At 42.0% G+C, this 140,777-nt stretch overlaps 38 non-coding genes and 11 pseudogenes across 38 annotated transcripts; all 49 read left to right on the top strand.

Annotated features, from left to right (window-relative positions):
* The first annotated feature begins 92,275 nt into the window (after nt 1-92,275).
* LOC143006239 (5S ribosomal RNA) lies at nt 92,276-92,394 on the top strand (annotated as a pseudogene).
* Nucleotides 92,395-92,639: 245 nt separating this feature from the next.
* Nucleotides 92,640-92,758, top strand: LOC143006121 (5S ribosomal RNA). Its single transcript, XR_012964207.1, has one exon. It is a non-coding gene; the product is annotated as a 5S ribosomal RNA (ribosomal RNA).
* Nucleotides 92,759-93,206: 448 nt separating this feature from the next.
* On the top strand, nt 93,207-93,325 carry LOC143006140 (5S ribosomal RNA). The gene has a single exon (XR_012964211.1). It is a non-coding gene; the product is annotated as a 5S ribosomal RNA (ribosomal RNA).
* Nucleotides 93,326-93,764: 439 nt separating this feature from the next.
* On the top strand, nt 93,765-93,883 carry LOC143006023 (5S ribosomal RNA). Its single transcript, XR_012964185.1, has one exon. It is a non-coding gene; the product is annotated as a 5S ribosomal RNA (ribosomal RNA).
* A 245-nt stretch (nt 93,884-94,128) lies between these two features.
* LOC143006156 (5S ribosomal RNA) lies at nt 94,129-94,247 on the top strand. Its single transcript, XR_012964221.1, has one exon. It is a non-coding gene; the product is annotated as a 5S ribosomal RNA (ribosomal RNA).
* Nucleotides 94,248-94,695: 448 nt separating this feature from the next.
* On the top strand, nt 94,696-94,814 carry LOC143006013 (5S ribosomal RNA). The gene has a single exon (XR_012964182.1). It is a non-coding gene; the product is annotated as a 5S ribosomal RNA (ribosomal RNA).
* Nucleotides 94,815-95,526: 712 nt separating this feature from the next.
* On the top strand, nt 95,527-95,645 carry LOC143006244 (5S ribosomal RNA). Its single transcript, XR_012964233.1, has one exon. It is a non-coding gene; the product is annotated as a 5S ribosomal RNA (ribosomal RNA).
* Nucleotides 95,646-96,084: 439 nt separating this feature from the next.
* LOC143006017 (5S ribosomal RNA) lies at nt 96,085-96,203 on the top strand. The gene has a single exon (XR_012964183.1). It is a non-coding gene; the product is annotated as a 5S ribosomal RNA (ribosomal RNA).
* Nucleotides 96,204-96,448: 245 nt separating this feature from the next.
* LOC143006149 (5S ribosomal RNA) lies at nt 96,449-96,567 on the top strand. Its single transcript, XR_012964218.1, has one exon. It is a non-coding gene; the product is annotated as a 5S ribosomal RNA (ribosomal RNA).
* Nucleotides 96,568-97,015: 448 nt separating this feature from the next.
* Nucleotides 97,016-97,134, top strand: LOC143006006 (5S ribosomal RNA). The gene has a single exon (XR_012964181.1). It is a non-coding gene; the product is annotated as a 5S ribosomal RNA (ribosomal RNA).
* Nucleotides 97,135-97,846: 712 nt separating this feature from the next.
* On the top strand, nt 97,847-97,965 carry LOC143006037 (5S ribosomal RNA). The gene has a single exon (XR_012964190.1). It is a non-coding gene; the product is annotated as a 5S ribosomal RNA (ribosomal RNA).
* Nucleotides 97,966-98,404: 439 nt separating this feature from the next.
* Nucleotides 98,405-98,523, top strand: LOC143005995 (5S ribosomal RNA). Its single transcript, XR_012964176.1, has one exon. It is a non-coding gene; the product is annotated as a 5S ribosomal RNA (ribosomal RNA).
* A 245-nt stretch (nt 98,524-98,768) lies between these two features.
* On the top strand, nt 98,769-98,887 carry LOC143006145 (5S ribosomal RNA). The gene has a single exon (XR_012964215.1). It is a non-coding gene; the product is annotated as a 5S ribosomal RNA (ribosomal RNA).
* Nucleotides 98,888-99,335: 448 nt separating this feature from the next.
* LOC143006072 (5S ribosomal RNA) lies at nt 99,336-99,454 on the top strand. The gene has a single exon (XR_012964199.1). It is a non-coding gene; the product is annotated as a 5S ribosomal RNA (ribosomal RNA).
* A 712-nt stretch (nt 99,455-100,166) lies between these two features.
* Nucleotides 100,167-100,285, top strand: LOC143006041 (5S ribosomal RNA). Its single transcript, XR_012964191.1, has one exon. It is a non-coding gene; the product is annotated as a 5S ribosomal RNA (ribosomal RNA).
* A 439-nt stretch (nt 100,286-100,724) lies between these two features.
* Nucleotides 100,725-100,843, top strand: LOC143006142 (5S ribosomal RNA). Its single transcript, XR_012964212.1, has one exon. It is a non-coding gene; the product is annotated as a 5S ribosomal RNA (ribosomal RNA).
* Nucleotides 100,844-101,306: 463 nt separating this feature from the next.
* Nucleotides 101,307-101,425, top strand: LOC143006083 (5S ribosomal RNA). Its single transcript, XR_012964202.1, has one exon. It is a non-coding gene; the product is annotated as a 5S ribosomal RNA (ribosomal RNA).
* A 463-nt stretch (nt 101,426-101,888) lies between these two features.
* On the top strand, nt 101,889-102,007 carry LOC143006186 (5S ribosomal RNA). Its single transcript, XR_012964226.1, has one exon. It is a non-coding gene; the product is annotated as a 5S ribosomal RNA (ribosomal RNA).
* Nucleotides 102,008-102,253: 246 nt separating this feature from the next.
* On the top strand, nt 102,254-102,372 carry LOC143006163 (5S ribosomal RNA). Its single transcript, XR_012964222.1, has one exon. It is a non-coding gene; the product is annotated as a 5S ribosomal RNA (ribosomal RNA).
* A 460-nt stretch (nt 102,373-102,832) lies between these two features.
* LOC143006136 (5S ribosomal RNA) lies at nt 102,833-102,951 on the top strand. The gene has a single exon (XR_012964210.1). It is a non-coding gene; the product is annotated as a 5S ribosomal RNA (ribosomal RNA).
* Nucleotides 102,952-103,408: 457 nt separating this feature from the next.
* Nucleotides 103,409-103,527, top strand: LOC143006030 (5S ribosomal RNA). The gene has a single exon (XR_012964188.1). It is a non-coding gene; the product is annotated as a 5S ribosomal RNA (ribosomal RNA).
* Nucleotides 103,528-103,966: 439 nt separating this feature from the next.
* LOC143006076 (5S ribosomal RNA) lies at nt 103,967-104,085 on the top strand. The gene has a single exon (XR_012964201.1). It is a non-coding gene; the product is annotated as a 5S ribosomal RNA (ribosomal RNA).
* Nucleotides 104,086-104,548: 463 nt separating this feature from the next.
* LOC143006175 (5S ribosomal RNA) lies at nt 104,549-104,667 on the top strand. The gene has a single exon (XR_012964224.1). It is a non-coding gene; the product is annotated as a 5S ribosomal RNA (ribosomal RNA).
* A 246-nt stretch (nt 104,668-104,913) lies between these two features.
* LOC143006098 (5S ribosomal RNA) lies at nt 104,914-105,032 on the top strand. Its single transcript, XR_012964204.1, has one exon. It is a non-coding gene; the product is annotated as a 5S ribosomal RNA (ribosomal RNA).
* Nucleotides 105,033-105,492: 460 nt separating this feature from the next.
* On the top strand, nt 105,493-105,611 carry LOC143006129 (5S ribosomal RNA). Its single transcript, XR_012964208.1, has one exon. It is a non-coding gene; the product is annotated as a 5S ribosomal RNA (ribosomal RNA).
* A 457-nt stretch (nt 105,612-106,068) lies between these two features.
* LOC143006169 (5S ribosomal RNA) lies at nt 106,069-106,187 on the top strand. The gene has a single exon (XR_012964223.1). It is a non-coding gene; the product is annotated as a 5S ribosomal RNA (ribosomal RNA).
* A 246-nt stretch (nt 106,188-106,433) lies between these two features.
* LOC143006092 (5S ribosomal RNA) lies at nt 106,434-106,552 on the top strand. Its single transcript, XR_012964203.1, has one exon. It is a non-coding gene; the product is annotated as a 5S ribosomal RNA (ribosomal RNA).
* Nucleotides 106,553-107,015: 463 nt separating this feature from the next.
* LOC143006195 (5S ribosomal RNA) lies at nt 107,016-107,134 on the top strand. The gene has a single exon (XR_012964228.1). It is a non-coding gene; the product is annotated as a 5S ribosomal RNA (ribosomal RNA).
* A 457-nt stretch (nt 107,135-107,591) lies between these two features.
* On the top strand, nt 107,592-107,700 carry LOC143006257 (5S ribosomal RNA; annotated as a pseudogene).
* A 446-nt stretch (nt 107,701-108,146) lies between these two features.
* Nucleotides 108,147-108,265, top strand: LOC143006191 (5S ribosomal RNA). The gene has a single exon (XR_012964227.1). It is a non-coding gene; the product is annotated as a 5S ribosomal RNA (ribosomal RNA).
* Nucleotides 108,266-108,510: 245 nt separating this feature from the next.
* LOC143006232 (5S ribosomal RNA) lies at nt 108,511-108,629 on the top strand (annotated as a pseudogene).
* A 460-nt stretch (nt 108,630-109,089) lies between these two features.
* Nucleotides 109,090-109,208, top strand: LOC143006047 (5S ribosomal RNA). The gene has a single exon (XR_012964192.1). It is a non-coding gene; the product is annotated as a 5S ribosomal RNA (ribosomal RNA).
* Nucleotides 109,209-109,453: 245 nt separating this feature from the next.
* Nucleotides 109,454-109,572, top strand: LOC143006247 (5S ribosomal RNA; annotated as a pseudogene).
* A 440-nt stretch (nt 109,573-110,012) lies between these two features.
* On the top strand, nt 110,013-110,131 carry LOC143006213 (5S ribosomal RNA; annotated as a pseudogene).
* Nucleotides 110,132-113,185: 3,054 nt separating this feature from the next.
* LOC143006000 (5S ribosomal RNA) lies at nt 113,186-113,304 on the top strand. Its single transcript, XR_012964177.1, has one exon. It is a non-coding gene; the product is annotated as a 5S ribosomal RNA (ribosomal RNA).
* A 245-nt stretch (nt 113,305-113,549) lies between these two features.
* LOC143006207 (5S ribosomal RNA) lies at nt 113,550-113,668 on the top strand (annotated as a pseudogene).
* Nucleotides 113,669-114,125: 457 nt separating this feature from the next.
* LOC143006027 (5S ribosomal RNA) lies at nt 114,126-114,244 on the top strand. Its single transcript, XR_012964187.1, has one exon. It is a non-coding gene; the product is annotated as a 5S ribosomal RNA (ribosomal RNA).
* A 245-nt stretch (nt 114,245-114,489) lies between these two features.
* On the top strand, nt 114,490-114,608 carry LOC143006067 (5S ribosomal RNA). Its single transcript, XR_012964198.1, has one exon. It is a non-coding gene; the product is annotated as a 5S ribosomal RNA (ribosomal RNA).
* A 245-nt stretch (nt 114,609-114,853) lies between these two features.
* LOC143006053 (5S ribosomal RNA) lies at nt 114,854-114,972 on the top strand. The gene has a single exon (XR_012964193.1). It is a non-coding gene; the product is annotated as a 5S ribosomal RNA (ribosomal RNA).
* Nucleotides 114,973-115,902: 930 nt separating this feature from the next.
* Nucleotides 115,903-116,021, top strand: LOC143006201 (5S ribosomal RNA; annotated as a pseudogene).
* Nucleotides 116,022-123,359: 7,338 nt separating this feature from the next.
* On the top strand, nt 123,360-123,478 carry LOC143006250 (5S ribosomal RNA; annotated as a pseudogene).
* Nucleotides 123,479-123,923: 445 nt separating this feature from the next.
* On the top strand, nt 123,924-124,042 carry LOC143006106 (5S ribosomal RNA). The gene has a single exon (XR_012964205.1). It is a non-coding gene; the product is annotated as a 5S ribosomal RNA (ribosomal RNA).
* Nucleotides 124,043-124,287: 245 nt separating this feature from the next.
* On the top strand, nt 124,288-124,406 carry LOC143006183 (5S ribosomal RNA). The gene has a single exon (XR_012964225.1). It is a non-coding gene; the product is annotated as a 5S ribosomal RNA (ribosomal RNA).
* Nucleotides 124,407-124,869: 463 nt separating this feature from the next.
* Nucleotides 124,870-124,988, top strand: LOC143006220 (5S ribosomal RNA; annotated as a pseudogene).
* A 245-nt stretch (nt 124,989-125,233) lies between these two features.
* Nucleotides 125,234-125,352, top strand: LOC143006114 (5S ribosomal RNA). The gene has a single exon (XR_012964206.1). It is a non-coding gene; the product is annotated as a 5S ribosomal RNA (ribosomal RNA).
* Nucleotides 125,353-125,815: 463 nt separating this feature from the next.
* LOC143006225 (5S ribosomal RNA) lies at nt 125,816-125,934 on the top strand (annotated as a pseudogene).
* A 245-nt stretch (nt 125,935-126,179) lies between these two features.
* Nucleotides 126,180-126,298, top strand: LOC143006249 (5S ribosomal RNA; annotated as a pseudogene).
* A 239-nt stretch (nt 126,299-126,537) lies between these two features.
* On the top strand, nt 126,538-126,656 carry LOC143006036 (5S ribosomal RNA). The gene has a single exon (XR_012964189.1). It is a non-coding gene; the product is annotated as a 5S ribosomal RNA (ribosomal RNA).
* A 245-nt stretch (nt 126,657-126,901) lies between these two features.
* Nucleotides 126,902-127,020, top strand: LOC143006059 (5S ribosomal RNA). Its single transcript, XR_012964194.1, has one exon. It is a non-coding gene; the product is annotated as a 5S ribosomal RNA (ribosomal RNA).
* Nucleotides 127,021-140,777: the final 13,757 nt, after the last annotated feature.

The raw sequence follows: 140,777 nt of genomic DNA, 5'->3' as shown, positions 1-140,777 counted from the left end.
TTTTGTGAAAATGTTGACCCCGCGGTCAATGTTTTTTTCAGCTGAGGAGAACTTGAAACGCCCATATCTTGGATAAGGAAGGAGTGAGAGAGCTCACATTTCAGACACAGCATCCAGGCTGCAATGGCTTCAATTTGTGTTATTTTTGGGCAAATTGGGGAATATTGAATTTTTGGTGAAAAAGTTGACCCCGCGGTCAATGTTTTTTTCAGCTGAGGAGATAACTTGAAACGCCCATATCTTGGGCAAGGAAGGAGTTAGAGAGCTCACATTTCAGACACAGCATCCAGGCTGCAATGGCTTCAATTTGTGTTATTTCGGGGCAAATTGGGGAATATTGAATTTTTGGTGAAAATGTTGACCCCGCGGTCAATGTTTTTTTCAGCTGAGGAGAACTTGAAATGCCCATATCTTGGATAAGGAAGGAGTGAGAGAGCTCACATTTCAGACACAGCATCCAGGCTGCAATGGCTTCAATTTGTGTTATTTTGGGGCAAATTGGGGAATATTGAATTTTTGGTGAAAATGTTGACCCCGCGGTCAATGTTTTTTTCAGCTGTGGAGATAACTTGAAACGCCCATATCTTGGGCAAGGAAGGAGTTAGAGTGTTAAAATTTTTAGATGCAGCATCCAGGCTGCAATGGCTTCAATTTGTGTTATTTTGGGGCAAATTGGGGAATATTAATTTTGGATAAAAAGTTGACCTCGCGGTCAATGTTTTTTTCAGCTGAGGAGAACTTGAAATGCCCATATCTTGGATAAGGAAGGAGTGAGAGAGCTCACATTTCAGACACAGCATCCAGGCTGCAATGGCTTCAATTTGTGTTATTTCGGGGCAAATTGGGGAATATTGAATTTTTGGTGAAAATGTTGACCACGCGGTCAACGTGTTTTTTCAACTGGAGAAAACTTGAAACGCCCATATCTTGGATAAGGAAGGAGTGAGAGAGCTCACATTTCAGACACAGCATCCAGGCTGCAATGGCTTCAATTTGTGTTATTTCGGGGCAAATTGGGGAATATTGAATTTTTGGTGAAAATGTTGACCCCGCAGTCAATGTTTTTTTCAGCTGAGGAGAACTTGAAATGCCCATATCTCGGATAAGGAAGGAGTGAGAGAGCTCACATTTCAGACACAGCATCCAGGCTGCAATGGCTTCAATTTGTGTTATTTCGGGGCAAATTGGGGAATATTGAATTTTTGGTGAAAATGTTGACCCCGCGGTCAATGTTTTTTTCAGCTGAGGAGAACTTGAAATGCCCATATCTTGGATAAGGAAGGAGTGAGAGAGCTCACATTTCAGACACAGCATCCAGGCTGCAATGGCTTCAATTTGTGTTATTTCGGGGCAAATTGGGGAATATTGAATTTTTGGTGAAAATGTTGACCCCCCGGTCAATGTTTTTTTCAGCTGTGGAGATAACTTGAAACGCCCATATCTTGGGCAAGGAAGGAGTTAGAGTGTTAAAATTTTTAGATGCAGCATCCAGGCTGCAATGGCTTCAATTTGTGTTATTTCGGGGCAAATTGGGGAATATTGATTTTTGGTGAAAATGTTGACCCCGCGGTCAACGTGTTTTTTCAACTGGAGAAAACTTGAAACGCCCATATCTTGGATAAGGAAGGAGTGAGAGAGCTCACATTTCAGACACAGCATCCAGGCTGCAATGGCTTCAATTTGTGTTTTTTTCGGGCAAATTGGGGAATATTGAATTTTTTGTGAAAAAGTTGACCCCGCGGTCAATGTTTTTTTCAGCTGAGGAGAACTTGAAACGCCCATATCTTGGATAAGGAAGGAGTGAGAGAGCTCACATTTCAGACACAGCAGCCAGGCTGCATTGGCTTCAATTTGTGTTATTTCGGGGCAAATTGGGGAATATTGATTTTTTGGTGAAAAAGTTGACCCCGCGGTCAATGTTTTTTTCAGCTGAGGAGATAACTTGAAACGCCCATATCTTGGATAAGGAAGGAGTGAGAGAGCTCACATTTCAGACACAGCATCCAGGCTGCAATGGGATGAATTTGTGTTATTTCGGGGCAAATTGGGGAATATTGAATTTTTGGTGAAAATGTTGACCCCGCGGTCAATGTTTTTTTCAGCTGAGGAAAACTTGAAACGCCCATATCTTGGATAAGGAAGGAGTGAGAGAGCTCACATTTCAGACACAGCATCCAGGCTGCAATGGCTTCAATTTGTGTTATTTTGGGGCAAATTGGGGAAAATTTAATTTTTGGTGAAAATGTTGACCCCGCGGTCAACGTGTTTTTTCAACTGGAGAAAACTTGAAACGCCCATATCTTGGATAAGGAAGGAGTGAGAGAGCTCACATTTCAGACACAGCATCCAGGCTGCAATGGCTTCAATTTGTGTTTTTTTCAGGCAAATTGGGGAATATTGAATTTTTTGTGAAAATGTTGACCCCGCGGTCAACGTGTTTTTTCAACTGGAGAAAACTTGAAACGCCCATATCTTGGATAAGGAAGGAGTGAGAGAGCTCACATTTCAGACACAGCATCCAGGCTGCAATGGCTTCAATTTGTGTTTTTTTCGGGCAAATTTGGGGAATATTGAATTTTTTGTGAAAAAGTTGACCCCGCGGTCAATGTTTTTTTCAGCTGAGGAGATAACTTGAAACGCCCATATCTTGGGCAAGGAAGGAGTTAGAGAGCTCACATTTCAGACACAGCATCCAGGCTGCAATGGCTTCAATTTGTGTTATTTTGGGGCAAATTGGGGAAAATTGAATTTTTGGTGAAAATGTTGACCCCGCGGTCAATGTTTTTTTCAGCTGAGGAGAACTTGAAACGCCCATATCTTGGATAAGGAAGGAGTGAGAGAGCTCACATTTCAGACACAGCATCCAGGCTGCAATGGCTTCAATTTGTGTTATTTCGGGGCAAATTGGGGAATATTGAATTTTTGGTGAAAATGTTGACCCCGCGGTCAATGTTTTTTTCAGCTGAGGAGAACTTGAAATGCCCATATCTTGGATAAGGAAGGAGTGAGAGAGCTCACATTTCAGACACAGCATCCAGGCTGCAATGGCTTCAATTTGTGTTATTTTGGGGCAAATTGGGGAATATTGAATTTTTGGTGAAAATGTTGACCCCGCGGTCAATGTTTTTTTCAGCTGTGGAGATAACTTGAAACGCCCATATCTTGGGCAAGGAAGGAGTTAGAGTGTTAAAATTTTTAGATGCAGCATCCAGGCTGCAATGGCTTCAATTTGTGTTATTTTGGGGCAAATTGGGGAATATTAATTTTGGATAAAAAGTTGACCTCGCGGTCAATGTTTTTTTCAGCTGAGGAGAACTTGAAATGCCCATATCTTGGATAAGGAAGGAGTGAGAGAGCTCACATTTCAGACACAGCATCCAGGCTGCAATGGCTTCAATTTGTGTTATTTCGGGGCAAATTGGGGAATATTGAATTTTTGGTGAAAATGTTGACCACGCGGTCAACGTGTTTTTTCAACTGGAGAAAACTTGAAACGCCCATATCTTGGATAAGGAAGGAGTGAGAGAGCTCACATTTCAGACACAGCATCCAGGCTGCAATGGCTTCAATTTGTGTTATTTCGGGGCAAATTGGGGAATATTGAATTTTTGGTGAAAATGTTGACCCCGCAGTCAATGTTTTTTTCAGCTGAGGAGAACTTGAAATGCCCATATCTCGGATAAGGAAGGAGTGAGAGAGCTCACATTTCAGACACAGCATCCAGGCTGCAATGGCTTCAATTTGTGTTATTTCGGGGCAAATTGGGGAATATTGAATTTTTGGTGAAAATGTTGACCCCGCGGTCAATGTTTTTTTCAGCTGAGGAGAACTTGAAATGCCCATATCTTGGATAAGGAAGGAGTGAGAGAGCTCACATTTCAGACACAGCATCCAGGCTGCAATGGCTTCAATTTGTGTTATTTCGGGGCAAATTGGGGAATATTGAATTTTTGGTGAAAATGTTGACCCCCCGGTCAATGTTTTTTTCAGCTGTGGAGATAACTTGAAACGCCCATATCTTGGGCAAGGAAGGAGTTAGAGTGTTAAAATTTTTAGATGCAGCATCCAGGCTGCAATGGCTTCAATTTGTGTTATTTCGGGGCAAATTGGGGAATATTGAATTTTTGGTGAAAATGTTGACCCCGCGGTCAACGTGTTTTTTCAACTGGAGAAAACTTGAAACGCCCATATCTTGGATAAGGAAGGAGTGAGAGAGCTCACATTTCAGACACAGCATCCAGGCTGCAATGGCTTCAATTTGTTTTTTTTTCGGGCAAATTGGGGAATATTGAATTTTTTGTGAAAAAGTTGACCCCGCGGTCAATGTTTTTTTCAGCTGAGGAGAACTTGAAACGCCCATATCTTGGATAAGGAAGGAGTGAGAGAGCTCACATTTCAGACACAGCAGCCAGGCTGCATTGGCTTCAATTTGTGTTATTTCGGGGCAAATTGGGGAATATTGATTTTTTGGTGAAAAAGTTGACCCCGCGGTCAATGTTTTTTTCAGCTGAGGAGATAACTTGAAACGCCCATATCTTGGATAAGGAAGGAGTGAGAGAGCTCACATTTCAGACACAGCATCCAGGCTGCAATGGCTTCAATTTGTGTTATTTTGGGGCAAATTGGGGAAAATTGAATTTTTGGTGAAAATGTTGACCCCGCGGTCAATGTTTTTTTCAGCTGAGGAGAACTTGAAACGCCCATATCTTGGATAAGGAAGGAGTGAGAGAGCTCACATTTCAGACACAGCATCCAGGCTGCAATGGCTTCAATTTGTGTTATTTCGGGGCAAATTGGGGAATATTGAATTTGTTGTGAAAATGTTGACCTCGCGGTCAATGTTTTTTTCAGCTGAGGAGATAACTTGAAACGCCCATATCTTGGGCAAGGAAGGAGTTAGAGAGCTCACATTTCAGACACAGCATCCAGGCTGCAATGGCTTCAATTTGTGTTATTTCGGGGCAAATTGGGGAATATTGAATTTTTGGTGAAAATGTTGACCCCGCGGTCAGTGTTTTTTTCAGCTGAGGAGAACTTGAAACGCCCATATGTTGGATAAGGAAGGAGTGAGAGAGCTCACATCAGACACAGCATCCAGGCTGCAATGGCTTCAATTTGTGTTATTTTGAGGCAAATTGGGGAATATTGAATTTTTTGTGAAAATGTTGACCCCGCGGTCAATGTTTTTTTCAGCTGAGGAGAACTTGAAACGCCCATATCGTGGATAAGGAAGGAGTGAGAGAGCTCACATTTCAGACACAGCATCCAGGCTGCAATGGCTTCAATTTGTGTTATTTCGGGGCAAATTGGGGAATATTGAATTTTTGGTGAAAATGTTGACCCCGCGGTCAACGTGTTTTTCAGCTGAGGAGAACTTGAAATGCCCATATCTTGGATAAGGAAGGAGTGAGAGAGCTCAAATTTCAGACACAGCATCCAGGCTGCAATGGCTTCAATTTGTGTTATTTTGGGGCAAATTGGGGAATATTGATTTTTTGGTGAAAAAGTTGACCCCTCAGTCAATGTTTTTTTCAGCTGAGGAGATAACTTGAAATGCCCATATCTTGGATAAGGAAGGAGTGAGAGAGCTCACATTTCAGACGCAGCATCCAGGCTGCAATGGCTTCAATTTGTGTTATTTTGTGGCAAATTGGGGAATATTAATTTTGGTGAAAAAGTTGACCTCGCGGTCAATGTTTTTTTCAGCTGAGGAGATAACTTGAAATGCCCATATCTTGGATAAGGAAGGAGTGAGAGAGCTTAAATTTCAGACGCAGCATCCAGGCAAAAATGGCATCAATTTGTGTTATTTTGGGGCAAATTGGGGAATATTGAATTTTTGGTGAAAAAGTTGACCTCGCGGTCAATGTTTTTTTCAGCTGAGGAGATAACTTGAAACGCCCATATCTCGGGCAAGGAAGGAGTTAGAGTGTTAAAATTTTTAGACGCAGCATCCAGGCTGCAATGGCTTCAATTTGTGTTATTTTGGGGCAAATTGGGGAATATTGAATTTTTGGTGAAAATGTTGACCCCGCGGTCAACGTGTTTTTTCAACTGGAGAAAACTTGAAACGCCCATATCTTGGATAAGGAAGGAGTGAGAGAGCTCACATTTCAGACACAGCATCCAGGCTGCAATGGCTTCAATTTGTGTTATTTTGGGGCAAATTGGGGAATATTGATTTTTTTGTGAAAATGTTGACCCCGCGGTCACTGTTTTTTTTTAGCTGAGGAGAACTTGAAATGCCCATATCTTGGATAAGGAAGGAGTGAGAGAGCTCACATTTCAGACACAGCATCCAGGCTGCAATGGCTTCAATTTGTGTTATTTTGGGGCAAATTGGGGAATATTGAATTTTTTGTGAAAATGTTGACCCCGCGGTCAATGTTTTTTTCAGCTGAGGAGAACTTGAAACGCCCATATCTTGGATAAGGAAGGAGTGAGAGAGCTCACATTTCAGACACAGTATCCAGGCTGCAATGGCTTCAATTTGTGTTATTTCGGGGCAAATTGGGGAATATTGAATTTTTGGTGAAAATGTTGACCCCGCGGTCAACGTGTTTTTTCAACTGGAGAAAACTTGAAACGCCCATATCTTGGATAAGGAAGGAGTGAGAGAGCTCACATTTCAGACACAGCATCCAGGCTGCAATGGCTTCAATTTGTGGTTTTTTCGGGCAAATTGGGGAATATTGATTTTTTTGTGAAAACGTTGACCCCGCGGTCAATGTTTTTTTCAGCTGAGGAGAACTTGAAACGCCCATATCTTGGATAAGGAAGGAGTGAGAGAGCTTACATTTCAGACACAGCATCCAGGCTGCAATGGCTTCAATTTGTGTTATTTCGGGGCAAATTGGGGAATATTGATTTTTTGGTGAAAAAGTTGACCCGCGGTCAATGTTTTTTTCAGCTGAGGAGATAACTTGAAACGCCCATATCTTGGGCAAGGAAGGAGTTAGAGAGCTCACATTTCAGACACAGCATCCAGGCTGCAATGGCTTCAATTTGTGTTATTTCGGGGCAAATTGGGGAATATTGAATTTTTGGTGAAAAAGTTGACCCCGCGGTCAATGTTTTTTTCAGCTGAGGAGAACTTGAAATGCCCATATCTTGGTTAAGGAAGGAGTGAGAGAGCTCACATTTCAGACACAGCATCAAGGCTGCAATGACATCAATTTGTGTTATTTTGGGGCAAATTGGGGAATATTGAATTTTTGGTGAAAATGTTGACCCCGCAGTCAATGTTTTTTTCAGCTGAGGAGAACTTGAAATGCCCATATCTTGGATAAGGAAGGAGTGAGAGAGCTCACATTTCAGACACAGCATCCAGGCTGCAATGGCTTCAATTTGTGTTATTTTGGGGCAAATTGGGGAATATTGAATTTTTGGTGAAAAAGTTGACCCCGCGGTCAATGTTTTTTTCAGCTGAGGAGAACTTGAAACGCCCATATCTTGGATAAGGAAGGAGTGAGAAAGCTCACATTTCAGACACAGCATCCAGGCTGCAATGGCTTCAATTTGTGTTATTTCGGGGCAAATTGGGGAATATTGAATTTTTGGTGAAAATGTTGACCCCGCAGTCAATGTTTTTTTCAGCTGAGGAGAACTTGAAATGCCCATATCTTGGATAAGGAAGGAGTGAGAGAGCTCACATTTCAGACACAGCATCCAGGCTGCAATGGCTTCAATTTGTGTTATTTTGGGGCAAATTGGGGAATATTGAATTTTTGGTGAAAAAGTTGACCCCGCGGTCAATGTTTTTTTCAGCTGAGGAGAACTTGAAACGCCCATATCTTGGATAAGGAAGGAGTGAGAAAGCTCACATTTCAGACACAGCATCCAGGCTGCAATGGCTTCAATTTGTGTTATTTCGGGGCAAATTGGGGAATATTGAATTTTTGGTGAAAAAGTTGACCCCGCGGTCAATGTTTTTTTCAGCTGAGGAGAACTTGAAATGCCCATATCTTGGTTAAGGAAGGAGTGAGAGAGCTCACATTTCAGACACAGCATCAAGGCTGCAATGACATCAATTTGTGTTATTTTGGGGCAAATTGGGGAATATTGAATTTTTGGTGAAAATGTTGACCCCGCAGTCAATGTTTTTTTCAGCTGAGGAGAACTTGAAATGCCCATATCTTGGATAAGGAAGGAGTGAGAGAGCTCACATTTCAGACACAGCATCCAGGCTGCAATGGCTTCAATTTGTGTTATTTCGGGGCAAATTGGGGAATATTGAATTTTTGGTGAAAATGTTGACCCCGCAGTCAATGTTTTTTTCAGCTGAGGAGAACTTGAAATGCCCATATCTTGGATAAGGAAGGAGTGAGAGAGCTCACATTTCAGACACAGCATCCAGGCTGCAATGGCTTCAATTTGTGTTATTTCGGGGCAAATTGGGGAATATTGAATTTTTGGTGAAAATGTTGACCTCCCGGTCAATGTTTTTTTCAGCTGTGGAGATAACTTGAAACGCCCATATCTTGGGCAAGGAAGGAGTTAGAGTGTTAAATTTTTTAGATGCAGCATCCAGGCTGCAATGGCTTCAATTTGTGTTATTTCGGGGCAAATTGGGGAATATTGAATTTTTGGTGAAAATGTTGACCCCGCAGTCAATGTTTTTTTCAGCTGAGGAGAACTTGAAATGCCCATATCTTGGATAAGGAAGGAGTGAGAGAGCTCACATTTCAGACACAGCATCCAGGCTGCAATGGCTTCAATTTGTGTTATTTTGGGGCAAATTGGGGAATATTGAATTTTTGGTGAAAATGTTGACCAATGGTCAATGTTTTTTTCAGCTGAGGAGAACTTGAAATGCCCATATCTTGGATAAGGAAGGAGTGAGAGAGCTCACATTTCAGACACAGCATCCAGGCTGCAATGGCTTCAATTTGTGTTATTTCGGGGCAAATTGGGGAATATTGAATTTTTGGTGAAAATGTTGACCCCGCGGTCAACGTGTTTTTTCAACTGGAGAAAACTTGAAACGCCCATATCTTGGATAAGGAAGGAGTGAGAGAGCTCACATTTCAGACACAGCATCCAGGCTGCAATGGCTTCAATTTGTGTTTTTTTCGGGCAGATTGGGGAATATTGAATTTTTTGTGAAAAAGTTCACCCCGCGGTTAATGTTTTTTTCAGCTGAGGAGAACTTGAAACGCCCATATCTTGGATAAGGAAGGAGTGAGAGAGCTCACATTTCAGACACAGCATCCAGGCTGCAATGGCTTCAATTTGTGTTATTTCGGGGCAAATTGGGGAATATTGAATTTTTGGTGAAAATGTTGACCCCGCGGTCAATGTTTTTTTCAGCTGAGGAGATAACTTGAAACGCCCATATCTTGGGCAAGGAAGGAGTAAGAGAGCTCACATTTCAGACACAGCATCCAGGCTGCAATGGCTTCAATTTGTGTTATTTTGGGGCAAATTGGGGAATATTGAATTTTTGGTGAAAATGTTGACCCCGCGGTTAATGTTTTTTTCAGCTGAGGAGAACTTGAAACGCCCATATCTTGGATAAGGAAGGAGTGAGAGAGCTCACATTTCAGACACAGCAGCCAGGCTGCATTGGCTTCAATTTGTGTTATTTCGGGGCAAATTGGGGAATATTGATTTTTTGGTGAAAAAGTTGACCCCGCGGTCAATGTTTTTTTCAGCTGAGGAGAACTTGAAACGCCCATATCTTGGATAAGGAAGGAGTGAGAGAGCTCACATTTCAGACACAGCATCCAGGCTGCAATGGCTTCAATTTGTGTTATTTCGGGGCAAATTGGGGAATATTGAATTTGTTGTGAAAATGTTGACCTCGCGGTCAATGTTTTTTTCAGCTGAGGAGATAACTTGAAACGCCCATATCTTGGGCAAGGAAGGAGTTAGAGTGTTAAATTTTTTAGATGCAGCATCCAGGCTGCAATGGCTTCAATTTGTGTTATTTCGGGGCAAATTGGGGAATATTGAATTTTTGGTGAAAATGTTGACCCCGCAGTCAATGTTTTTTTCAGCTGAGGAGAACTTGAAATGCCCATATCTTGGATAAGGAAGGAGTGAGAGAGCTCACATTTCAGACACAGCATCCAGGCTGCAATGGCTTCAATTTGTGTTATTTCGGGGCAAATTGGGGAATATTGAATTTTTGGTGAAAATGTTGACCAATGGTCAATGTTTTTTTCAGCTGAGGAGAACTTGAAACGCCCATATCTTGGATAAGGAAGGAGTGAGAGAGCTCACATTTCAGACACAGCATCCAGGCTGCAATGGCTTCAATTTGTGTTATTTCGGGGCAAATTGGGGAATATTGAATTTTTTGTGAAAAAGTTGACCCCGCGGTCAATGTTTTTTTCAGCTGAGGAGAACTTGAAACGCCCATATCTTGGATAAGGAAGGAGTGAAAGAGCTCACATTTCAGACACAGCATCAAGGCTGCAATGACATCAATTTGTGTTATTTCGGGGGAAAATTGGGGAATATTGAATTTTTGGTGAAAATGTTGACCCCGCGGTCAACGTGTTTTTTCAACTGGAGAAAACTTGAAACGCCCATATCTTGGTTAAGGAAGGAGTGAGAGAGCTCACATTTCAGACACAGCATCCAGGCTGCAATGGCTTCAATTTGTGTTATTTTGGGGCAAATTGGGGAATATTGAATTTTTGGTGAAAATGTTGACCCCGCGGTCAATGTTTTTTTCAGCTGAGGAGAACTTGAAATGCCCATATCTTGGATAAGGAAGGAGTGAGAGAGCTCACATTTCAGACACAGCATCCAGGCTGCAATGGCTTCAATTTGTGTTATTTCGGGGCAAATTGGGGAATATTGAATTTTTGGTGAAAATGTTGACCCCGCGGTCAATGTTTTTTTCAGCTGAGGAGAACTTGAAACGCCCATATCTTGGATAAGGAAGGAGTGAAAGAGCTCACATTTCAGACACAGCATCAAGGCTGCAATGACATCAATTTGTGTTATTTCGGGGGAAAATTGGGGAATATTGAATTTTTGGTGAAAATGTTGACCCCGCGGTCAACGTGTTTTTTCAACTGGAGAAAACTTGAAACGCCCATATCTTGGATAAGGAAGGAGTGAGAGAGCTCACATTTCAGACATAGCATCCAGGCTGCAATGGCTTCAATTTGTGTTATTTCGGGGCAAATTGGGGAATATTGAATTTTTGGTGAAAATGTTGACCCCGCGGTCAACGTGTTTTTTCAACTGGAGAAAACTTGAAACGCCCATATCTTGGTTAAGGAAGGAGTGAGAGAGCTCACATTTCAGACACAGCATCCAGGCTGCAATGGCTTCAATTTGTGTTATTTTGGGGCAAATTGGGGAATATTGAATTTTTGGTGAAAATGTTGACCCCCCGGTCAATGTTTTTTTCAGCTGAGGAGAACTTGAAATGCCCATATCTTGGATAAGGAAGGAGTGAGAGAGCTCACATTTCAGACACAGCATCCAGGCTGCAATGGCTTCAATTTGTGTTATTTCGGGGCAAATTGGGGAATATTGAATTTTTGGTGAAAATGTTGACCCCGCAGTCAATGTTTTTTTCAGCTGAGGAGAACTTGAAATGCCCATATCTTGGATAAGGAAGGAGTGAGAGAGCTCACATTTCAGACACAGCATCCAGGCTGCAATGGCTTCAATTTGTGTTATTTCGGGGCAAATTGGGGAATATTGAATTTTTGGTGAAAATGTTGACCCCCCGGTCAATGTTTTTTTCAGCTGTGGAGATAACTTGAAACGCCCATATCTTGGGCAAGGAAGGAGTTAGAGTGTTAAATTTTTTAGATGCAGCATCCAGGCTGCAATGGCTTCAATTTGTGTTATTTCGGGGCAAATTGGGGAATATTGAATTTTTGGTGAAAATGTTGACCCCGCGGTCAATGTTTTTTTCAGCTGAGGAGAACTTGAAATGCCCATATCTTGGAAAAGGAAGGAGTGAGAGAGCTCACATTTCAGACACAGCATCCAGGCTGCAATGGCTTCAATTTGTGTTATTTTGGGGCAAATTGGGGAATATTGAATTTTTGGTGAAAAAGTTGACCCCGCGGTCAATGTTTTTTTCAGCTGAGGAGAACTTGAAACGCCCATATCTTGGATAAGGAAGGAGTGAGAAAGCTCACATTTCAGACACAGCATCCAGGCTGCAATGGCTTCAATTTGTGTTATTTCGGGGCAAATTGGGGAATATTGAATTTTTGGTGAAAATGTTGACCCCGCAGTCAATGTTTTTTTCAGCTGAGGAGAACTTGAAATGCCCATATCTTGGATAAGGAAGGAGTGAGAGAGCTCACATTTCAGACACAGCATCCAGGCTGCAATGGCTTCAATTTGTGTTATTTCGGGGCAAATTGGGGAATATTGAATTTTTGGTGAAAATGTTGACCAATGGTCAATGTTTTTTTCAGCTGAGGAGAACTTGAAATGCCCATATCTTGGATAAGGAAGGAGTGAGAGAGCTCACATTTCAGACACAGCATCCAGGCTGCAATGGCTTCAATTTGTGTTATTTCGGGGCAAATTGGGGAATATTGAATTTTTGGTGAAAATGTTGACCACGCGGTCAACGTGTTTTTTCAACTGGAGAAAACTTGAAACGCCCATATCTTGGATAAGGAAGGAGTGAGAGAGCTCACATTTCAGACACAGCATCCAGGCTGCAATGGCTTCAATTTGTGTTATTTCGGGGCAAATTGGGGAATATTGAATTTTTGGTGAAAATGTTGACCCCCCGGTCAATGTTTTTTTCAGCTGTGGAGATAACTTGAAACGCCCATAACTTGGGCAAGGAAGGAGTTAGAGTGTTAAAATTTTTAGATGCAGCATCCAGGCTGCAATGGCTTCAATTTGTGTTATTTTGGGGCAAATTGGGGAATATTGAATTTTTGGTGAAAATGTTGACCCCGCGGTCAACGTGTTTTTTCAACTGGAGAAAACTTGAAACGCCCATATCTTGGATAAGGAAGGAGTGAGAGAGCTCACATTTCAGACACAGCAGCCAGGCTGCATTGGCTTCAATTTGTGTTATTTCGGGGCAAATTGGGGAATATTGATTTTTTGGTGAAAAAGTTGACCCCGCGGTCAATGTTTTTTTCAGCTGAGGAGATAACTTGAAACGCCCATATCTTGGATAAGGAAGGAGTGAGAGAGCTCACATTTCAGACACAGCATCCAGGCTGCAATGGGATGAATTTGTGTTATTTCGGGGCAAATTGGGGAATATTGAATTTTTGGTGAAAATGTTGACCCCGCGGTCAATGTTTTTTTCAGCTGAGGAAAACTTGAAACGCCCATATCTTGGATAAGGAAGGAGTGAGAGAGCTCACATTTCAGACACAGCATCCAGGCTGCAATGGCTTCAATTTGTGTTATTTCGGGGCAAATTGGGGAATATTGAATTTTTGGTGAAAATGTTGACCAATGGTCAATGTTTTTTTCAGCTGAGGAGAACTTGAAATGCCCATATCTTGGATAAGGAAGGAGTGAGAGAGCTCACATTTCAGACACAGCATCCAGGCTGCAATGGCTTCAATTTGTGTTATTTCGGGGCAAATTGGGGAATATTGAATTTTTGGTGAAAATGTTGACCCCCCGGTCAATGTTTTTTTCAGCTGTGGAGATAACTTGAAACGCCCATATCTTGGGCAAGGAAGGAGTTAGAGTGTTAAAATTTTTAGATGCAGCATCCAGGCTGCAATGGCTTCAATTTGTGTTATTTCGGGGCAAATTGGGGAATATTGAATTTTTGGTGAAAATGTTGACCCCGCGGTCAACGTGTTTTTTCAACTGGAGAAAACTTGAAACGCCCATATCTTGGATAAGGAAGGAGTGAGAGAGCTCACATTTCAGACACAGCATCCAGGCTGCAATGGCTTCAATTTGTGTTTTTTTCGGGCAAATTGGGGAATATTGAATTTTTTGTGAAAAAGTTGACCCCGCGGTCAATGTTTTTTTCAGCTGAGGAGAACTTGAAACGCCCATATCTTGGATAAGGAAGGAGTGAAAGAGCTCACATTTCAGACACAGCATCAAGGCTGCAATGACATCAATTTGTGTTATTTCGGGGGAAAATTGGGGAATATTGAATTTTTGGTGAAAATGTTGACCCCGCGGTCAACGTGTTTTTTCAACTGGAGAAAACTTGAAACGCCCATATCTTGGTTAAGGAAGGAGTGAGAGAGCTCACATTTAAGACACAGCATCCAGGCTGCAATGGCTTCAATTTGTGTTATTTCGGGGCAAATTGGGGAATATTGAATTTTTGGTGAAAATGTTGACCCCGCGGTCAACGTGTTTTTTCAACTGGAGAAAACTTGAAACGCCCATATCTTGGTTAAGGAAGGAGTGAGAGAGCTCACATTTCAGACACAGCATCCAGGCTGCAATGGCTTCAATTTGTGTTATTTTGGGGCAAATTGGGGAATATTGAATTTTTGGTGAAAATGTTGACCCCGCGGTCAATGTTTTTTTCAGCTGAGGAGAACTTGAAATGCCCATATCTTGGATAAGGAAGGAGTGAGAGAGCTCACATTTCAGACACAGCATCCAGGCTGCAATGGCTTCAATTTGTGTTATTTCGGGGCAAATTGGGGAATATTGAATTTTTGGTGAAAATGTTGACCCCGCGGTCAATGTTTTTTTCAGCTGAGGAGAACTTGAAACGCCCATATCTTGGATAAGGAAGGAGTGAAAGAGCTCACATTTCAGACACAGCATCAAGGCTGCAATGACATCAATTTGTGTTATTTCGGGGGAAAATTGGGGAATATTGAATTTTTGGTGAAAATGTTGACCCCGCGGTCAACGTGTTTTTTCAACTGGAGAAAACTTGAAACGCCCATATCTTGGATAAGGAAGGAGTGAGAGAGCTCACATTTCAGACACAGCATCCAGGCTGCAATGGCTTCAATTTGTGTTATTTCGGGGCAAATTGGGGAATATTGAATTTTTGGTGAAAATGTTGACCCCGCGGTCAACGTGTTTTTTCAACTGGAGAAAACTTGAAACGCCCATATCTTGGTTAAGGAAGGAGTGAGAGAGCTCACATTTCAGACACAGCATCCAGGCTGCAATGGCTTCAATTTGTGTTATTTTGGGGCAAATTGGGGAATATTGAATTTTTGGTGAAAATGTTGACCCCCCGGTCAATGTTTTTTTCAGCTGAGGAGAACTTGAAATGCCCATATCTTGGATAAGGAAGGAGTGAGAGAGCTCACATTTCAGACACAGCATCCAGGCTGCAATGGCTTCAATTTGTGTTATTTCGGGGCAAATTGGGGAATATTGAATTTTTGGTGAAAATGTTGACCCCGCAGTCAATGTTTTTTTCAGCTGAGGAGAACTTGAAATGCCCATATCTTGGATAAGGAAGGAGTGAGAGAGCTCACATTTCAGACACAGCATCCAGGCTGCAATGGCTTCAATTTGTGTTATTTCGGGGCAAATTGGGGAATATTGAATTTTTGGTGAAAATGTTGACCCCCCGGTCAATGTTTTTTTCAGCTGTGGAGATAACTTGAAACGCCCATATCTTGGGCAAGGAAGGAGTTAGAGTGTTAAATTTTTTAGATGCAGCATCCAGGCTGCAATGGCTTCAATTTGTGTTATTTCGGGGCAAATTGGGGAATATTGAATTTTTGGTGAAAATGTTGACCCCGCGGTCAATGTTTTTTTCAGCTGAGGAGAACTTGAAATGCCCATATCTTGGAAAAGGAAGGAGTGAGAGAGCTCACATTTCAGACACAGCATCCAGGCTGCAATGGCTTCAATTTGTGTTATTTTGGGGCAAATTGGGGAATATTGAATTTTTGGTGAAAAAGTTGACCCCGCGGTCAATGTTTTTTTCAGCTGAGGAGAACTTGAAACGCCCATATCTTGGATAAGGAAGGAGTGAGAAAGCTCACATTTCAGACACAGCATCCAGGCTGCAATGGCTTCAATTTGTGTTATTTCGGGGCAAATTGGGGAATATTGAATTTTTGGTGAAAATGTTGACCCCGCAGTCAATGTTTTTTTCAGCTGAGGAGAACTTGAAATGCCCATATCTTGGATAAGGAAGGAGTGAGAGAGCTCACATTTCAGACACAGCATCCAGGCTGCAATGGCTTCAATTTGTGTTATTTCGGGGCAAATTGGGGAATATTGAATTTTTGGTGAAAATGTTGACCCCGCGGTCAATGTTTTTTTCAGCTGAGGAGAACTTGAAATGCCCATATCTTGGAAAAGGAAGGAGTGAGAGAGCTCACATTTCAGACACAGCATCCAGGCTGCAATGGCTTCAATTTGTGTTATTTTGGGGCAAATTGGGGAATATTGAATTTTTGGTGAAAAAGTTGACCCCGCGGTCAATGTTTTTTTCAGCTGAGGAGAACTTGAAACGCCCATATCTTGGATAAGGAAGGAGTGAGAAAGCTCACATTTCAGACACAGCATCCAGGCTGCAATGGCTTCAATTTGTGTTATTTCGGGGCAAATTGGGGAATATTGAATTTTTGGTGAAAATGTTGACCCCGCGGTCAACGTGTTTTTTCAACTGGAGAAAACTTGAAACGCCCATATCTTGGATAAGGAAGGAGTGAGAGAGCTCACATTTCAGACACAGCATCCAGGCTGCAATGGCTTCAATTTGTGTTATTTTGGGGCAAATTGGGGAATATTGAATTTTCGGTGAAAATGTTGACCCCGCGGTCAATGTTTTTTTCAGCTGAGGAGAACTTGAAACGCCCATATCTTGGATAAGGAAGGAGTGAAAGAGCTCACATTTCAGACACAGCATCAAGGCTGCAATGACATCAATTTGTGTTATTTCGGGGGAAAATTGGGGAATATTGAATTTTTGGTGAAAATGTTGACCCCGCGGTCAACGTGTTTTTTCAACTGGAGAAAACTTGAAACGCCCATATCTTGGTTAAGGAAGGAGTGAGAGAGCTCACATTTAAGACACAGCATCCAGGCTGCAATGGCTTCAATTTGTGTTATTTCGGGGCAAATTGGGGAATATTGAATTTTTGGTGAAAATGTTGACCCCGCGGTCAACGTGTTTTTTCAACTGGAGAAAACTTGAAACGCCCATATCTTGGTTAAGGAAGGAGTGAGAGAGCTCACATTTCAGACACAGCATCCAGGCTGCAATGGCTTAAATTTGTGTTATTTTGGGGCAAATTGGGGAATATTGAATTTTTGGTGAAAATGTTGACCCCGCGGTCAATGTTTTTTTCAGCTGAGGAGAACTTGAAACGCCCATATCTTGGATAAGGAAGGAGTGAAAGAGCTCACATTTCAGACACAGCATCAAGGCTGCAATGACATCAATTTGTGTTATTTCGGGGGAAAATTGGGGAATATTGAATTTTTGGTGAAAATGTTGACCCCGCGGTCAACGTGTTTTTTCAACTGGAGAAAACTTGAAACGCCCATATCTTGGATAAGGAAGGAGTGAGAGAGCTCACATTTCAGACATAGCATCCAGGCTGCAATGGCTTCAATTTGTGTTATTTCGGGGCAAATTGGGGAATATTGAATTTTTGGTGAAAATGTTGACCCCGCGGTCAACGTGTTTTTTCAACTGGAGAAAACTTGAAACGCCCATATCTTGGTTAAGGAAGGAGTGAGAGAGCTCACATTTCAGACACAGCATCCAGGCTGCAATGGCTTCAATTTGTGTTATTTTGGGGCAAATTGGGGAATATTGAATTTTTGGTGAAAATGTTGACCCCCCGGTCAATGTTTTTTTCAGCTGAGGAGAACTTGAAATGCCCATATCTTGGATAAGGAAGGAGTGAGAGAGCTCACATTTCAGACACAGCATCCAGGCTGCAATGGCTTCAATTTGTGTTATTTCGGGGCAAATTGGGGAATATTGAATTTTTGGTGAAAATGTTGACCCCGCGGTCAACGTGTTTTTTCAACTGGAGAAAACTTGAAACGCCCATATCTTGGATAAGGAAGGAGTGAGAGAGCTCACATTTCAGACACAGCATCCAGGCTGCAATGGCTTCAATTTGTGTTATTTCGGGGCAAATTGGGGAATATTGAATTTTTGGTGAAAATGTTGACCCCGCGGTCAACGTGTTTTTTCAACTGGAGAAAACTTGAAACGCCCATATCTTGGTTAAGGAAGGAGTGAGAGAGCTCACATTTCAGACACAGCATCCAGGCTGCAATGGCTTCAATTTGTGTTATTTTGGGGCAAATTGGGGAATATTGAATTTTTGGTGAAAATGTTGACCCCCCGGTCAATGTTTTTTTCAGCTGAGGAGAACTTGAAATAACCATATCTTGGATAAGGAAGGAGTGAGAGAGCTCACATTTCAGACACAGCATCCAGGCTGCAATGGCTTCAATTTGTGTTATTTCGGGGCAAATTGGGGAATATTGAATTTTTGGTGAAAATGTTGACCCCGCAGTCAATGTTTTTTTCAGCTGAGGAGAACTTGAAATGCCCATATCTTGGATAAGGAAGGAGTGAGAGAGCTCACATTTCAGACACAGCATCCAGGCTGCAATGGCTTCAATTTGTGTTATTTCGGGGCAAATTGGGGAATATTGAATTTTTGGTGAAAATGTTGACCCCCCGGTCAATGTTTTTTTCAGCTGTGGAGATAACTTGAAACGCCCATATCTTGGGCAAGGAAGGAGTTAGAGTGTTAAATTTTTTAGATGCAGCATCCAGGCTGCAATGGCTTCAATTTGTGTTATTTCGGGGCAAATTGGGGAATATTGAATTTTTGGTGAAAATGTTGACCCCGCAGTCAATGTTTTTTTCAGCTGAGGAGAACTTGAAATGCCCATATCTTGGATAAGGAAGGAGTGAGAGAGCTCACATTTCAGACACAGCATCCAGGCTGCAATGGCTTCAATTTGTGTTATTTCGGGGCAAATTGGGGAATATTGAATTTTTGGTGAAAATGTTGACCTCCCGGTCAATGTTTTTTTCAGCTGTGGAGATAACTTGAAACGCCCATATCTTGGGCAAGGAAGGAGTTAGAGTGTTAAATTTTTTAGATGCAGCATCCAGGCTGCAATGGCTTCAATTTGTGTTATTTCGGGGCAAATTGGGGAATATTGAATTTTTGGTGAAAATGTTGACCCCGCAGTCAATGTTTTTTTCAGCTGAGGAGAACTTGAAATGCCCATATCTTGGATAAGGAAGGAGTGAGAGAGCTCACATTTCAGACACAGCATCCAGGCTGCAATGGCTTCAATTTGTGTTATTTTGGGGCAAATTGGGGAATATTGAATTTTTGGTGAAAATGTTGACCAATGGTCAATGTTTTTTTCAGCTGAGGAGAACTTGAAATGCCCATATCTTGGATAAGGAAGGAGTGAGAGAGCTCACATTTCAGACACAGCATCCAGGCTGCAATGGCTTCAATTTGTGTTTTTTTCGGGCAGATTGGGGAATATTGAATTTTTTGTGAAAAAGTTCACCCCGCGGTTAATGTTTTTTTCAGCTGAGGAGAACTTGAAACGCCCATATCTTGGATAAGGAAGGAGTGAGAGAGCTCACATTTCAGACACAGCATCCAGGCTGCAATGGCTTCAATTTGTGTTATTTCGGGGCAAATTGGGGAATATTGAATTTTTGGTGAAAATGTTGACCCCGCGGTCAATGTTTTTTTCAGCTGAGGAGATAACTTGAAACGCCCATATCTTGGGCAAGGAAGGAGTAAGAGAGCTCACATTTCAGACACAGCATCCAGGCTGCAATGGCTTCAATTTGTGTTATTTTGGGGCAAATTGGGGAATATTGAATTTTTGGTGAAAATGTTGACCCCGCGGTTAATGTTTTTTTCAGCTGAGGAGAACTTGAAACGCCCATATCTTGGATAAGGAAGGAGTGAGAGAGCTCACATTTCAGACACAGCAGCCAGGCTGCATTGGCTTCAATTTGTGTTATTTCGGGGCAAATTGGGGAATATTGATTTTTTGGTGAAAAAGTTGACCCCGCGGTCAATGTTTTTTTCAGCTGAGGAGAACTTGAAACGCCCATATCTTGGATAAGGAAGGAGTGAGAGAGCTCACATTTCAGACACAGCATCCAGGCTGCAATGGCTTCAATTTGTGTTATTTCGGGGCAAATTGGGGAATATTGAATTTGTTGTGAAAATGTTGACCTCGCGGTCAATGTTTTTTTCAGCTGAGGAGATAACTTGAAACGCCCATATCTTGGGCAAGGAAGGAGTTAGAGTGTTAAATTTTTTAGATGCAGCATCCAGGCTGCAATGGCTTCAATTTGTGTTATTTCGGGGCAAATTGGGGAATATTGAATTTTTGGTGAAAATGTTGACCCCGCAGTCAATGTTTTTTTCAGCTGAGGAGAACTTGAAATGCCCATATCTTGGATAAGGAAGGAGTGAGAGAGCTCACATTTCAGACACAGCATCCAGGCTGCAATGGCTTCAATTTGTGTTATTTCGGGGCAAATTGGGGAATATTGAATTTTTGGTGAAAATGTTGACCAATGGTCAATGTTTTTTTCAGCTGAGGAGAACTTGAAACGCCCATATCTTGGATAAGGAAGGAGTGAGAGAGCTCACATTTCAGACACAGCATCCAGGCTGCAATGGCTTCAATTTGTGTTATTTCGGGGCAAATTGGGGAATATTGAATTTTTTGTGAAAAAGTTGACCCCGCGGTCAATGTTTTTTTCAGCTGAGGAGAACTTGAAACGCCCATATCTTGGATAAGGAAGGAGTGAAAGAGCTCACATTTCAGACACAGCATCAAGGCTGCAATGACATCAATTTGTGTTATTTCGGGGGAAAATTGGGGAATATTGAATTTTTGGTGAAAATGTTGACCCCGCGGTCAACGTGTTTTTTCAACTGGAGAAAACTTGAAACGCCCATATCTTGGTTAAGGAAGGAGTGAGAGAGCTCACATTTAAGACACAGCATCCAGGCTGCAATGGCTTCAATTTGTGTTATTTCGGGGCAAATTGGGGAATATTGAATTTTTGGTGAAAATGTTGACCCCGCGGTCAACGTGTTTTTTCAACTGGAGAAAACTTGAAACGCCCATATCTTGGTTAAGGAAGGAGTGAGAGAGCTCACATTTCAGACACAGCATCCAGGCTGCAATGGCTTCAATTTGTGTTATTTTGGGGCAAATTGGGGAATATTGAATTTTTGGTGAAAATGTTGACCCCGCGGTCAATGTTTTTTTCAGCTGAGGAGAACTTGAAATGCCCATATCTTGGATAAGGAAGGAGTGAGAGAGCTCACATTTCAGACACAGCATCCAGGCTGCAATGGCTTCAATTTGTGTTATTTCGGGGCAAATTGGGGAATATTGAATTTTTGGTGAAAATGTTGACCCCGCGGTCAATGTTTTTTTCAGCTGAGGAGAACTTGAAACGCCCATATCTTGGATAAGGAAGGAGTGAAAGAGCTCACATTTCAGACACAGCATCAAGGCTGCAATGACATCAATTTGTGTTATTTCGGGGGAAAATTGGGGAATATTGAATTTTTGGTGAAAATGTTGACCCCGCGGTCAACGTGTTTTTTCAACTGGAGAAAACTTGAAACGCCCATATCTTGGATAAGGAAGGAGTGAGAGAGCTCACATTTCAGACATAGCATCCAGGCTGCAATGGCTTCAATTTGTGTTATTTCGGGGCAAATTGGGGAATATTGAATTTTTGGTGAAAATGTTGACCCCGCGGTCAACGTGTTTTTTCAACTGGAGAAAACTTGAAACGCCCATATCTTGGTTAAGGAAGGAGTGAGAGAGCTCACATTTCAGACACAGCATCCAGGCTGCAATGGCTTCAATTTGTGTTATTTTGGGGCAAATTGGGGAATATTGAATTTTTGGTGAAAATGTTGACCCCCCGGTCAATGTTTTTTTCAGCTGAGGAGAACTTGAAATGCCCATATCTTGGATAAGGAAGGAGTGAGAGAGCTCACATTTCAGACACAGCATCCAGGCTGCAATGGCTTCAATTTGTGTTATTTCGGGGCAAATTGGGGAATATTGAATTTTTGGTGAAAATGTTGACCCCGCAGTCAATGTTTTTTTCAGCTGAGGAGAACTTGAAATGCCCATATCTTGGATAAGGAAGGAGTGAGAGAGCTCACATTTCAGACACAGCATCCAGGCTGCAATGGCTTCAATTTGTGTTATTTCGGGGCAAATTGGGGAATATTGAATTTTTGGTGAAAATGTTGACCCCGCGGTCAACGTGTTTTTTCAACTGGAGAAAACTTGAAACGCCCATATCTTGGATAAGGAAGGAGTGAGAGAGCTCACATTTCAGACACAGCATCCAGGCTGCAATGGCTTCAATTTGTGTTATTTCGGGGCAAATTGGGGAATATTGAATTTTTGGTGAAAATGTTGACCCCGCGGTCAACGTGTTTTTTCAACTGGAGAAAACTTGAAACGCCCATATCTTGGTTAAGGAAGGAGTGAGAGAGCTCACATTTCAGACACAGCATCCAGGCTGCAATGGCTTCAATTTGTGTTATTTTGGGGCAAATTGGGGAATATTGAATTTTTGGTGAAAATGTTGACCCCGCGGTCAATGTTTTTTTCAGCTGAGGAGAACTTGAAATGCCCATATCTTGGATAAGGAAGGAGTGAGAGAGCTCACATTTCAGACACAGCATCCAGGCTGCAATGGCTTCAATTTGTGTTATTTCGGGGCAAATTGGGGAATATTGAATTTTTGGTGAAAATGTTGACCCCGCGGTCAATGTTTTTTTCAGCTGAGGAGAACTTGAAACGCCCATATCTTGGATAAGGAAGGAGTGAGAGAGCTCACATTTCAGACACAGCATCAAGGCTGCAATGACATCAATTTGTGTTATTTCGGGGGAAAATTGGGGAATATTGAATTTTTGGTGAAAATGTTGACCCCGCGGTCAACGTGTTTTTTCAACTGGAGAAAATTTGAAACGCCCATATCTTGGTTAAGGAAGGAGTGAGAGAGCTCACATTTCAGACACAGCATCCAGGCTGCAATGGCTTCAATTTGTGTTATTTTGGGGCAAATTGGGGAATATTGAATTTTTGGTGAAAATGTTGACCCCCCGGTCAATGTTTTTTTCAGCTGAGGAGAACTTGAAATAACCATATCTTGGATAAGGAAGGAGTGAGAGAGCTCACATTTCAGACACAGCATCCAGGCTGCAATGGCTTCAATTTGTGTTATTTCGGGGCAAATTGGGGAATATTGAATTTTTGGTGAAAATGTTGACCCCGCAGTCAATGTTTTTTTCAGCTGAGGAGAACTTGAAATGCCCATATCTTGGATAAGGAAGGAGTGAGAGAGCTCACATTTCAGACACAGCATCCAGGCTGCAATGGCTTCAATTTGTGTTATTTCGGGGCAAATTGGGGAATATTGAATTTTTGGTGAAAATGTTGACCCCCCGGTCAATGTTTTTTTCAGCTGTGGAGATAACTTGAAACGCCCATATCTTGGGCAAGGAAGGAGTTAGAGTGTTAAATTTTTTAGATGCAGCATCCAGGCTGCAATGGCTTCAATTTGTGTTATTTCGGGGCAAATTGGGGAATATTGAATTTTTGGTGAAAATGTTGACCCCGCAGTCAATGTTTTTTTCAGCTGAGGAGAACTTGAAATGCCCATATCTTGGATAAGGAAGGAGTGAGAGAGCTCACATTTCAGACACAGCATCCAGGCTGCAATGGCTTCAATTTGTGTTATTTCGGGGCAAATTGGGGAATATTGAATTTTTGGTGAAAATGTTGACCCCGCGGTCAATGTTTTTTTCAGCTGAGGAGAACTTGAAATGCCCATATCTTGGATAAGGAAGGAGTGAGAGAGCTCACATTTCAGACACAGCATCCAGGCTGCAATGGCTTCAATTTGTGTTATTTCGGGGCAAATTGGGGAATATTGAATTTTTGGTGAAAATGTTGACCCCGCGGTCAATGTTTTTTTCAGCTGAGGAGAACTTGAAATGCCCATATCTTGGAAAAGGAAGGAGTGAGAGAGCTCACATTTCAGACACAGCATCCAGGCTGCAATGGCTTCAATTTGTGTTATTTTGGGGCAAATTGGGGAATATTGAATTTTTGGTGAAAATGTTGACCCCGCGGTCAACGTGTTTTTTCAACTGGAGAAAACTTGAAACGCCCATATCTTGGATAAGGAAGGAGTGAGAGAGCTCACATTTCAGACACAGCATCCAGGCTGCAATGGCTTCAATTTGTGTTATTTTGGGGCAAATTGGGGAATATTGAATTTTTGGTGAAAATGTTGACCCCGCGGTAAATGTTTTTTACAGCCGAGGAGAACTTGAAACGCCCATATCTTGGATAAGGAAGAAGTGAGAGAGCTCACATTTCAGACACAGCATCCAGGCTGCAATGGCTTCAATTTGTGTTATTTCGGGGCAAATTGGGGAATATTGAATTTTTGGTGAAAATGTTGACCCCGCAGTCAATGTTTTTTTCAGCTGAGGAGAACTTGAAATGCCCATATCTTGGATAAGGAAGGAGTGAGAGAGCTCACATTTCAGACACAGCATCCAGGCTGCAATGGCTTCAATTTGTGTTATTTCGGGGCAAATTGGGGAATATTGAATTTTTGGTGAAAATGTTGACCTCCCGGTCAATGTTTTTTTCAGCTGTGGAGATAACTTGAAACGCCCATATCTTGGGCAAGGAAGGAGTTAGAGTGTTAAATTTTTTAGATGCAGCATCCAGGCTGCAATGGCTTCAATTTGTGTTATTTCGGGGCAAATTGGGGAATATTGAATTTTTGGTGAAAATGTTGACCCCGCAGTCAATGTTTTTTTCAGCTGAGGAGAACTTGAAATGCCCATATCTTGGATAAGGAAGGAGTGAGAGAGCTCACATTTCAGACACAGCATCCAGGCTGCAATGGCTTCAATTTGTGTTATTTTGGGGCAAATTGGGGAATATTGAATTTTTGGTGAAAATGTTGACCAATGGTCAATGTTTTTTTCAGCTGAGGAGAACTTGAAATGCCCATATCTTGGATAAGGAAGGAGTGAGAGAGCTCACATTTCAGACACAGCATCCAGGCTGCAATGGCTTCAATTTGTGTTATTTCGGGGCAAATTGGGGAATATTGAATTTTTGGTGAAAATGTTGACCCCGCGGTCAACGTGTTTTTTCAACTGGAGAAAACTTGAAACGCCCATATCTTGGATAAGGAAGGAGTGAGAGAGCTCACATTTCAGACACAGCATCCAGGCTGCAATGGCTTCAATTTGTGTTTTTTTCGGGCAAATTGGGGAATATTGAATTTTTTGTGAAAAAGTTCACCCCGCGGTTAATGTTTTTTTCAGCTGAGGAGAACTTGAAACGCCCATATCTTGGATAAGGAAGGAGTGAGAGAGCTCACATTTCAGACACAGCAGCCAGGCTGCATTGGCTTCAATTTGTGTTATTTCGGGGCAAATTGGGGAATATTGATTTTTTGGTGAAAAAGTTGACCCCGCGGTCAATGTTTTTTTCAGCTGAGGAGATAACTTGAAACGCCCATATCTTGGATAAGGAAGGAGTGAGAGAGCTCACATTTCAGACACAGCATCCAGGCTGCAATGGCTTCAATTTGTGTTATTTCGGGGCAAATTGGGGAATATTGAATTTTTGGTGAAAATGTTGACCCCGCGGTCAACGTGTTTTTTCAACTGGAGAAAACTTGAAACGCCCATATCTTGGATAAGGAAGGAGTGAGAGAGCTCACATTTCAGACACAGCATCCAGGCTGCAATGGCTTCAATTTGTGTTATTTTGGGGCAAATTGGGGAATATTGATTTTTTGGTGAAAATGTTGACCCCGCGGTAAATGTTTTTTACAGCCGAGGAGAACTTGAAACGCCCATATCTTGGATAAGGAAGAAGTGAGAGAGCTCACATTTCAGACACAGCATCCAGGCTGCAATGGCTTCAATTTGTGTTATTTCGGGGCAAATTGGGGAATATTGAATTTTTGGTGAAAATGTTGACCCCGCAGTCAATGTTTTTTTCAGCTGAGGAGAACTTGAAATGCCCATATCTTGGATAAGGAAGGAGTGAGAGAGCTCACATTTCAGACACAGCATCCAGGCTGCAATGGCTTCAATTTGTGTTATTTCGGGGCAAATTGGGGAATATTGAATTTTTGGTGAAAATGTTGACCCCGCGGTCAATGTTTTTTTCAGCTGAGGAGAACTTGAAATGCCCATATCTTGGATAAGGAAGGAGTGAGAGAGCTCACATTTCAGACACAGCATCCAGGCTGCAATGGCTTCAATTTGTGTTATTTCGGGGCAAATTGGGGAATATTGAATTTTTGGTGAAAATGTTGACCCCGCGGTCAATGTTTTTTTCAGCTGAGGAGATAACTTGAAACGCCCATATCTTGGGCAAGGAAGGAGTAAGAGAGCTCACATTTCAGACACAGCATCCAGGCTGCAATGGCTTCAATTTGTGTTATTTTGGGGCAAATTGGGGAATATTGAATTTTTGGTGAAAATGTTGACCCCGCGGTTAATGTTTTTTTCAGCTGAGGAGAACTTGAAACGCCCATATCTTGGATAAGGAAGGAGTGAGAGAGCTCACATTTCAGACACAGCATCCAGGCTGCAATGGCTTCAATTTGTGTTATTTCGGGGCAAATTGGGGAATATTGAATTTGTTGTGAAAATGTTGACCTCGCGGTCAATGTTTTTTTCAGCTGAGGAGATAACTTGAAACGCCCATATCTTGGGCAAGGAAGGAGTTAGAGTGTTAAATTTTTTAGATGCAGCATCCAGGCTGCAATGGCTTCAATTTGTGTTATTTCGGGGCAAATTGGGGAATATTGAATTTTTGGTGAAAATGTTGACCCCGCAGTCAATGTTTTTTTCAGCTGAGGAGAACTTGAAATGCCCATATCTTGGATAAGGAAGGAGTGAGAGAGCTCACATTTCAGACACAGCATCCAGGCTGCAATGGCTTCAATTTGTGTTATTTCGGGGCAAATTGGGGAATATTGAATTTTTGGTGAAAATGTTGACCCCGCGGTCAACGTGTTTTTTCAACTGGAGAAAACTTGAAACGCCCATATCTTGGGCAAGGAAGGAGTTAGAGTGTTCAAATTTTTAGACGCAGCATCCAGGCTGCAATGGCTTCAATTTGTGTTATTTTGGGGTAAATTGGGGAATATTGATTTTTTGGTGAAAAAGTTGACCCCTCAGTCAATGTTTTTTTCAGCTGAGGAGATAACTTGAAATGCCCATATCTTGGATAAGGAAGGAGTGAGAGAGCTCACATTTCAGACACAGCATCCAGGCTGCAATGGCTTCAATTTGTGTTATTTCGGGGCAAATTGGGGAATATTGAATTTTTGGTGAAAATGTTGACCCCGCGGTCAATGTGTTTTTTCAACTGGAGAAAACTTGAAATGCCCATATCTTGGATAAGGAAGGAGTGAGAGAGCTCACATTTCAGACGCAGCATCCAGGCTGCAATGGCTTCAATTTGTGTTATTTTGTGGCAAATTGGGGAATATTAATTTTGGTGAAAAAGTTGACCTCGCGGTCAATGTTTTTTTCAGCTGAGGAGATAACTTGAAATGCCCATATCTTGGATAAGGAAGGAGTGAGAGAGCTTAAATTTCAGACGCAGCATCCAGGCAAAAATGGCATCAATTTGTGTTATTTTGGGGCAAATTGGGGAATATTGAATTTGTTGTGAAAATGTTGACCTCGCGGTCAATGTTTTTTTCAGCTGAGGAGATAACTTGAAACGCCCATATCTTGGGCAAGGAAGGAGTTAGAGAGCTCACATTTCAGACACAGCATCCAGGCTGCAATGGCTTCAATTTGTGTTATTTCGGGGCAAATTGGGGAATATTGAATTTTTGGTGAAAATGTTGACCCCGCGGTCAGTGTTTTTTTCAGCTGAGGAGAACTTGAAACGCCCATATCTTGGATAAGGAAGGAGTGAGAGAGCTCACATCAGACACAGCATCCAGGCTGCAATGGCTTCAATTTGTGTTATTTTGAGGCAAATTGGGGAATATTGAATTTTTGGTGAAAATGTTGACCCCGCGGTCAACGTGTTTTTTCAACTGGAGAAAACTTGAAACGCCCATATCTTGGGCAAGGAAGGAGTTAGAGTGTTCAAATTTTTAGACGCAGCATCCAGGCTGCAATGGCTTCAATTTGTGTTATTTTGGGGCAAATTGGGGAATATTGATTTTTTGGTGAAAAAGTTGACCCCTCAGTCAATGTTTTTTTCAGCTGAGGAGATAACTTGAAATGCCCATATCTTGGATAAGGAAGGAGTGAGAGAGCTCACATTTCAGACACAGCATCCAGGCTGCAATGGCTTCAATTTGTGTCATTTCGGGGCAAATTGGGGAATATTGAATTTTTGGTGAAAATGTTGACCCCGCGGTCAATGTGTTTTTTCAACTGGAGAAAACTTGAAATGCCCATATCTTGGATAAGGAAGGAGTGAGAGAGCTCACATTTCAGACGCAGCATCCAGGCTGCAATGGCTTCAATTTGTGTTATTTTGTGGCAAATTGGGGAATATTAATTTTGGTGAAAAAGTTGACCTCGCGGTCAATGTTTTTTTCAGCTGAGGAGATAACTTGAAATGCCCATATCTTGGATAAGGAAGGAGTGAGAGAGCTTAAATTTCAGACGCAGCATCCAGGCAAAAATGGCATCAATTTGTGTTATTTTGGGGCAAATTGGGGAATATTGAATTTTTGGTGAAAAAGTTGACCTCGCGGTCAATGTTTTTTTCAGCTGAGGAGATAACTTGAAACGCCCATATCTTGGGCAAGGAAGGAGTTAGAGAGCTCACATTTCAGACACAGCATCCAGGCTGCAATGGCTTCAATTTGTGTTATTTTGGGGCAAATTGGGGAATATTGAATTTTTGGTGAAAAAGTTGACCTCGCGATCAATGTTTTTTTCAGCTGTGGAGATAACTTGAAACGCCCATATCTTGGGCAAGGAAGGAGTTAGAGTGTTAAAATTATTAGACGCAGCATCCAGGCTGCAATGGCTTCAATTTGTGTTATTTTGGGGCAAATTGGGGAATATTGAATTTTTGGTGAAAATGTTGACCCCGCGGTCAATGTTTTTTTCAGCTGAGGAGAACTTGAAATGCCCATATCTTGGATAAGGAAGGAGTGAGAGAGCTCACATTTCAGACACAGCATCCATGCTGCAATGGCTTCAATTTGTGTTATTTCGGGGCAAATTGGGGAATATTGATTTTTTTGTGAAAATGTTGACCCCGCGGTCAATGTTTTTTTCAACTGGAGAAAACTTGAAACGCCCACATCTTGGATAAGGAAGGAGTGAGAGAGCTCACATTTCAGACACAGCATCCAGGCTGCATTGGCTTCAATTTGTGTTATTTCGGGGCAAATTGGGGAATATTGAATTTTTGGTGAAAATTTTGACCCCGCGGTCACTGTTTTTTTTTAGCTGAGGAGAACTTGAAATGCCCATATCTTGGATAAGGAAGGAGTGAGAGAGCTCACATTTCAGACACAGCATCCAGGCTGCAATGGCTTCAATTTGTGTTATTTTGGGGCAAATTGGGGAATATTGAATTTTTTGTGAAAATGTTGACCCCGCGGTGAATGTTTTTTTCAGCTGAGGAGAACTTGAAACGCCCATATGTTGGATAAGGAAGGAGTGAGAGAGCTCACATTTCAGACACAGCATCCAGGCTGCAATGGCTTCAATTTGTGTTATTTTGAGGCAAATTGGGGAATATTGAATTTTTTGTGAAAATGTTGACCCCGCGGTCAATGTTTTTTTCAGCTGAGGAGAACTTGAAACGCCCATATCTTGGATAAGGAAGGAGTGAGAGAGCTCACATTTCAGACACAGCATCCAGGCTGCAATGGCTTCAATTTGTGTTATTTCGGGGCAAATTGGGGAATATTGAATTTGTTGTGAAAATGTTGACCTCGCGGTCAATGTTTTTTTCAGCTGAGGAGATAACTTGAAACGCCCATATCTTGGGCAAGGAAGGAGTTAGAGAGCTCACATTTCAGACACAGCATCCAGGCTGCAATGGCTTCAATTTGTGTTATTTCGGGGCAAATTGGGGAATATTGAATTTTTGGTGAAAATGTTGACCCCGCGGTCAGTGTTTTTTTCAGCTGAGGAGAACTTGAAACGCCCATATCTTGGATAAGGAAGGAGTGAGAGAGCTCACATCAGACACAGCATCCAGGCTGCAATGGCTTCAATTTGTGTTATTTTGAGGCAAATTGGGGAATATTGAATTTTTGGTGAAAATGTTGACCCCGCGGTCAACGTGTTTTTTCAACTGGAGAAAACTTGAAACGCCCATATCTTGGGCAAGGAAGGAGTTAGAGTGTTCAAATTTTTAGACGCAGCATCCAGGCTGCAATGGCTTCAATTTGTGTTATTTTGGGGCAAATTGGGGAATATTGATTTTTTGGTGAAAAAGTTGACCCCTCACTCAATGTTTTTTTCAGCTGAGGAGATAACTTGAAATGCCCATATCTTGGATAAGGAAGGAGTGAGAGAGCTCACATTTCAGACACAGCATCCAGGCTGCAATGGCTTCAATTTGTGTTATTTCGGGGCAAATTGGGGAATATTGAATTTTTGGTGAAAATGTTGACCCCGCGGTCAATGTGTTTTTTCAACTGGAGAAAACTTGAAATGCCCATATCTTGGATAAGGAAGGAGTGAGAGAGCTCACATTTCAGACACAGCATCCAGGCTGCATTGGCTTCAATTTGTGTTATTTCGGGGCAAATTGGGGAATATTGAATTTTTGGTGAAAATTTTGACCCCGCGGTCACTGTTTTTTTTTAGCTGAGGAGAACTTGAAATGCCCATATCTTGGATAAGGAAGGAGTGAGAGAGCTCACATTTCAGACACAGCATCCAGGCTGCAATGGCTTCAATTTGTGTTATTTTGGGGCAAATTGGGGAATATTGAATTTTTTGTGAAAATGTTGACCCCGCGGTGAATGTTTTTTTCAGCTGAGGAGAACTTGAAACGCCCATATGTTGGATAAGGAAGGAGTGAGAGAGCTCACATTTCAGACACAGCATCCAGGCTGCAATGGCTTCAATTTGTGTTATTTTGAGGCAAATTGGGGAATATTGAATTTTTTGTGAAAATGTTGACCCCGCGGTCAATGTTTTTTTCAGCTGAGGAGAACTTGAAACGCCCATATCTTGGATAAGGAAGGAGTGAGAGAGCTCACATTTCAGACACAGCATCCAGGCTGCAATGGCTTCAATTTGTGTTATTTCGGGGCAAATTGGGGAATATTGAATTTGTTGTGAAAATGTTGACCTCGCGGTCAATGTTTTTTTCAGCTGAGGAGATAACTTGAAACGCCCATATCTTGGGCAAGGAAGGAGTTAGAGAGCTCACATTTCAGACACAGCATCCAGGCTGCAATGGCTTCAATTTGTGTTATTTCGGGGCAAATTGGGGAATATTGAATTTTTGGTGAAAATGTTGACCCCGCGGTCAGTGTTTTTTTCAGCTGAGGAGAACTTGAAACGCCCATATCTTGGATAAGGAAGGAGTGAGAGAGCTCACATCAGACACAGCATCCAGGCTGCAATGGCTTCAATTTGTGTTATTTTGAGGCAAATTGGGGAATATTGAATTTTTGGTGAAAATGTTGACCCCGCGGTCAACGTGTTTTTTCAACTGGAGAAAACTTGAAACGCCCATATCTTGGGCAAGGAAGGAGTTAGAGTGTTCAAATTTTTAGACGCAGCATCCAGGCTGCAATGGCTTCAATTTGTGTTATTTTGGGGCAAATTGGGGAATATTGATTTTTTGGTGAAAAAGTTGACCCCTCACTCAATGTTTTTTTCAGCTGAGGAGATAACTTGAAATGCCCATATCTTGGATAAGGAAGGAGTGAGAGAGCTCACATTTCAGACACAGCATCCAGGCTGCAATGGCTTCAATTTGTGTTATTTCGGGGCAAATTGGGGAATATTGAATTTTTGGTGAAAATGTTGACCCCGCGGTCAATGTGTTTTTTCAACTGGAGAAAACTTGAAATGCCCATATCTTGGATAAGGAAGGAGTGAGAGAGCTCACATTTCAGACGCAGCATCCAGGCTGCAATGGCTTCAATTTGTGTTATTTTGTGGCAAATTGGGGAATATTAATTTTGGTGAAAAAGTTGACCTCGCGGTCAATGTTTTTTTCAGCTGAGGAGATAACTTGAAATGCCCATATCTTGGATAAGGAAGGAGTGAGAGAGCTTAAATTTCAGACGCAGCATCCAGGCAAAAATGGCATCAATTTGTGTTATTTTGGGGCAAATTGGGGAATATTGAATTTTTGGTGAAAAAGTTGACCTCGCGGTCAATGTTTTTTTCAGCTGAGGAGATAACTTGAAACGCCCATATCTTGGGCAAGGAAGGAGTTAGAGAGCTCACATTTCAGACACAGCATCCAGGCTGCAATGGCTTCAATTTGTGTTATTTTGGGGCAAATTGGGGAATATTGAATTTTTGGTGAAAAAGTTGACCTCGCGATCAATGTTTTTTTCAGCTGTGGAGATAACTTGAAACGCCCATATCTTGGGCAAGGAAGGAGTTAGAGTGTTAAAATTATTAGACGCAGCATCCAGGCTGCAATGGCTTCAATTTGTGTTATTTTGGGGCAAATTGGGGAATATTGAATTTTTGGTGAAAATGTTGACCCCGCGGTCAATGTTTTTTTCAGCTGAGGAGAACTTGAAATGCCCATATCTTGGATAAGGAAGGAGTGAGAGAGCTCACATTTCAGACACAGCATCCATGCTGCAATGGCTTCAATTTGTGTTATTTCGGGGCAAATTGGGGAATATTGATTTTTTTGTGAAAATGTTGACCCCGCGGTCAATGTTTTTTTCAACTGGAGAAAACTTGAAACGCCCACATCTTGGATAAGGAAGGAGTGAGAGAGCTCACATTTCAGACACAGCATCCAGGCTGCATTGGCTTCAATTTGTGTTATTTCGGGGCAAATTGGGGAATATTGAATTTTTGGTGAAAATTTTGACCCCGCGGTCACTGTTTTTTTTTAGCTGAGGAGAACTTGAAATGCCCATATCTTGGATAAGGAAGGAGTGAGAGAGCTCACATTTCAGACACAGCATCCAGGCTGCAATGGCTTCAATTTGTGTTATTTTGGGGCAAATTGGGGAATATTGAATTTTTTGTGAAAATGTTGACCCCGCGGTGAATGTTTTTTTCAGCTGAGGAGAACTTGAAACGCCCATATGTTGGATAAGGAAGGAGTGAGAGAGCTCACATTTCAGACACAGCATCCAGGCTGCAATGGCTTCAATTTGTGTTATTTTGAGGCAAATTGGGGAATATTGAATTTTTTGTGAAAATGTTGACCCCGCGGTCAATGTTTTTTTCAGCTGAGGAGAACTTGAAACGCCCATATCTTGGATAAGGAAGGAGTGAGAGAGCTCACATTTCAGACACAGCATCCAGGCTGCAATGGCTTCAATTTGTGTTATTTCGGGGCAAATTGGGGAATATTGAATTTGTTGTGAAAATGTTGACCTCGCGGTCAATGTTTTTTTCAGCTGAGGAGATAACTTGAAACGCCCATATCTTGGGCAAGGAAGGAGTTAGAGAGCTCACATTTCAGACACAGCATCCAGGCTGCAATGGCTTCAATTTGTGTTATTTCGGGGCAAATTGGGGAATATTGAATTTTTGGTGAAAATGTTGACCCCGCGGTCAGTGTTTTTTTCAGCTGAGGAGAACTTGAAACGCCCATATCTTGGATAAGGAAGGAGTGAGAGAGCTCACATCAGACACAGCATCCAGGCTGCAATGGCTTCAATTTGTGTTATTTTGAGGCAAATTGGGGAATATTGAATTTTTGGTGAAAATGTTGACCCCGCGGTCAACGTGTTTTTTCAACTGGAGAAAACTTGAAACGCCCATATCTTGGGCAAGGAAGGAGTTAGAGTGTTCAAATTTTTAGACGCAGCATCCAGGCTGCAATGGCTTCAATTTGTGTTATTTTGGGGCAAATTGGGGAATATTGATTTTTTGGTGAAAAAGTTGACCCCTCACTCAATGTTTTTTTCAGCTGAGGAGATAACTTGAAATGCCCATATCTTGGATAAGGAAGGAGTGAGAGAGCTCACATTTCAGACACAGCATCCAGGCTGCAATGGCTTCAATTTGTGTTATTTCGGGGCAAATTGGGGAATATTGAATTTTTGGTGAAAATGTTGACCCCGCGGTCAATGTGTTTTTTCAACTGGAGAAAACTTGAAATGCCCATATCTTGGATAAGGAAGGAGTGAGAGAGCTCACATTTCAGACACAGCATCCAGGCTGCATTGGCTTCAATTTGTGTTATTTCGGGGCAAATTGGGGAATATTGAATTTTTGGTGAAAATTTTGACCCCGCGGTCACTGTTTTTTTTTAGCTGAGGAGAACTTGAAATGCCCATATCTTGGATAAGGAAGGAGTGAGAGAGCTCACATTTCAGACACAGCATCCAGGCTGCAATGGCTTCAATTTGTGTTATTTTGGGGCAAATTGGGGAATATTGAATTTTTTGTGAAAATGTTGACCCCGCGGTGAATGTTTTTTTCAGCTGAGGAGAACTTGAAACGCCCATATGTTGGATAAGGAAGGAGTGAGAGAGCTCACATTTCAGACACAGCATCCAGGCTGCAATGGCTTCAATTTGTGTTATTTTGAGGCAAATTGGGGAATATTGAATTTTTTGTGAAAATGTTGACCCCGCGGTCAATGTTTTTTTCAGCTGAGGAGAACTTGAAACGCCCATATCTTGGATAAGGAAGGAGTGAGAGAGCTCACATTTCAGACACAGCATCCAGGCTGCAATGGCTTCAATTTGTGTTATTTCGGGGCAAATTGGGGAATATTGAATTTGTTGTGAAAATGTTGACCTCGCGGTCAATGTTTTTTTCAGCTGAGGAGATAACTTGAAACGCCCATATCTTGGGCAAGGAAGGAGTTAGAGAGCTCACATTTCAGACACAGCATCCAGGCTGCAATGGCTTCAATTTGTGTTATTTCGGGGCAAATTGGGGAATATTGAATTTTTGGTGAAAATGTTGACCCCGCGGTCAGTGTTTTTTTCAGCTGAGGAGAACTTGAAACGCCCATATCTTGGATAAGGAAGGAGTGAGAGAGCTCACATCAGACACAGCATCCAGGCTGCAATGGCTTCAATTTGTGTTATTTTGAGGCAAATTGGGGAATATTGAATTTTTGGTGAAAATGTTGACCCCGCGGTCAACGTGTTTTTTCAACTGGAGAAAACTTGAAACGCCCATATCTTGGGCAAGGAAGGAGTTAGAGTGTTCAAATTTTTAGACGCAGCATCCAGGCTGCAATGGCTTCAATTTGTGTTATTTTGGGGCAAATTGGGGAATATTGATTTTTTGGTGAAAAAGTTGACCCCTCACTCAATGTTTTTTTCAGCTGAGGAGATAACTTGAAATGCCCATATCTTGGATAAGGAAGGAGTGAGAGAGCTCACATTTCAGACACAGCATCCAGGCTGCAATGGCTTCAATTTGTGTTATTTCGGGGCAAATTGGGGAATATTGAATTTTTGGTGAAAATGTTGACCCCGCGGTCAATGTGTTTTTTCAACTGGAGAAAACTTGAAATGCCCATATCTTGGATAAGGAAGGAGTGAGAGAGCTCACATTTCAGACGCAGCATCCAGGCTGCAATGGCTTCAATTTGTGTTATTTTGTGGCAAATTGGGGAATATTAATTTTGGTGAAAAAGTTGACCTCGCGGTCAATGTTTTTTTCAGCTGAGGAGATAACTTGAAATGCCCATATCTTGGATAAGGAAGGAGTGAGAGAGCTTAAATTTCAGACGCAGCATCCAGGCAAAAATGGCATCAATTTGTGTTATTTTGGGGCAAATTGGGGAATATTGAATTTTTGGTGAAAAAGTTGACCTCGCGGTCAATGTTTTTTTCAGCTGAGGAGATAACTTGAAACGCCCATATCTTGGGCAAGGAAGGAGTTAGAGAGCTCACATTTCAGACACAGCATCCAGGCTGCAATGGCTTCAATTTGTGTTATTTTGGGGCAAATTGGGGAATATTGAATTTTTGGTGAAAAAGTTGACCTCGCGATCAATGTTTTTTTCAGCTGTGGAGATAACTTGAAACGCCCATATCTTGGGCAAGGAAGGAGTTAGAGTGTTAAAATTTTTAGACGCAGCATCCAGGCTGCAATGGCTTCAATTTGTGTTATTTTGGGGCAAATTGGGGAATATTGAATTTTTGGTGAAAATGTTGACCCCGCGGTCAATGTTTTTTTCAGCTGAGGAGAACTTGAAATGCCCATATCTTGGATAAGGAAGGAGTGAGAGAGCTCACATTTCAGACACAGCATCCAGGCTGCATTGGCTTCAATTTGTGTTATTTCGGGGCAAATTGGGGAATATTGAATTTTTGGTGAAAATTTTGACCCCGCGGTCACTGTTTTTTTTTAGCTGAGGAGAACTTGAAATGCCCATATCTTGGATAAGGAAGGAGTGAGAGAGCTCACATTTCAGACACAGCATCCAGGCTGCAATGGCTTCAATTTGTGTTATTTTGGGGCAAATTGGGGAATATTGAATTTTTTGTGAAAATGTTGACCCCGCGGTCAATGTTTTTTTCAGCTGAGGAGAACTTGAAACGCCCATATGTTGGATAAGGAAGGAGTGAGAGAGCTCACATTTCAGACACAGCATCCAGGCTGCAATGGCTTCAATTTGTGTTATTTTGAGGCAAATTGGGGAATATTGAATTTTTTGTGAAAATGTTGACCCCGCGGTCAATGTTTTTTTCAGCTGAGGAGAACTTGAAACGCCCATATCTTGGATAAGGAAGGAGTGAGAGAGCTCACATTTCAGACACAGCATCCAGGCTGCAATGGCTTCAATTTGTGTTATTTCGGGGCAAATTGGGGAATATTGAATTTTTGGTGAAAATGTTGACCTCGCGGTCAACGTGTTTTTCAGCTGAGGAGAACTTGAAATGCCCATATCTTGGATAAGGAAGGAGTGAGAGAGCTCACATTTCAGACACAGCATCCAGGCTGCAATGGCTTCAATTTGTGTTATTTCGGGGCAAATTGGGGAATATTGATTTTTTTGTGAAAACGTTGACCCCGCGGTCAATGTTTTTTCAGCTGAGGAGAACTTGAAACGCCCATATCTTGGATAAGGAAGGAGTGAGAGAGCTTACATTTCAGACACAGCATCCAGGCTGCAATGGCTTCAATTTGTGTTATTTTGGGGGAAATGGGGAATATTGATTTTTCGGTGAAAATGTTGACCCCGCGGTCAATGTTTTTTTCAGCTGAGGAGAACTTGAAACGCCCATATCTTGGGCATGGAAGGAGTTAGAGTGTTAAAATTTTTAGACGCAGCACACAGGCTGCAATGGCTTCAATTTGTGTTATTTCGGGGCAAATTGGGGAATATTGATTTTTTGGTGAAAAAGTTGACCCGCGGTCAATGTTTTTTTTAGCTGAGGAGAACTTGAAACGCCCATATCTTGGATAAGGAAGGAGTGAGAGAGCTCCCATTTCACATCCAGGCTGCAATGGCTTCAATTTGTGTTATTTTGGGGCAAATTGGGGAATATTGAATTTTTGGTGAAAAAGTTGACCCCGCGGTCAATGTTTTTTTCAGCTGAGGAGATAACTTGAAACGCCCATATCTTGGGCAAGGAAGGAGTTAGAGAGCTCACATTTCAGACACAGCATCCAGGCTGCAATGGCTTCAATTTGTGTTATTTCGGGGCAAATTGGGGAATATTGAATTTTTGGTGAAAATGTTGACCCCGCGGTCAATGTTTTTTTCAGCTGAGGAGAACTTGAAATGCCCATATCTTGGATAAGGAAGGAGTGAGAGAGCTCACATTTCAGACACAGCATCCAGGCTGCAATGGCTTCAATTTGTGTTATTTTGGGGCAAATTGGGGAATATTGAATTTTTGGTGAAAATGTTGACCCCGCGGTCAATGTTTTTTTCAGCTGTGGAGATAACTTGAAACGCCCATATCTTGGGCAAGGAAGGAGTTAGAGTGTTAAAATTTTTAGATGCAGCATCCAGGCTGCAATGGCTTCAATTTGTGTTATTTTGGGGCAAATTGGGGAATATTGAATTTTTGGTGAAAAAGTTGACCCCGGGGTCAATGTTTTTTTCAGCTGAGGAGAACTTGAAACGCCCATATCTTGGGCAAGGAAGGAGTTAGAGAGCTCACATTTCAGACACAGCATCCAGGCTGCAATGGCTTCAATTTGTGTTATTTTGGGGCAAATTGGGGAATATTGAATTTTTTGTGAAAATGTTGACCCCGCGGTCAATGTTTTTTTCAGCTGAGGAGAACTTGAAACGCCCATATCTTGGGCAAGGAAGGAGTTAGAGTTTTAAAATTTTTAGACGCAGCATCCAGGCTGCAATGGCTTCAATTTGTGTTATTTTTGGGCAAATTGGGGAATATTGAATTTTTGGTGATAAAGTTGACCCCGCGGTCAATGTTTTTTTCAGCTGAGGAGAACTTGAAATGCCCATATCTTGGATAAGGAAGGAGTGAGAGAGCTCACATTTCAAAATTTTTAGACACAGCATCCAGGCTGCAATGGCTTCAATTTGTGTTATTTCGGGGCAAATTGGGGAATATTGAATTTTTGGTGAAAATGTTGACCCCGCGGTCAATGTTTTTTTCAGCTGAGGAGAACTTGAAACGCCCATATCTTGGGCAAGGAAGGAGTTAGAGAGCTCACATTTCAGACACAGCATCCAGGCTGCAATGGCTTCAATTTGTGTTATTTTGGGGCAAATTGGGGAATATTGAATTTTTGGTGAAAAAGTTGACCCCACGGTCAATGTTTTTTTCAGCTGAGGAGAACTTGAAATGCCCATATCTTGGATAAGGAAGGAGTGAGAGAGCTCAAATTTCAGACACAGCATCCAGGCTGCAATGGCTTCAATTTGTGTTATTTCGGGGCAAATTGGGGAATATTGAATTTTTGGTGAAAATGTTGACCCCGCGGTCAACGTGTTTTTTCAACTGGAGAAAACTTGAAACGCCCATATCTTGGATAAGGAAGGAGTGAGAGAGCTCACATTTCAGACACAGCATCCAGGCTGCAATGGCTTCAATTTGTGTTATTTCGGGGCAAATTGGGGAATATTGAATTTTTGGTGAAAATGTTGACCCCGCGGTCAATGTTTTTTTCAGCTGAGGAGAACTTGAAACGCCCATATCTTGGGCAAGGAAGGAGTTAGAGAGCTCACATTTCAGACACAGCATCCAGGCTGCAATGGCTTCAATTTGTGTTATTTCGGGGCAAATTGGGGAATATTGAATTTTTGGTGAAAATGTTGACCCCCCGGTCAATGTTTTTTTCAGCTGTGGAGATAACTTGAAACGCCCATATCTTGGGCAAGGAAGGAGTTAGAGTGTTAAAATTTTTAGATGCAGCATCCAGGCTGCAATGGCTTCAATTTGTGTTATTTTGGGGCAAATTGGGGAATATTGAATTTTTGGTGAAAAAGTTGACCCCGGGGTCAATGTTTTTTTCAGCTGAGGAGAACTTGAAACGCCCATATCTTGGGCAAGGAAGGAGTTAGAGAGCTCACATTTCAGACACAGCATCCAGGCTGCAATGGCTTCAATTTGTGTTATTTTGGGGCAAATTGGGGAATATTGAATTTTTGGTGAAAAAGTTGACCCCGCGGTCAATGTTTTTTTCAGCTGAGGAGAACTTGAAACGCCCATATCTTGGGCAAGGAAGGAGTTAGAGTTTTAAAATTTTTAGACGCAGCATCCAGGCTGCAATGGCTTCAATTTGTGTTATTTTGGGGCAAATTGGGGAATATTGAATTTTTGGTGAAAAAGTTGACCCCGCGGTCAATGTTTTTTTCAGCTGAGGAGATAACTTGAAACGCCCATATCTTGGGCAAGGAAGGAGTTAGAGAGCTCACATTTCAGACACAGCATCCAGGCTGCAATGGCTTCAATTTGTGTTATTTCGGGGCAAATTGGGGAATATTGAATTTTTGGTGAAAATGTTGACCCCGCGGTCAATGTTTTTTTCAGCTGAGGAGATAACTTGAAACGCCCATATCTTGGGCAAGGAAGGAGTTAGAGAGCTCACATTTCAGACACAGCATCCAGGCTGCAATGGCTTCAATTTGTGTTATTTTGGGGCAAATTGGGGAATATTGAATTTTTGGTGAAAAAGTTGACCCCGCGGTCAATGTTTTTTTCAGCTGAGGAGAACTTGAAATGCCCATATCTTGGATAAGGAAGGAGTGAGAGAGCTCACATTTCAGACACAGCATCCAGGCTGCAATGGCTTCAATTTGTGTTATTTCGGGGCAAATTGGGGAATATTGAATTTTTGGTGAAAATGTTGACCCCGCGGCCAATGTTTTTTTCAGCTGAGGAGATAACTTGAAACGCCCATATCTTGGGCAAGGAAGGAGTGAGAGAGCTCACATTTCAGACACAGCATCCAGGCTGCAATGGCTTCAATTTGTGTTATTTCGGGGCAAATTGGGGAATATTGAATTTTTGGTGAAAATGTTGACCCCGCGGTCAACGTGTTTTTTCAACTGGAGAAAACTTGAAACGCCCATATCTTGGATAAGGAAGGAGTGAGAGAGCTCACATTTCAGACACAGCATCCAGGCTGCAATGGCTTCAATTTGTGTTATTTTGGGGCAAATTGGGGAATATTGAATTTTTGGTGAAAATGTTGACCCCGCGGTCAATGTTTTTTTCAGCTGAGGAGAACTTGAAATGCCCATATCTTGGATAAGGAAGGAGTGAGAGAGCTCACATTTCAGACACAGCATCCAGGCTGCAATGGCTTCAATTTGTGTTATTTCGGGGCAAATTGGGGAATATTGAATTTTTGGTGAAAATGTTGACCCCGCAGTCAATGTTTTTTTCAGCTGAGGAGAACTTGAAATGCCCATATCTTGGATAAGGAAGGAGTGAGAGAGCTCACATTTCAGACACAGCATCCAGGCTGCAATGGCTTCAATTTGTGTTATTTCGGGGCAAATTGGGGAATATTGAATTTTTTGTGAAAATGTTGACCCCGCGGTCAATGTTTTTTTCAGCTGAGGAGAACTTGAAACGCCCATATCTTGGGCAAGGAAGGAGTTAGAGAGCTCACATTTCAGACACAGCATCCAGGCTGCAATGGCTTCAATTTGTGTTATTTCGGGGCAAATTGGGGAATATTGAATTTTTGGTGAAAATGTTGACCCCCCGGTCAATGTTTTTTTCAGCTGTGGAGATAACTTGAAACGCCCATATCTTGGGCAAGGAAGGAGTTAGAGTGTTAAAATTTTTAGATGCAGCATCCAGGCTGCAATGGCTTCAATTTGTGTTATTTCGGGGCAAATTGGGGAATATTGAATTTTTGGTGAAAATGTTGACCCCGCAGTCAATGTTTTTTTCAGCTGAGGAGAACTTGAAATGCCCATATCTTGGATAAGGAAGGAGTGAGAGAGCTCACATTTCAGACACAGCATCCAGGCTGCAATGGCTTCAATTTGTGTTATTTCGGGGCAAATTGGGGAATATTGAATTTTTGGTGAAAATGTTGACCCCGCGGTCAATGTTTTTTTCAGCTGAGGAGATAACTTGAAACGCCCATATCTTGGGCAAGGAAGGAGTAAGAGAGCTCACATTTCAGACACAGCATCCAGGCTGCAATGGCTTCAATTTGTGTTATTTTGGGGCAAATTGGGGAATATTGAATTTTTGGTGAAAAAGTTGACCCCGCGGTCAATGTTTTTTTCAGCTGAGGAGAACTTGAAACGCCCATATCTTGGATAAGGAAGGAGTGAGAGAGCTCACATTTCAGACACAGCATCCAGGCTGCAATGGCTTCAATTTGTGTTATTTCGGGGCAAATTGGGGGATATTGAATTTTTGGTGAAAATGTTGACCCCCCGGTCAATGTTTTTTTCAGCTGTGGAGATAACTTGAAACGCCCATATCTTGGGCAAGGAAGGAGTTAGAGTGTTAAAATTTTTAGATGCAGCATCCAGGCTGCAATGGCTTCAATTTGTGTTATTTCGGGGCAAATTGGGGAATATTGAATTTTTGGTGAAAATGTTGACCCCGCAGTCAATGTTTTTTTCAGCTGAGGAGAACTTGAAATGCCCATATCTTGGATAAGGAAGGAGTGAGAGAGCTCACATTTCAGACACAGCATCCAGGCTGCAATGGCTTCAATTTGTGTTATTTCGGGGCAAATTGGGGAATATTGAATTTTTGGTGAAAATGTTGACCCCGCGGTCAATGTTTTTTTCAGCTGAGGAGAACTTGAAATGCCCATATCTTGGATAAGGAAGGAGTGAGAGAGCTCACATTTCAGACACAGCATCCAGGCTGCAATGGCTTCAATTTGTGTTATTTCGGGGCAAATTGGGGAATATTGAATTTTTGGTGAAAATGTTGACCCCGCGGTCAATGTTTTTTTCAGCTGAGGAGATAACTTGAAACGCCCATATCTTGGGCAAGGAAGGAGTTAGAGAGCTCACATTTCAGACACAGCATCCAGGCTGCAATGGCTTCAATTTGTGTTATTTTTCGGCAAATTGGGGAATATTGAATTTTTGGTGAAAAAGTTGACCCCGCGGTCAATGTTTTTTTCAGCTGAGGAGAACTTGAAACGCCCATATCTTGGATAAGGAAGGAGTGAGAGAGCTCACATTTCAGACACAGCATCCAGGCTGCAATGGCTTCAATTTGTGTTATTTCGGGGCAAATTGGGGAATATTGAATTTTTGGTGAAAATGTTGACCCCGCGGTCAACGTATTTTTTCAACTGGAGAAAACTTGAAACGCCCATATCTTGGATAAGGAAGGAGTGAGAGAGCTCACATTTCAGACACAGCATCCAGGCTGCAATGGCTTCAATTTGTGTTATTTTGGGGAATATTGGGGAATATTGAATTTTTGGTGAAAAAGTTGACCCCGCGGTCAATGTTTTTTTCAGCTGAGGAGATAACTTGAAACGCCCATATCTTGGGCAAGGAAGGAGTTAGAGAGCTCACATTTCAGACACAGCATCCAGGCTGCAATGGCTTCAATTTGTGTTATTTTGGGGCAAATTGGGGAATATTGAATTTTTGGTGAAAAAGTTGACCCCGCGGTCAATGTTTTTTTCAGCTGAGCAGATAACTTGAAACGCCCATATCTTGGGCAAGGAAGGAGTTAGAGAGCTCACATTTCAGACACAGCATCCAGGCTGCAATGGCTTCAATTTGTGTTATTTTGGGGCAAATTGGGGAATATTGAATTTTTGGTGAAAAAGTTGACCCCACGGTCAATGTTTTTTTCAGCTGAGGAGAACTTGAAATGCCCATATCTTGGATAAGGAAGGAGTGAGAGAGCTCAAATTTCAGACACAGCATCCAGGCTGCAATGGCTTCAATTTGTGTTATTTCGGGGCAAATTGGGGAATATTGAATTTTTGGTGAAAATGTTGACCCCGCGGTCAATGTTTTTTTCAGCTGAGGAGAACTTGAAACGCCCATATCTTGGGCAAGGAAGGAGTTAGAGAGCTCACATTTCAGACACAGCATCCAGGCTGCAATGGCTTCAATTTGTGTTATTTCGGGGCAAATTGGGGAATATTGAATTTTTGGTGAAAATGTTGACCCCCCGGTCAATGTTTTTTTCAGCTGTGGAGATAACTTGAAACGCCCATATCTTGGGCAAGGAAGGAGTTAGAGTGTTAAAATTTTTAGATGCAGCATCCAGGCTGCAATGGCTTCAATTTGTGTTATTTTGGGGCAAATTGGGGAATATTGAATTTTTGGTGAAAAAGTTGACCCCGGGGTCAATGTTTTTTTCAGCTGAGGAGAACTTGAAACGCCCATATCTTGGGCAAGGAAGGAGTTAGAGAGCTCACATTTCAGACACAGCATCCAGGCTGCAATGGCTTCAATTTGTGTTATTTTGGGGCAAATTGGGGAATATTGAATTTTTGGTGAAAAAGTTGACCCCGCGGTCAATGTTTTTTTCAGCTGAGGAGAACTTGAAACGCCCATATCTTGGGCAAGGAAGGAGTTAGAGTTTTAAAATTTTTAGACGCAGCATCCAGGCTGCAATGGCTTCAATTTGTGTTATTTTGGGGCAAATTGGGGAATATTGAATTTTTGGTGAAAAAGTTGACCCCGCGGTCAATGTTTTTTTCAGCTGAGGAGATAACTTGAAACGCCCATATCTTGGGCAAGGAAGGAGTTAGAGAGCTCACATTTCAGACACAGCATCCAGGCTGCAATGGCTTCAATTTGTGTTATTTCGGGGCAAATTGGGGAATATTGAATTTTTGGTGAAAATGTTGACCCCACGGTCAATGTTTTTTTCAGCTGAGGAGAACTTGAAATGCCCATATCTTGGATAAGGAAGGAGTGAGAGAGCTCACATTTCAGACACAGCATCCAGGCTGCAATGGCTTCAATTTGTGTTATTTCGGGGCAAATTGGGGAATATTGAATTTTTGGTGAAAATGTTGACCCCGCGGTCAATGTTTTTTTCAGCTGAGGAGATAACTTGAAACGCCCATATCTTGGGCAAGGAAGGAGTGAGAGAGCTCACATTTCAGACACAGCATCCAGGCTGCAATGGCTTCAATTTGTGTTATTTCGGGGCAAATTGGGGAATATTGAATTTTTGGTGAAAATGTTGACCCCGCAGTCAATGTTTTTTTCAGCTGAGGAGAACTTGAAATGCCCATATCTTGGATAAGGAAGGAGTGAGAGAGCTCACATTTCAGACACAGCATCCAGGCTGCAATGGCTTCAATTTGTGTTATTTCGGGGCAAATTGGGGAATATTGAATTTTTTGTGAAAATGTTGACCCCGCGGTCAATGTTTTTTTCAGCTGAGGAGAACTTGAAACGCCCATATCTTGGGCAAGGAAGGAGTTAGAGAGCTCACATTTCAGACACAGCATCCAGGCTGCAATGGCTTCAATTTGTGTTATTTCGGGGCAAATTGGGGAATATTGAATTTTTGGTGAAAATGTTGACCCCCCGGTCAATGTTTTTTTCAGCTGTGGAGATAACTTGAAACGCCCATATCTTGGGCAAGGAAGGAGTTAGAGTGTTAAAATTTTTAGATGCAGCATCCAGGCTGCAATGGCTTCAATTTGTGTTATTTCGGGGCAAATTGGGGAATATTGAATTTTTGGTGAAAATGTTGACCCCGCAGTCAATGTTTTTTTCAGCTGAGGAGAACTTGAAATGCCCATATCTTGGATAAGGAAGGAGTGAGAGAGCTCACATTTCAGACACAGCATCCAGGCTGCAATGGCTTCAATTTGTGTTATTTCGGGGCAAATTGGGGAATATTGAATTTTTGGTGAAAATGTTGACCCCGCGGTCAATGTTTTTTTCAGCTGAGGAGAACTTGAAATGCCCATATCTTGGATAAGGAAGGAGTGAGAGAGCTCACATTTCAGACACAGCATCCAGGCTGCAATGGCTTCAATTTGTGTTATTTCGGGGCAAATTGGGGAATATTGAATTTTTGGTGAAAATGTTGACCCCACGGTCAATGTTTTTTTCAGCTGAGGAGATAACTTGAAACGCCCATATCTTGGGCAAGGAAGGAGTAAGAGAGCTCACATTTCAGACACAGCATCCAGGCTGCAATGGCTTCAATTTGTGTTATTTTGGGGCAAATTGGGGAATATTGAATTTTTGGTGAAAAAGTTGACCCCGCGGTCAATGTTTTTTTCAGCTGAGGAGAACTTGAAACGCCCATATCTTGGATAAGGAAGGAGTGAGAGAGCTCACATTTCAGACACAGCATCCAGGCTGCAATGGCTTCAATTTGTGTTATTTCGGGGCAAATTGGGGGATATTGAATTTTTGGTGAAAATGTTGACCCCCCGGTCAATGTTTTTTTCAGCTGTGGAGATAACTTGAAACGCCCATATCTTGGGCAAGGAAGGAGTTAGAGTGTTAAAATTTTTAGATGCAGCATCCAGGCTGCAATGGCTTCAATTTGTGTTATTTCGGGGCAAATTGGGGAATATTGAATTTTTGGTGAAAATGTTGACCCCGCAGTCAATGTTTTTTTCAGCTGAGGAGAACTTGAAATGCCCATATCTTGGATAAGGAAGGAGTGAGAGAGCTCACATTTCAGACACAGCATCCAGGCTGCAATGGCTTCAATTTGTGTTATTTCGGGGCAAATTGGGGAATATTGAATTTTTGGTGAAAATGTTGACCCCGCGGTCAATGTTTTTTTCAGCTGAGGAGAACTTGAAATGCCCATATCTTGGATAAGGAAGGAGTGAGAGAGCTCACATTTCAGACACAGCATCCAGGCTGCAATGGCTTCAATTTGTGTTATTTCGGGGCAAATTGGGGAATATTGAATTTTTGGTGAAAATGTTGACCCCGCGGTCAATGTTTTTTTCAGCTGAGGAGATAACTTGAAACGCCCATATCTTGGGCAAGGAAGGAGTTAGAGAGCTCACATTTCAGACACAGCATCCAGGCTGCAATGGCTTCAATTTGTGTTATTTTTCGGCAAATTGGGGAATATTGAATTTTTGGTGAAAAAGTTGACCCCGCGGTCAATGTTTTTTTCAGCTGAGGAGAACTTGAAACGCCCATATCTTGGATAAGGAAGGAGTGAGAGAGCTCACATTTCAGACACAGCATCCAGGCTGCAATGGCTTCAATTTGTGTTATTTCGGGGCAAATTGGGGAATATTGAATTTTTGGTGAAAATGTTGACCCCGCGGTCAACGTATTTTTTCAACTGGAGAAAACTTGAAACGCCCATATCTTGGATAAGGAAGGAGTGAGAGAGCTCACATTTCAGACACAGCATCCAGGCTGCAATGGCTTCAATTTGTGTTATTTTGGGGCAAATTGGGGAATATTGAATTTTTGGTGAAAAAGTTGACCCCGCGGTCAATGTTTTTTTCAGCTGAGGAGATAACTTGAAACGCCCATATCTTGGGCAAGGAAGGAGTTAGAGAGCTCACATTTCAGACACAGCATCCAGGCTGCAATGGCTTCAATTTGTGTTATTTTGGGGCAAATTGGGGAATATTGAATTTTTGGTGAAAAAGTTGACCCCGCGGTCAATGTTTTTTTCAGCTGAGCAGATAACTTGAAACGCCCATATCTTGGGCAAGGAAGGAGTTAGAGAGCTCACATTTCAGACACAGCATCCAGGCTGCAATGGCTTCAATTTGTGTTATTTCGGGGCAAATTGGGGAATATTGAATTTTTGGTGAAAATGTTGACCCCGCGGTCAATGTTTTTTTCAGCTGAGGAGAACTTGAAATGCCCATATCTTGGATAAGGAAGGAGTGAGAGAGCTCACATTTCAGACACAGCATCCAGGCTGCAATGGCTTCAATTTGTGTTATTTCGGGGCAAATTGGGGAATATTGAATTTTTGGTGAAAATGTTGACCCCGCGGTCAATGTTTTTTTCAGCTGTGGAGATAACTTGAAACGCCCATATCTTGGGCAAGGAAGGAGTTAGAGTGTTAAAATTTTTAGATGCAGCATCCAGGCTGCAATGGCTTCAATTTGTGTTATTTTGGGGCAAATTGGGGAATATTGAATTTTTGGTGAAAAAGTTGACCCCGCGGTCAATGTTTTTTTCAGCTGAGGAGATAACTTGAAACGCCCATATCTTGGGCAAGGAAGGAGTGAGAGAGCTCACATTTCAGACACAGCATCCAGGCTGCAATGGCTTCAATTTGTGTTATTTTGGGGCAAATTGGGGAATATTGAATTTTTGGTGAAAAAGTTGACCCCGCGGTCAATGTTTTTTTCAGCTGAGGAGATAACTTGAAACGCCCATATCTTGGGCAAGGAAGGAGTGAGAGAGCTCACATTTCAGACACAGCATCCACACTGCAATGGCTTCAATTTGTGTTATTTTGGGGCAAATTGGGGAATATTGAATTTTTGGTGAAAAAGTTGACCCCGCGGTCAATGTTTTTTTCAGCTGAGGAGAACTTGAAATGCCCATATCTTGGATAAGGAAGGAGTGAGAGAGCTCAAATTTCAGACACAGCATCCAGGCTGCAATGGCTTCAATTTGTGTTATTTCGGGGCAAATTGGGGAATATTGAATTTTTGGTGAAAATGTTGACCCCGCGGTCAACGTGTTTTTTCAACTGGAGAAAACTTGAAACGCCCATATCTTGGATAAGGAAGGAGTGAGAGAGCTCACATTTCAGACACAGCATCCAGGCTGCAATGGCTTCAATTTGTGTTATTTTGGGGCAAATTGGGGAATATTGAATTTTTGGTGAAAATGTTGACCCCGCGGTCAATGTTTTTTTCAGCTGAGGAGAACTTGAAATGCCCATATCTTGGATAAGGAAGGAGTGAGAGAGCTCACATTTCAGACACAGCATCCAGGCTGCAATGGCTTCAATTTGTGTTATTTCGGGGCAAATTGGGGAATATTGAATTTTTGGTGAAAATGTTGACCCCGCAGTCAATGTTTTTTTCAGCTGAGGAGAACTTGAAATGCCCATATCTTGGATAAGGAAGGAGTGAGAGAGCTCACATTTCAGACACAGCATCCAGGCTGCAATGGCTTCAATTTGTGTTATTTCGGGGCAAATTGGGGAATATTGAATTTTTGGTGAAAATGTTGACCCCGCGGTCAATGTTTTTTTCAGCTGAGGAGATAACTTGAAATGCCCGTATCTTGGGCAAGGAAGAAGTGAGAGAGCTCACATTTCAGACACAGCATCCAGGCTGCAATGGCTTCAATTTGTGTTATTTCGGGGCAAATTGGGGAATATTGAATTTTTGGTGAAAATGTTGACCCCGCGGTCAATGTTTTTTTCAGCTGAGGAGATAACTTGAAACGCCCATATCTTGAGCAAGGAAGGAGTTAGAGTGTTAAAATTTTTAGATGCAGCATCCAGGCTGCAATGGCTTCAATTTGTGTTATTTCGGGGCAAATTGGGGAATATTGAATTTTTGGTGAAAATGTTGACCCCGCAGTCAATGTTTTTTTCAGCTGAGGAGAACTTGAAATGCCCATATCTTGGATAAGGAAGGAGTGAGAGAGCTCACATTTCAGACACAGCATCCAGGCTGCAATGGCTTCAATTTGTGTTATTTCGGGGCAAATTGGGGAATATTGAATTTTTGGTGAAAATGTTGACCACGCGGTCAACGTGTTTTTTCAACTGGAGAAAACTTGAAACGCCCATATCTTGGATAAGGAAGGAGTGAGAGAGCTCACATTTCAGACACAGCATCCAGGCTGCAATGGCTTCAATTTGTGTTATTTCGGGGCAAATTGGGGAATATTGAATTTTTGGTGAAAATGTTGACCCCGCAGTCAATGTTTTTTTCAGCTGAGGAGAACTTGAAATGCCCATATCTCGGATAAGGAAGGAGTGAGAGAGCTCACATTTCAGACGCAGCATCCAGGCAGAAATCCCATCAATTTGTGTAAATTTGGGACAAATTGGGGAATATTGAAAATTTTCTAAAAATGTTGACCCGGGTCATCAATTTTTGAAACTGGAGAAAACTTGAAAAGCACATATCTGTGACAAGGAAGGAGATAGAGAGCTAAAATTTCAGACGCAGCATCCAGACAGAAATGCCATCAATTTGTGTAAATTTGGGACAAAATGGGGAATATTGAAAATTTTGGAAAAAAGTTGACCCGCGGGTCATCGATTCTTGAAACTAGAGAAAACTTGAAAAGCACATATCTGTGACAAGGAAGGAGATAGAGAGCTAAAATTTCAGACGCAGCATCCAGACAGAAATGCCATCAATTTGTGTAAATTTGGGACAAATTGGGGAATATTGAAAATTTTGGAAAAAAGTTGACCCGCGGGTCATCGATTCTTGAAACTAGAGAAAACTTGAAAAGCCCATATCTGTGACAAGGAAGGAGATAGAGAGCTACAATTTCAGACGCAGCATCCAGGCAGAAATCCCATCAATTTGTGTAAATTTGGGACAAATTGGGGAATATTGAAAATTTTCTAAAAATGTTGACCCGGGTCATCAATTTTTGAAACTGGAGAAAACTTGAAAAGCCCATATCTGTGACAAGGAAGGAGATAGAGAGCTAAAATTTCAGACGCAGCATCCAGACAGAAATGCCATCAATGTGTGTTAATTTGGGGCAAATTGGGGAATATTGAAAATTTTCTAAAAATGTTGACCCGCGGGTCATCGATTTTTGAAACTGGAGAAAACTTGAAAAGCCCATATCTGTGACAAGGAAGGAGATAGAGAGCTAAATTTTCAGACGCAGCATCCAGACAGAAATCCCATCAATTTGTGTAAATTTGGGGCAAATTGGGGAATATTGAAAATTTTCTAAAAATGTTGACCCGCGGGTCATCGATTTTTGAAACTGGAGAAAACTTGAAAAGCCCATATCTGTGACAAGGAAGGAGATGGAGAGCTAAAATTTCAGACGCAGCATCCAGACAGAAATGCCATCAATGTGTGTAAATTTGGGACAAAATGGGGAATATTGAAAATTTTGGAAAAAAGTTGACCCCCGGGTCATCGATTCTTGAAACTAGAGAAAACTTGAAAAGCCCATATCTGTGACAAGGAAGGAGATAGAGAGCTACAATTTCAGACGCAGCATCCAGGCAAAAATGCCATCAATGTGTGTAAATTTGGGGCAAATTGGGGAATATTGAAAATTTTCTAAAAATGTTGACCCGGGTCATCGATTTTTGAACCTGGAGAAAACTTGAAAAGCCCATATCTGTGACAAGGAAGGAGATAGAGAGCTACAATTTCAGACGCAGCATCCAGGCAGAAATCCCATCAATTTGTGTAAATTTGGGACAAATTGGGGAATATTGAAAATTTTGGAAAAAAGTTGACCCACGGGTCATCGATTCTTGAAACTAGAGAAAACTTGAAAAGCACATATCTGTGACAAGGAAGGAGATAGAGAGCTAAAATTTCAGACGCAGCATCCAGACAGAAATGCCATCAATTTGTGTAAATTTGGGACAAAATGGGGAATATTGAAAATTTTGGAAAAAAGTTGACCCGCGGGTCATCGATTCTTGAAACTAGAGAAAACTTGAAAAGCCCATATCTGTGACAAGGAAGGAGATAGAGAGCTACAATTTCAGACGCAGCATCCAGACAGAAATGCCATCAATGTGTGATAATTTGGGGCAAATTGGGGAATATTGAAAATTTTCTAAAAATGTTGACCCGCGGGTCATCGATTTTTGAAACTGGAGAAAACTTGAAAAGCCCATATCTGTGACAAGGAAGGAGATAGAGAGCTAAATTTTCAGACGCAGCATCCAGACAGAAATCCCATCAATTTGTGTAAATTTGGGGCAAATTGGGGAATATTGAAAATTTTCTAAAAATGTTGACCCGGGTCATCGATTTTTGAACCTGGAGAAAACTTGAAAAGCCCATATCTGTGACAAGGAAGGAGATAGAGAGCTACAATTTCAGACGCAGCATCCAGGCAGAAATCCCATCAATTTGTGTAAATTTGGGGCAAATTGGGGAATATTGAAAATTTTCTAAAAATGTTGACCCGGGTCATCGATTTTTGAACCTGGAGAAAACTTGAAAAGCCCATATCTGTGACAAGGAAGGAGATAGAGAGCTACAATTTCAGACGCAGCATCCAGGCAGAAATCCCATCAATTTGTGTAAATTTGGGACAAATTGGGGAATATTGAAAATTTTCTAAAAATGTTGACCCGGGTCATCAATTTTTGAAACTGGAGAAAACTTGAAAAGCCCATATCTGTGACAAGGAAGGAGATAGAGAGCTAAAATTTCAGACGCAGCATCCAGACAGAAATGCCATCAATTTGTGTAAATTTGGGACAAAATGGGGAATATTGAAAATTTTGGAAAAAAGTTGACCCGCGGGTCATCGATTCTTGAAACTAGAGAAAACTTGAAAAGCCCATATCTGTGACAAGGAAGGAGATAGAGAGCTACAATTTCAGACGCAGCATCCAGACAGAAATGCCATCAATGTGTGATAATTTGGGGCAAATTGGGGAATATTGAAAATTTTCTAAAAATGTTGACCCGCGGGTCATCGATTTTTGAAACTGGAGAAAACTTGAAAAGCCCATATCTGTGACAAGGAAGGAGATAGAGAGCTAAATTTTCAGACGCAGCATCCAGACAGAAATCCCATCAATTTGTGTAAATTTGGGGCAAATTGGGGAATATTGAAAATTTTCTAAAAATGTTGACCCGGGTCATCGATTTTTGAACCTGGAGAAAACTTGAAAAGCCCATATCTGTGACAAGGAAGGAGATAGAGAGCTACAATTTCAGACGCAGCATCCAGGCAGAAATCCCATCAATTTGTGTAAATTTGGGACAAATTGGGGAATATTGAAAATTTTCTAAAAATGTTGACCCGGGTCATCAATTTTTGAAACTGGAGAAAACTTGAAAAGCCCATATCTGTGACAAGGAAGGAGATAGAGAGCTAAAATTTCAGACGCAGCATCCAGACAGAAATGCCATCAATGTGTGTAAATTTGGGGCAAAATGGGGAATATTGAAAATTTTGGAAAAAAGTTGACCCCCGGGTCATCGATTCTTGAAACTAGAGAAAACTTGAAAAGCCCATATCTGTGACAAGGAAGGAGATAGAGAGCTACAATTTCAGACGCAGCATCCAGGCAAAAATGCCATCAATGTGTGTAAATTTGGGGCAAATTGGGGAATATTGAAAATTTTCTAAAAATGTTGACCCGGGTCATCGATTTTTGAACCTGGAGAAAACTTGAAAAGCCCATATCTGTGACAAGGAAGGAGATAGAGAGCTACAATTTCAGACGCAGCATCCAGGCAGAAATCCCATCAATTTGTGTAAATTTGGGACAAATTGGGGAATATTGAAAATTTTCTAAAAATGTTGACCCGGGTCATCAATTTTTGAAACTGGAGAAAACTTGAAAAGCCCATATCTGTGACAAGGAAGGAGATAGAGAGCTAAAATTTCAGACGCAGCATCCAGACAGAAATGCCATCAATTTGTGTAAATTTGGGACAAATTGGGGAATATTGAAAATTTTGGAAAAAAGTTGACCCACGGGTCATCGATTCTTGAAACTAGAGAAAACTTGAAAAGCACATATCTGTGACAAGGAAGGAGATAGAGAGCTAAAATTTCAGACGCAGCATCCAGACAGAAATGCCATCAATTTGTGTAAATTTGGGACAAAATGGGGAATATTGAAAATTTTGGAAAAAAGTTGACCCGCGGGTCATCGATTCTTGAAACTAGAGAAAACTTGAAAAGCCCATATCTGTGACAAGGAAGGAGATAGAGAGCTACAATTTCAGACGCAGCATCCAGACAGAAATCCCATCAATTTGTGTAAATTTGGGGCAAATTGGGGAATATTGAAAATTTTCTAAAAATGTTGACCCGCGGGTCATCGATTTTTGAAACTGGAGAAAACTTGAAAAGCCCATATCTGTGACAAGGAAGGAGATGGAGAGCTAAAATTTCAGACGCAGCATCCAGACAGAAATGCCATCAATGTGTGTAAATTTGGGACAAAATGGGGAATATTGAAAATTTTGGAAAAAAGTTGACCCCCGGGTCATCGATTCTTGAAACTAGAGAAAACTTGAAAAGCCCATATCTGTGACAAGGAAGGAGATAGAGAGCTACAATTTCAGACGCAGCATCCAGGCAAAAATGCCATCAATGTGTGTAAATTTGGGGCAAATTGGGGAATATTGAAAATTTTCTAAAAATGTTGACCCGGGTCATCGATTTTTGAACCTGGAGAAAACTTGAAAAGCCCATATCTGTGACAAGGAAGGAGATAGAGAGCTAAATTTTCAGACGCAGCATCCAGACAGAAATCCCATCAATTTGTGTAAATTTGGCACAAATTGGGGAATATTGAAAATTTTCTAAAAATGTTGACCCGGGTCATCAATTTTTGAAACTGGAGAAAACTTGAAAAGCCCATATCTGTGACAAGGAAGGAGATAGAGAGCTAAAATTTCAGACGCAGCATCCAGACAGAAATGCCATCAATTTGTGTAAATTTGGGACAAATTGGGGAATATTGAAAATTTTGGAAAAAAGTTGACCCGCGGGTCATCGATTCTTGAAACTAGAGAAAACTTGAAAAGCCCATATCTGTGACAAGGAAGGAGATAGAGAGCTAAAATTTCAGACGCAGCATCCAGGCAGAAATGCCATCAATGTGTGTAAATTTGGGACAAATTGGGGAATATTGAAAATTTTCTAAAAATGTTGACCCGCGAGTCATCGATTCTTGAAACTAGAGAAAACTTGAAAAGCCCATATCTGTGACAAGGAAGGAGATAGAGAGCTAAAATTTCAGACGCAGCATCCAGACAGAAATGCCATCAATTTGTGTAAATTTGGGACAAATTGGGGAATATTGAAAATTTTGGAAAAAAGTTGACCCGCGGGTCATCGATTCTTGAAACTAGAGAAAACTTGAAAAGCACATATCTGTGACAAGGAAGGAGATAGAGAGCTAAAATTTCAGACGCAGCATCCAGGCAGAAATGCCATCAATGTGTGTAAATTTGGGACAAATTGGGGAATATTGAAAATTTTCTAAAAATGTTGACCCGCGAGTCATCGATTCTTGAAACTAGAGAAAACTTGAAAAGCCCATATCTGTGACAAGGAAGGAGATAGAGAGCTAAAATTTCAGACGCAGCATCCAGACAGAAATGCCATCAATGTGTGTTAATTTGGGGCAAATTGGGGAATATTGAAAATTTTCTAAAAATGTTGACCCGCGGGTCATCGATTTTTGAAACTGGAGAAAACTTGAAAAGCCCATATCTGTGACAAGGAAGGAGATAGAGAGCTAAATTTTCAGACGCAGCATCCAGACAGAAATCCCATCAATTTGTGTAAATTTGGGACAAATTGGGGAATATTGAAAATTTTCTAAAAATATTGACCCGGGTCATCAATTTTTGAAACTGGAGAAAACTTTAAAAGCCCATATCTCTGACAAGGAAGGAGATGGAGAGCTAAAATTTCAGACGCAGCATCCAGACAGAAATTCCATCAATTTGTGTAAATTTGGGACAAATTGGGGAATATTGAAAATTTTCTAAAAATGTTACCCCGGGTCATCAATTTTTGAAACTGGAGAAAACTTGAAAAGCACATATCTGTAACAAGGAAGGAGATAGAGAGCTAAAATTTCAGACGCAGCATCCAGACAGAAATGCCATCAATTTGTGTAAATTTGGGACAAATTGGGGAATATTGAAAATTTTGGAAAAAAGTTGACCCGCGGGTCATCGATTCTTGAAACTAGAGAAAACTTGAAAAGCCCATATCTGTGACAAGGAAGGAGATAGAGAGCTAAAATTTCAGACGCAGCATCCAGGCAGAAATGCCATCAATGTGTGTAAATTTGGGACAAATTGGGGAATATTGAAAATTTGGGAAAAAAGTTGACCCGCGGGTCATCGATTCTTGAAACTAGAGAAAACTTGAAAAGCCCATATCTGTGACAAGGAAGGAGATAGAGAGCTAAAATTTCAGACGCAGCATCCAGGCAGAAATGCCATCAATGTGTGTAAATTTGGGACAAATTGGGGAATATTGAAAATTTTCTAAAAATGTTGACCCGCGAGTCATCGATTCTTGAAACTAGAGAAAACTTGAAAAGCCCATATCTGTGACAAGGAAGGAGATAGAGAGCTAAAATTTCAGACGCAGCATCCAGACAGAAATGCCATCAATTTGTGTAAATTTGGGGCAAATTGGGGAATATTGAAAATTTTCTAAAAATGTTGACCCGCGGGTCATCGATTCTTGAAACTAGAGAAAACTTGAAAAGCCCATATCTGTGACAAGGAAGGAGATAGAGAGCTACAATTTCAGACGCAGCATCCAGGCAGAAATGCCATCAATGTGTGTAAATTTGGGGCAAATTGGGGAATATTGAAAATTTTCTAAAAATGTTGACCCGCGGGTCATCGATTTTTGAAACTGGAGAAAACTTGAAAAGCCCATATCTGTGACAAGGAAGGAGATAGAGAGCTAAATTTTCAGACGCAGCATCCAGACAGAAATCCCATCAATTTGTGTAAATTTGGGACAAATTGGGGAATATTGAAAATTTTCTAAAAATGTTGACCCGGGTCATCAATTTTTGAAACTGGAGAAAACTTGAAAAGCCCATATCTGTGACAAGGAAGGAGATAGAGAGCTAAAATTTCAGACGCAGCATCCAGGCAGAAATGCCATCAATGTGTGTAAATTTGGGGCAAATTGGGGAATATTGAAAATTTTCTAAAAATATTGACCCGGGTCATCAATTTTTGAAACTGGAGAAAACTTTAAAAGCCCATATCTCTGACAAGGAAGGAGATGGAGAGCTAAAATTTCAGACGCAGCATCCAGACAGAAATGCCATCAATGTGTGTAAATTTGGGACAAAATGGGGAATATTGAAAATTTTGGAAAAAAGTTGACCCCCGGGTCATCGATTCTTGAAACTAGAGAAAACTTGAAAAGCCCATATCTGTGACAAGGAAGGAGATAGAGAGCTAAAATTTCAGACGCAGCATCCAGGCAGAAATGCCATCAATGTGTGTAAATTTGGGACAAATTGGGGAATATTGAAAATTTTCTAAAAATGTTGACCCGCGAGTCATCGATTCTTGAAACTAGAGAAAACTTGAAAAGCCCATATCTGTGACAAGGAAGGAGATAGAGAGCTAAAATTTCAGACGCAGCATCCAGACAGAAATGCCATCAATTTGTGTAAATTTGGGACAAATTGGGGAATATTGAAAATTTTCTAAAAATGTTGACCCGCGAGTCATCGATTCTTGAAACTAGAGAAAACTTGAAAAGCCCATGTCTGTGACAAGGAAGGAGATAGAGAGCTAAAATTTCAGACGCAGCATCCAGACAGAAATTCCATCAATTTGAGTAAATTCGGGACAAATTGGGGAATATTGAAAATTTTCTAAAAATGTTACCCCGGGTCATCAATTTTTGAAACTGGAGAAAACTTGAAAAGCACATATCTGTAACAAGGAAGGAGATAGAGAGCTAAAATTTCAGACGCAGCATCCAGACAGAAATGCCATCAATTTGTGTAAATTTGGGACAAATTGGGGAATATTGAAAATTTTGGAAAAAAGTTGACCCGCGGGTCATCGATTCTTGAAACTAGAGAAAACTTGAAAAGCCCATATCTGTGACAAGGAAGGAGATAGAGAGCTAAAATTTCAGACGCAGCATCCAGGCAGAAATGCCATCAATGTGTGTAAATTTGGGGCAAATTGGGGAATATTGAAAATTTTCTAAAAATGTTGACCCGCGGGTCATCGATTTTTGAAACTGGAGAAAACTTGAAAAGCCCATATCTGTGACAAGGAAGGAGATAGAGAGCTAAATTTTCAGACGCAGCATCCAGACAGAAATCCCATCAATTTGTGTAAATTTGGGACAAATTGGGGAATATTGAAAATTTTCTAAAAATGTTGACCCGGGTCATCAATTTTTGAAACTGGAGAAAACTTGAAAAGCCCATATCTGTGACAAGGAAGGAGATAGAGAGCTAAAATTTCAGACGCAGCATCCAGGCAGAAATGCCATCAATGTGTGTAAATTTGGGGCAAATTGGGGAATATTGAAAATTTTCTAAAAATATTGACCCGGGTCATCAATTTTTGAAACTGGAGAAAACTTTAAAAGCCCATATCTCTGACAAGGAAGGAGATAGAGAGCTAAAATTTCAGACACAGCATCCAGGCAGAAATGCCATCAATGTGTGTAAATTTGGGGCAAATTGGGGAATATTGAAAATTTTCTAAAAATGTTGACCCGCGGGTCATCAATTTTTGAAACTGGAGAAAACTTTAAAAGCCCATATCTCTGACAAGGAAGGAGATGGAGAGCTAAAATTTCAGACGCAGCATCCAGACAGAAATGCCATCAATGTGTGTAAATTTGGGACAAAATGGGGAATATTGAAAATTTTGGAAAAAAGTTGACCCCCGGGTCATCGATTCTTGAAACTAGAGAAAACTTGAAAAGCCCATATCTGTGACAAGGAAGGAGATAGAGAGCTAAAATTTCAGACGCAGCATCCAGGCAGAAATGCCATCAATGTGTGTAAATTTGGGACAAATTGGGGAATATTGAAAATTTTCTAAAAATGTTGACCCGCGAGTCATCGATTCTTGAAACTAGAGAAAACTTGAAAAGCCCATATCTGTGACAAGGAAGGAGATAGAGAGCTAAAATTTCAGACGCAGCATCCAGACAGAAATGCCATCAATTTGTGTAAATTTGGGACAAATTGGGGAATATTGAAAATTTTCTAAAAATGTTGACCCGCGAGTCATCGATTCTTGAAACTAGAGAAAACTTGAAAAGCCCATGTCTGTGACAAGGAAGGAGATAGAGAGCTAAAATTTCAGACGCAGCATCCAGACAGAAATTCCATCAATTTGTGTAAATTTGGGACAAATTGGGGAATATTGAAAATTTTCTAAAAATGTTACCCCGGGTCATCAATTTTTGAAACTGGAGAAAACTTGAAAAGCACATATCTGTAACAAGGAAGGAGATAGAGAGCTAAAATTTCAGACGCAGCATCCAGACAGAAATGCCATCAATTTGTGTAAATTTGGGGCAAATTGGGGAATATTGAAAATTTTCTAAAAATGTTGACCCGCGGGTCATCGATTCTTGAAACTAGAGAAAACTTGAAAAGCCCATATCTGTGACAAGGAAGGAGATAGAGAGCTACAATTTCAGACGCAGCATCCAGGCAGAAATGCCATCAATGTGTGTAAATTTGGGGCAAATTGGGGAATATTGAAAATTTTCTAAAAATGTTGACCCGTGGGTCATCAATTTTTGAAACTGGAGAAAATTTTAAAAGCCAATATCTGTGACAAGGAAGGAGATAGAGAGCTAAAATTTCAGACGCAGCATCCAGGCAAAAATGCCATCAATGTGTGTAAATTTGGGGCAAATTGGGGAATATTGAAAATTTTCTAAAAATGTTGACCCGGGTCATCGATTTTTGAACCTGGAGAAAACTTGAAAAGCCCATATCTGTGACAAGGAAGGAGATAGAGAGCTAAATTTTCAGACGCAGCATCCAGACAGAAATCCCATCAATTTGTGTAAATTTGGGACAAATTGGGGAATATTGACAATTTTCTAAAAATGTTGACCCGGGTCATCAATTTTTGAAACTGGAGAAAACTTGAAAAGCCCATATCTGTGACAAGGAAGGAGATAGAGAGCTACAATTTCAGACGCAGCATCCAGGCAGAAATGCCATCAATTTGTGTAAATTTGGGGCAAATTGGGGAATATTGAACATTTTCTAAAAATGTTGACCCGCGGGTCATCGATTTTTGAAACTGGAGAAAACTTGAAAAGCCCATATCTGTGACAAGGAAGGAGATAGAGAGCTAAATTTTCAGACGCAGCATCCAGACAGAAATCCCATTAATTTGTGTAAATTTGGGACAAATTGGGGAATATTGAAAATTTTCTAAAAATGTTGACCCGGGTCATCAATTTTTGAAACTGGAGAAAACTTGAAAAGCCCATATCTGTGACAAGGAAGGAGATAGAGAGCTACAATTTCAGAAGCAGCATCCAGACAGAAATGCCATCAATTTGTGTAAATTTGGGACAAATTGGGGAATATTGAAAATTTTCTAAAAATGTTGACCCGGGTCATCAATTTTTGAAACTGGAGAAAACTTTAAAAGCCAATATCTGTGACAAGGAAGGAGATAGAGAGCTAAAATTTCAGACGCAGCATCCAGGCAGATATGCCATCAATGTGTGTAAATTTGGGGCAAATTGGGGAATATTGAAAATTTTCTAAAAATGTTGACCCGCGGGTCATCGATTTTTGAAACTGGAGAAAACTTGAAAAGCCCATATCTGTGACAAGGAAGTATGGAGAGCTAAAATTTCAGACGCAGCATCCAGACAGAAATGCCATCAATTTGTGTAAATTTGGGACAAATTGGGGAATATTGAAAATTTTGGAAAAAAGTTGACCCGGGTCATCAATTTTTGAAACTAGAGAAAACTTGAAAAGCCCATATCTGTGACAAGGAAGGAGATAGAGAGCTACAATTTCAAACGCAGCATCCAGGCAGAAATGTCATCAATGTGTGTAAATTTGGGGCAAATTGGGGAAATTGAAAATTTTCTAAAAATGTTGACCCGGGTCATCGATTTTTGAAACTGGAGAAAACTTGAAAAGCCAAAATCTGTGACAAGGAAGGAGATAGAGAGCTACAATTTCAGACGCAGCATCCAGACAGAAATGCCATCAATGTGTGTTAATTTGGGGCAAATTGGGGAATATTGAAAATTTTCTAAAAATGTTGACCCGCGGGTCATCGATTTTTGAAACTGGAGAAAACTTGAAAAGCCCATATCTGTGACAAGGAAGGAGATGGAGAGCTAAAATTTCAGACGCAGCATCCAGGCAGAAATGCCATCAATGTGTGTAAATTTGGGGCAAATTGGGGAATATTGTAAATTTTCTAAAAATGTTGACCCGCGGGTCATCGATTCTTGAAACTAGAGAAAACTTGAAAAGCCCATATCTGTGACAAGGAAGGAGATAGAGAGCTAAAATTTCAGACGCAGCATCCAGACAGAAAAGCCATCAATTTGTGTAAATTTGGGACAAATTGGGGAATATTGAAAATTTTGGAAAAAAGTTGACCCGCGGGTCATCGATTTTTGAAACTGGAGAAAACTTGAAAAGCCCATATCTCTGACAAGGAAGGAGATAGAGAGCTAAAATTTCAGACGCAGCATCCAGACAGAAATGCCATCAATTTGTGTAAATTTGGGTCAAATTGGGGAATATGGATAATTTTCTAAAAATGTTGACCCGGGTCATCGATTTTTGAACCTGGAGAAAACTTGTAAAGCCCATATGTGTGACAAGGAAGGAGATAGAGAGCTAAAATTTCAGACGCAGCATCCAGACAGAAATGCCATCAATTTGTGTAAATTTGGGGCAAATTGGGGAATATTGAAAATTTTCTAAAAATGTTGACCAGGGTCATCGTTTTTTGAACCTGGAGAAAACTTGAAAAGCCCATATCTGTGACAAGGAAGGAGATAGAGAGCTAAATTTTCAGACGCAGCATCCAGACAGAAATGCCATCAATTTGTGTAAATTTGGGACAAATTGGGGAATATTGAAAATTTTGGAAAAAAGTTGACCCGCGGGTCATCGATTCTTGAAACTAGAGAAAACTTGAAAAGCCCATATCTGTGACAAGGAAGGAGATAGAGAGCTAAAATTTCAGACGCAGCATCCAGACAGAAATGCCATCAATGTGTGTAAATTTGGGACAAATTGGGGAATATTGAAAATTTTCTAAAAATGTTGATCGGGTCATCAATTTTTGAAACTGGAGAAAACTTTAAAAGCCCATATCTGTGACAAGGAAGGAGATAGAGAGCTAAAATTTCAGACGCAGCATCCAGGCAGAAATGCCATCAATTTGTGTAAATTTGCGACAAATTGGGGAATATTGAAAATTTTGTAGAAAAGTTGACCCGGGTCATCGATTTTTGAAACTGGAGAAAACTTAAAAAGCCCATATCTGTGACAAGGAAGGAGATAGAGAGCTAAAATTTCAGACGCAGCATCTAGGCAGTAATGTCATCAATGTGTGTAAATTTGGGGCAAATTGGGGAATATTGAAAATTTTGGAAAAAAGTTGAACCCCGGGTCATCAATTTTTGAAACTGGAGAAAAATTGAAAAGCCCATATCTGTGACAAGGAAGGAGATAGAGAGCTAAAATTTCAGACGCAGCATCCAGACAGAAATGCCATCAATTTGTGGAAATTTGGGACAAATTGGGGAATATTGAAAATTTTCTAAAAATGTTGACCCGCGAGTCATCGATTCTTGAAACTAGAGAAAACTTGAAAAGTCCATGTCTGTGACAAGGAAGGAGATAGAGAGCTAAAATTTAAGACGCAGCATCCAGGCAGAAATGCCATCAATGTGTGTAAATTTGGGGCAAATTGGGGAATATTGAAAATTTTCTAAAAATGTTGACCCGCGGGTCATCGATTTTTGAAACTGTAGAAAACTTGAAAAGCCCATATCTGTGACAAGGAAGGAGATAGATAGCTAAAATTTCAGACACAGCATCCAGACAGAAATGCCATCAATTTGTGTAAATTTGAGACAAATTGGGGAATATTGAAAATTTTCTAAAAATGTTGACCCGCGAGTCATCGATTTTTGAAACTGGAGAAAACTTGAAAAGCCCATATCTGTGACAAGGAAGGAGATGGAGAGCTAAAATTTCAGACGCAGCATCCAGACAGAAATGCCATCAATGTGTGTAAATTTGGGACAAAATGGGGAATATTGAAAATTTTGGAAAAAAAGTTGACCCCCGGGTCATCGATTCTTGAAACTAGAGAAAACTTGAAAAGCCCATATCTGTGACAAGGAAGGAGATAGAGAGCTACAATTTCAGACGCAGCATCCAGGCAGAAATGCCATCAATGTGTGTAAATTTGGGGCAAATTGGGGAATATTGAAAATTTTCTAAAAATGTTGACCCGCGGGTCATCGATTTTTGAAACTGGAGAAAACTTGAAAAGCCCATATCTGTGACAAGGAAGGAGATGGAGAGCTACAATTTCAGACGCAGCATCCAGACAGAAATGCCATCAATTTGTGTAAATTTGGGACAAAATGGGGAATATTGAAAATTTTGGAAAAAAGTTGACCCCCGGGTCATCGATTCTTGAAACTAGAGTAAACTTGAAAAGCCCATATCTGTGACAAGGAAGGAGATAGAGAGCTACAATTTCAGACGCAGCATCCAGGCAAAAATGCCATCAATGTGTGTAAATTTGGGGCAGTGGGGAATATTGAAAATTTTCTAAAAATGTTGACCCGGGTCATCGATTTTTGAACCTGGAGAAAACTTGAAAAGCCCATATCTGTGACAAGGAAGGAGTAAGAGAGCTAAATTTTCAGACGCAGCATCCAGGCAGAAATGCCATCAATGTGTGTAAATTTGGGGCAAATTGGGGAATATTGAAAATTTTCTAAAAATGTTGACCCGCGGGTCATCGATTTTTGAAACTGGAGAAAACTTGAAAAGCCCATATCTGTGACAAGGAAGGAGATGGAGAGCTAAAATTTCAGACGCAGCATCCAGACAGAAATGCCATCAATTTGTGTAAATTTGGGACAAAATGGGGAATATTGAAAATTTTGGAAAAAAGTTGACCCCCGGGTCATCAATTCTTGAAACTAGAGAAAACTTGAAAAGCCCAAATCTGTGACAAGGAAGGAGATAGAGAGCTAAAATTTCAGACGCAGCATCCAGACAGAAATGCCATCAATTTGTGTAAATTTGGGACAAATTGGGGAATATTGAAAATTTTCTAAAAATGTTGACCTGCGAGTCATCGATTCTTGAAACTAGAGAAAACTTGAAAAGCCCATATCTCTGACAAGGAAGGAGATAGAGAGCTAAAATTTCAGACGCAGCATCCAGACAGAAATGCCATCAATTTGTGTAAATTTGGGTCAAATTGGGGAATATGGATAATTTTCTAAAAATGTTGACCCGGGTCATCGATTTTTGAACCTGGAGAAAACTTGTAAAGCCCATATGTGTGACAAGGAAGGAGATAGAGAGCTAAAATTTCAGACGCAGCATCCAGACAGAAATGCCATCAATTTGTGTAAATTTGGGGCAAATTGGGGAATATTGAAAATTTTCTAAAAATGTTGACCCGGGTCATCGATTTTTGAACCTGGAGAAAACTTGAAAAGCCCATATCTGTGACAAGGAAGGAGATAGAGAGCTAAATTTTCAGACGCAGCATCCAGACAGAAATGCCATCAATTTGTGTAAATTTGGGACAAATTGGGGAATATTGAAAATTTTGGAAAAAAGTTGACCCGCGGGTCATCGATTCTTGAAACTAGAGAAAACTTGAAAAGCCCATATCTGTGACAAGGAAGGAGATAGAGAGCTAAAATTTCAGACGCAGCATCCAGACAGAAATGCCATCAATGTGTGTAAATTTGGAACAAATTGGGGAATATTGAAAATTTTCTAAAAATGTTGATCGGGTCATCAATTTTTGAAACTGGAGAAAACTTTAAAAGCCCATATCTGTGACAAGGAAGGAGATAGAGAGCTACAATTTCAGACGCAGCATCCAGACAGAAATGCCATCAATGTGTGTAAATTTGAGGCAAATTGGGGAATATTGAAAATTTTCTAAAAATGTTGAACCCCGGGTCATCAATTTTTGAAACTGGAGAAAACTTTAAAAGCCCATATCTGTGACAAGGAAGGAGATAGAGAGCTACAATTTCAGACGCAGCATCCAGGCAAAAATGCCATCAATGTGTGTAAATTTGGGGCAAATTGGGGAATATTGAAAATTTTCTAAAATTTTTGACCCGGGTCATCAATTTTTGAAACTGGAGAAAACTTTAAAAGCCCATATCTGTGACAAGGAAGGAGAAAGAGAGCTAAAATTTCAGACGCAGCATCCAGGCAGAAATGCCATCAATTTGTATAAATTTGCGACAAATTGGGGAATGTTGAAAATTTTGTAGAAAAGTTGACCCGGGTCATCGATTTTTGAAACTGGAGAAAACTTAAAAAGCCCATATCTGTGACAAGGAAGGAGATAGAGAGCTAAAATTTCAGACGCAGCATCCAGACAGAAATGCCATCAATGTGTGTAAATTTGGGGCAAATTGGGGAATATTGAAAATTTTCTAAAAATGTTGACCCGGGTCATCAATTTTTGAAACTGGAGAAAACTTAAAAAGCCCATATCTGTGACAAGGAAGGAGATAGATAGCTAAAATTTCAGACACAGCATCCAGACAGAAATGCCATCAATTTGTGTAAATTTGAGACAAATTGGGGAATATTGAACATTTTCTAAAAATGTTGACCCGCGGGTCATCGATTCTTGAAACTAGAGAAAACTTGAAAAGCCCATATCTGTGACAAGGAAGGAGATAGAGAGCTACAATTTCAGACGCAGCATCCAGACAGAAATGCCATCAATGTGTGTAAATTTGGGGCAAATTGGGGAATATTGAAAATTTACTAAAAATGTTGACCCGGGTCATCAATTTTTGAAACTGGAGAAAACTTTAAAAGCCCATAACTGTGACAAGGAAGGAGATAGAGAGCTACAATTTCAGACGCAGCATCCAGACAGAAATGCCATCAATTTGTGTAAATTTGGGACAATTTGAGGCAAATTGGGGAATATTGAAAATTTTCTAAAAATGTTGATCCGGGTCATCAATTTTTGAAACTGGAGAAAACTTGAAAAGCCCATATCTGTGACAAGGAAGGAGATAGAGAGCTAAAATTTCAGACGCAGCATCCAGGCAGAAATGCCATCAATGTGTGTAAATTTGGGGCAAATTGGGGAATATTGAAAATTTTCTAAAAATGTTGACCCGCGGGTCATCGATTCTTGAAACTAGAGAAAACTTGAAAAGCCCATATCTGTGACAAGGAAGGAGATAGAGAGCTACAATTTCAGACGCAGCATCCAGGCAGAAATGCCATCAATGTGTGTAAATTTGGGGCAAATTGGGGAATATTGAAAATTTTCTAAAAATGTTGACCCGCGGGTCATCGATTTTTGAAACTGGAGAAAACTTGAAAAGCCCATATCTGTGACAAGGAAGGAGATAGAGAGCTAAATTTTCAGACGCAGCATCCAGACAGAAATCCCATCAATTTGTGTAAATTTGGGACAAATTGGGGAATATTGAAAATTTTCTAAAAATGTTGACCCGGGTCATCAATTTTTGAAACTGGAGAAAACTTGAAAAGCCCATATCTGTGACAAGGAAGGAGATAGAGAGCTAAAATTTCAGACGCAGCATCCAGGCAGAAATGCCATCAATGTGTGTAAATTTGGGGCAAATTGGGGAATATTGAAAATTTTCTAAAAATATTGACCCGGGTCATCAATTTTTGAAACTGGAGAAAACTTTAAAAGCCCATATCTCTGACAAGGAAGGAGATGGAGAGCTAAAATTTCAGACGCAGCATCCAGACAGAAATGCCATCAATGTGTGTAAATTTGGGACAAAATGGGGAATATTGAAAATTTTGGAAAAAAGTTGACCCCCGGGTCATCGATTCTTGAAACTAGAGAAAACTTGAAAAGCCCATATCTGTGACAAGGAAGGAGATAGAGAGCTAAAATTTCAGACGCAGCATCCAGGCAGAAATGCCATCAATGTGTGTAAATTTGGGACAAATTGGGGAATATTGAAAATTTTCTAAAAATGTTGACCCGCGAGTCATCGATTCTTGAAACTAGAGAAAACTTGAAAAGCCCATATCTGTGACAAGGAAGGAGATAGAGAGCTAAAATTTCAGACGCAGCATCCAGACAGAAATGCCATCAATTTGTGTAAATTTGGGACAAATTGGGGAATATTGAAAATTTTCTAAAAATGTTGACCCGCGAGTCATCGATTCTTGAAACTAGAGAAAACTTGAAAAGCCCATGTCTGTGACAAGGAAGGAGATAGAGAGCTAAAATTTCAGACGCAGCATCCAGACAGAAATTCCATCAATTTGTGTAAATTCGGGACAAATTGGGGAATATTGAAAATTTTCTAAAAATGTTACCCCGGGTCATCAATTTTTGAAACTGGAGAAAACTTGAAAAGCACATATCTGTAACAAGGAAGGAGATAGAGAGCTAAAATTTCAGACGCAGCATCCAGACAGAAATGCCATCAATTTGTGTAAATTTGGGACAAATTGGGGAATATTGAAAATTTTGGAAAAAAGTTGACCCGCGGGTCATCGATTCTTGAAACTAGAGAAAACTTGAAAAGCCCATATCTGTGACAAGGAAGGAGATAGAGAGCTAAAATTTCAGACGCAGCATCCAGGCAGAAATGCCATCAATGTGTGTAAATTTGGGACAAATTGGGGAATATTGAAAATTTGGGAAAAAAGTTGACCCGCGGGTCATCGATTCTTGAAACTAGAGAAAACTTGAAAAGCCCATATCTGTGACAAGGAAGGAGATAGAGAGCTAAAATTTCAGACGCAGCATCCAGGCAGAAATGCCATCAATGTGTGTAAATTTGGGGCAAATTGGGGAATATTGAAAATTTTCTAAAAATGTTGACCCGCGGGTCATCGATTTTTGAAACTGGAGAAAACTTGAAAAGCCCATATCTGTGACAAGGAAGGAGATAGAGAGCTAAATTTTCAGACGCAGCATCCAGACAGAAATCCCATCAATTTGTGTAAATTTGGGACAAATTGGGGAATATTGAAAATTTTCTAAAAATGTTGACCCGGGTCATCAATTTTTGAAACTGGAGAAAACTTGAAAAGCCCATATCTGTGACAAGGAAGGAGATAGAGAGCTAAAATTTCAGACGCAGCATCCAGGCAGAAATGCCATCAATGTGTGTAAATTTGGGGCAAATTGGGGAATATTGAAAATTTTCTAAAAATATTGACCCGGGTCATCAATTTTTGAAACTGGAGAAAACTTTAAAAGCCCATATCTCTGACAAGGAAGGAGATGGAGAGCTAAAATTTCAGACGCAGCATCCAGACAGAAATGCCATCAATGTGTGTAAATTTGGGACAAAATGGGGAATATTGAAAATTTTGGAAAAAAGTTGACCCCCGGGTCATCGATTCTTGAAACTAGAGAAAACTTGAAAAGCCCATATCTGTGACAAGGAAGGAGATAGAGAGCTAAAATTTCAGACGCAGCATCCAGGCAGAAATGCCATCAATGTGTGTAAATTTGGGACAAATTGGGGAATATTGAAAATTTTCTAAAAATGTTGACCCGCGAGTCATCGATTCTTGAAACTAGAGAAAACTTGAAAAGCCCATATCTGTGACAAGGAAGGAGATAGAGAGCTAAAATTTCAGACGCAGCATCCAGACAGAAATGCCATCAATTTGTGTAAATTTGGGACAAATTGGGGAATATTGAAAATTTTCTAAAAATGTTGACCCGCGAGTCATCGATTCTTGAAACTAGAGAAAACTTGAAAAGCCCATGTCTGTGACAAGGAAGGAGATAGAGAGCTAAAATTTCAGACGCAGCATCCAGACAGAAATTCCATCAATTTGTGTAAATTTGGGACAAATTGGGGAATATTGAAAATTTTCTAAAAATGTTACCCCGGGTCATCAATTTTTGAAACTGGAGAAAACTTGAAAAGCACATATCTGTAACAAGGAAGGAGATAGAGAGCTAAAATTTCAGACGCAGCATCCAGACAGAAATGCCATCAATTTGTGTAAATTTGGGACAAATTGGGGAATATTGAAAATTTTGGAAAAAAGTTGACCCGCGGGTCATCGATTCTTGAAACTAGAGAAAACTTGAAAAGCCCATATCTGTGACAAGGAAGGAGATAGAGAGCTAAAATTTCAGACGCAGCATCCAGGCAGAAATGCCATCAATGTGTGTAAATTTGGGACAAATTGGGGAATATTGAAAATTTTGGAAAAAAGTTGACCCGCGGGTCATCGATTCTTGAAACTAGAGAAAACTTGAAAAGCCCATATCTGTGACAAGGAAGGAGATAGAGAGCTAAAATTTCAGACGCAGCATCCAGGCAGAAATGCCATCAATGTGTGTAAATTTGGGACAAATTGGGGAATATTGAAAATTTTCTAAAAATGTTGACCCGCGAGTCATCGATTCTTGAAACTAGAGAAAACTTGAAAAGCCCATATCTGTGACAAGGAAGGAGATAGAGAGCTAAAATTTCAGACGCAGCATCCAGACAGAAATGCCATCAATTTGTGTAAATTTGGGGCAAATTGGGGAATATTGAAAATTTTCTAAAAATGTTGACCCGCGGGTCATCGATTCTTGAAACTAGAGAAAACTTGAAAAGCCCATATCTGTGACAAGGAAGGAGATAGAGAGCTACAATTTCAGACGCAGCATCCAGGCAGAAATGCCATCAATGTGTGTAAATTTGGGGCAAATTGGGGAATATTGAAAATTTTCTAAAAATGTTGACCCGTGGGTCATCAATTTTTGAAACTGGAGAAAATTTTAAAAGCCAATATCTGTGACAAGGAAGGAGATAGAGAGCTAAAATTTCAGACGCAGCATCCAGGCAAAAATGCCATCAATGTGTGTAAATTTGGGGCAAATTGGGGAATATTGAACATTTTCTAAAAATGTTGACCCGCGGGTCATCGATTTTTGAAACTGGAGAAAACTTGAAAAGCCCATATCTGTGACAAGGAAGGAGATAGAGAGCTAAATTTTCAGACGCAGCATCCAGACAGAAATCCCATCAATTTGTGTAAATTTGGGACAAATTGGGGAATATTGAAAATTTTCTAAAAATGTTGACCCGGGTCATCAATTTTTGAAACTGGAGAAAACTTGAAAAGCCCATATCTGTGACAAGGAAGGAGATAGAGAGCTAAAATTTCAGACGCAGCATCCAGGCAGAAATGCCATCAATGTGTGTAAATTTGGGGCAAATTGGGGAATATTGAAAATTTTCTAAAAATATTGACCCGGGTCATCAATTTTTGAAACTGGAGAAAACTTTAAAAGCCCATATCTCTGACAAGGAAGGAGATAGAGAGCTAAAATTTCAGACACAGCATCCAGGCAGAAATGCCATCAATGTGTGTAAATTTGGGGCAAATTGGGGAATATTGAAAATTTTCTAAAAATGTTGACCCGCGGGTCATCAATTTTTGAAACTGGAGAAAACTTTAAAAGCCCATATCTCTGACAAGGAAGGAGATGGAGAGCTAAAATTTCAGACGCAGCATCCAGACAGAAATGCCATCAATGTGTGTAAATTTGGGACAAAATGGGGAATATTGAAAATTTTGGAAAAAAGTTGACCCCCGGGTCATCGATTCTTGAAACTAGAGAAAACTTGAAAAGCCCATATCTGTGACAAGGAAGGAGATAGAGAGCTAAAATTTCAGACGCAGCATCCAGGCAGAAATGCCATCAATGTGTGTAAATTTGGGACAAATTGGGGAATATTGAAAATTTTCTAAAAATGTTGACCCGCGAGTCATCGATTCTTGAAACTAGAGAAAACTTGAAAAGCCCATATCTGTGACAAGGAAGGAGATAGAGAGCTAAAATTTCAGACGCAGCATCCAGACAGAAATGCCATCAATTTGTGTAAATTTGGGACAAATTGGGGAATATTGAAAATTTTCTAAAAATGTTGACCCGCGAGTCATCGATTCTTGAAACTAGAGAAAACTTGAAAAGCCCATGTCTGTGACAAGGAAGGAGATAGAGAGCTAAAATTTCAGACGCAGCATCCAGACAGAAATTCCATCAATTTGTGTAAATTTGGGACAAATTGGGGAATATTGAAAATTTTCTAAAAATGTTACCCCGGGTCATCAATTTTTGAAACTGGAGAAAACTTGAAAAGCACATATCTGTAACAAGGAAGGAGATAGAGAGCTAAAATTTCAGACGCAGCATCCAGACAGAAATGCCATCAATTTGTGTAAATTTGGGACAAATTGGGGAATATTGAAAATTTTGGAAAAAAGTTGACCCGCGGGTCATCGATTCTTGAAACTAGAGAAAACTTGAAAAGCCCATATCTGTGACAAGGAAGGAGATAGAGAGCTAAAATTTCAGACGCAGCATCCAGGCAGAAATGCCATCAATGTGTGTAAATTTGGGACAAATTGGGGAATATTGAAAATTTTGGAAAAAAGTTGACCCGCGGGTCATCGATTCTTGAAACTAGAGAAAACTTGAAAAGCCCATATCTGTGACAAGGAAGGAGATAGAGAGCTAAAATTTCAGACGCAGCATCCAGGCAGAAATGCCATCAATGTGTGTAAATTTGGGACAAATTGGGGAATATTGAAAATTTTCTAAAAATGTTGACCCGCGAGTCATCGATTCTTGAAACTAGAGAAAACTTGAAAAGCCCATATCTGTGACAAGGAAGGAGATAGAGAGCTAAAATTTCAGACGCAGCATCCAGACAGAAATGCCATCAATTTGTGTAAATTTGGGGCAAATTGGGGAATATTGAAAATTTTCTAAAAATGTTGACCCGCGGGTCATCGATTCTTGAAACTAGAGAAAACTTGAAAAGCCCATATCTGTGACAAGGAAGGAGATAGAGAGCTACAATTTCAGACGCAGCATCCAGGCAGAAATGCCATCAATGTGTGTAAATTTGGGGCAAATTGGGGAATATTGAAAATTTTCTAAAAATGTTGACCCGTGGGTCATCAATTTTTGAAACTGGAGAAAATTTTAAAAGCCAATATCTGTGACAAGGAAGGAGATAGAGAGCTAAAATTTCAGACGCAGCATCCAGGCAAAAATGCCATCAATGTGTGTAAATTTGGGGCAAATTGGGGAATATTGAAAATTTTCTAAAAATGTTGACCCGGGTCATCGATTTTTGAACCTGGAGAAAACTTGAAAAGCCCATATCTGTGACAAGGAAGGAGATAGAGAGCTAAATTTTCAGACGCAGCATCCAGACAGAAATCCCATCAATTTGTGTAAATTTGGGACAAATTGGGGAATATTGACAATTTTCTAAAAATGTTGACCCGGGTCATCAATTTTTGAAACTGGAGAAAACTTGAAAAGCCCATATCTGTGACAAGGAAGGAGATAGAGAGCTACAATTTCAGACGCAGCATCCAGGCAGAAATGCCATCAATTTGTGTAAATTTGGGGCAAATTGGGGAATATTGAACATTTTCTAAAAATGTTGACCCGCGGGTCATCGATTTTTGAAACTGGAGAAAACTTGAAAAGCCCATATCTGTGACAAGGAAGGAGATAGAGAGCTAAATTTTCAGACGCAGCATCCAGACAGAAATCCCATTAATTTGTGTAAATTTGGGACAAATTGGGGAATATTGAAAATTTTCTAAAAATGTTGACCCGGGTCATCAATTTTTGAAACTGGAGAAAACTTGAAAAGCCCATATCTGTGACAAGGAAGGAGATAGAGAGCTACAATTTCAGAAGCAGCATCCAGACAGAAATGCCATCAATTTGTGTAAATTTGGGACAAATTGGGGAATATTGAAAATTTTCTAAAAATGTTGACCCGGGTCATCAATTTTTGAAACTGGAGAAAACTTTAAAAGCCAATATCTGTGACAAGGAAGGAGATAGAGAGCTAAAATTTCAGACGCAGCATCCAGGCAGATATGCCATCAATGTGTGTAAATTTGGGGCAAATTGGGGAATATTGAAAATTTTCTAAAAATGTTGACCCGCGGGTCATCGATTTTTGAAACTGGAGAAAACTTGAAAAGCCCATATCTGTGACAAGGAAGTATGGAGAGCTAAAATTTCAGACGCAGCATCCAGACAGAAATGCCATCAATTTGTGTAAATTTGGGACAAATTGGGGAATATTGAAAATTTTCTAAAAATGTTGACCCGCGAGTCATCGATTCTTGAAACTAGAGAAAACTTGAAAAGCCCATGTCTGTGACAAGGAAGGAGATAGAGAGCTAAAATTTCAGACGCAGCATCCAGACAGAAATTCCATCAATTTGTGTAAATTCGGGACAAATTGGGGAATATTGAAAATTTTCTAAAAATGTTACCCCGGGTCATCAATTTTTGAAACTGGAGAAAACTTGAAAAGCACATATCTGTAACAAGGAAGGAGATAGAGAGCTAAAATTTCAGACGCAGCATCCAGACAGAAATGCCATCAATTTGTGTAAATTTGGGACAAATTGGGGAATATTGAAAATTTTGGAAAAAAGTTGACCCGCGGGTCATCGATTCTTGAAACTAGAGAAAACTTGAAAAGCCCATATCTGTGACAAGGAAGGAGATAGAGAGCTAAAATTTCAGACGCAGCATCCAGGCAGAAATGCCATCAATGTGTGTAAATTTGGGACAAATTGGGGAATATTGAAAATTTGGGAAAAAAGTTGACCCGCGGGTCATCGATTCTTGAAACTAGAGAAAACTTGAAAAGCCCATATCTGTGACAAGGAAGGAGATAGAGAGCTAAAATTTCAGACGCAGCATCCAGGCAGAAATGCCATCAATGTGTGTAAATTTGGGGCAAATTGGGGAATATTGAAAATTTTCTAAAAATGTTGACCCGCGGGTCATCGATTTTTGAAACTGGAGAAAACTTGAAAAGCCCATATCTGTGACAAGGAAGGAGATAGAGAGCTAAATTTTCAGACGCAGCATCCAGACAGAAATCCCATCAATTTGTGTAAATTTGGGACAAATTGGGGAATATTGAAAATTTTCTAAAAATGTTGACCCGGGTCATCAATTTTTGAAACTGGAGAAAACTTGAAAAGCCCATATCTGTGACAAGGAAGGAGATAGAGAGCTAAAATTTCAGACGCAGCATCCAGGCAGAAATGCCATCAATGTGTGTAAATTTGGGGCAAATTGGGGAATATTGAAAATTTTCTAAAAATATTGACCCGGGTCATCAATTTTTGAAACTGGAGAAAACTTTAAAAGCCCATATCTCTGACAAGGAAGGAGATGGAGAGCTAAAATTTCAGACGCAGCATCCAGACAGAAATGCCATCAATGTGTGTAAATTTGGGACAAAATGGGGAATATTGAAAATTTTGGAAAAAAGTTGACCCCCGGGTCATCGATTCTTGAAACTAGAGAAAACTTGAAAAGCCCATATCTGTGACAAGGAAGGAGATAGAGAGCTAAAATTTCAGACGCAGCATCCAGGCAGAAATGCCATCAATGTGTGTAAATTTGGGACAAATTGGGGAATATTGAAAATTTTCTAAAAATGTTGACCCGCGAGTCATCGATTCTTGAAACTAGAGAAAACTTGAAAAGCCCATATCTGTGACAAGGAAGGAGATAGAGAGCTAAAATTTCAGACGCAGCATCCAGACAGAAATGCCATCAATTTGTGTAAATTTGGGACAAATTGGGGAATATTGAAAATTTTCTAAAAATGTTGACCCGCGAGTCATCGATTCTTGAAACTAGAGAAAACTTGAAAAGCCCATGTCTGTGACAAGGAAGGAGATAGAGAGCTAAAATTTCAGACGCAGCATCCAGACAGAAATTCCATCAATTTGTGTAAATTTGGGACAAATTGGGGAATATTGAAAATTTTCTAAAAATGTTACCCCGGGTCATCAATTTTTGAAACTGGAGAAAACTTGAAAAGCACATATCTGTAACAAGGAAGGAGATAGAGAGCTAAAATTTCAGACGCAGCATCCAGACAGAAATGCCATCAATTTGTGTAAATTTGGGACAAATTGGGGAATATTGAAAATTTTGGAAAAAAGTTGACCCGCGGGTCATCGATTCTTGAAACTAGAGAAAACTTGAAAAGCCCATATCTGTGACAAGGAAGGAGATAGAGAGCTAAAATTTCAGACGCAGCATCCAGGCAGAAATGCCATCAATGTGTGTAAATTTGGGACAAATTGGGGAATATTGAAAATTTTGGAAAAAAGTTGACCCGCGGGTCATCGATTCTTGAAACTAGAGAAAACTTGAAAAGCCCATATCTGTGACAAGGAAGGAGATAGAGAGCTAAAATTTCAGACGCAGCATCCAGGCAGAAATGCCATCAATGTGTGTAAATTTGGGACAAATTGGGGAATATTGAAAATTTTCTAAAAATGTTGACCCGCGAGTCATCGATTCTTGAAACTAGAGAAAACTTGAAAAGCCCATATCTGTGACAAGGAAGGAGATAGAGAGCTAAAATTTCAGACGCAGCATCCAGACAGAAATGCCATCAATTTGTGTAAATTTGGGGCAAATTGGGGAATATTGAAAATTTTCTAAAAATGTTGACCCGCGGGTCATCGATTCTTGAAACTAGAGAAAACTTGAAAAGCCCATATCTGTGACAAGGAAGGAGATAGAGAGCTACAATTTCAGACGCAGCATCCAGGCAGAAATGCCATCAATGTGTGTAAATTTGGGGCAAATTGGGGAATATTGAAAATTTTCTAAAAATGTTGACCCGTGGGTCATCAATTTTTGAAACTGGAGAAAATTTTAAAAGCCAATATCTGTGACAAGGAAGGAGATAGAGAGCTAAAATTTCAGACGCAGCATCCAGGCAAAAATGCCATCAATGTGTGTAAATTTGGGGCAAATTGGGGAATATTGAACATTTTCTAAAAATGTTGACCCGCGGGTCATCGATTTTTGAAACTGGAGAAAACTTGAAAAGCCCATATCTGTGACAAGGAAGGAGATAGAGAGCTAAATTTTCAGACGCAGCATCCAGACAGAAATCCCATCAATTTGTGTAAATTTGGGACAAATTGGGGAATATTGAAAATTTTCTAAAAATGTTGACCCGGGTCATCAATTTTTGAAACTGGAGAAAACTTGAAAAGCCCATATCTGTGACAAGGAAGGAGATAGAGAGCTAAAATTTCAGACGCAGCATCCAGGCAGAAATGCCATCAATGTGTGTAAATTTGGGGCAAATTGGGGAATATTGAAAATTTTCTAAAAATATTGACCCGGGTCATCAATTTTTGAAACTGGAGAAAACTTTAAAAGCCCATATCTCTGACAAGGAAGGAGATAGAGAGCTAAAATTTCAGACACAGCATCCAGGCAGAAATGCCATCAATGTGTGTAAATTTGGGGCAAATTGGGGAATATTGAAAATTTTCTAAAAATGTTGACCCGCGGGTCATCAATTTTTGAAACTGGAGAAAACTTTAAAAGCCCATATCTCTGACAAGGAAGGAGATGGAGAGCTAAAATTTCAGACGCAGCATCCAGACAGAAATGCCATCAATGTGTGTAAATTTGGGACAAAATGGGGAATATTGAAAATTTTGGAAAAAAGTTGACCCCCGGGTCATCGATTCTTGAAACTAGAGAAAACTTGAAAAGCCCATATCTGTGACAAGGAAGGAGATAGAGAGCTAAAATTTCAGACGCAGCATCCAGGCAGAAATGCCATCAATGTGTGTAAATTTGGGACAAATTGGGGAATATTGAAAATTTTCTAAAAATGTTGACCCGCGAGTCATCGATTCTTGAAACTAGAGAAAACTTGAAAAGCCCATATCTGTGACAAGGAAGGAGATAGAGAGCTAAAATTTCAGACGCAGCATCCAGACAGAAATGCCATCAATTTGTGTAAATTTGGGACAAATTGGGGAATATTGAAAATTTTCTAAAAATGTTGACCCGCGAGTCATCGATTCTTGAAACTAGAGAAAACTTGAAAAGCCCATGTCTGTGACAAGGAAGGAGATAGAGAGCTAAAATTTCAGACGCAGCATCCAGACAGAAATTCCATCAATTTGTGTAAATTTGGGACAAATTGGGGAATATTGAAAATTTTCTAAAAATGTTACCCCGGGTCATCAATTTTTGAAACTGGAGAAAACTTGAAAAGCACATATCTGTAACAAGGAAGGAGATAGAGAGCTAAAATTTCAGACGCAGCATCCAGACAGAAATGCCATCAATTTGTGTAAATTTGGGACAAATTGGGGAATATTGAAAATTTTGGAAAAAAGTTGACCCGCGGGTCATCGATTCTTGAAACTAGAGAAAACTTGAAAAGCCCATATCTGTGACAAGGAAGGAGATAGAGAGCTAAAATTTCAGACGCAGCATCCAGGCAGAAATGCCATCAATGTGTGTAAATTTGGGACAAATTGGGGAATATTGAAAATTTTGGAAAAAAGTTGACCCGCGGGTCATCGATTCTTGAAACTAGAGAAAACTTGAAAAGCCCATATCTGTGACAAGGAAGGAGATAGAGAGCTAAAATTTCAGACGCAGCATCCAGGCAGAAATGCCATCAATGTGTGTAAATTTGGGACAAATTGGGGAATATTGAAAATTTTCTAAAAATGTTGACCCGCGAGTCATCGATTCTTGAAACTAGAGAAAACTTGAAAAGCCCATATCTGTGACAAGGAAGGAGATAGAGAGCTAAAATTTCAGACGCAGCATCCAGACAGAAATGCCATCAATTTGTGTAAATTTGGGGCAAATTGGGGAATATTGAAAATTTTCTAAAAATGTTGACCCGGGTCATCAATTTTTGAAACTGGAGAAAACTTGAAAAGCCCATATCTGTGACAAGGAAGGAGATAGAGAGCTACAATTTCAGAAGCAGCATCCAGACAGAAATGCCATCAATTTGTGTAAATTTGGGACAAATTGGGGAATATTGAAAATTTTCTAAAAATGTTGACCCGGGTCATCAATTTTTGAAACTGGAGAAAACTTTAAAAGCCAATATCTGTGACAAGGAAGGAGATAGAGAGCTAAAATTTCAGACGCAGCATCCAGGCAGATATGCCATCAATGTGTGTAAATTTGGGGCAAATTGGGGAATATTGAAAATTTTCTAAAAATGTTGACCCGCGGGTCATCGATTTTTGAAACTGGAGAAAACTTGAAAAGCCCATATCTGTGACAAGGAAGTATGGAGAGCTAAAATTTCAGACGCAGCATCCAGACAGAAATGCCATCAATTTGTGTAAATTTGGGACAAATTGGGGAATATTGAAAATTTTGGAAAAAAGTTGACCCGGGTCATCAATTTTTGAAACTAGAGAAAACTTGAAAAGCACATATCTGTGACAAGGAAGGAGATAGAGAGCTACAATTTCAAACGCAGCATCCAGGCAGAAATGTCATCAATGTGTGTAAATTTGGGGCAAATTGGGGAAATTGAAAATTTTCTAAAAATGTTGACCCGGGTCATCGATTTTTGAAACTGGAGAAAACTTGAAAAGCCAAAATCTGTGACAAGGAAGGAGATAGAGAGCTACAATTTCAGACGCAGCATCCAGACAGAAATGCCATCAATGTGTGTTAATTTGGGGCAAATTGGGGAATATTGAAAATTTTCTAAAAATGTTGACCCGCGGGTCATCGATTTTTGAAACTGGAGAAAACTTGAAAAGCCCATATCTGTGACAAGGAAGGAGATGGAGAGCTAAAATTTCAGACGCAGCATCCAGGCAGAAATGCCATCAATGTGTGTAAATTTGGGGCAAATTGGGGAATATTGTAAATTTTCTAAAAATGTTGACCCGCGGGTCATCGATTCTTGAAACTAGAGAAAACTTGAAAAGCCCATATCTGTGACAAGGAAGGAGATAGAGAGCTAAAATTTCAGACGCAGCATCCAGACAGAAAAGCCATCAATTTGTGTAAATTTGGGACAAATTGGGGAATATTGAAAATTTTGGAAAAAAGTTGACCCGCGGGTCATCGATTTTTGAAACTGGAGAAAACTTGAAAAGCCCATATCTCTGACAAGGAAGGAGATAGAGAGCTAAAATTTCAGACGCAGCATCCAGACAGAAATGCCATCAATTTGTGTAAATTTGGGTCAAATTGGGGAATATGGATAATTTTCTAAAAATGTTGACCCGGGTCATCGATTTTTGAACCTGGAGAAAACTTGTAAAGCCCATATGTGTGACAAGGAAGGAGATAGAGAGCTAAAATTTCAGACGCAGCATCCAGACAGAAATGCCATCAATTTGTGTAAATTTGGGGCAAATTGGGGAATATTGAAAATTTTCTAAAAATGTTGACCCGGGTCATCGTTTTTTGAACCTGGAGAAAACTTGAAAAGCCCATATCTGTGACAAGGAAGGAGATAGAGAGCTAAATTTTCAGACGCAGCATCCAGACAGAAATGCCATCAATTTGTGTAAATTTGGGACAAATTGGGGAATATTGAAAATTTTGGAAAAAAGTTGACCCGCGGGTCATCGATTCTTGAAACTAGAGAAAACTTGAAAAGCCCATATCTGTGACAAGGAAGGAGATAGAGAGCTAAAATTTCAGACGCAGCATCCAGACAGAAATGCCATCAATGTGTGTAAATTTGGGACAAATTGGGGAATATTGAAAATTTTCTAAAAATGTTGATCGGGTCATCAATTTTTGAAACTGGAGAAAACTTTAAAAGCCCATATCTGTGACAAGGAAGGAGATAGAGAGCTAAAATTTCAGACGCAGCATCCAGGCAGAAATGCCATCAATTTGTGTAAATTTGCGACAAATTGGGGAATATTGAAAATTTTGTAGAAAAGTTGACCCGGGTCATCGATTTTTGAAACTGGAGAAAACTTAAAAAGCCCATATCTGTGACAAGGAAGGAGATAGAGAGCTAAAATTTCAGACGCAGCATCTAGGCAGTAATGTCATCAATGTGTGTAAATTTGGGGCAAATTGGGGAATATTGAAAATTTTGGAAAAAAGTTGAACCCCGGGTCATCAATTTTTGAAACTGGAGAAAAATTGAAAAGCCCATATCTGTGACAAGGAAGGAGATAGAGAGCTAAAATTTCAGACGCAGCATCCAGACAGAAATGCCATCAATTTGTGGAAATTTGGGACAAATTGGGGAATATTGAAAATTTTCTAAAAATGTTGACCCGCGAGTCATCGATTCTTGAAACTAGAGAAAACTTGAAAAGTCCATGTCTGTGACAAGGAAGGAGATAGAGAGCTAAAATTTAAGACGCAGCATCCAGGCAGAAATGCCATCAATGTGTGTAAATTTGGGGCAAATTGGGGAATATTGAAAATTTTCTAAAAATGTTGACCCGCGGGTCATCGATTCTTGAAACTAGAGAAAACTTGAAAAGCCCATATCTGTGACAAGGAAGGAGATAGAGAGCTAAAATTTCAGATGCAGCATCCAGGCAGAAATGCCATCAATGTGTGTGAATTTGGGGCAAATTGGGGAATATTGAAAATTTTCTAAAAATGTTGACCCGCGGGTCATCGATTTTTGAAACTGTAGAAAACTTGAAAAGCCCATATCTGTGACAAGGAAGGAGATAGATAGCTAAAATTTCAGACACAGCATCCAGACAGAAATGCCATCAATTTGTGTAAATTTGAGACAAATTGGGGAATATTGAAAATTTTCTAAAAATGTTGACCCGCGAGTCATCGATTTTTGAAACTAGAGTAAACTTGAAAAGCCCATATCTGTGACAAGGAAGGAGATAGAGAGCTACAATTTCAGACGCAGCATCCAGGCAAAAATGCCATCAATGTGTGTAAATTTGGGGCAGTGGGGAATATTGAAAATTTTCTAAAAATGTTGACCCGGGTCATCGATTTTTGAACCTGGAGAAAACTTGAAAAGCCCATATCTGTGACAAGGAAGGAGTAAGAGAGCTAAATTTTCAGACGCAGCATCCAGGCAGAAATGCCATCAATGTGTGTAAATTTGGGGCAAATTGGGGAATATTGAAAATTTTCTAAAAATGTTGACCCGCGGGTCATCGATTTTTGAAACTGGAGAAAACTTGAAAAGCCCATATCTGTGACAAGGAAGGAGATGGAGAGCTAAAATTTCAGACGCAGCATCCAGACAGAAATGCCATCAATTTGTGTAAATTTGGGACAAAATGGGGAATATTGAAAATTTTGGAAAAAAGTTGACCCCCGGGTCATCAATTCTTGAAACTAGAGAAAACTTGAAAAGCCCAAATCTGTGACAAGGAAGGAGATAGAGAGCTAAAATTTCAGACGCAGCATCCAGACAGAAATGCCATCAATTTGTGTAAATTTGGGACAAATTGGGGAATATTGAAAATTTTCTAAAAATGTTGACCTGCGAGTCATCGATTCTTGAAACTAGAGAAAACTTGAAAAGCCCATGTCTGTGACAAGGAAGGAGATAGAGAGCTAAAATTTCAGACGCAGCATCCAGGCAGAAAAGCCATCAATTTGTGTAAATTTGGGACAAATTGGGGAATATTGAAAATTTTGGAAAAAAGTTGACCCGCGGGTCATCGATTTTTGAAACTGGAGAAAACTTGAAAAGCCCATATCTGTGACAAGGAAGGAGATAGAGAGCTAAAATTTCAGACGCAGCATCCAGGCAGAAATGCCATCAATGTGTGTTAATTTGGGACAAATTGGGGAATATTGAAAATTTTCTAAAAATGTTGACCCGCGGGTCATCGATTCTTGAAACTAGAGAAAACTTGAAAACCCATATCTGTGACAAGGAAGGAGATAGAGAGCTACAATTTCAGACGCAGCATCCAGGCAAAAATGCCATCAATGTGTGTAAATTTCGGGCAAATTGGGGAATATTGAAAATTTTCTAAAAATGTTGACCCGCGGGTCATCGATTCTTGAAACTAGAGAAAACTTGAAAAGCCCATATCTCTGACAAGGAAGGAGATAGAGAGCTAAAATTTCAGACGCAGCATCCAGACAGAAATGCCATCAATTTGTGTAAATTTGGGTCAAATTGGGGAATATGGATAATTTTCTAAAAATGTTGACCCGGGTCATCGATTTTTGAACCTGGAGAAAACTTGTAAAGCCCATATGTGTGACAAGGAAGGAGATAGAGAGCTAAAATTTCAGACGCAGCATCCAGACAGAAATGCCATCAATTTGTGTAAATTTGGGGCAAATTGGGGAATATTGAAAATTTTCTAAAAATGTTGACCCGGGTCATCGATTTTTGAACCTGGAGAAAACTTGAAAAGCCCATATCTGTGACAAGGAAGGAGATAGAGAGCTAAATTTTCAGACGCAGCATCCAGACAGAAATGCCATCAATTTGTGTAAATTTGGGACAAATTGGGGAATATTGAAAATTTTGGAAAAAAGTTGACCCGCGGGTCATCGATTCTTGAAACTAGAGAAAACTTGAAAAGCCCATATCTGTGACAAGGAAGGAGATAGAGAGCTAAAATTTCAGACGCAGCATCCAGACAGAAATGCCATCAATGTGTGTAAATTTGGAACAAATTGGGGAATATTGAAAATTTTCTAAAAATGTTGATCGGGTCATCAATTTTTGAAACTGGAGAAAACTTTAAAAGCCCATATCTGTGACAAGGAAGGAGATAGAGAGCTACAATTTCAGACGCAGCATCCAGACAGAAATGCCATCAATGTGTGTAAATTTGAGGCAAATTGGGGAATATTGAACATTTTCTAAAAATGTTGACCCGCGGGTCATCGATTCTTGAAACTAGAGAAAACTTGAAAAGCCCATATCTGTGACAAGGAAGGAGATAGAGAGCTACAATTTCAGACGCAGCATCCAGACAGAAATGCCATCAATGTGTGTAAATTTGGGGCAAATTGGGGAATATTGAAAATTTACTAAAAATGTTGACCCGGGTCATCAATTTTTGAAACTGGAGAAAACTTTAAAAGCCCATAACTGTGACAAGGAAGGAGATAGAGAGCTACAATTTCAGACGCAGCATCCAGACAGAAATGCCATCAATTTGTGGAAATTTGGGACAAATTGGGGAATATTGAAAATTTTCTAAAAATGTTGACCCGGGTCATCAATTTTTGAAACTGGAGAAAACTTAAAAAGCCCATATCTGTGACAAGGAAGGAGATAGAGAGCTAAAATTTCAGACGCAGCATCCAGACAGAAATGCCATCAATTTGTGGAAATTTGGGACAAATTGGGGAATATTGAAAATTTTGGAAAAAAGTTGACCGGCGGGTCAGCGATTCTTGAAACTCGAGAAAACTTGAAAAGCCAATATCTGTGACAAGGAAGGAGATAGAGAGCTACAATTTCAGACGCAGCATCCAGACAGAAATGCCATCAATGTGTGTAAATTTGGGGCAAATTGGGGAATATTGAACATTTTCTAAAAATGTTGACCCGGATCATCGATTTTTGAACCTGGAGAAAACTTGTAAAGCCCATATCTGTGACAAGGAAGGAGATAGAGAGCTAAAATTTCAGACGCAGCATCCAGGCAGAAATGCCATCAATTTGTGTAAATTTGAGACAAATTGGGGAATATTGAACATTTTCTAAAAATGTTGACCCGCGGGTCATCGATTCTTGAAACTAGAGAAAACTTGAAAAGCCCATATCTGTGACAAGGAAGGAGATAGAGAGCTAAAATTTCAGACGCAGCATCCAGACAGAAATGCCATCAATGTGTGTAAATTTGGGGCAAATTGGGGAATATTGAAAATTTTCTAAAAATGTTGACCCGGGTCATCAATTTTTGAAACTGGAGAAAACTTTAAAAGCCAATATCTGTGACAAGGAAGGAGATAGAGAGCTACAATTTCAGACGCAGCATCCAGGCAGAAATGCCATCAATGTGCGTAAATTTGGGGCAAATTGGGGAATATTGAAAATTTTCTAAAAAAGTTGACCCCCGGGTCATCGATTTTTGAACCTGGAGAAAACTTGTAAAGCCCATAACTGTGACAAGGAAGGAGATAGAGAGCTACAATTTCAGACGCAGCATCCAGACAGAAATGCCATCAATGTGTGTAAATTTGGGGCAAATTGGGGAATATTGAAAAATTTCTAAAAATGTTGACCCGCGGATCATCGATTCTTGCAACTAGAGAAAACTTGAAAAGCCCATATCTGTGACAAGGAAGGAGATAGAGAGCTAAAATTTCAGACGCAGCATCCAGACAGAAATGCCATCAATTTGTGTAAATTTGGGACAAATTGGGGAATATTGAAAATTTGGGCAAAATGTTGAACCGCGGGTCATCGATTTTTGAAACTGGAGAAAACTTGAAAAGCCCATATCTGTGACAAGGAAGGAGATAGAGAGCTCAAATTTCAGACGCAGCATCCAGGCAGAAATGCCATCAATGTGTGTAAATTTGGGGCAAATTGGGGAATATTGAAAATTTTCTAAAAATGTTGACCCGGGTCATCGATTTTTGAACCTGGAGAAAACTTTAAAAGCCAATATCTGTGACAAGGAAGGAGATAGAGAGCTACAATTTCAGACGCAGCATCCAGGCAGAAATGCCATCAATGTGTGTAAATTTGGGGCAAATTGGGGAATATTGAAAATTTTCTAAAAATGTTGACCCGGGTCATCGATTTTTGAACCTGGAGAAAACTTGTAAAGCCCATAACTGTGACAAGGAAGGAGATAGAGAGCTACAATTTCAGACGCAGCATCCAGACAGAAATGCCATCAATGTGTGTAAATTTGGGGCAAATTGGGGAATATTGAAAAATTTCTAAAAATGTTGACCCGCGGATCATCGATTCTTGCAACTAGAGAAAACTTGAAAAGCCCATATCTGTGACAAGGAAGGAGATAGAGAGCTAAAATTTCAGACGCAGCATCCAGACAGAAATGCCATCAATTTGTGTAAATTTGGGACAAATTGGGGAATATTGAAAATTTGGGCAAAATGTTGACCCCCGGGTCATCGATTTTTGAAACTGGAGAAAACTTGAAAAGCCCATATCTGTGACAAGGAAGGAGATAGAGAGCTCAAATTTCAGACGCAGCATCCAGGCAGAAATGCCATCAATGTGTGTAAATTTGGGGCAAATTGGGGAATATTGAAAATTTTCTAAAAATGTTGACCCGCGGGTCATCGATTTTTGAACCTGGAGAAAACTTGTAAAGCCCATAACTGTGACAAGGAAGGAGATAGAGAGCTACAATTTCAGACGCAGCATCCAGACAGAAATGCCATCAATGTGTGTAAATTTGGGGCAAATTGGGGAATATTGAAAAATTTCTAAAAATGTTGACCCGCGGATCATCGATTCTTGCAACTAGAGAAAACTTGAAAAGCCCATATCTGTGACAAGGAAGGAGATAGAGAGCTAAAATTTCAGACGCAGCATCCAGACAGAAATGCCATCAATTTGTGTAAATTTGGGACAAATTGGGGAATATTGAAAATTTTGGAAAAAAGTTGACCCCCGGGTCATCGATTTTTGAAACTGGAGAAAACTTAAAAAGCCCATATCTGTGACAAGGAAGGAGATAGAGAGCTAAAATTTCAGACGCAGCATCCAGACAGAAATGCCATCAATTTGTGTAAATTTGAGACAAATTGGGGAATATTGAACTTTTTCTAAAAATGTTGACCTGCGGGTCATCGATTCTTGAAACTAGAGAAAACTTGAAAAGCCCATATCTGTGACAAGGAAGGAGATAGAGAGCTAAAATTTCAGACGCAGCATCCAGACAGAAATGCCATCAATTTGTGTAAATTTGAGACAAATTGGGGAATATTGAACATTTTCTAAAAATGTTGACCCGCGGGTCATCGATTCTTGTAACTAGAGAAAACTTGAAAAGCCCATGTCTGTGACAAGGAAGGAGATAGAGAGCTAAAATTTCAGACGCAGCATCCAGGCAGAAATGCCATCAATGTGTGTAAATTTGGGGCAAATTGGGGAATATTGAAAATTTTGGGAAAAAGTTGACCCCCGGGTCATCGATTTTTGAAACTGGAGAAAACTTGAAAAGCCCATATCTGTGACAAGGAAGGAGATAGAGAGCTACAATTTCAGATGCAGCATCCAGACACAAATGCCATCAATTTGTGTAAATTTGGGACAAATTGGGGAATATTGAAAATTTTCTAAAAATGTTGACCCGCGGGTCATCGATTCTTGAAACTAGAGAAAACTTAAAAAGCCCATATCTGTGACAAGGAAGGAGATAGAGAGCTACAATTTCAGACGCAGCATCCAGGCAGAAATGCCATCAATTTGTGTAAATTTAGGACAAATTGGGGAATATTGAAAATTTTCTAAAAATGTTGACCCGCGGGTCATCGATTCTTGTAACTAGAGAAAACCTGAAAAGCCCATGTCTGTGACAAGGAAGGAGATAGAGAGCTACAATTTCAGACGCAGCATCCAGGCAGAAAAGCCATCAATGTGTGTAAATTTGGGGCAAATTGGGGAATATTGAAAATTTTGGAAAAAAGTTGACCCCCGGGTCATCGATTTTTGAAACTGGAGAAAACTTTAAAAGCCCATATCTGTGACAAGGAAGGAGATAGAGAGCTAAAATTTCAGACGCAGCATCCAGACAGAAATGCCATCAATTTGTGTAAATTTGGGGCAAATTGGGGAATATTGAAAATTTTCTAAAAATGTTGACCCGCGGGTCATCGATTCTTGAAACTAGAGAAAACTTGAAAAGCCCATATCTGTGAAAAGGAAGGAGATAGAGGCTTCTGTGTTCTTCTGATGAAGGCATCATGTAAATTGTGATATACATGAACTTGAGTGTAGTCATGTGTACACGGTGACTTGAACTGGGTCTGTCTCACCTATAAAGAGCCTCTGTGTGGCTGCGCTCCTCGTTTACGGCCATACCACTCTGAACACGGAAGTAAGAGGAGGTGTGTGTGAGCTCCAGGCGTGCGTGTATTTTGACTGATCCTGTGCGGCAATTTTGATTTTGAGTTTGAACTGTGGCGTTTCTTTAAGCCCAGTTTTTTCGTTTCTTTGATAGCTCGGTTTTTGGAGCCACCCCCAGCAGTTTTGACTGTCTGGGGGACACTTTAAGTTATTTGTTTGTTTGGTTTGTGTTTTCCTGATGGAAAATAGTTTATACTGTGCTCCAAGTATGGTGAGAACCAGAGGAAAGGGAGCCAGAGTCGCTGCACCGGGCCCGGACCGGACGGCCGAGGCAAACGAGCCGATGGTGAAAGACGATCGGGCGTACAGGACCGTGGACGGTCAGAATATGACGGGAGAAATGGAGGACACACGTGCGGTGACAGCTCCTGACGTAGCCGAAAATGCGGAAGGAGGAAGAGGGCAGGAGAGAGAAATCATCAGAGAGGAAGAGATACGGATTATTAAGGATAAAGCTGAAGAGTTTCAGCAAAATTTAACGCTCGCCCTGGAGCTGATTGGAGAAGATAAAGTGACCGCAATGGAGCTGATCCAGGCAATACAAGACACTTGTGGGAAAATCATCGCCTGCCGGTACACGGGCAGAAATAAATATGAGATCACAATGAATCACCCGAAGGGGAAAGAAAGACTATTGGACGGCATAAAAATTGGACAGACCGCGATCATGTCCAAGGAGTTATGTAATGATGAGCTGGTGGTCTCGTTTCTGGGGCTGCCGGCGTATATCACGGACAGCGTCATTCTGGGCAAGCTGAACAGCTGGGGAGTGAGTGCAGTATCCCCGATCATCAGGAGAATGTGGCCGGGAACTAGAATTGCTGACGGAACAAGATACGTGAAAGTTAAATTCACGGAGACGGTCCAATCACTTCCATATTCGACCAAGTTTGAGACGGCTTTTGGAGCAGAGTTCTTCAGAGTTTTGCACGACAAACAGGTGAAAGTGTGCAGACAGTGCATACAGACTGGTCATATCCTGAGGGACTGTCCAGATTTCCTTTGTAGAAAATGTGGAGAGCAGGGGCACTATGCAAGGGAGTGCATGGGCAGAGGGAACAAATGCCAGAGCTGCAAAAAGGAGAGCAGCAGATGTGTTTGTGAGGACGTTGATCATGCTCCAGGGACGGGAGGAAAGCAACGTGAGGAGCAGGAAGAATCGAGAGAGAATATCTCTGAGAGGGAGGAGACCGAGAAGGATCGTGCGGAGGGGGAAGCGGAGAAAGGAAGAGACATACTGGAGTCGGACGGAGAGCAAGGAATGGAGGTGAGAGGATCGACAGCTGAGGTGCCGGGACATGGAGACGCAGCAGAGGGGCAGAGTGTGGATACATCGGAGAGAAAGGAGAGGAAGGTGAAAATTTTTCAACTTCAGCGGCCCCCAGAATCAGACTCAGAGATATGCTTGACGGGGTCTCAAGAGTCGGGGAACTCGGAGTCTGATATGGACCTCGGAAACAGCCAGGAGCTGGGGAAGAGAAGACTGCAATGGATGCTGAAGACAAGGGGATCAAAAAGAGGAAAAAGTAAGACGTGAACTGTAGCATAAAGATGATGGGCCTGATTTATCTCTATGTATTTACAATGTTAAAAATACTATCGCAAAACACAAACGGCTTAAGATGTATTAACAAGATGCGAGATGTTTTAAGGGTGGATACTTTTGACATCCTCTGTGTACAAGAGACTAAGTGGACAAGGGAGTGGAGAAGCTATCTGAGGGATACATGGGCTGGGAAAGTGTGGGCAAACAACGGTGTAAATGGACGAGCCGGAGTCGCTATTTTTGCTAAAGGAGATAAGATCCAAAATGTTAAGGAAATAGTGAAGGATGATGAGGGAAGGGTGATCGGTATTGAATTTATTTACAGGAATGTGCTTTACAAACTTTTGAATATTTATGCACCGAATGAGGACAACAAGCGTGGAATTTTCTTTGATCAACTAAAACCGCATTTGGGAGGGAACATTTGTGTAGTGGGGGATTTTAACTGTGCACTTACGAGATTGGATATATCAAGCAACAATACATACAAAAGTGATATAAGTAGGAAATCGCTAAATGAGCTTTTTGACTATTTCAACCTGGTAGATCTGTGGAGGGTGCGCAATATGGGAGAAAGGGGCTTTTCCAGACGACAGACGGTTCTGGGGAAACTTAAACAGTCCAGGATTGACTTATGTCTATTAGCATCTGGGCTGGAAAAAAAGATTTCAAAATGCTGGTATGAGTTCACAGGGTTTAGCGATCATGCAAGGTTATGGGTGGAGCTGGGGGAGAAAGAGCACAAAGGTGGAGGGTTATGGTGTTTAAATAACAGTGTTTTGCTGGATGAAAAATATAGGGAGAAAGTTGAAAATCTACTGAAAGAAAGAAAAAGAGAACTGCAGGGTGAGGGTTGTATAAATATGGGGGAGTGGTGGGAGGAGGTGAAATTGCACATCAAAAAAGTGACAATAAACTATTGTAAAAATAAAATGGAGAAGGAAAGAAGGACTGAGTATAGTTTAAGAGACCAGATTAATAAAGAGCTGGAAAGGTCGATTGCAGAGGAAAACTTCAACAATCTAAAATATCTCATGCTGAGAAAACAATTAGATGAGCTTGAGAAGAAATGGAGCAGAGGGGCAGCTATCAGATCGAGGATGAAGGATATTTTAGAAGGGGAAAAGAATACAAGTTTCTTTTTAGGGCTTGAAAAAAGACAGCAAAAGAAAGCTCATCTGCAAAACCTGAAAAATGAAGAGGGTAAGACAATGGAGAAGACAGGGGAAATGCTGGAGGTGGCTCATAAACATTTTAAAAAACTTTTTTCAAAGATGGAGGTAAACTCTACAGACCACAGTGTTTTTGAAGGGATAGAAAAAAAATTAGGGGAAGAGGACAGAGCAGACTGTGATAAAAACATAACAGAGGAAGAATTGGAAAGAGCAATAAATGGTTTGAATAAGAACAAAAGTCCAGGGCTGGATGGGTTATCGGGGGAATTTTACATCACCTTTAAACAGGTGATAAAGCCAATTCTCCTGAGAATCTTTCAATGCATGGAGCGGGAGGGGAAAGCATCTGGGGACTTCTTCACGGGGCTAATCCGAGTGGTGTATAAGAATAAGGGTGACAAAGGTGATTTGGGGAATTATAGGCCAATTAGTCTGCTAAATACAGATTATAAAATACTGGCTAAAATCCTGGCAAACAGATTGAAGGAGGTGATAGGCACAGTGGTGAATCCCTGTCAGTGTTATGGTGTGGTAGGGAGAGACATTAGTGACATCATCTTATCGATCCAGGACATCTTTGACAAAATGAATCAGAAGGGAGGGCTGTACATAGGGGTTGATTTAGAGAAGGCGTTTGATAGGGTGGATCATGATTTTTTGTTTAAAACACTGGGAAAGATGGGTTTCGGGGAAGGTTTCACTAAATGGATTAAGTTAATATATAGGAATGCCATCAGTAGGGTGAAAATAAACGGGAGGTTAACTGAGAGCTTCGCTCTGGAGAGGTCAATCAGGCAAGGATGCCCGCTTTCAGCTTTGTTATACTCCATAGCGGCAGAACCCTTGTCTGCCCTCATTAGGAGGGACCCAGGGATTTTGGGGATTGAAATGGAAGATAAAACGGACACGAAAATCTACCAGTACGCAGATGACATAAGTATTACGGTTAGGGATGAGAGGAGTGTAGACAGGGTGCTGCAGCATGTAGAGTGCTATGAGAGGGCATCTGGGGCCAAAATCAATGGGGAAAAAACCGAGCTAATGGGCTTTGGTGATGGTTTCGATTGTGTAAATAAATGGAATTTTGTAAAGAGAAATGAAATGGTGAAGGTTTTGGGTGTATACGTAGGTAAGAATCGAGATGCAGCAACAAAACAAACGTGGGGTGAAATAGAGGGAAAAATCAAAATGCGATTGGATTTCTGGTCCGGGAGGAAATTGAATCTAAGGGGTAAAGTGATAGTAACTAACGCCCTCCTCCTGTCCAAGTGTCAGTATGCGCTAAGAGTCTGTGAAATGCCGGACAGGGTAATAGGAAAGCTGAATGACATGATGAGTGCTTTCATCTGGAATAAAAAACAGCATTTGATAGCCAGGAAGGTGCTCATCAATGGGCAGAAGGAGGGCGGTTTGAAATTGGTGGACCTGAAAAGTAAAAAGCTTAGTGCACGGATTCGACTGTTAGGGAAATTTATGGGAAACGCAAAGATTTACGCGTGGCAGAAGTGCCTCGACTCTTGCCTACAGGGGTGGGATAATAGAGGAGTGTTTAATCTATGTAGGGAAACGGAGCAAAGGGAAAGAGCACAGGTTAATGCATTTACAGGGGAAATACTCGAAGCGTGGAATATTTTACTGGGGGATTTAAAGTTTAGATGTGAGACTGCGGAGCAGGTGTTACACCAACCAGTTTTCAGAAATCCGGCAATAAGGTGTCAGGGGAAGGTATTTTCAGGGAGGTACTTGGAGGAACTAGGTTTAAATCAGGTGAAGCACTTTATCCAAAGAGGTGGTGGATTTCTGCAGGAGGAAGTAATCCAGGAGGTCAGGGGAAGATTAGGGAAAGTGAGACCAATAGAGATCAAAAGACTATGCCAGAGAATTTTAGAGGGGTTACCTCGTAGCTGGGTGGCGCTGGTGAAGGGGAGGAGGGCAGAGAAGGCTCTGGAGTTGGTCAGTTTCTCCCTCATCCAAGGAGGGAAAGAGCATGACTTACGATCAGTTAACTCCAAGATACTATATAGAGTGTTTTTGGGAAAGGAAAAGAAGAAAGCGGCAGCTGAGGAAGTATGGCTAAGGCAGTTCCATGGGCTTCAGAGGGAACACATTTGGTCAGATCTAAATGTGAAGTTCATTTCATCAGAGTGCTTTGATACAAATTTCAGGCTCAGACACAATAGAATATTTGTCAATTTGGTGCTAAACCAGATAAATAGACTCAACAGCAAGGTTTGTGATATATGTGAGGTGGAAGTGGAGACATTTAGGCACTTTATTTTTGAATGTAAGGAGTTAAAAGTGTTTTTTGAGAAACTGGACCAATGCTTTCAAAAATGTAGAGTCACAATCACGGAAAAGGAAAAATGGGAGAGGTTTTTTCTATTTGGGTATAAGGAAAGGAAAGCAGGGGTGAACAAATGGCTTATCAATTACATTCTGAGTTATGCCAAACATGTCATCAGACTTCGGAGAAACTATTCACATTTCGAGGACAAAAAAGTGAACATCTGGAGATTTTTCTGTAACTTTATGAAAAGGAATGTGAGTCTGCTGTGGGATGGTGGGGACAAGAATTTCAAAAAAAAGGTGCTGGAAGATAACTGTCTATTTGTGTGTGGAAATCAGGGTGGGGTGCAAATGTCAATAGGTCAAGGGTGAGGGGTGATGGGTGAAGGAAAAAAAAAGAAAAAAAAAAAGATGTGATTAATGGTGTTATGGATTGTTGGAAATAATTTGATTTGATTTGAAATGACTTGTATTAACTTGTGTAAAATGTATTTGTAAAAATATTTATTTTTTGATAATAAAAGAGAAAAAAAAAAACACGCCCGATCTCGTCTGATCTCGGAAGCTAAGCAGCGTCGGGCCAGGTTAGTACTTGAATGGGAGACCGCCTGGGAATACCCGGTGCAGTAAGCATTTTGGCCCTCTGAGCAGCAGGCCTCACCTGGTCCTCCTCCCTCATGTTTCACTCCCTCTGTAAACACACAATTTCCCTCGGGAGAATAAAGTTGTATCTTATCTTATCTTATATAAAAGCATACATTCAGAAAATGAGTATTGCACATGGGCATAATATGAGAAGATTGAATGCACATGAGAAGTGAAGTACACGAGCCACTGTGTGACGATGATGATGATGATGATGAAAGTGAGCGTCAGACATGTAAGTGGTCCCTCTGTATGTTCTATGTGATGATTATCAGTTTCATTAGGTAAGACTTCATTATCCAGAAATGTGTGTTTCTGATGAAGGCATCATGTAAATTGTGATATACATGAACTTGAGTGTAGTCATGTGTACACGGTGACTTGAACTGGGTCTGTCTCACCTATAAAGAGCCTCTCTCTGGCTGCTCTCCTAGTTGACGGCCATACCACTCTGAACACGCCTGATCTCGTCTGATCTAGGAAACTAAGCAGCGTCGGGCCAGGTTAGTACTTGGATGGGAGACCGCCTGGGAATACCCGGTGCCGTAAGCATTTTGGCCCTCTGAGCAGCAGGCCTCACCTGGTCCTCCTCCCTCATGTTTCACTCCCTCTGTGAACATGCAATTTCCCTCGGGAGAATAAAGTTGTATCTTAATTTATCTGAAATGTTAGTGTTCTTCTGATGAAGGCATCATGTAAATTGTGATCTACATGAACTTGAGTGTAGTCATGTGTACACGGTGACTTGAACTGGGTCTGTCTCACCTATAAAGAGCCTTTGTGTGGCTGCTCTCCTCGTTTACGGCCATACCACTCTGAACACGCCTGATCTCGTCTGATCTCGGAAGCTAAGCAGCGTCGGGCCAGGTTAGTACTTGGATGGGAGACCGCCTGGGAATACCCGGTGCCGTAAACATTTTGTCCCTCTGAGCAGCAGGCCTCACCTGGTCCTCCTCCCTCATGTTTCACTTCCTCTGTCAACACCCAATTTCCCTCAGGAGAATAAAGTTGTATCTTATCTTATCTTATATGAAAGCATACATTCAGAAAATGAGTATTGCACATGGGCATAATATGAGAAGATTGAATGCACATGAGAAGTGAAGTACACGAGCCACTGTGTGACAATGATGATGATGATGAGGATGAAAGTGAGCGTCAGAGATGTTAGTGGTCCCTCTGTATGTTCTATGTGATGATTATCAGTTTCATTAGGTAAGACTTCATTATCCAGAAATGTGTGTTTCTGATGAAGGCATCATGTAAATTGTGATATACATGAACTTGAGTGTAGTCATGTGTACACGGTGACTTGAACCTGGTCTGTCTCACCTATAAAGAGCCTCTGTGTGGCTGCTCTCCTCGTTTACGGCCATACCACTCTGAACACGCCCGATCTCGTCTGATCTCAGAAGCTAAGCAGCGTTGGGCCAGATTTGTACTTGGATGGGAGACCGCCTGGGAATACCCGGTACCGTAAGCATTTTGGCCCTCTGAGCAGCAGGCCTCACCTGGTCCTCCTCCCTCATGTTTCACTCCCTCTGTAAACACGCAATTTCCCTCGGGAGAATAAAGTTGTATCTTATCTTATCTTATATGAAAGCATACATTCAGAAAATGAGTATTGCACATGGTCATAATATGAGAAGATTGAATGCACATGAGAAGTGAAGTACACGAGCCACTGTGTGACGATGATGATGATGAAAGTGAGCGTCAGAGATGTAAGTTGTCCCTCTGTATGTTCTATGTGATGATTATCAGTTTCATTAGGTAAGACTTCATTATCCAGAAATGTGTGTTTCTGATGAAGGCATCATGTAAATTGTGATATACATGAACTTGAGTGTAGTCATGTGTACACGGTGACTTGAACCTGGTCCGTCTCACCTATAAAGAGCCTCTGTGTGGCTGCTCTCCTCGTTTACGGCCATACCACTCTGAACACGCCCGATCTCATCTGATCTCGGAAGCTAAGCAGCGTCGGGCCAGGTTAGTACTTGGATGGGAGACCGCCTGGGAATACCCGGTGCTGCAAGCATTTTGGCCCTCTGAGCAGCAGGCCTCACCTGGTCCTCCTCCCTCATGTTTCACTCCTTCTGTCAACACGCAATTTCCCTCTGGAGAATAAAGTTGTATCTTATCTTATCTGAAATGTTAGTGTTCTTCTGATGAAGGCATCATGTAAATTGTGATATACATGAACTTGAGTGTAGTCATGTGTACACGGTGACTTGAACTGGGTCTGTCTCACCTATAAAGAGCCTCTGTGTGGCTGCTCTCCTATTTTACGGCCATACCACTCTGAACACGCCCGATCTCGTCTGATCTCAGAAGCTAAGCAGCGTTGGGCCAGGTTTGTACTTGGATGGGAGACCGCCTGGGAATACCCGGTGCCGTTAGCATTTTGGCCCTCTGAGCAGCAGGCCTCACCTGGTCCTCCTCCCTCATGTTTCACTCCCTCTGTAAACACGCAATTTCCCTCGGGAGAATAAAGTTGTATCTTATCTTATCTTATATGAAAGCATACATTCAGAAAATGAGTATTGCACATGGTCATAATATGAGAAGATTGAATGCACATGAGAAGTGAAGTACACGAGCCACTGTGTGACAATGATGATGATGATGAGGATGAAAGTGAGCGTCAGAGATGTTAGTGGTCCCTCTGTATGTTCTATGTGATGATTATCAGTTTCATTAGGTAAGACTTCATTATCCAGAAATGTGTGTTTCTGATGAAGGCATCATGTAAATTGTGATATACATGAACTTGAGTGTAGTCATGTGTACACGGTGACTTGAACTGGGTCTGTCTCACCTATAAAGAGCCTCTGTGTGGCTGCTCTCCTCGTTTACGGCCATACCACTCTGAACACGCCCGATCTCGTCTGATCTCGGAAGCTAAGCAGCGTCGGGCCAGGTTAGTACTTGGATGGGAGACTGCCTGGGAATACCCGGTGCCGTAAGCATTTTGGCCCTCTGAGCAGCAGGCCTCACCTGGTCCTCCTCCCTCATGTTTCACTCCCTCTGTCAACACCCAATGTCCCTCGGGAGAATAAAGTTGTTTCTTATCTTATCTTATATGAAAGCATACATTCAGAAAATGAGTATTGCACATGGTCATAATATGAGGAGGTTGAATGCACATGAGAAGTGAAGTACACGAGCCTCTGTGTGACGATGATGATGATGAAAGTGAGCGTCAGAGATGTTAGTGGTCCCTCTTTATGTTCTATGTGATGATTATCAGTTTCATTGGGTTATACTTCATTATCCAGAAATGTGTGTTTCTGATGAAGGCATCATGTAACTTGTGATATACATGAACTTGAGTGTGTTCATGCGTACACAGCGTCTGATCTCGGAAGCTAAGCAGCGTCGGGCCAGGTTAGTACTTGGATGGGAGACTGCCTAGGAATACCCGGTGCCGTAAACATTTTGTCCCTCTGAGCAGCAGGCCTCACCTGGTCCTCCTCCCTCATGTTTCACTCCCTCTGTGAACACGCAATTTCCCTCGGGAGAATAAAGTTGTATCTTATCTTATCTGAAATGTTAGTGTTCTTCTGATGAAGGCATCATGTAAATTGTGATATACATGAACTTGAGTGTAGTTATGTGTACACGGTGACTTGAACTGGGTCTGTCTCACCTATAAAGAGCCTCTGTGTGGCTACTCTTCTCGTTTACGGCCATACCACTCTGAACACGCCTGATCTCGTCTGATCTCGGAAGCTAAGCAGCGTCGGGCCAGGTTAGTACTTGGATGGGAGACCGCCTGGGAATACCCGGTGCCGTAAGCATTTTGGCCCTCTGAGCAGCAGACCTCACCTGGTCCTCCTCCCTCATGTTTCACTCCATCTATCAACACCCAATGTCCCTCGGGAGAATAAAGTTGTATCTTATCTTATCTTATATGAAAGCATACATTCAGAAAATGAGTATTGCACATGGTCATAATATGAGAAGATTGAATGCACATGAGAAGTGAAGTACACGAGCCACTGTGTGACGATGATGATGATGAAAGTGAGCGTCAGAGATGTAAGTTGTCCCTCTGTATGTTCTATGTGATGATTATCAGTTTCATTAGGTAAGACTTCATTATCCAGAAATGTGTGTTTCTGATGAAGGCATCATGTAAATTGTGATATACATGAACTTGAGTGTAGTCATGTGTACACGGTGACTTGAACCTGGTCCGTCTCACCTATAAAGAGCCTCTGTGTGGCTGCTCTCCTCGTTTACGGCCATACCACTCTGAACACGCCCGATCTCATCTGATCTCGGAAGCTAAGCAGCGTCGGGCCAGGTTAGTACTTGGATGGGAGACCGCCTGGGAATACCCGGTGCTGCAAGCATTTTGGCCCTCTGAGCAGCAGGCCTCACCTGGTCCTCCTCCCTCATGTTTGACTCCTTCTGTCAACACGCAATTTCCCTCTGGAGAATAAAGTTGTATCTTATCTTATCTGAAATGTTAGTGTTCTTCTGATGAAGGCATCATGTAAATTGTGATATACATGAACTTGAGTGTAGTCATGTGTACACGGTGACTTGAACTGGGTCTGTCTCACCTATAAAGAGCCTCTGTGTGGCTGCTCTCCTATTTTACGGCCATACCACTCTGAACACGCCCGATCTCGTCTGATCTCAGAAGCTAAGCAGCGTTGGGCCAGGTTTGTACTTGGATGGGAGACCGCCTGGGAATACCCGGTGCCGTTAGCATTTTGGCCCTCTGAGCAGCAGGCCTCACCTGGTCCTCCTCCCTCATGTTTCACTCCCTCTGTAAACACGCAATTTCCCTCGGGAGAATAAAGTTGTATCTTATCTTATCTTATATGAAAGCATACATTCAGAAAATGAGTATTGCACATGGTCATAATATGAGAAGATTGAATGCACATGAGAAGTGAAGTACACGAGCCACTGTGTGACAATGATGATGATGATGAGGATGAAAGTGAGCGTCAGAGATGTTAGTGGTCCCTCTGTATGTTCTATGTGATGATTATCAGTTTCATTAGGTAAGACTTCATTATCCAGAAATGTGTGTTTCTGATGAAGGCATCATGTAAATTGTGATATACATGAACTTGAGTGTAGTCATGTGTACACGGTGACTTGAACTGGGTCTGTCTCACCTATAAAGAGCCTCTGTGTGGCTGCTCTCCTCGTTTACGGCCATACCACTCTGAACACGCCCGATCTCGTCTGATCTCGGAAGCTAAGCAGCGTCGGGCCAGGTTAGTACTTGGATGGGAGACTGCCTGGGAATACCCGGTGCCGTAAGCATTTTGGCCCTCTGAGCAGCAGGCCTCACCTGGTCCTCCTCCCTCATGTTTCACTCCCTCTGTCAACACCCAATGTCCCTCGGGAGAATAAAGTTGTTTCTTATCTTATCTTATATGAAAGCATACATTCAGAAAATGAGTATTGCACATGGTCATAATATGAGGAGGTTGAATGCACATGAGAAGTGAAGTACACGAGCCTCTGTGTGACGATGATGATGATGAAAGTGAGCGTCAGAGATGTTAGTGGTCCCTCTTTATGTTCTATGTGATGATTATCAGTTTCATTGGGTTATACTTCATTATCCAGAAATGTGTGTTTCTGATGAAGGCATCATGTAACTTGTGATATACATGAACTTGAGTGTGTTCATGCGTACACAGCGTCTGATCTCGGAAGCTAAGCAGCGTAGGGCCAGGTTAGTACTTGGATGGGAGACTGCCTAGGAATACCCGGTGCCGTAAACATTTTGTCCCTCTGAGCAGCAGGCCTCACCTGGTCCTCCTCCCTCATGTTTCACTCCCTCTGTGAACACGCAATTTCCCTCGGGAGAATAAAGTTGTATCTTATCTTATCTGAAATGTTAGTGTTCTTCTGATGAAAGCATCATGTAAATTGTGATATACATAAACTTGAGTGTAGTTATGTGTACACGGTGACTTGAACTGGGTCTGTCTCACCTATAAAGAGCCTCTGTGTGGCTACTCTTCTCGTTTACGGCCATTCCACTCTGAACACGCCTGATCTCGTCTGATCTCGGAAGCTAAGCAGCGTCGGGCCAGGTTAGTACTTGGATGGGAGACCGCCTGGGAATACCCGGTGCCGTAAGCATTTTGGCCCTCTGAGCAGCAGACCTCACCTGGTCCTCCTCCCTCATGTTTCACTCCATCTATCAACACCCAATGTCCCTCGGGAGAATAAAGTTGTATCTTATCTTATCTTATATGAAAGCATACATTCAGAAAATGAGTATTGCACATGGTCATAATATGAGAAGATTGAATGCACATGAGAAGTGAAGTACACGAGCCACTGTGTGACGATGATGATGATGAAAGTGAGCGTCAGAGATGTAAGTTGTCCCTCTGTATGTTCTATGTGATGATTATCAGTTTCATTAGGTAAGACTTCATTATCCAGAAATGTGTGTTTCTGATGAAGGCATCATGTAAATTGTGATATACATGAACTTGAGTGTAGTCATGTGTACACGGTGACTTGAACCTGGTCCGTCTCACCTATAAAGAGCCTCTGTGTGGCTGCTCTCCTCGTTTACGGCCATACCACTCTGAACACGCCCGATCTCATCTGATCTCGGAAGCTAAGCAGCGTCGGGCCAGGTTAGTACTTGGATGGGAGACCGCCTGGGAATACCCGGTGCCGTAAGCATTTTGGCCCTCTGAGCAGCAGGCCTCACCTGGTCCTCCTCCCTCATGTTTCACTCCTTCTGTCAACACGCAATTTCCCTCTGGAGAATAAAGTTGTATCTTATCTTATCTGAAATGTTAGTGTTCTTCTGATGAAGGCATCATGTAAATTGTGATATACATGAACTTGAGTGTAGTCATGTGTACACGGTGACTTGAACTGGGTCTGTCTCACCTATAAAGAGCCTCTGTGTGGCTGCTCTCCTATTTTACGGCCATACCACTCTGAACACGCCCGATCTCGTCTGATCTCAGAAGCTAAGCAGCGTTGGGCCAGGTTTGTACTTGGATGGGAGACCGCCTGGGAATACCCGGTGCCGTTAGCATTTTGGCCCTCTGAGCAGCAGGCCTCACCTGGTCCTCCTCCCTCATGTTTCACTCCCTCTGTAAACACGCAATTTCCCTCGGGAGAATAAAGTTGTATCTTATCTTATCTTATATGAAAGCATACATTCAGAAAATGAGTATTGCACATGGTCATAATATGAGAAGATTGAATGCACATGAGAAGTGAAGTACACGAGCCACTGTGTGACAATGATGATGATGATGAGGATGAAAGTGAGCGTCAGAGATGTTAGTGGTCCCTCTGTATGTTCTATGTGATGATTATCAGTTTCATTAGGTAAGACTTCATTATCCAGAAATGTGTGTTTCTGATGAAGGCATCATGTAAATTGTGATATACATGAACTTGAGTGTAGTCATGTGTACACGGTGACTTGAACTGGGTCTGTCTCACCTATAAAGAGCCTCTGTGTGGCTGCTCTCCTCGTTTACGGCCATACCACTCTGAACACGCCCGATCTCGTCTGATCTCAGAAGCTAAGCAGCGTCGGGCCAGGTTAGTACTTGGATGGGAGACTGCCTGGGAATACCCGGTGCCGTAAGCATTTTGGCCCTCTGAGCAGCAGGCCTCACCTGGTCCTCCTCCCTCATGTTTCACTCCCTCTGTCAACACCCAATGTCCCTCGGGAGAATAAAGTTGTTTCTTATCTTATCTTATATGAAAGCATACATTCAGAAAATGAGTATTGCACATGGTCATAATATGAGGAGGTTGAATGCACATGAGAAGTGAAGTACACGAGCCTCTGTGTGACGATGATGATGATGAAAGTGAGCGTCAGAGATGTTAGTGGTCCCTCTTTATGTTCTATGTGATGATTATCAGTTTCATTGGGTTATACTTCATTATCCAGAAATGTGTGTTTCTGATGAAGGCATCATGTAACTTGTGATATACATGAACTTGAGTGTGTTCATGCGTACACAGCGTCTGATCTCGGAAGCTAAGCAGCGTCGGGCCAGGTTAGTACTTGGATGGGAGACTGCCTAGGAATACCCGGTGCCGTAAACATTTTGTCCCTCTGAGCAGCAGGCCTCACCTGGTCCTCCTCCCTCATGTTTCACTCCCTCTGTGAACACGCAATTTCCCTCGGGAGAATAAAGTTGTATCTTATCTTATCTGAAATGTTAGTGTTCTTCTGATGAAGGCATCATGTAAATTGTGATATACATGAACTTGAGTGTAGTTATGTGTACACGGTGACTTGAACTGGGTCTGTCTCACCTATAAAGAGCCTCTGTGTGGCTGCTCTTCTCGTTTACGGCCATACCACTCTGAACACGCCTGATCTCGTCTGATCTCGGAAGCTAAGCAGCGTCGGGCCAGGTTAGTACTTGGATGGGAGACCGCCTGGGAATACCCGGTGCCGTTAGCATTTTGGCCCTCTGAGCAGCAGGCCTCACCTGGTCCTCCTCCCTCATGTTTCACTCCCTCTGTCAACACCCAATGTCCCTCGGGAGAATAAAGTTGTTTCTTATCTTATCTTATATGAAAGCATACATTCAGAAAATGAGTATTGCACATGGTCATAATATGAGGAGGTTGAATGCACATGAGAAGTGAAGTACACGAGCCTCTGTGTGACGATGATGATGATGAAAGTGAGCGTCAGAGATGTTAGTGGTCCCTCTTTATGTTCTATGTGATGATTATCAGTTTCATTAGGTAAGACTTCATTATCCAGAAATGTGTGTTTCTGATGAAGGCATCATGTAAATTGTGATATACATGAACTTGAGTGTAGTCATGTGTACACGGTGACTTGAACTGGGTCTGTCTCACCTATAAAGAGCCTCTGTGTGGCTGCTCTCCTCGTTTACGGCCATACCACTCTAAACACGCCTGATCTCGTCTGATCTCGGAAGCTAAGCAGCGTCGGGCCAGGTTAGTATTTGGATGGGAGACCGCCTGGGAATACCCGGTGCCGTAAGCATTTTGGCCCTCTGAGCAGCAGGCCTCACCTGGTCCTCCTCCCTCATGTTTCACTCCCTCTGTCAACACGCAATTTCCCTCAGGAGAATAAAGTTGTATCTTATCTTATCTCATATGAAAGCATACATTCAGAAAATGAGTATGGCACATGGGCATAATATGAGAAGATTGAATGCACATGAGAAGTGAAGTACACGAGCCTCTGTGTGACGATGATGATGATGATGATGATGATGATGATGATGATGAAAGTGAGCGTCAGAGATGTTAGTGGTCCCTCTTAATTTTCTATGTGATGATTATCAGTTTCATTAGGTTAGACTTCATTATCCAGAAATGTGTGTTTCTGATGAAGGCATCATGTAAATTGTGATATACATGAACTTGAGTGTAGTCATGTGTACACGGTGACTTGAACTGGGTCTGTCTCACCTATAAGGAGCCTCTGTGTGGCTGCTCTCCTCGTTTACGGCCATACCACTCTGAACACGCCTGATCTCGTCTGATCTCGGAAGCTAATCAGCGTCGGGCCAGGTTAGTACTTGGATGGGAGACCACCTGGGAATACCCGGTACCGTAAGCATTTTGGCCCTCTGAGCAGCAGGCCTCACCTGGTCCTCCTCCCTCATGTTTCACTCCCTCTGTCAACACGCAAGTTCCCTCGGGAGAATAAAGACGTATCTTGTCTTATCTTATATGAAAGCATACATTCAGAAAATGAGTATTGCACATGGGCATAATATGAGATGATTGAATGCACATGAGGAGTGAAGTACAGGAGCCACTGTGTGACGATGATGATGATGATGATGATGATGATGATGAGGATGAAAGTGAGCGTCAGAGATGTAAGTGGTCCCTCTGTATGTTCTATGTGATGATTATCAGTTTCATTAGGTAAGACTTCATTATCCAGAAATGTGTGTTTCTGATGAAGGCATCATGTAAATTGTGATATACATGAACTTGAGTGTAGTCATGTGTACACGGTGACTTGAACTGGGTCTGTCTCACCTATAAAGAGTCTCTGTGTGGCTGCTCTCCTCGTTTACGGCCATACCACTCTGAACACGCCCGATCTCGTCTGATCTCGGAAGCTAATCAGCGTCTGGCCAGGTTAGTACTTGGATGGGAGACCGCCTGGGAATACCCGGTGCAGTAAGCATTTTGGCCCTCTGAGCAGCAGGCCTCACCTGGTCCTCCTCCCTCATGTTTCACTCCCTCTGTCAACACGCAATTTCCCTCGGGAGAATAAAGTTGTATCTTATCTTATCTGAAATGTTAGTGTTCTTCTGATGAAGGCATCATGTAAATTGTGATATACATGAACTTGAGTGTAGTCATGCGTACACGGTGACTTGAACCTGGGTCTGTCTCACCTATAAAGAGCCTCTGTGTGGCTGCTCTCCTCGTTTACGGCCATACCACTCTGAACACGCCTGATCTCGTCTGATCTCGGAAGCTAAGCAGCTTCGGGCCAGGTTCGTACTTGGATGGGAGACCGCCTAGGAATACCCGGTGCCGTAAGCATTTTGGCCCTCTGAGCAGCAGGCCTCAGCTGGTCCTCCTCCCTCATGTTTCACTCCCTCTGTCAACACCCAATGTCCCTCGGGAGAATAAAGTTGTATCTTATCTTATCTTATATGAAAGCATACATTCAGAAAATGAGTATGGCACATGGGCATAATATGAGATGATTGAATGCACATGAGAAGTGAAGTACACGAGCCACTGTGTGACGATGATGATGATGATGATGATGATGATGATGATGAAAGTCAGCGTCAGAGATGTTAGTGGTCCCTCTTTATGTTCTATGTGATGATTATCAGTTTCATTAGGTAAGACTTCATTATCCAGAAATGTATGTTTCTGATAAAGGCATCATGTAAATTGTGATATACATGAACTTGAGTGTAGTCATGTGTACACGGTGACTTGAACTGGGTCTGTCTCACCTATAAAGAGCCTCTGTGTGGCTGCTCTCCTCGTTTACGGCCATACCACTCTGAACACGCCCGATCTCTTCTGATCTCAGAAGCTAAGCAGCGTCGGGCCAGGTTAGTACTTGGATGGGAGACCGCCTGGGAATACCCGGTGCCGTTAGCATTTTGGCCCTCTGAGCAGCAGGCCTCACCTGGTCCTCCTTCCTCATGTTTCACTCACTCTGTGAACACGCAAGTTCCCTCGGGAGAATAAAGTTGTATCTTATCTTATCTTATATGAAAGCATACATTCAGAAAATGAGTATTGCACATGGGCATAATATGAGAAGATTGAATGCACATGAGAAGTGAAGTACACGAGCCACTGTGTGATGATGATGATGATGATGATGATGATGATGATGAAAGTGAGGGTCAGAGATGTTAGTGGTCCCTCTTTATGTTCTATGTGATGATTATCAGTTTCATTAGGTAAGACTTCATTATCCAGAAATGTGTGTTTCTGATGAAGGCATCATGTAAATTGTGATATACATGAACTTGAGTGTAGTCATGTGTACACGGTGACTTGAACCTGGTCTGTCTCACCTATAAAGAGCCTCTGTGTGGCTGCTCTCCTCGTTTACGGCCATACCACTCTGAACACGCCCGATCTCGTCTGATCTCGGAAGCTAAGCAGTGTCGGGCCAGGTTTGTACTTGGATGGGAGACTGCCTGGGAATACCCGGTGCCGTAAGCATTTTGGCCCTCTGAGCAGCAGGCCTCACCTGGTCCTCCTCCCTCATGTTTCACTCCCTCTGTCAACACCCAATGTCCCTCGGGAGAATAAAGTTGTTTCTTATCTTATCTTATATGAAAGCATACATTCAGAAAATGAGTATTGCACATGGTCATAATATGAGGAGGTTGAATGCACATGAGAAGTGAAGTACACGAGCCTCTGTGTGACGATGATGATGATGAAAGTGAGCGTCAGAGATGTTAGTGGTCCCTCTTAATGTTCTATGTGATGATTATCAGTTTCATTAGGTTAGACTTCATTATCCAGAAATGTGTGTTTCTGATGAAGGCATCATGTAAATTGTGATATACATGAACTTGAGTGTAGTCATGTGTACACGGTGACTTGAACTGGGTCTGTCTCACCTATAAGGAGCCTCTGTGTGGCTGCTCTCCTCGTTTACGGCCATACCACTCTGAACACGCCTGATCTCGTCTGATCTCGGAAGCTAATCAGCGTCGGGCCAGGTTAGTACTTGGATGGGAGACCACCTGGGAATACCCGGTACCGTAAGCATTTTGGCCCTCTGAGCAGCAGGCCTCACCTTGTCCTCCTCCCTCATGTTTCACTCCCTCTGTCAACACGCAAGTTCCCTCGGGAGAATAAAGACGTATCTTGTCTTATCTTATATGAAAGCATACATTCAGAAAATGAGTATTGCACATGGGCATAATATGAGATGATTGAATGCACATGAGGAGTGAAGTACAGGAGCCACTGTGTGACGATGATGATGATGATGATGATGATGATGATGAGGATGAAAGTGAGCGTCAGAGATGTAAGTGGTCCCTCTGTATGTTCTATGTGATGATTATCAGTTTCATTAGGTAAGACTTCATTATCCAGAAATGTGTGTTTCTGATGAAGGCATCATGTAAATTGTGATATACATGAACTTGAGTGTAGTCATGTGTACACGGTGACTTGAACTGGGTCTGTCTCACCTATAAAGAGTCTCTGTGTGGCTGCTCTCCTCGTTTACGGCCATACCACTCTGAACACGCCCGATCTCGTCTGATCTCGGAAGCTAATCAGCGTCTGGCCAGGTTAGTACTTGGATGGGAGACCGCCTGGGAATACCCGGTGCAGTAAGCATTTTGGCCCTCTGAGCAGCAGGCCTCACCTGGTCCTCCTCCCTCATGTTTCACTCCCTCTGTCAACACGCAATTTCCCTCGGGAGAATAAAGTTGTATCTTATCTTATCTGAAATGTTAGTGTTCTTCTGATGAAGGCATCATGTAAATTGTGATATACATGAACTTGAGTGTAGTCATGCGTACACGGTGACTTGAACCTGGGTCTGTCTCACCTATAAAGAGCCTCTGTGTGGCTGCTCTCCTCGTTTACGGCCATACCACTCTGAACACGCCTGATCTCGTCTGATCTCGGAAGCTAAGCAGCGTCGGGCCAGGTTCGTACTTGGATGGGAGACCGCCTAGGAATACCCGGTGCCGTAAGCATTTTGGCCCTCTGAGCAGCAGGCCTCAGCTGGTCCTCCTCCCTCATGTTTCACTCCCTCTGTCAACACCCAATGTCCCTCGGGAGAATAAAGTTGTATCTTATCTTATCTTATATGAAAGCATACATTCAGAAAATGAGTATGGCACATGGGCATAATATGAGATGATTGAATGCACATGAGAAGTGAAGTACACGAGCCACTGTGTGACGATGATGATGATGATGATGATGATGATGATGATGAAAGTCAGCGTCAGAGATGTTAGTGGTCCCTCTTTATGTTCTATGTGATGATTATCAGTTTCATTAGGTAAGACTTCATTATCCAGAAATGTATGTTTCTGATAAAGGCATCATGTAAATTGTGATATACATGAACTTGAGTGTAGTCATGTGTACACGGTGACTTGAACTGGGTCTGTCTCACCTATAAAGAGCCTCTGTGTGGCTGCTCTCCTCGTTTACGGCCATACCACTCTGAACACGCCCGATCTCTTCTGATCTCAGAAGCTAAGCAGCGTCGGGCCAGGTTAGTACTTGGATGGGAGACCGCCTGGGAATACCCGGTGCCGTTAGCATTTTGGCCCTCTGAGCAGCAGGCCTCACCTGGTCCTCCTTCCTCATGTTTCACTCACTCTGTGAACACGCAAGTTCCCTCGGGAGAATAAAGTTGTATCTTATCTTATCTTATATGAAAGCATACATTCAGAAAATGAGTATTGCACATGGGCATAATATGAGAAGATTGAATGCACATGAGAAGTGAAGTACACGAGCCACTGTGTGATGATGATGATGATGATGATGATGATGATGATGAAAGTGAGGGTCAGAGATGTTAGTGGTCCCTCTTTATGTTCTATGTGATGATTATCAGTTTCATTAGGTAAGACTTCATTATCCAGAAATGTGTGTTTCTGATGAAGGCATCATGTAAATTGTGATATACATGAACTTGAGTGTAGTCATGTGTACACGGTGACTTGAACCTGGTCTGTCTCACCTATAAAGAGCCTCTGTGTGGCTGCTCTCCTCGTTTACGGCCATACCACTCTGAACACGCCCGATCTCGTCTGATCTCGGAAGCTAATCAGCGTCTGGCCAGGTTAGTACTTGGATGGGAGACCGCCTGGGAATACCCGGTGCAGTAAGCATTTTGGCCCTCTGAGCAGCAGGCCTCACCTGGTCCTCCTCCCTCATGTTTCACTCCCTCTGTCAACACGCAATTTCCCTCGGGAGAATAAAGTTGTATCTTATCTTATCTGAAATGTTAGTGTTCTTCTGATGAAGGCATCATGTAAATTGTGATATACATGAACTTGAGTGTAGTCATGCGTACACGGTGACTTGAACCTGGGTCTGTCTCACCTATAAAGAGCCTCTGTGTGGCTGCTCTCTTCGTTTACGGCCATACCACTCTGAACACGCCTGATCTCGTCTGATCTCGGAAGCTAAGCAGCGTCGGGCCAGGTTCGTACTTGGATGGGAGACCGCCTAGGAATACCCGGTGCCGTAAGCATTTTGGCCCTCTGAGCAGCAGGCCTCAGCTGGTCCTCCTCCCTCATGTTTCACTCCCTCTGTCAACACCCAATGTCCCTCGGGAGAATAAAGTTGTATCTTATCTTATCTTATATGAAAGCATACATTCAGAAAATGAGTATGGCACATGGGCATAATATGAGATGATTGAATGCACATGAGAAGTGAAGTACACGAGCCACTGTGTGACGATGATGATGATGATGATGATGATGATGATGATGATGAAAGTCAGCGTCAGAGATGTTAGTGGTCCCTCTTTATGTTCTATGTGATGATTATCAGTTTCATTAGGTAAGACTTCATTATCCAGAAATGTATGTTTCTGATAAAGGCATCATGTAAATTGTGATATACATGAACTTGAGTGTAGTCATGTGTACACGGTGACTTGAACTGGGTCTGTCTCACCTATAAAGAGCCTCTGTGTGGCTGCTCTCCTCGTTTACGGCCATACCACTCTGAACACGCCCGATCTCTTCTGATCTCAGAAGCTAAGCAGCGTCGGGCCAGGTTAGTGCTTGGATGGGAGACCGCCTGGGAATACCCGGTGCCGTTAGCATTTTGGCCCTCTGAGCAGCAGGCCTCACCTGGTCCTCCTTCCTCATGTTTCACTCACTCTGTGAACACACAAGTTCCCTCGGGAGAATAAAGTTGTATCTTATCTTATCTTATATGAAAGCATACATTCAGAAAATGAGTATTGCACATGGGCATAATATGAGAAGATTGAATGCACATGAGAAGTGAAGTACACGAGCCACTGTGTGATGATGATGATGATGATGATGATGATGATGATGAAAGTGAGGGTCAGAGATGTTAGTGGTCCCTCTTTATGTTCTATGTGATGATTATCAGTTTCATTAGGTAAGACTTCATTATCCAGAAATGTGTGTTTCTGATGAAGGCATCATGTAAATTGTGATACACATGAACTTGAGTGTAGTCATGTGTACACGGTGACTTGAACTGGGTCTGTCTCACCTATAAAGAGCCTCTGTGTGGCTGCTCTCCTCGTTTAAGGCCGTACCACTCTGAACACGCACAATCTCGGAAGCTAAGCAGCGTCGGGCCAGGTTAGTACTTGGATGGGAGACCGCCTGGGAATACCCGGTGCCGTAAGCATTTTGGCCCTCTGAGCAGCAGGCCTCACCTGGTCCTCCTCCCTCATGTTTCACTCCCTCTCTCAACACGCAATTTCCCTCGGGAGAATAAAGTTGCGTCTTATCTTATCTTATATGAAAGCATACATTCAGAAAATGAGTATTGCACATGGTCATCATATGAGAAGATTGAATGCTAATGAGAAGTGAAGTACACGAGCCACTGTGTGACGATGATGATGATGATGATGAAAGTGAGCGTCAGAGATGTTAGTGGTCCCTCTGTATGTTCTATATGATGAATATCAGTTTCATTAGGTAAGACTTCATTATCCAGAAATGTGTGTTTTTTGATGAAGGTATCATGTAAATTGTGATATACATGAACTTGAGTGTAGTCATGCGTACACGGTGACTTGAACTGGGTCTGTCTCACCTATAAAGAGCCTCTGTGTGGCTGCTCTCCTTGTTTACGGCCATACCACTCTGAACACGCCTGATCTCGTCTGATCTCGGAAGCTAAGCAGCGTCGGGCAAGGTTAGTACTTGGATGGGAGACCGCCCGGGAATACCGGGTTCCGTAAGCATTTTGGCCCTCTGAGCAGCAGGCCTCACCTGGTCCTCCTCCCTCATGTTTCACTCCATTTGTCAACACGCAATTTCCCTCGGGAGAATAAAGTTGTGTCATTTCTTATCTGAAATGTTAGTGTTCTTCTGATGAAGGCATCATGTAAATTGTGATATACATGAACTTGAGTGTAGTCATGTGTACACGGTGACTTGAACTGGGTCTGTCTCACCTATAAAGAGCCTCTGTGTGGCTGCTCTCCTCGTTTACGGCTATACCACTCTGAACAAGCCCGATCTCGTCTGATTTCGGAAGCTAATCAGCATCGGGCCAGGTTAGTACTTGGATGGGAGACCGCTTGGGAATACCTGGTGCCGTAAGCATTTTGGCCCTCTGAGCAGCAGGCCTCACCTGGTCCTCCTCCCTCATGTTTCACCCCCTCTGTCAACACGCAATTTCCCTCGGGAGAATAAAGTTGTATCTTATCTTATCTTATATGAAAGCATACATTCAGAAAATGAGTATTGCACATGGGCATAATATGAGATGATTGAATGCACATGAGAAGTGAAGTACACGAGCCACTGTGTGACGATGATGATGATGATGATGATGATGATGATGATGAAAGTGAGCGTCAGAGATGTTAGTGGTCCCTCTGTATGTTCTATGTGATGATTATCAGTTTCATTAGGTAAGACTTCATTATCCAGAAATGTGTGTTTCTGATGAAGGCATCATGTAAATTGTGATATACATGAACTTGAGTGTAGTCATGTGTACACGGTGACTTGAACTGGGTCTGTCTCACCTATAAAGAGTCTCTGTGTGGCTGCTCCCCTCGTTTACGGCCATACCACTCTGAACACGCCCGATCTCGTCTGATCTCGGAAGCTAAGCAGCGTCGGGCCAGGTTAGTACTTGGATGGGAGACCGTCTGGGAATACCTGGTGCCGTAAGCATTTTGGCCCTCTGAGCAGCAGGCCTCACCTGGTCCTCCTCCCTCATGTTTCACTTCCTCTGTCAACACGCAATTTCCCTCGGGAGAATAAAGTTGTATCTTATCTTATCTGAAATGTTAGTGTTCTTCTGATGAAGGCATCATGTAAATTGTGATATACATGAACTTGAGTATAGTCATGTGTACACGGTCACTTGAACTTGGTCTGTCTCACCTATAAAGAGCCTCTGTGTGGCTGCTCTCCTGTTTTACGGCCATACCACTCTGAACACGCCCGATCTCGTCTGATCTCAGAAGCTAAGCAGCGTTGGGCCATGTTTGTACTTGGATGGGAGACCGCCTGGGAATACCCGGTGCCGTTAGCATTTTGGCCCTGTGTGCAGCAGGCCTCACCTGGTCCTCCTCCCTCATGTTTCACTCCCTCTGTAAACACGTAATTTCCCTCGGGAGAATAAAGTTGTATCTTATCTTATCTTATATGAAAGCATACATTTCGGAAAATGAGTATTGCACATGGTCATAATATGAGAAGATTGAATGCACATGAGAAGTGAAGTACACGAGCCACTGTGTGACGATGATGATGATGAAAGTGAGCGTCAGAGATGTAAGTGGTCCCTCTGTATGTTCTATGTGATGATTATCAGTTTCATTAGGTAAGACTTCATTATCCAGAAATTTGTGTTTCTGATGAAGGCATCATGTAAATTGTGATATACATGAACTTGAGTGTAGTCATGCGTACACGGTGACTTGAACTGGGTCTGTCTCACCTATAAAGAGCCTCTGTGTGGCTGCTCTCCTCGTTTACGGCCATACCACTCTGAACACCTCTGATCTCGTCTGATCTCGGAAGCTAAGCAGCGTCGGGCCAGGTTAGTACTTGGATGAGAGACCGCCTAGGAATACCCGGTGCCGTAAGCATTTTGGCCCTGTGAGCAGCAGGCCTCACCTGGTCCTCCTCCCTCATGTTTCACTCACTCTGTCAACACGCAAGTTCCCTCGGGAGAATAAAGTTGTATCTTATCTTATCTTATATGAAAGCATACATTCAGAAAATGAGTTTTGCACATGGGCATAATATGAGAAGATTGAATGCACATGAGAAGTGAAGTACACGAGCCACTGTTTGACGATGATGATGATGAAAGTGAGCGTCAGAGATGTAAGTGGTCCCTCTGTATGTTCTATGTGATGATTATCAGTTTCATTAGGTAAGACTTCATTATCCAGAAATGTGTGTTTCTGATGAAGGCATCATGTAAATTGTGATATTATGGTGATTATACATAATTCCCCCTCGGACTATGGTGTGGGTAGGTGTGTTCCCCACGGTGGTTAAAAGGGCGAGGACTTCCGGTCCGTAGGTGTTGTTGTTCTGCTGTATTGATTGTACGAGACGAGTGAATCCGCATGTCTATAAAGTGGACGTTAAAACTCAATACGCCGCCTCCGACTCCCGTCCTTCGGCACTACACTGGTGACCCTGACGCGAGTCTCGACGAAGTATCCGAGACTGGACTGAACATGGCTGTTTTTCTGAAATTGCCGGAGTTTTGGGAGACGTCCGCGGCGGCATGGTTCGCACAGACGGAAGCTCAATTCGCCCTCCGCGGGATAACGGATGACGACACACGCTATTTCCACGTCGTCTCCGCACTGGGGAGCTCTACAGCGGCCCGGACAGTGGGGTGTATTACTTCTCTTCCTGCCCTGGAGAAATATGCAGCATTCAAGACTCTCCTGCTCAAAACCTTCGAGCTGTCACGGCCGGAACGAGCCCGACGCCTGTTCGCTATTCACGGCCTCGGAGACAGTAAGCCCTCAGAGCACATGGAGATGATGCTGAACCTGCTAGGTAAAGAAGAGCCAAATTTCCTGTTCATGGAACTGTTCCTTTGGCACATGCCGCCACACGTGCAAACAGCCTTAACTAATACAGCTATCACGGAGCCACGAGCTTTCGCCGAGGAGGCTGATCGCTTTTTCCTGGCTACCCAGCGTTTCGCCCCTGAGGTGCTAGCCCCGACGCGCAGCTACATGCCCCCCAGCAGAGGAATGCTAACTACAGGAGACCCTGTGACTGCTGACGGCCGCACAAATTCAAGCATGTGCTACTTCCATGCGCGTTTCGGCGCTAAAGCTAAGAGATGCCGGCCCCCTTGCAACTATGGACCGGCGGGAAACGACAGGGCCCACGTTCAGTTGTAGCCGTGAGCGTGGGTGCAACAAGCAGACTACTATTCATTAAGGACACCCTCTCCAGGCGTAACTTCCTCTGCGACACCGGAGCTAACAGGAGCGTTTTGCCGGCCACGAGGAGTGACACCGCCAGCGGAGGCTACGGCCCCCCATTGACGTCTGCTAACGACACCCCTATCCGCACCTATGGCACAAAGACTGTGAACCTGTGTCTCGAGGGCCGGCAGTTTACGTGGGATTTTGTTACGGCCGACATTTCCTTCCCCATCCTCGGTGCGGATTTCCTGTGCGCTCACGGACTACTAGTGGACGTCAAGAACAGCCGCTTGGTAGACGCATTGACATTCTCCTCGCTTGCTTGTGTCCGCGGTGAGGCAACATACGGCGGACTCTCCAGCTCTCTTGCTGAGGGGGACAGATATCAACGCCTACTTGGTGAGTTTCCCAGCCTGACGAAGCCCACCTTTTCCGCCACTACCATCAAGCACGGGGTTGAACACCACATTGACACTAAGGGCCCCCCGGTCTACGCTAGGGCCCGGCGGCTCAATCCTGTCAGGCTGGCAGTCGCCAGGTCAGAGTTTGCCAACATGGAGTGCCTGGGCATTATCCACCGCTCTGACAGCATGGGCCTCACCCCTCCACATCGTCCCTAAACCAGATGGCGGTTGTCGTCCGTGCGGAGACTACCGCCGCCTTAACGACGCTACCACACCGGACCGCTACCCGGTCCCCCACATCCAGGATTTCTCCGCACATCTGGCTGGCAAACTGGTTTTCTCCAAAGTGGATCTGGTGCGGGGCTACCACCAAGTCCCGGTGCACCCTGCAGACATCCCCAAAACGGCGGTGGTCACGCCGTTCGGACTGTTTGAGTTCCTGCGGATGCCGTTTGGACTTAAGAACGCTGCACAGTCTTTCCAGCGGTTGATGGATTCGGCGCTAAGACACATGCCGTTCATTTTCGTTTACCTAGACGATATTCTCGTTGCCAGCTCCTCGGAGGGAGAGCACCAAGTACACCTCCGGGATCTCTTCAAAAGGCTCGACCAGCACGGCTTGATTATCAACCCTGCGAAGTGCGTGTTCGGGTTGCCCTCCATCCAATTCCTCGGACATCTGGTGAGCAAAGAGGGGGCTGCCACCCTCCCGGCAAAGGTGGAGGCCGTGTCCGCCTTTCCAAGACCGCACACAGCTCGTGCACTCCGGGAGTTTCTGGGGATGGTGACCTTTTATCACCGGTTCATCCGCCGGGCCGCCCACACTATGCGCCCGCTATACGAGGCTCTTAAGGGTAAGTCCCCCGGTCAGGCCGTCGACTGGACGGCTGAGAGGGATGCCGCGTTCGATGCCACCAAAGCCGCCCTGAGCCAAGCCACCATGCTGGCCCACCCGTCGCACAAGGCCCCCATCGCTATCACCACGGACGCGTCTGATTATGCTGTGGGAGCGGTGCACGAGCAATGGGTCGACGGCGCCTGGCAGCCACTCGCCTTTTTCAGCCGCCAGTTGACCCCCAGGGAGCGCAAGTACAGTGCGTTTGACAGAGAGCTCCTCGGCCTCTGGTTGGCAGTCCGCCATTTCAGGTTCCTGCTGGAAGGTCGAGAGTTTACGGCATTCGTGGACCATAAGCCGCTCACGTTCTGCAAGTCCAAGGTGGCCGAGCCGTGGTCGGCCCGCCAGCAGCGTCAGCTCTCCTTCATATCGGAATACACCACGGACATCCGACACGTCGCCGGAAAGGACAACGTGGTGCTCTGTGTGGCTGCTCTCCTCGTTTACGGCCATACCACTCTGAACACGCCCGATCTCGTCTGATCTCGGAAGCTAAGCAGCGGCGGGCCAGGTTAGTACTTGGATGGGAGACCGCCTGGGAATACCCGGTGCCGTAAGCATTTTGGCCCTCTGAGCAGCAGGCCTCACCTGGTCCTCCTCCCTCATGTTTCACTCCCTCTGTCAACACGCAATTTCCCTCGGGAGAATAAAGTTGTATCGTATCTTATCTGAAATGTTAGTGTTTTTCTGATGAAGGCATCATGTAAATTGTGATATACATGAACTTGAGTGTAGTCATGTGTACACGGTGACTTGAACTTGGTCTGTCTCACCTATAAAGAGCCTCTGTGTGGCTGCTCTCCTATTTTACGGCCATACCACTCTGAACACGCCCGATCTCGTCTGATCTCAGAAGCTAAGCAGCGTTGGACCAGGTTTGTACTTGGATGGGAGACCGCTTGGGAATACCCGGTGCCGTTAGCATTTTGGCCCTCTGAGCAGCAGGCCTCACCGTGTCCTCCTCCCTCATGTTTCACTCCCTCTGTAAACACGCAATTTCCCTCGGGAGAATAAAGTTGTATCTTATCTTATCTTATATGAAAGCATACATTCAGAAAATGAGTATTGCACATGGGCATAATATGAGAAGATTGAATGCACATGAGAAGTGAAGTACACGAGCCACTGTGTGACGATGATGATGATGGAGATGATGATGATGATGAAAGTGAGCGTCAGAGATGTTAGTGGTCCCTCTTTATGTTCTATATGATGATTATCAGTTTCATTAGGTAAGACTTCATTATCCAGAAATGTGTGTTTCTGATGAAGGCATCATGTAAATTGTGATATACATGAACTTGAGTGTAGTCATGTGTACACGGTGACTTGAACTGGGTCCGTCTCACCTATGAAGAGCCTCTGTGTGGCTGCTCTCCTCGTTTACGGCCATACCACTCTGAACACGCCCGATCTCGTCTGATCTCGGAAGCTAAGCAGCATCGGGCCAGGTTAGTACTTGGATGGGAGACCGCCTGGGAATACCCGGTGCCGTAAGCATTTTGGCCCTCTGAGCAGCATGCCTCACCTGGTCTTCCTTCCTCATGTTTCACTCCCTCTGTCAACACGCAATTTCCCTCGGGAGAATAAAGTTGTATCTTATCTTATCTGAAATGTTAGTGTTCTTCAGATGAAGGCATCATGTAAATTGTGATATACATGAACTTGAGTGTAGTCATGCGTACACGGTGACTTGAACTTGGTCTGTCTCACCTATACAGAGCCTCTGTGTGGCTGCTCTCCTCGTTTACGGCCATACCACTCTGAGCACGCCTGATCTCGTCTGATCTCGGAAGCTAAGCAGCGTCGGGCCAGGTTAGTACTTGGATGGGAGACCGCCTAGGAATACCCGGTGCCGTAAGCATTTTGGCCCTCTGAGCAGCAGGCCTCACCTGGTCCTCCTCCCTCATGTTTCACTTCCTCTGTCAACACCCAATTTCCCTCGGGAGAATAAAGTTGTATCTTATCTTATCTGAAATGTTAGTGTTCTTCTGATGAAGGCATCATGTAAATTGTGATATACATGAACTTGAGTGTAGTCATGTGTACACGGTGACTTGAACTGGGTCTGTCTCACCTATAAAGAGCCTCTGTGTGGCTGCTCTCCTCGTTTACGGCCATACCACTCTGAATACGCCTGATCTCGTCTGATCTCGGAAGCTAAGCAGCGTTAGGCCAGGTTAGTACTTGGATGGGAGACCGCCTGGGAATACCCGGTGCCGTAAGCATTTTGGCCCTCTGAGCAGCAGGCCTCACCTGGTCCTCCTCCCTCATGTTTCACTCCCTCTGTCAACACGCAATTTCCCTCGGGAGAATAAAGTTGTATCGTCTCTTATCTTATATGAAAGCATACATTCAGAAAATGAGTATTGCACATGGTCATAATATGAGAAGATTGAATGCACATGAGAAGTGAAGTACACGAGCCTCTGTGTGACGATGATGATGATGAAAGTGAGCGTCAGAGATGTTAGTGGTCCCTCTTTATGTTCTATGTGATGATTATCAGTTCCATTGGGTTATACTTCATTATCCAGAAATGTGTGTTTCTGATGAAGGCATCATGTAACTTGTGATATACATGAACTTGAGTGTGTTCATGCGTACACTGCGTCTGATCTCGGAAGCTAAGCAGCGTAGGGCCAGTTTAGTACTTGGATGGGAGACCGCTTGCGAATACCCGGTGCCGTAAGCATTTTGTCCCTCTGAGCAGCAGGCCTCACCTGGTCCTCCTCCCTCATGTTTCACTCCCTCTGTCAACACCCAATGTCCCTCGGGAGAATAAAGTTGTATCTTATCTTATCTTATATGAAAGCATACATTCAGAAAATGAGTATTGCACATGGGCATAATATGAGAAGATTGAATGCACATGAGAAGTGAAGTACACGAGCCACTGTGTGACGATGATGATGATGATGATGATGAAGATGATGATGATGAAAGTGAGCGTCAGAGATGTTAGTGGTCCCTCTTTATGTTCTATGTGATGATCATCAGTTTCATTAGGTAAGACTTCATTATCCAGAAATGTGGGTTTCTGATGAAGGCATCATGTAAATTGTGATATACATGAACTTGAGTGTAGTCATGTGTACACGGTGACATGAACTGGGTCTGTCTCACCTATAAAGAGCCTCTGTGTGGCTGCTCTCCTCGTTTACGTCCATAACACTCTGAACACGCCCGATCTCGTCTGATCTCGGAAGCTAATCAGCGTCGGGCCAGGTAAGTACTTGGATGGGAGACCGCCTGGGAATACCCGGTGCCGTAAGCATTTTGGCCCTCTGAGCAGCAGGCCTCACCTGGTCCTCCTCCCTCATGTTTCACTCCCTCTGTCAACACGCAATTTCTCTCGGGAGAATAAAGTTGTATCTTATCTTTTCTGAAATGTTAGTGTTCTTCTGATGAAGGTGTTGCACACTTGAAGAAAGTAATACTCTCAACGGCGTGCTGGGAAAAGTTTTTCGTTTAATCCAAAGTTTCCTCAATACAGCTCACTTCACCATTTACATCTCCCGCCTTCCGTTCTCAGTGGCTACTTCTTCTCTCTCTCACCGTTATGCAACTGCATTATATCCCAGTACTACAGCGCCACTTCTGGCCAAAACATGCAACAACATCGTAACAAAAGAAAATAAAAGGCCACAACTTAATGGAAAAGGGACCAAAGAAAAGACTAAATGGGGGGTATGCCACACTCTCCCCTGCTTAACTAAATGTCGTCCCGACATTTCCCGTCTCAGTTCATCCTGTTTAAGACAATTTGATCACTTCCAGGTTAGAGTCCATTATTCAAGACACATATCTAATGACAGATTTCACATCACACTTATCTCCCCTTAATGTCATGTGTTAAACAGAGGAAGTCATTGTGCACTATGACAACTATCTATTTACTCTGCTGTGTTCACGGGCAGCTTGTCTTGACTGGAATAGGCGTGATCTTTGACCTGTAGCGAAATCACATAGAATCTCACACTTCATATATTCTAATAACTCTTTTCTTCATATCATTTCGTTATAAGAGTCTCTTTACAGTTAGTCTTTTCAACCATACTCCTGTAAATACAATATCTTACAACCACCATTTCCTCTTCAGTTATATTTGTGCGATTCTAAATGTGAGAACTGACTTTGTGTGGGCCTATATAAACTAAAAGTATTTTTTTTCTTTTAAACAACACATTAACATTTTCCATCCATCATATGACTTTGACATGAACTAACAAATTGTATTCATCTTAAAACTGGATGGCTTGAACTTACAACTTTAAAGTGCATCATATAATCTCATAACTTTAATTCAATTAACTGTGGGCTGCCCCAACCTATCATATGCGAGTGTTTTGGGTGCAGGTCTATTTCTGAAAGGATATCGTCTCGCAGGTGGTGAAGATGATGGATACTCTTCTCCCTCATTGCTTGCGGTCTCCAGCTCAGCCTCTTCTATATCCTCACTCAGGCCTGCTGTCACAGTCACTTCATTTTCCAGTCCAGTCCCGATCTGTTCTTCTTGCTCTCTGTCCGTGTCTGATGTCCACAGGGTCTGTTCTCCCATCACATCGTCTCCCTCAGGTGCTGGTGTTGCAGCCCGTGGCTGAAACTCTGTAGCCTCTGGTCTGAGGTTCCTTCTGGTTTGTGCTGCGGAGTCTCCTTGGGGCCATCTGGACATGCATCGCCAGTCATCCTCTTCAGAGTCAGATGAACACTCGGGTTCTGCATTCTGTTTTGTCGGTGTCTTTTTCTCTTTGTGTGGTCTCTCACCTCTTTTCTTTTCAGGCTTGTGTGACTCAACTGGCAGGAAGTCACAGGGGAGCAGCAGATTTCGATGAAGCACTCTGGTGCGGCCCTGGCCATCCTCTGGTTGTACTTCATAAACTGGACTTTCTGGGTGTTTTCTCTTGACCACTACATGGACTTTGTCTTCCCAGAATGACCTGAGTTTTCCGGGTCCACCTCTTTCAGTCAAGTTCCTAATGAGAACTCTGCAGCCAGGATACAGCTCTGCACCTTGAACCTTCCGGTCATACAGGTTTTTCCCCCTCTCTCCGCTTGCCTTCGCAGCCTTGGAGGCTAACTGGTACGCCTCCTCCATCCTCTGTTTCCATTTCTTGGCATAGTCATCATGAGATGCACTGCCATCACTGTGGGGGATACTGAACATGATGTCAATAGGCAATCTGGGGTTACGACCAAAGAGCAGGTAATATGGTGCGTATCCAGTGGACTCATTGCGCGTGCAATTGTAGGCGTGTATTACTTTGGCAAGAGAATTCTTCCAATCTGCTTTAGCTTGGTCATCTAGGTTACGCAACATGGCCAGCAGGGTGCGGTTGAAGCGTTCCACTTGACCGTTCCCCTGGGGGTGGTACGGGGTGGTGCGAGAACCTTGGATGCCAGAGTATTTTTGGAGCTCTGCAAACAACTTATTCTCAAATTCTCTACCCTGATCATGGTGTAATTTCGTGGGGAAGCCAATTTGAGGACAAAGTCACCGAACATCTTCTCAGCTGCAGTTCGAGCACTGTTGTTAGTACATGCATACGCCTGAGCGAATCGTGTAAAATGGTCCATGACCACCAGAATGTACTCATATCCTCCTTTACACTTCTCTAGGTGCATGAAGTCAATTGAGACCAGCTCAAAGGGGTATGTTGTCACAATACTGGTAAGTGGTGCTCTTACTGCTTTCTGTGGTCTTTTCCGTTTCACACAGCTACACACCTTGTTGATGTGATGCTCAACGTCTCTCTGCATATGAGGCCAAAAGAAACGCTCACGGATCAGATGGAGTGTCCGTTCAACGCCCAAGTGTCCCATCTCTTCATGCAGCTCTCTCAGGATGAGGGGACGGAACTTTGGAGGCACAACCAGTTGTGTGCGTGTTGCTGTCTGTCGCCGGAGAACATCCTCAGCATCAATCACCAACTTCGCTTTCTCCCTTGCAAACACTGCCAACTCACTGTGAGTGTCTTTCACCCTCGGCCACTGCTGTTGTGCGACCTGCTGTTTCACCTGCTTCAGCAGTAGATCCTTGTCTTGAGCGGCTCTCAGTGCTTGAGGGGCGATCTGCTTTGCTGCGTTCATCCGCGGCTCACTGCTCAGCTCTGCGATGGCTGTGGTGATGGCCACTCGACACAGCAACGGCTCTCTCTCCACCTGGTGAACTGACAACCCTTTGGAGACACTGGCCAAGATCTCAGACTGTATCTTTTGTGAACAGGTTAGCATATACTTCTCTATGTCAAGGGGCATTCTCGATAGCCCGTCTGCGTCAGAGTTAGACTTCCCTGGCCTGTACTTAATTGAAGTCTGCCAATTCAGCCACCCATCTCAGCAACGTGGCATTCAATTTAGCTGTTGTCAGCACATATGTCAGAGGGTTATTATCTGTATATACTACAAACGATGGAGTGTAATACAAATAATCCCTAAACCTCTCGCATATAGCCCATTTCATTGCTAAAAACTCTAGCTTACCAGAATGTAGATGGTAATTCTTCTCTGGAGCAGAGAGTGTGCGGGAGCCATACGCAATGACCTTTAACCTTCCCTCCTGTTTTTGATAGAGCACCGCTCCAAGTCCATCCTGGGACGCATCACAATGCATAATGAACGGTTCTTCAAAGTTTGGGTAGCCCAGCACAGGAGGACTGGAGAGGTAATCTATCAGCTGACTGAGAACTGTACTGTGTTCTTCTGTCCACCTGATACGTTGATGTGAGGGTACCTGGCTTTGCTTTGTCTTTCTCACCCCAGCCTTCTGCTTCTTTGTGCCTTTAGGGGTCTCACTGCCTGGTATCTCAGCGCACAGCAGTGCATAGAGAGGCTTAGCTATGCGAGAGAAGTTTGGGATATAGGCTCGGTAGTATGAGATGAATCCTAGCACTTTCCGCACCTCACCCACTGTCGCTGGCTTCCTCTGCTTCATCTCTTGCACTGGGGCTACTTCTGCAGGATCCATTGTGTAGCCTTCCTTCGATACGATCTTTCCCAGAAATCTGACCTGGTTCTTAAAGAGCTCACATTTCTTTGCAGTCAATTTCACCCGTGCTGTTGGTAGCGCTGAAGCACTTTTCTCACATCTTTCAGGTGATTATCAAATGTTTGGCTATGAACCAGATTATCGTCTAGATATGGCTCGCAAATTTCATCTCTGAGTCCAGATAGACACTCCTCCATGCTGCGCTGGAATTCGGAGGGTGCTGTAGACAAGCCAAAAGGGATTCGGATCCACTCATATAGGCCCCAGGGTGTTATAAAAGCTGTGAGTGGTCTACTACTTTCTTCCACGAACCCCTGATGGTAGGCCTTGCCTTGATCTAACACTGAAAACCATGCACTCCCATGTAAACTATCTAGCATATCTTGAATGCGGGGAATAGGGTGGCGATCTGGCAGAGACTTACGGTTGAGTTCTCTGTAGTCACAGCACAGACGGAGGTTCCCATCTTTTTTCCGCACACAGACAATGGGAGATGAGTAATGTGACCTAGATTTTTGGATCCAGTCCCTATTTAACAAGTCTTCTAAGTACTGTTTTACTTCTTTGTGAAGTGGCTTAGGCACAGACACATAGGTACGTCTTACCGGTGTTGTATCTGTGAGTCTGATTTTCAGTTGTAGGGAAGGGATGTATCCCACATCATCATCGTCTCTGGCGAACGCTCTGCATTCCTCCCTCAACATCTGCTTCACTTGTCGCTGCTGAGCAAGCGGGAGGTGAATCAGTGTGATTGGTGGGTCCCACCTTTCCTCGTCCACCGCTGTCCTTCCATCAGGCTCAGGCCTGATGGAAGGACAGAGTGGGCTCAGGGTGACATCATGACAGGTGTTATTGGTGATGGGCAGTGCTATGCGAGAATATTTCCCTTCGCTAAGAGTCATCATGCTCTCTGACATTCTCAGGCCATCTGGCCAGGGGGCATGTTCATCAGGCAGAAAAAGGGCTTCTTGACTGGACAGTAGAGGACCTGTTCTCACAGCACATTTTATAGTTCTCACCTGACCTGCTGGGATCACTTCCTTCTGCCTGCCCACTCTCACTAGGCCGTCACTGCACTCAGGGTCACTGTTTTGAATAATTTTCACTAACATTTCAGTCTTTTTACAGCTAAAAGAGAAAGCTGTGCTCACAGCCTGTGTTGTTACTTCATGTGGACCCTCCACACCATTCTTTAACAACAGTTCAATTACATTGTAACCAATGATTGGCTCTTCTGCTGCTCCTTTCTCACCTGTCACGAGCATGGGCACCTGAAGCGTGAACTCTGGAGCATGTGATGGGTCTAGGTGGAACGTGACCTCCACCCAGCCTAGGAAAGGGATGTCGGTCTGGTTGACAGCTTTCCCCACAAAAGGACCAGGGCCGAGGAGTTCTTCAGTGCTCCGTACCTTCACCTCTGGGATGCAGTTCTTCCTCCAGGTCTCATTGATAAGGCAGACTTGCGATCCAGTGTCCCATAAGGCTTGAGTCTTCACCCCATCTAGGTAGCAACTCACCATGCACTTCTTTCCAATAAGTCTCAGCAGCTGTGAATGGTGACGAGGGGAGATGTGGCTAATATAAGCAGAACCTGCCAATCTTCCACCTGGGGAACACCTTTCTGCTCGCAGTCTCTCTTCTAATTGTACAATGCTTTCTCTAAGAATAGTAGGGGTGTTGAGTGACCTGCTATGCTGTTCTTGAGTGTCAGGGGAGGTACAATCTACAGTCTGTCCTTTGATATTAGCTGAATCAGTGTTGCCTCTTGAGTTCCTTTGGCCTCTGCATCCTCTTGAGAGGTGTCCACTCAGGCCACATTTGAAGCAGTGGTCACACTGTTCCTCTTCACCCCGGTCTTGACATCCTCTGCATGCCCTCTTCCCTCTGTTTTGGAACTGGTGAGATGGTCGTGCTGAGTACTGAACATTCTTCCTCAGCTCAGCCACTTCCTCTCTCAGCTGTTTCACTGCATCCATCAGTTCAGTTTCTGAAGAGCTTTTTGGAGTTTTTATCTTCTGACTTTTAACACTGGCCTTGACTGAAGTGCTGTGTTCAGATGGTTGGTCATTGTCTGTTTCCCTGTCACTATACAGCTGGTAAGTAGTTGTTTCTGTTTTTAGCTCATTTATTCTGGCTGGCTTATTTGGGATACTTTTCTTCAATTTCTGCTGTGTCTCCCAATCAACAGCAGCAGCATCATTCATTTTCTCTATCAGTATCTCGTCAGTCACTCCTAGATCATCTAGGTGAGGTTTCAGCTGCATTTTAACATTATCACTCAGTAGTCCTGTACTGACTGACCTAAGAAACTTCTTCTGAATGAGGTCTGGGCTATACTGTACATCTGAGCTGGCATCTTCTGCAGCCGCCAGTAGCCTCTCTTTGAGTTCAACTGCACGAAAAAGAAAATTCTGAGGGGATTCTTTTGCATCTTGAGTTATGTTAATGAGTCTGTGGAACATATCTGTAGTGTTGTTTTCTTTGAAATGGGCTTTAAGAATCGTCTTCAACTGCACGAGTGTCAAATTATTTTTGGCTTCCAGCATATCACGTAAACTGAGCCCTGGTGTAGCAGCTTTTACTACGGCTTCAACAATTTCTACATCACTGTGGCCTTTACGTTTTTCAGAGTCTATTTGGTACATGAGGTTAGTGTATGATAACTTGTCTTTCTGCCCCAATTCACCTATCTGGCCATTAATCCGAAACTCGCTTCTGATAACCACTTCAGGGGCTCTGGAGAATGGGAGTTCTGGCGGGCTAGCCGTCCTGTTCATTTTTTCCCGAAGCCGACTCATTTCCTCCTCGAGCATTTTGGTCGACGTCTGGAATGTCAACTGCATTTCAGCATACTGTTTTTGTAGCTTTTGTAGCTCCTCTTCATTTTTATCATACCTCTCTGGTTTGGGCGCGTTTCTCTCAATCGCTTAGCTGTAGCTAACAACTCTTGCCCAAATGTCTCTGCTACATCTTGTTCCTCCACTTCAAAAGCATTCTCTACTGACTCATTAATTGCTCGGATCAACGTGTGTTTCTTCTCCTTGTCTGATGAAACCTTGCTCGGATACACACTTCTTTTAGCTGTTCCACGTTAAGCCGACACAGTAGCTCCGTTAGCTGATCCTGTAACTGCTCCAGCTCCATTTTGCGTGTTCCAACGTTCGTTCTTTTTTTTTTTCTTCAGACTTCTTTTTTGTATAACGTTGAGTCCCTGTTCGGGCGCCAATTTTGTTGCACACTTGAAGAAAGTAATACTCTCAACGGCGTGCTGGGAAAAGTTTTTCGTTTAATCCAAAGTTTCCACAATACAGCTCACTTCACCATTTACATCTCCCGCCTTCCGTTCTCAGTGGCTACTTCTTCTCTCTCTCACCGTTATGCAACTGCATTATATCCCAGTACTACAGCGCCACTTCTGGCCAAAACATGCAACAACATCGTAACAAAAGAAAATAAAAGGCCACAACTTTATGGAAAAGGGACCAAAGAAAAGACTAAATGGGGGGTATGTCACAAAGGCATCATGTAAATTGTGATATACATGAACTTGAGTGTAGTCATGTGTACACGGTGACTTGAACTGGGTCTGTCTCACCTATAAAGAGCCTCTGTGTGGCTCCTCTCCTCGTTTACGGCCATACCACTCTGAACACGCCCGACCTCTTCTGATCTCAGAAGCTAAGCAGCGTCGGGCCAGGTTAGTACTTGGATGGGAGACAGCCTGGGAATACCCGGTGCCGTTAGCATTTTGGCCCTCTGAGCAGCAGGCCTCACCTGGTCCTCCTTCCTCATGTTTCACTCCCTCTGTAAACACGCAATTTCCCTCGGGAGAATCAAGTTGTATCTTATCTTATCTTATATGAAAGCATACATTCAGAAAATGAGTATTGCACATGGTCATAATATGAGAAGATTGAATGCACATGAGAAGTGAAGAACACGAGCCACTGTGTGACAATGATGATGATGAGGATGAAAGTGAGCGTCAGAGATGTAAGTGGTCCCTCTGTATGTTCTATGTGATGATTATCAGTTTCATTAGGTAAGACTTCATTATCCAGAAATGTGTGTTTCTGATGAAGGCATCATGTAAATTGTGATATACATGAACTTGAGTGTAGTCATGTGTACACGGTGACTTGAACTGGGTCTGTCTCACCTATGAAGAGCCTCTTGGTGGCTGCTCTCCTCGTTTACGGCCATACCACTCTGAACACACCCGATCTCGTCTGATCTCGGAAGCTAAGCAGCGTCGGGCCAGGTGAGTACTTGGATGGGAGACTGCCTGGGAATACCCGGTGCAGTAAGCATTTTGGCCCTCTGAGCAGCAGGCCTCACCTGGTCCTCCTCCCTCATGTTTCTCTACCTCTGTGAACACGCAATTTCCCTCGGGAGAATGAAGTTGTATCTTATCTTATCTGAATTGTTAGTGTTCTTCTGATGAAGGCATCATGTAAATTGTGATATACATGAACTTGAGTGTAGTCATGCGTACATGGTGACTTGAACTGGGTCTGTCTCACCTATAAAGAGCCTCTGTGTGGCTGTTCTCCTCGTTTACGGCCATACCACTCTGAACACGCCTGATCTCGTCTGATCTCGGAAGCTAAGCAGCGTCGGGCCAGGTTAGTACTTGGATGGGAGACCGCCTGGGAATACCCGGTGCCGTAAGCATTTTGGCCCTCTGAGCAGCAGGCCTCACCTGGTCCTCCTCCCTCATGTTTCACTCCCTCTGTCAACACCCAATGTCCCTCGGGAGAATAAAGTTGTATCTTATCTTATCTTATATGAAAGCATACATTCAGAAAATGAGTATTGCACATGGGCATAATATGAGATGATTGAATGCACATGAGGAGTGAAGTACACGAGCCACTGTGTGACGATGATGATGATGATGATGATGATGATAATGATGATGAAAGTGAGCGTCAGAGATGTTAGTGGTCCCTCTTTATGTTCTATGTGATGATTATCAGTTTCATTAGGTAAGACTTCATTATCCAGAAATGTGTGTTTCTGATGAAGGCATCATGTAAATTGTGATATACATGAACTTGAGTGTAGTCATGTGTACACGGTGACTTGAAATGGGTCTGTCTCACCTATAAAGAGCCTCTGTGTGGCTGCTCTCCTCGTTTACGGCTATACCACTCTGAACACGCCCGATCTCGTCTGATCTCGGAAGCTAATCAGCGTCAGGCCAGGTTAGTACTTGGTTGGGAGACCACATGGGAATAGCCGGTGCCGTAAGCATTTTGGCCCTCTGAGCAGCAGGCCTCACCTGGTCCTCCTCCCTCATGTTTCACTCCCTCTGTCAACACGCAATTTCCCTCGGGAGAATAAAGTTGTATCTTATCTTATCTGAAATGTTAGTGTTCTTCTGATGAAGGCATCATGTAAATTGTGATATACATGAACTTGAGTGTAGTCATGCGTACACGGTGACTTGAACTGGGTCTGTCTCACCTATAAAGAGCCTCTGTGTGGCTGTTCTCCTCGTTTACGGCCATACCACTCTGAACACGCCCGGTCTCGTCTGATCTCGGAAGCTAATCAGCGTCGGGCCAGGTTAGTACTTGGATGGGAGACTGCCTGGGAATACCCGGTGCCGTAAGCATTTTGGCCCTCTGAGCAGCAGGCCTCAGCTGGTCCTCCTCCCTCATGTTTCACTCCCTCTGTCAACAACCAATGTCCCTCGGGAGAATAAAGTGGTATCTTATCTTATCTTATATGAAAGCATACATTCAGAAAATGAGTATTGCACATGGGCATAATATGAGATGATTGAATGCACATGGGGAGTGAAGTACAGGAGCCACTGTGTGACGATGATGATGATGATGATGATGATGATGATGAGGATAAAAGTGAGCGTCAGAGATGTAAGTGGTCCCTCTGTATGTTCTATGTGATGATTATCAGTTTCATTAGGTAAGACTTTATTATCCAGAAATGTGTGTTTCTGATGAAGGCATCATGTAAATTTTGATATACATGAACTTGAGTGTAGTCATGTGTACACGGTGACTTGAACTGGGTCTGTCTCACCTATAAAGAGCCTCTGTGTGGCTGCTCTCCTCGTTTACGGCTAAACCACTCTGAACACGCCCGATCTCGTCTGATCTCGGAAGCTAATCAGCGTCGGGCCAGGTTAGTACTTGGTTGGGAGACCAAATGGGAATAGCCGGTGCCGTAAGCATTTTGGCCCTCTGAGCAGCAGGCCTCACCTGGTCCTCCTCCCTCATGTTTCACTCCCTCTGTCAACACGCAATTTCCCTCGGGAGAATAAAGTTGTATCTTATCTTATCTGAAATGTTAGTGTTCTTCTGATGAAGGCATCATGTAAATTGTGATATACATGAACTTGAGTGTAGTCATGCGTACACGGTGACTTGAACTGGGTCTGTCTCACCTATAAAGAGCCTCTGTGTGGCTGCTCTCCTCGTTTACGGACATACCACTCTGAACACGCCCGATCTCGTCTGATCTCGGAAGCTAATCAGCGTCGGGCCAGGTTAGTACTTGGATGGGAGACAGCCTGGGAATACCCGGTGCAGTAAGCATTTTGGCCCTCTGAGCCGCAGGCCTCACCTGGTCCTCCTCGTTTCACTCCCTCTGTGAACACGCAATTTCCCTCGGGAGAATAAAGTTGTATCTTATCTTATCAGAAATGTTAGTGTTCTTCTGATGAAGGCATCATGTAAATTGTGATATACATGAACTTGAGTGTAGTCATGTGTACACGGTGACTTGAACTGGGTCTGTCTTTCCTATAAAGAGCCTCTGTGTGGCTGTTCTCCTCGTTTACGGCCATACCACTCTGAACACGCCCGATCTCATCTGATCTCGGAAGCTAATCAGCGTCGGGCCAGGTTAGTACTTGGATGGGAGACCGCCTGGGAATACCCGGAGCCGTAAGCATTTTGGCCCTCTGAGCAGCAGGCCTCACCTGGTCCTCCTCCCTCATGTTTCACTCCCTCTGTGAACACGCAATTTCCCTCGGGAGAATAAAGTTGTATCTTATCTTATCTGAAATGTTAGTGTTTTTCTGATGAAGGCATCATGTAAATTGGGATATACATGAACTTGAGTGTAGTCATGCGTACACGGTGACTTGAACTGGGTCTGTCTCACCTATAAAGAGCCTCTGTGTGGCTGCTCTCCTCGTTTACGGCCATACCACTCTGAACACGCCCGATCTCTTCTGATCTCGGAAGCTAATCAGCGTCGGGCCAGGTTAGTACTTAGATGGGAGACCACTTGGGAATACCCGGTGCCGTAAGCATTTTGGCCCTGTGAGCAGCAGGCCTCACCTGGTCCTCCTCCCTCATGTTACACTCCCTCTGTCAACACGCAATTTCCCTCGGGAGAATAAAGTTGTATGTTATCTTATCTTATATGAAAGCATACATTCAGAAAATGAGTATTGCACATGGGCATAATATGAGAAGATTGAATGCACATGAGAAGTGAAGTACACGAGCCACTGTGTGACGATGATGATGATGATGATGATGATGATGATGAAAGTGCGCAGCATCCAGGCAGAAATGCCATCAATGTGTGTAAATTTGGGGCAAATCGGGGAATATTGAAAATTTTCTAAAAATGTTGACCCGGGTCATCAATTTTTGAAACTGGAGAAAACTTGAAAAGCCCATATCTGTGACAAGGAAGGAGATAGAGAGCTAAAATTTCAGACGCAGCATCCAGGCAGAAATGCCATCAATGTGTGTAAATTTGGGGCAAATTGGGGAATATTGAAAATTTTCTAAAAATGTTGACCCGCGGGTCATTTATTTTTGAAACTGGAGAAAACTTTAAAAGCCCATATCTGTGACAAGGAAGGAGATAGAGAGCTAAAATTTCAGACGCAGCATCCAGACAGAAATGCCATCAATGTGTGTAAATTTGGGGCAAATCGGGGAATATTGAAAATTTTCTAAAAATGTTGACCCGGGTCATCAATTTTTGAAACTGGAGAAAACTTGAAAAGCCCATATCTGTGACAAGGAAGGAGATAGAGAGCTAAAATTTCAGACGCAGCATCCAGGCAGAAATGCCATCAATGTGTGTAAATTTGGGGCAAATTGGGGAATATTGAAAATTTTCTAAAAATGTTGACCCGCGGGTCATTTATTTTTGAAACTGGAGAAAACTTTAAAAGCCCATATCTGTGACAAGGAAGGAGATAGAGAGCTAAAATTTCAGACGCAGCATCCAGACAGAAATACCATCAATTTGTGTAAATATGGGACAAATTGGGGAATATTGAAAATTTTCTAAAAATGTTGACCCGCGGGTCATCGATTCTTGAAACTAGAGAAAACTTGAAAAGCCCATATCTGTGACAAGGAAGGAGATAGAGAGCTAAAATTTCAGACGCAGAATCCAGACAGAATTTGTGTAAATTTGGGACGAATTGGTGAATATTGAAAATTTTCTAAAAATGTTGACCCGCGGGTCATCAATTTTTGAAACTGGAGAAAACTTTAAAAGCCCATATCTGTGACAAGGAAGGAGATAGAGAGCTAAAATTTCAGACGCAGCATCCAGACAGAAATGCCATCAATTTGTGTAAATTTGGGACAAATTGGGGAATATTGAAAATTTTCTAAAAATGTTGACCCGCGGGTCATCGATTCTTGAAACTAGAGAAAACTTGAAAAGCCCATATCTGTGACAAGGAAGGAGATAGAGAGCTTAAATTTCAGACGCAGAATCCAGACAGAATTTGTGTAAATTTGGGGCAAATTGGGGAATATTGAAAATTTTGGAAAAAAGTTGACCCCCGGGTCATCGATTTTTGAAACTGGAGAAGACTTGAAAAGCCCATATCTGTGACAAGGAAGGAGATAGAGAGCTAAAATTTCAGACGCAGCATCCAGACAGAAATGCCATCAATTTGTGTAAATTTGGGACAAATTGGGGAATATTGAAAATTTTCTATCTGTGACAAGGAAGGAGATAGAGAGCTAAAATTTCAGGCGCAGCATCCAGGCAGAAATGCCATCAATTTGTGTAAATATGGGGCAAATTGGGGAATATTGAAAATTTTCTAAAAATGTTGAACAGGGTCATCAATTTTTGAAACTGGAGAAAACTTGAAAAGCCCATATCTGTGACAAGGAAGGAGATAGAGAGCTACAATTTCAGACGCAGCATCCAGGCAGAAATGCCATCAATTTGTGTAAATTTGGGACAAATTGGGGAAAATTGAAAATTTTCTAAAAATGTTGACCCGCGGGTCATCGATTCTTGAAACTAGAGAAAACTTGAAAAGCCCATATCTGTGACAAGGAAGGAGATAGAGAGCTACAATTTCAGACGCAGCATCCAGGCAGAAATGCCATCAATGTGTGTAAATTTGGGGCAAATTGGGGAATATTGAAAATTTTGGAAAAAAGCTGACCCCCGGGTCATCGATTCTTGTAACTACAGAAATCTTGAAAAGCCCATGTCTGTGACAAGGAAGGAGATAGAGAGCTACAATTTCAGACGCAGCATCCAGGCAGAAATGCCATCAATGTGTGTAAATTTGGGGCAAATTGGGGAATATTGAAAATTTTCTAAAAATGTTGACCCGCGAGTCATCGATTCTTGAAACTAGAGAAAACTTGAAAAGCCCATATCTGTGACAAGGAAGGAGATAGAGAGCTAAATTTTCAGACGCAGCATCCAGACAGAAATCCCATCAATTTGTGTAAATTTGGGACAAATTGGGGAATATTGAAAATTTTCTAAAAATGTTGACCCGGGTCATCAATTTTTGAAACTGGAGAAAACTTGAAAAGCCCATATCTGTGACAAGGAAGGAGATAGAGAGCTAAAATTTCAGACGCAGCATCCAGGCAGAAATGTCATCAATGTCTGTAAATTTGGGGCAAATTGGGGAATATTGAAAATTTTCTAAAAATGTTGACCCGCGGGTCATCGATTTTTGAAACTGGAGAAAACTTGAAAAGCCCATATCTGTGACAAGGAAGGAGATAGAGAGCTAAATTTTCAGACGCAGCATCCAGACAGAAATCCCATCAATTTGTGTAAATTTGGGACAAATTGGGGAATATTGAAAATTTTCTAAAAATGTTGACCCGGGTCATCAATTTTTGAAACTGGAGAAAACTTGAAAAGCCCAAATCTGTGACAAGGAAGGAGATAGAGAGCTACAATTTCAGACGCAGCATCCAGGCAGAAATGCCATCAATGTGTGTAAATTTGGGGCAAATTGGGGAATATTGAAAATTTTGGAAAAAAGTTGACCCCCGGGTCGTCGATTCTTGTAACTAGAGAAATCTTGAAAAGCCCATGTCTGTGACAAGGAAGGAGATAGAGAGCTAAAATTTCAAACGCAGCATCCAGACAGAAATGCCATCAATGTGTGTAAATTTGGGGCAAATTGGGGAATATTGAAAATTTTGGAGAAAAGTTGACCCCTGGGTCATCGATTTTTCAAAACTGGAGAAAACTTGAAAAGCCCATATCTGTGACAAGGAAGGAGATAGAGAGCTACAATTTCAGACGCAGCATCCAGACAGAAATGCCATCAATGTGTGTAAATTTGGGGCAAATTGGGGAATATTGAAAATTTTGGAGAAAAGTTGACCCCTGGGTCATCGTTTTTTGAAACTGGAGAAAACTTGAAAAGCCCATATCTGTGACAAGGAAGGAGATAGAGAGCTAAAATTTCAGACGCAGCATCCAGGCAGAAATGCCATCAATTTGTGTAAATTTGGGACAAATTGGGGAATATTGAAAATTTTCTAAAAATGTTGACCCGCGGGTCATCGATTCTTGAAACTAGAGAAAACTTGAAAAGCCCATATCTGTGACAAGGAAGGAGATAGAGAGCTACAATTTCAGACGCAGCATCCAGGCAGAAATGCCATCAATGTGTGTAAATTTGGGGCAAATTGGGGAATATTGAAAATTTTCTAAAAATGTTGAACAGGGTCATCAATTTTTGAAACTGGAGAAAACTTGAAAAGCCCATATCTGTGACAAGGAAGGAGATAGAGAGCTACAATTTCAGACGCAGCATCCAGGCAGAAATGCCATCAATTTGTGTAAATTTGGGACAAATTGGGGAAAATTGAAAATTTTCTAAAAATGTTGACCCGCGGGTCTTCGATTCTTGAAACTAGAGAAAACTTGAAAAGCCCATATCTGTGACAAGGAAGGAGATAGAGAGCTACAATTTCAGACGCAGCATCCAGACAGAAATGCCATCAATGTGTGTAAATTTGGGGCAAATTGGGGAATATTGAACATTTTCTAAAAATGTTGACCCGGGTCATCAATTTTTGAAACTGGAGAAAACTTGAAAAGCCCATATCTGTGACAAGGAAGGAGATAGAGAGCTAAAATTTCAGACGCAGCATCCAGACAGAAATGCCATCAATTTGTGTAAATTTGGGACAAATTGGGGAATATTGAAAATTTTGGAAAAAAGTTGACCCGGGTCATCGATTTTTGAACCTGGAGAAAACTTGTAAAGCCCATATCTGTGACAAGGAAGGAGATAGAGAGCTAAAATTTCAGACGCAGCATCCAGGCAGAAATGTCATCAATGTCTGTAAATTTGGGGCGAATTGGGGAATATTGAAAATTTTCTAAAAATGTTGACCCGCGGGTCATCGATTTTTGAAACTGGAGAAAACTTGAAAAGCCCATATCTGTGACAAGGAAGGAGATAGAGAGCTAAATTTTCAGACGCAGCATCCAGACAGAAATCCCATCAATTTGTGTAAATTTGGGACAAATTGGGGAATATTGAAAATTTTCTAAAAATGTTGACCCGGGTCATCAATTTTTGAAACTGGAGAAAACTTGAAAAGCCCAAATCTGTGACAAGGAAGGAGATAGAGAGCTACAATTTCAGACGCAGCATCCAGGCAGAAATGCCATCAATGTGTGTAAATTTGGGGCAAATTGGGGAATATTGAAAATTTTGGAAAAAAGTTGACCCCCGGGTCGTCGATTCTTGTAACTAGAGAAATCTTGAAAAGCCCATGTCTGTGACAAGGAAGGAGATAGAGAGCTACAATTTCAGACGCAGCATCCAGGCAGAAATGCCATCAATTTCTGTAAATTTGGGACAAATTGGGGAATATTGAAAATTTTCTAAAAATGTTGACCCGCAGGTCATCGATTCTTGTAAGTAGAGAAAACTTGAAAAGCCCATGTCTGTGACAAGGAAGGAGATGGAGAGCTAAAATTTTAGACGCAGCATCCAGGCAGAAATGCCATCAATGTGTGTAAATTTGGGGCAACTTGGGGAATATTGAAAATTTTCTAAAAATGTTGACCCGGGTCATCAATTTTTGAAACTGGAGAAAACTTTGAAAGCCAATATCTGTGACAAGGAAGGAGATAGAGAGCTACAATTTCAGACGCAGCATCCAGTCAGAAATGCCATCAATGTGTGTTAATTTGGGGCAAATTGGGGAATATTGAAAATTTTCTAAAAAAGTTGACCCGCGGGTCATCGATTCTTGTAACTAGAGAAAACTTGAAAAGCCGATATTTGTGACAAGGAAGGAGATAGAGAGCTACAATTTCAGACGCAGCATCCAGGCAGAAATCCCATCAATTTGTGTAAATTTGGGACAAATTGGGGAATATTGAAAATTTTCTAAAAATGTTACCCATTAATTTTTGAACCTGGAGAAAACTTGTAAAGCCCATATCTGTGACAAGGAAGGAGATAGAGAGCTAAAATTTCAGACGCAGCATCCAGGCAGAAATCCCATCAATGTGTGTTAATTCGGGGCAAATTGGGGAATATTGAAAATTTTCTAAAAATGTTGACCCGCGAGTCATCGATTCTTGAAACTAGAGAAAACTTGAAAAGCCCATATCTGTGACAAGGAAGGAGATAGAGAGCTAAAATTTCAGACGCAGCATCCAGACAGAAATGCCATCAATTTGTGTAAATTTGGGACAAATTGGGGAATATTGAAAATTTTCTAAAAATGTCGACCCGCGAGTCATCGATTCTTGAAACTAGAGAAAACTTGAAAAGCCCATGTCTGTGACAAGGAAGGAGATAGAGAGCTAAAATTTCAGACGCAGCATCCAGGCAGAAATGCCATCAATGTGTGTAAATTTGGGGCAAATTGGGGAATATTGAAAATTTTCTAAAAATGTTGACCCGGGTCATCAATTTTTGAAACTGGAGAAAACTTGAAAAGACCATATCTGTGACAAGGAAGGAGATAGAGAGCTACAATTTCAGACGCAGCATCCAGGCAGAAATGTCATCAATGTGTGTAAATTTGGGGCAAATTGGGGAATATTGAAAATTTTCTTAAAATGTTGACCCGGGTCATCGATTTTTGAAACTGGAGAAAACTTTGAAAGCCAATATCTGTGACAAGGGAGGAGATAGAGAGCTACAATTTCAGACGCAGCATCCAGGCAGAAATGCCATCAATGTGTGTAAATTTGGGGCAAATTGGGGAATATTGAAAATTTTGGAAAAAAGTTGACCCCCGGGTCATCGATTCTTGTAACTAGAGAAATCTTGAAAAGCCCATGTCTGTGACAAGGAAGGAGATAGAGAGCTACAATTTCAGACGCAGCATCCAGGCAGAAATGCCATCAATGTGTGTTAATTTGGGACAAATTGGGGAATATTGAAAATTTTCTAAAAATGTTGACCCGCGGGTCATCGATTCTTGAAACTAGAGAAAACTTGAAAAGCCCATATCTGTGACAAGGAAGGAGATAGAGAGCTACAATTTCAGACGCAGCATCCAGGCAAAAATGCCATCAATGTGTGTAAATTTGGGGCAAATTGGGGAATATTGAAAATTTTCTAAAAATGTTGACCCGGGTCATTGATTTTTGAACCTGGAGAAAACTTGAAAAGCCCATATCTGTGACAAGGAATGAGATAGAGAGCTAAATTTTCAGACGCAGCATCCAGACAGAAATCCCATCAATGTGTGTAAAGTTGGGACAAATTGGGGAATATTGAAAATTTTCTAAAAATGTTACCCATTAATTTTTGAAACTGGGGAAAACTTGAAAAGCCCATATCTGTAACAAGGAAGGAGATAGAGAGCTAAAATTTCAGACGCAGCATCCAGACAGAAATGCCATCAATTTGTGTAAATTTGGGACAAATTCGGGAATATTGAAAATTTTCTAAAAATGTTGACCCCCGGGTCATCAATTTTGGAAACTGGAGAAAACTTGAAAAGCCCATATCTGTGACAAGGAAGGAGATAGAGAGCTAAAATTTCAGACGCAGCATCCAGACAGAAATGCCATCAATTTGTGTAAATTTGGGACAAATTGGGGAATATTGAAAATTTTGGAAAAAAGTTGACCCGCGGGTCATCGATTCTTGAAACTGGAGAAAACTTGAAAAGCCCATATCTGTGACAAGGAAGGAGATAGAGAGCTAAATTTTCAGACGCAGCATCCAGACAGAAATCCCATCAATGTGTGTTAATTTGGGGCAAATTGGGGAATATTGAAAATTTTCTAAAAATGTTGACCCGTGGGTCATCGATTTTTGAAACTGGAGAAAACTTGAAAAGCCCATATCTGTGACAAGGAAGGAGATAGAGAGCTAAATTTTCAAGCGCAGCATCCAGACAGAAATCCCATCAATGTGTGTTAATTTGGGACAAATTGGGGAATATTGAAAATTTTCTAAAAATGTTGACCCGGGTCATCAATTTTTGAAACTGGAGAAAACTTGAAAAGCCCATATCTCTGACAAGGAAGGAGATAGAGAGCTACAATTTCAGAAGCAGCACCCAGACAGAAATGCCATCAATTTGTGTAAATTTGGGACAAAATGGGGAATATTGAAAATTTTGGAAAAAAGTTGACCCGCGGGTCATCGATTCTTGAAACTAGAGAAAACTTGAAAAGCCCATATCTGTGACAAGGAAGGAGATAGAGAGCTACAATTTCAGACGCAGCATCCAGGCAAAAATGCCATCAATGTGTGTAAATTTGGGGCAAATTGGGGAATATTGAAAATTTTCTAAAAATGTTGACCCGGGTCATCGATTTTTGAACCTGGAGAAAACTTGAAAAGCCCATATCTGTGACAAGGAAGGAGATAGAGAGCTACAATTTCAGACGCAGCATCCAGGCAGAAATGCCATCAATTTGTGTAAATTTGGGACAAATTGGGGAATATTGAAAATTTTCTAAAAATGTTGACCCGCGGGTCATCGATTCTTGTAAGTAGAGAAAACTTGAAAAGCCCATGTCTGTGACAAGGAAGGAGATGGAGAGCTAAAATTTTAGACGCAGCATCCAGGCAGAAATGCCATCAATGTGTGTAAATTTGGGGCAACTTGGGGAATATTGAACATTTTCTAAAAATGTTGACCCGGGTCATCAATTTTTGAAACTGGAGAAAACTTTAAAAGCCAATATCTGTGACAAGGAAGGAGATAGAGAGCTACAATTTCAGACGCAGCATCCAGACAGAAATGCCATCAATGTGTGTTAATTTGGGGCAAATTGGGGAATATTGAAAATTTTCTAAAAAAGTTGACCCCCGGGTCATCGATTCTTGTAACTAGAGAAATCTTGAAAAGCCCATGTCTGTGACAAGGAAGGAGATAGAGAGCTACAATTTCAGACGCAGCATCCAGGCAGAAATGCCATCAATTTGTGTAAATTTGGGACAAATTGGGTAATATTGAAAATTTTCTAAAAATGTTGACCTGCGGGTCATCGATTCTTGTAACTAGAGAAAACTTGAAAAGCCGATATTTGTGACAAGGAAGGAGATAGAGAGCTACAATTTCAGACGCAGCATCCAGGCAGAAATGCCATCAATTTGTGTAAATTTGGGGCAAATTGGGGAATATTGAAAATTTTCCAAAGATGTTGACCCGGGTCATCAATTTTTGAAACTGGAGAAAACGTTAAAAGCCCATAACTGTGACAAGGAAGGAGATAGAGAGCTAAAATTTCAGACGTTGCATCCAGACAGAAATGCCATCAATTTGTGTAAATTTGGGACAAATTGGGGAATATTGAAAGTTTGGGCAAAATGTTGAACCACGGGTCATCGATTTTTGAAACTGGAGAAAACTTGAAAAGCCCATATCTCTGACAAGGAAGGAGATAGAGAGCTACAATTTCAGAAGCAGCATCCAGACAGAAATGCCATCAATTTGTGTAAATTTGGGACAAATTGGGGAATATTGAAAATTTTCTAAAAATGTTGACCCGGGTCATCAATTTTTGAAACTCGAGAAAACTTGAAAAGCCCATATCTGTGACAAGGAAGGAGATGGAGAGCTAAAATTTCAGACGCAGCATCCAGACAGAAATCCCATCAATTTGTGTAAATTTGGGACAAAATGGGGAATATTGAAAATTTTCTAAAAATGTTGCCCCGGGTCATCAATTTTTGAAACTGGAGAAAACTTGAAAAGCCCATATCTGTGACAAGGAAGGAGATAGAGAGCTAAAATTTCAGACGCAGCATCCAGGCAGAAATGCCATCAATTTGTGTAAATTTGGGACAAATTGGGGAATATTGAAAATTTTGGAAAAAAGTTGACCCGCGGGTCATCGATTCTTGAAACTAGAGAAAACTTGAAAAGACCATATCTGTGACAAGGAAGGAGATAGAGAGCTACAATTTCAGACGCAGCATCCAGGCAGAAATGTCATCAATGTGTGTAAATTTGGGGCAAATTGGGGAATACTGAAAATTTTCTAAAAATGTTGACCCGGGTCATCGATTCTTGTAAGTAGAGAAAACTTGAAAAGCCCATGTCTGTGACAAGGAAGGAGATGGAGAGCTAAAATTTTAGACGCAGCATCCAGGCAGAAATGCCATCAATGTGTGTAAATTTGGGGCAACTTGGGGAATATTGAAAATTTTCTAAAAATGTTGACCCGGGTCATCAATTTTTGAAACTGGAGAAAACTTTAAAAGCCAATATCTGTGACAAGGAAGGAGATAGAGAGCTACAATTTCAGACGCAGCATCCAGGCAGAAATGCCATCAATTTGTGTAAATTTGGGACAAATTGAGTAATATTGAAAATTTTCTAAAAATGTTGACCCGCGGGTCATCGATTCTTGTAACTAGAGAAAACTTGAAAAGCCGATATTTGTGACAAGGAAGGAGATAGAGAGCTACAATTTCAGACGTTGCATCCAGACAGAAATGCCATCAATTTGTGTAAATTTGGGACAAATTGGGGAATATTGAAAGTTTGGGCAAAATGTTGAACCACGGGTCATCGATTTTTGAAACTGGAGAAAACTTGAAAAGCCCATATCTCTGACAAGGAAGGAGATAGAGAGCTACAATTTCAGACGCAGCATCCAGGCAGAAATGCCATCAATTTGTGTATATTTGGGACAAATTGGGGAATATTGAAAATTTTCTAAAAATGTTGACCCGCGGGTCATCGATTCTTGAAACTAGAGAAAACTTGAAAAGCCCATATCTGTGACAAGGAAGGAGATAGAGACCTAAAATTTCAGACGCAGCATCCAGGCAGAAATGCCATCAATTTGTGTATATTTGGGACAAATTGGGGAATATTGAAAATTTTCTAAAAATGTTGACCCGGGTCATCAATTTTTGAAACTGGAGAAAACTTGAAAAGCCCATATCTGTGACAAGGAAGGAGATAGAGAGCTAAAATTTCAGGCGCAGCATCCAGGCAGAAATGCCATCAATGTGTGTAAATTTGGGGCAAATTGGGGAATATTGAAAATTTTGGAAAAAAGTTGACCCCGGGTCAGAGATTTTTGAAACTGGAGAAAACTTTAAAAGCCCATATCTGTGACAAGGAAGGAGATAGAGAGCTAAAATTTCAGACGCAGCATCCAGACAGAAATGACATCAATTTGTGTAAATTTGGGACAAATTGGGGACTATTGAAAATTTGGGAAAAAAGTTGACCCCGGGTCATCAATTTTTGAAACTGGAGAAAACTTGAAAAGCCCATATCTGTGACAAGGAAGGAGATAGAGACCTAAAATTTCAGACGCAGCATCCAGGCAGAAATGCCATCAATTTGTGTAAATTTGGGACAAATTGGGGAATATTGAAAATTTTCTAAAAATGTTGACCCGTGGGTCATCGATTCTTGTAAGTAGAGAAAACTTGAAAAGCCCATGTCTGTGACAAGGAAGGAGATGGAGAGCTAAAATTTTAGACGCAGCATCCAGGCAGAAATGCCATCAATGTGTGTAAATTTGGGGCAACTTGGGGAATATTGAAAATTTTCTAAAAATGTTGACCCGGGTCATCAATTTTTGAAACTGGAGAAAACTTTAAAAGCCAATATCTGTGACAAGGAAGGAGATAGAGAGCTACAATTTCAGACGCAGCATCCAGACAGAAATGCCATCAATTTGTGTAAATTTGGGACAAATTGGGGAAAATTTAAAATTTTCTAAAAATGTTGACCCGCGAGTCATCGATTCTCGAAACTAGAGAAAACTTGAAAAGCCCATGTCTGTGACAAGGAAGGAGATAGAGAGCTAAAATTTCAGACGCAGCATCCAGACAGAAATGCCATCAATTTGTGTAAATTTGGGACAAATTGGGGTAAATTGAAAATTTTCTAAAAATGTTGACCCGCGAGTCATCGATTCTCGAAACTAGAGAAAACTTGAAAAGCCCATGTCTGTGACAAGGAAGGAGATAGAGAGCTAAAATTTCAGACGCAGCATCCAGGCAGAAATGCCATCAATGTGTGTAAATTTGGGGCAAATTGGGGAATTTTTAAAATTTTCTAAAATTGTTGACCCGGGACATCAATTTTTGAAACTGGAGAAAACTTGAAAAGCCCATATCTGTGACAAGGAAGGAGATGGAGAGCTAAAATTTCAGACGCAGCATCCAGACAGAAATGCCATCAATTTGTGTAAATTTGGGACAAATTCGGGAATATTGAAAATTTTCTAAAAATGTTGACCCGGGTCATCAATTTTTGAAACTGGAATACTTGAAAAGCCCATATCTGTGACAAGGAAGGAGATAGAGAGCTAAAATTTCAGACGCAGCATCCAGACAGAAATGCCATCAATTTGTGTAAATTTGGGACAAATTGGGGAATATTGAAAATTTTGGAAAAAAGTTGACCCGCGGGTCATCGATTCTTGAAACTAGAGAAAACTTGAAAAGCCCATATCTGTGACAAGGAAGGAGATAGAGAGCTAAATTTTCAGACGCAGCATCCAGACAGAAATCCCATCAATGTGTGTTAATTTGGGGCAAATTGGGGAATATTGAAAATTTTCTAAAAATGTTGACCCGCGGGTCATCGATTTTTGAAACTGGAGAAAACTTGAAAAGCACATATCTGTGACAAGGAAGGAGATAGAGAGCTACAATTTCAGACGCAGCATCCAGGCAGAAATGCCATCAATTTGTGTCAATTTGGGACAAATTGGGGAATATTGAAAATTTTCTAAAAATGTTGACCCGCGGGTCATCGATTCTTGTAAGTAGAGAAAACTTGAAAAGCCCATGTCTGTGACAAGGAAGGAGATGGAGAGCTAAAATTTTAGACGCAGCATCCAGGCAGAAATGCCATCAATGTGTGTAAATTTGGGGCAAATTGGGGAATATTGAAAATTTTGGAAAAAAGTTGACCCCGGGTCAGAGATTTTTGAAACTGGAGAAAACTTTAAAAGCCCATATCTGTGACAAGGAAGGAGATAGAGAGCTAAAATTTCAGACGCAGCATCCAGACAGAAATGACATCAATTTGTGTAAATTTGGGACAAATTGGGGACTATTGAAAATTTGGGAAAAAAGTTGACCCCGGGTCATCAATTTTTGAAACTGGAGAAAACTTGAAAAGCCCATATCTGTGACAAGGAAGGAGATAGAGAGCTAAAATTTCAGGCGCAGCATCCAGGCAGAAATGCCATCAATGTGTGTAAATTTGGGGCAAATTGGGGAATATTGAAAATTTTGGAAAAAAGTTGACCCCGGGTCAGAGATTTTTGAAACTGGAGAAAACTTTAAAAGCCCATATCTGTGACAAGGAAGGAGATAGAGAGCTAAAATTTCAGACGCAGCATCCAGACAGAAATGACATCAATTTGTGTAAATTTGGGACAAATTGGGGACTATTGAAAATTTGGGAAAAAAGTTGACCCCGGGTCATCAATTTTTGAAACTGGAGAAAACTTGAAAAGCCCATATCTGTGACAAGGAAGGAGATAGAGACCTAAAATTTCAGACGCAGCATCCAGACAGAAATGCCATCAATTTGTGTAAATTTGGGACAAATTGGGGACTATTGAAAATTTGGGAAAAAAGTTGACCCCGGGTCATCAATTTTTGAAACTGGAGAAAACTTGAAAAGCCCATATCTGTGACAAGGAAGGAGATAGAGACCTAAAATTTCAGACGCAGCATCCAGGCAGAAATGCCATCAATGTGTGTAAATTTGGGGCAAATTGGGGAATATTGAAAATTTTCTAAAAATGTTGACCCGGGTCATCAATTTTTGAAACTGGAGAAAACTTGAAAAGCCCATATCTGTGACAAGGAAGGAGATAGAGAGCTACAATTTCAGACGCAGCATCCAGGCAGAAATGCCATCAATTTGTGTATATTTGGGACAAATTGGGGAATATTGAAAATTTTCTAAAAATGTTGACCCGCGGGTCATCGATTCTTGAAACTAGAGAAAACTTGAAAAGCCCATATCTGTGACAAGGAAGGAGATAGAGAGCTAAAATTTCAGACGCAGCATCCAGGCAGAAATGCCATCAATTTGTGTAAATTTCGGGCAAATTGGGGAATATTGAAAATTTTGGAAAAATGTTGACCCAGGTCATCAATTTTTGAAACTGGAGAAAACTTGAAAAGCACATATCTGTGACAAGGAAGGAGATAGAGAGCTAAAATTTCAGACGCAGCATCCAGGCAGAAATGCCATCAATGTGTGTAAATTTGGGGCAAATTGGGGAATATTGAACATTTTCTAAAAATTTTGACCCGGGTCATCAATTTTTGAAACTGGAGAAAACTTGAAAAGCCCATATCTGTGACAAGGAAGGAGATAGAGAGCT

This window comes from Genypterus blacodes, unplaced genomic scaffold (genome assembly GCF_046128005.1).
Source record: "Genypterus blacodes isolate CSIRO-AG114 ecotype Tasmania unplaced genomic scaffold, CSIRO-AGI_Gbla_v1 ptg000008l_1, whole genome shotgun sequence".
Lineage (NCBI taxonomy): Eukaryota > Metazoa > Chordata > Actinopteri > Ophidiiformes > Ophidiidae > Genypterus > Genypterus blacodes.
Note: the sequence above shows the minus strand (reverse complement) of the source record. Positions and strands in the feature narration are given on the sequence as shown.